The 144,179-nt window shown below is 40.2% G+C and overlaps 4 protein-coding genes across 4 annotated transcripts; 3 read left to right on the top strand and 1 right to left on the bottom strand.

The window, feature by feature from the left end:
- Positions 1-36,304: 36,304 nt before the first annotated feature.
- Positions 36,305-50,209, top strand: VLDLR (very low density lipoprotein receptor). The gene is made up of 19 exons (XM_062512780.1): positions 36,305-36,518; positions 40,483-40,602; positions 41,549-41,671; positions 42,497-42,619; positions 43,909-44,280; positions 44,388-44,510; positions 44,597-44,719; positions 45,176-45,295; positions 45,373-45,498; positions 45,879-46,050; positions 46,368-46,592; positions 46,747-46,865; positions 47,241-47,380; positions 47,498-47,639; positions 47,954-48,100; positions 49,009-49,098; positions 49,492-49,569; positions 49,679-49,848; positions 50,174-50,209. The coding sequence occupies exons 1-19, from the start codon at positions 36,305-36,307 to the stop codon at positions 50,207-50,209; spliced, it is 2,763 nt and encodes a 920-aa protein (XP_062368764.1).
- A 31,958-nt stretch (positions 50,210-82,167) lies between these two features.
- On the top strand, positions 82,168-87,246 carry KCNV2 (potassium voltage-gated channel modifier subfamily V member 2). Its single transcript, XM_062513739.1, has 2 exons — positions 82,168-83,607; positions 86,971-87,246. The coding sequence occupies exons 1-2, from the start codon at positions 82,168-82,170 to the stop codon at positions 87,244-87,246; spliced, it is 1,716 nt and encodes a 571-aa protein (XP_062369723.1).
- An 11,940-nt stretch (positions 87,247-99,186) lies between these two features.
- Positions 99,187-123,847, bottom strand: PUM3 (pumilio RNA binding family member 3). Its single transcript, XM_062513128.1, has 17 exons — positions 123,687-123,847; positions 121,631-121,813; positions 119,803-119,938; positions 118,986-119,061; positions 118,202-118,295; positions 117,931-117,997; positions 117,207-117,381; positions 115,919-116,022; positions 115,370-115,448; positions 113,602-113,700; positions 112,486-112,539; positions 110,853-110,933; positions 108,924-109,066; positions 108,029-108,251; positions 106,937-107,024; positions 105,006-105,096; positions 99,187-99,316 (listed from the first exon to the last, which is right to left on the bottom strand). Exons 1-17 carry the CDS (start codon positions 123,781-123,783, stop codon positions 99,187-99,189), a joined length of 1,920 nt encoding a protein of 639 aa, XP_062369112.1. The 5' UTR covers positions 123,784-123,847.
- A 16,912-nt stretch (positions 123,848-140,759) lies between these two features.
- LOC134056985 (acrosin-like) lies at positions 140,760-142,841 on the top strand. The gene is made up of 4 exons (XM_062513951.1): positions 140,760-140,959; positions 141,329-141,594; positions 141,882-142,027; positions 142,488-142,841. The coding sequence occupies exons 1-4, from the start codon at positions 140,760-140,762 to the stop codon at positions 142,839-142,841; spliced, it is 966 nt and encodes a 321-aa protein (XP_062369935.1).
- Positions 142,842-144,179: the final 1,338 nt, after the last annotated feature.

Raw genomic sequence — 144,179 nt, 5'->3', positions numbered from 1 at the left:
GACATCCATGCCTCAATCATACAGATGTTCAGAGCCTCACTGACCTCCACTGTGGGATGAGATTAAAAGCCCCCATGTTTTGACTTCTTTGAGCCAGGGAAAAAAGAACTGAATAAATAAAAAATATAAGACAAAACAATCCTGCATAATTTAACTGAAAGTGATGTCTATTTTTAATCCATGTGTCCATTTAACTAGGTAGCATGTAACTGCAGACCTTTCATTCTTCCATGGCAGCAGATACACTCTTTTGGAACAAAGTGAAGAAGTAGGATGTGTTTTTGTTTCAGAAGAGCCCACTTACATTTCTGTAAGCCTTCCCCAAGTACCTTGAGAGCCTTCAAGATTACTCTGACTGGAGGAACGAAAGGAACACTGAAGGCTTACAGTAATCCTTATCCTCAAGAGTGAAGAAAACATCAGATGTGGCTGCAGCTTTCAATGCATTATTAATACCAAACACTTGGCAGCATTTGTTTCAGTGAGATAAATTTGATCTGTGAACACAAAAGAAAGAGAAGGAAGACAGCTGGTCAGACTGGCCACAGGAATACCTGCTGAGCCCAATCAAAACCCAGTATTTTTGCACAAGGACCCATGAAACGTGGATATAAAACAAAGTATAAAGAGTAGTAATACTTGAAGAAAATTTATTCAGTTACCAGTCTCAAAGAATAATTGTAATGCAAATTACATCAGCAGTTAAGCAACTATGCAGACTAATTAGAGATATTAAACCATGTAAACAAACCTTTTATCAAATAAAGCAGGCACTAAAGGAGATTCTGAGGTATTTATGATGCCACTGGGTTTTCTGCAGGGGCTTTGAATCTGTGAGTGTATAAATGTTTCCCACCAAAGCTTCATACCTTGCACAGTAATACTGATCCTTCTGCCAGCAGGTTCTCTTTAGTTGACTACTTTATGGGGATTATGTGGGTCTAATTCCTAGTTTTACAGGACTGGGATCCAAAAGGGAGTGAGGGAGGGAGTGAGGGAGGGAAGGAGGAAAGAAAGAAAGAAAGAAAGAAAGAAAGAAAGAAAGAAAGAAAGAAAGAAAGAAAGAAAGAAAGAAAGAAAGAAAGAAAGAAAGAAAGAAAGAAAGAAAGAAAGAAAGAAAGAAAGAAAGAAAGAAAGAAAGAAAGAAAGAAAGAAAGAAAGAAAGAAAGAAAGAAAGAAAGAAAGAAAGAAAGAAAGAAAGAAAGAAAGAAAGAAAGAAAGAAAGAAAGAAAGAAAGAAAGAAAGAAAGAAAGAAAGAAAAAGAAAGAAAGAAAGAAAGAAAGAAAGAACAACAAAAAAGCAGCAAGATGATAAACCTGTTGTTTTGGCTCAAGTCAGCAGAATAGAGAAAAAATAGGTGTAATTGCATGTCGGTGATCTGCACGCTGCCATAGCTCCATTAGTCTGCTGGGGGCTTGAGTCAAGTGAACAGTCAATTCATGACATTATATGTAACAGCAGCTGGGCAGAGCAATAGAACAACCCAGACGAGAAGGTCATACAAAGCTCTTCATTCAAAATTTGTGCTTTCATGTAAAAAAAAAAGTTCCTGTGCCAGCTCAGAATTGACTTGTTTTCAGACTCCTGATGAATGATTTGAAGTGGGAAGAGGGATTAAAGGTGAAAACTGAGATTAGCTAAGTGCCTGGTGCAGGCACCCAAATTAAGCAGGTGACAGAGGGGCTCTTGTTTGTCTTTTAAAAATGCATCACTACCAATAGTAATAATAAAAAAAACCTCAACCCAACTTCCTTGTGGCATTTAGTGTGGTTTTGCCACACAAGGACTGGACCCATCAATTCAGGGTAAAAAAATTAAGTTCATTAACCCTTCACCCTCTATCTCCCATTCACTCCCACATGGTTGTTCTTCAATCACAGTAAATTAATCTCCCCTGGAGTTTAAATCTAATAATGTTATACCTGAATGGGAGCTTCCTGGGCAGTACAACATGGTTCAATTCAACACTACATCTTCACAACTTTGGTTAATTTGTCTGTTTCCTTGTAACAGAAGTGCAGTAGTAGTCTGCTTTACCAGATAAAATGCCTGTATCTGTGGAAAGAATAAAGATGGTGGCTAGGAAAAGCATTGGATCACAGTCTGGAGGCTTTCCTCTAGCCTCATGGAGAGGCCCCATGAAAAGATATGAATGCCTTGGGCTCTGCTATCTCATGGCAGGGCACACTCTCCATCCCAAGGCAGGCTCAGGGAGCAGCACTGCTGATGCAGTGATAGGGGATTCTGTTTGGCTCAGTAGGTCAGGGTGAACTGCATGAGGGAAATAGGAGTATCTTCACAGACTGAGGAAAACTGGCATTTTGCAGTGTGCTTTTCAAAAAAAACAAATCCATAGCTTCACAGGGCAGGGAGGAGTAGGGAGGGAGGAAATTACCCTAAAAACTCCATATACAAGGACTTATTCTGTATTTTCCTTTCCCTTACAGAAGGGGGTCTACTTGATACTGAGCACTTTTCTACTAGCTGCAGCTAAACTTTTGTCACTCAGCTTGGTCATTCAACAGATCTTTGTGAAAAGTCATTTATTTTATGCAGCTGACATCTCCCTTTACTTTTTCTCCTCTCCCACATCAGTTTTCTGGGAGAATGCATCACTCTGATATACCATGCTACTCACAGAAAACTTCTGCAAGCAGCATTTACATAATCACCAAGTGACCTATTCATCCCTGATACACCTATGTCTTTCTTTAATCAAATCTGTAGTCCCTCCATCATGTCATCTTGTTAAGTAGGCCAGACTTATCTTGAGATGTCAAGGGCCACTGTGACTAATTAATTATTCTACATTATCAGTTGTTTGAAAAGTACTTCAAAAATCACTGAAGATTCACTTCAAAACTATATAGTCAACTAAGAAATTTAGCACACAAAAAAAACTGAAATAAGAAAACTTTTTTTCAGTGAAAAAAGTTCACTCAGCCCAAGAAATGGCACTCAGTACCATACCACAAGCTTCACAAGGGCTTTTCTCACAAAGAATCTTGCTCTTTTATTTGTGGTTTGCCATGCCCTACCTTGCCAAGCATAAATGCACACTTTCATAAACTCTCTGGACAGAGAACAACCTTGTCAAGAACAGCTGTCAGAGTTTCTCTCAGAAAGGAGGCATCCTTTTCTACTTATTACAAAATCGTCCTCAGACCCATACAGGTTTTTTTTCCACCTTCCTTTTTTCCATCTTAGGAAACATGTCACAAAGCCAATGTGCATTAATCATCAGTACAAAAACCTCTTTGTAATCTCAGTGTTATTAAGAGCAGTCAGACTCTCAGTGGGATAAAAATAAGCAATACAACAGGTTTGGGATTTTTTAAACCAGTGCAATCCACTAACACATGCAAAAATATGCACTCGTTCAACCACAATAGAGGAAGACAACCCATTCCTTGAACTCTAATAAAATGCCCACTTTTGCCTGTCTTTGTCTTAAGGATTCAGCAAATGCAAAGACTGTCACAAATTAGGGTTTATGTTTACTAATATTTATCAAATATTTCCAAACAGAGAGTATTTTACAAATTAATCAGCTGAAGAGAACAGACTGTCTCCTTTCTGATTTCCACATCAGTCCAGCCAGACCATATCTTAGCTTGAGATGTATGTTGTACCAAACATTCTCAGAGCCATTCAAGATACTTTAAAAAATTATTTGAACAGATGTTACAGTATCTGCATTAAATTTTATATTTCTTAATTACCCATACAATGGGTTATTTGTATCAAATATCTTCTGTTAACTGGGAGGAGCATTGCTATTGAGGAGAATTAAAAATAATTCATCTTCCCTACAAAATACAGCAAGTGGAACTATAGGAAGAATGTCAAAAACCTATCTGTTTGTCATATATATCCCTCCATCATTCCAATTGTTTTATAGTGAGATTATCTTCCTTTGTATGCACAATAAATCTTACAGATCATGCATTATCTTCCATACAGGGAGATTATGTGTAGTTTTAGTGGAATTTAACTGAAAAAATACTACATTAAGTATGTATTTACAACTAATTGTAACATCAAATGGAAAACACACTGTCTGATTTCCTCCTCTTCTCTTCCCATTACTTTTTAAGTGAGAATTGGCCCTCGTGATTTTTTCCACACCTGCAAAATACAAAAACCTGTTTCTAGAACCCAGGGAGATTTTCCTGCTGGAAAATCCTACTGTGTTGTTAGGATGTTTCTGCTGCCTGCTGAAGGAAGCATCTATATGCAGAATAAAAAAAATGCCCCTTTCCCAAGCATATTGGAACTGCACAAATCAGTACACAGTGTTAATAGGATCAGATTTGTTTCATATCTTCAGTTTACTATTAGCACCCTGAGGAAGTTGAGCAAATCCTGCACTCTCAGAAAGAATAGAAAGTGTTTCTTCAAAATACACTGATTAGTTTGTTAAATGCATTTAAATTTGATGTATTAAATTGAAAACGTGTTACCCTTGCTAGGATGGTTAGCTTAGCTGAATGACACTATCAGTTTTGGGTTTTTTTGGTGCAAACCTTCAGCAACCCAATTTTATTAGAGAAATAGCTTAATTTCTACAACTAAAACTCTTCTCTTTGTCCAGCTGCAAAGGGTGGCAAATAATTGCTTAGAGATGAGGTAAGCTTCCTTGGCTCTATCCTCCCAAATCCTCTATGAGAAAAGGGGAACTAACAGAGCTCACTATTTTCTTTCTCAGTGCTTCAATTAAGGACAGAAAATGGTTCCTCTCAGAGCAGAGGAAATGGTTGTCCAGTGAAAACACACTGAAAAACAACATACTGTGTCAGAGACTGGTAACAGTGGACAGCATACACATTGCAACAATAGCAGTATAACAGTGGTCTGGATATACACAGGACTCCCCCTGGACCTTCACAATCTGACCGAGGAGACAAGCTATTGGGGAACTGAAAAGGAATGGTGAGTGACAAGTATGGTGAGTGACAAGTGATTATGGAAGAAGATGTCTTAGAGGAGTTGTGAGGTAGCCTGCACACTCCTGACAGCCTGGAAATTTATCTTACAGCCTGCAATACTGGATTTACTAGTAGGTTTTCACAATCTGTGTCAGGATAGGAACAGAGACACTCATCCCCTGGAGGAGCCACAACAGGAGTGAGTCAGGCTTTAATAGCCTTAGTTCTCCTCCTTTCCTCAGGGGAACACCAATTTGCTGCTGGCTGTGACTACCTTCTCAGCTCTGTGCAGATGACCAACAGCTTGCCTGGGAACATAACCCAGATTTCAGCAGTGTAACTGTCATGTAGGCAGATACTGTCCGTGTGCACAAAGACCAAAAGATGGGTCCCAGAGGAAGCACAGCCAGGATTGCTTCAGGCTTTTCAATAATGCAGTTCAACAGGACCCATGGATGCTGCCAACAAACACTAAAAGCCTGTTCATGACCAGTGGTGTCCCTTAGGGCATCAGCATGCCTCCGAGGAGGATCTCGAGAGGAGCCAGTATGGCTGAGTTAGTGCTGATTAGGAAGTTGAAATCCTTTGAAGAACTAGCTGAACAACTGCCCTTATCCTCCATACTGCATCTCACAGAGTGCATCAAGTTAAGCCCTCAGGATATTTGTAATAAGCCTGGAAGATGGCTTTTTATCACCTCCAGCTGAGCAGGAGTCATCCCTTCTCTCTAGATAAGCAGTGGTCACAATGACCCAGGCATGATCACTTCTGAGCTAGATTACTCTAACTCTCTATCAAAGGCTGGATGCAGACTGCACCAAACTACTGTTCCCCAGGCTGTGACCAGAGTAAGTGAAGATTCTGCTCAGTTTTACCCACTAACTCCAGTAATCTTCATGGGTGCATTATAGCTTTGGTCCTTGTACTTCTCACAGATAAGGTGTGGGCCAACAACCTGTCACAGCCCATATGACTAAAAAGCCAGTTTTCAGCCCACCATCTGCCTAGAGACTTCCCTGGAGCAATGAGCAATGCAACTCCATGCAGGCACATGATAGCCAAAAACAAGAGCAGCTCAAGTGAGAGGATCCAGGTCTAGAATAAAGCACTCTAAAAATGTAGTTAAATTAGGAGTTCACAATTTTAAAGACATTTTTAGAAATTCAGAAGAAAGCTTCTCTGCTATCATGGTGTTGGAGTTACTCTGTAAAAAGGAACAGCATCTCATCTTCAGAGACTGTAGAGCCTTTTCTGAAATTTGTGTGGATTTGTCCACACAATGGCAGACACCTCTGAACTTGGAAAGGGGATTATCCTGCACAAGGGACATGGGAGGGCTCCAGTGAAAATTTTCCCAGGCAGGCAAGTAGCTGCCTGAAGTGGGGCCAGTGCTCTTCTCCCACATAATGCAGTGCCAGTTGATGGGTGCTGGGGTGTGCCAGGTAAGGGCACTCAGCAACTCACAGAGCCAGCCTATCACTAGTCCCGAGCTTTTGGCCCCATGCAGAAGATTTTCTGGTTTCTTTGGAAGAATCTCCAGGATCTCCACTACCTGTATTGTTCACAATGGGGTCAAAAGTTTATGCATAAAAATCATCTACCTTGGCTACTACCATGCCTGGAGGATGCCTTGTTTACAAGGATGAAACAGTGCCTTATAAGAGCATGAGGCAGTGTGATGCACAAGCTTTTTGAAATAAAGTATAATGAAAGAGTTAAAAATTTACTGAAGTATAGTGCAGGATAAATAAAAGAGGTTATTCCCTCAATGTATTAAAAGAGAAGGAAGAACCAAGCCTGCGGGAACTGAGAGCCATGACTCAAAAAGTAAGAACAAGACGCTGTAAGTCAAACTATTGAAAAAAACCAAACTGTTGATAAAGCCAAAGAATAACTTTGATTGAAGTTTGTGCTAATCTTAGTCACTAACACAGTAAAATATCCACCCATAGGTTATGTTTGCCCCTTACTCACACAGACCTCTTCCTTGTACAGCACGTGCCATGCAAAAAGTGCTCTTCAGTGTCAGAGAGAGACAGGAGAATGTAAAGCCAAGGCCTACAGATTCAGGTTGTTAAATATACAGAAAATGCCAATTTTTCATTTTAAAAGTCATACTGAAGGTGTGCTAACTTTGTGGATTTACCACCTAGCACCCATCTCTGCATAGACATGAAATTAATAATCCCTCGACTCTCTGTGTGAACTGGTTTCATATACACTAAGTATATTTGTGACCACAAGCTGAGAATGTCATCCTTAAAGGTGTTGTGGATGATTTCCAAGTAGATAACATATATCTCTTCAGGTCCAGAAAGCCAGTTTGGTTTCAAAACTCATCTTGTGCTTCAGATTGAATTAAGAATTTGCAAAAGTACCTCTTAAATCTCATTCTTGCTAAAGGTATCACTTACATACACTTAAGGTAACACTTCCAGCAACACAGTGTTTGCTACCAAAATATGTTATTTTACATAATTTCTTCTTATTTTTCTTCTCCTTTATTTTTTTTTCTTTTTTACCTGAGTATTTTCTCCTGTTGCCTTCAAAATTCCCATTTATATAAATAACCTATGGTCTTTTCTGGTTTTCCCTCTTCTTTCTCTCTCACTATTTCAATTGTTTTAGACGTCTGTCCTGTGAATGTCCTTTGCACATTTCAGAAGCAAGATAAAAACCCTGCGGAAAGTCAGAAGCAGATACTGCTAAATGGAGATACTTGTTCCACACCATGACATGCCACAAGTGAGCAGAAAAGCCTTTCCCTGTACCCAGGCTCCTACTTAGTCTGTGTGGAGGATTCCAAGGGCCTGAAGTAAGGAACATAATGCCATATGTTGTGAAGAAGGAAAGAGACTGGAGCAGGCAGTGGTTATGAGGTGTTTTAAATTAAAGGGAGAAGACACTAAGACTTCATAAGAAGACAGTTGTGCTGTTGGGGTTCAACAAGAATCATGAAGTGTACTGAATCCACTGTTTCCTCCACCACATGCTTTGGAGTTCAATATAAATAATTTTAATTCTTCAATTTAATTAAGGAGGAAGTGGACTTTGAGGTGTATCTCCGCTTGTGTAGTCACAAATGCCCGACAAATAGCAATTTGACAAATTGTCTGCCTAACAAATTAATTTAGCTAAACAAGAGGCAAAGCAGAGGCTGCTAGATGTAGCTGAGTCACAGACCCTCCACAAGGGGATTCAAATCTCAGATATGCTGTTATGTGATTCCCAAAGGAAATTAAGAACATTTAGAGCTAACTAGTGCCATTGCTTGTACAGTTAGCAAGCAACTCAAGCTATGGTTTGAAGAGAACGTGCAGCCCAGTTTCCTGAACAGCTGAAGCCCAAGGTGCTGGCTCTCAGGAGAGTGTAAGACACTGGGCGTGTCTCATTTTCTTTCCTATCTATGTTATCTTAAACTATCTTGCACAGATAAGCCAGCACAACACTGTAGCAGAACCTTCATTTAGGTGTGGGGAGACACCCTTCACTAAGTGATAAGCACCACCTCTCTGCCTTTCAAGAAGTAAAAAGCTAAGTAATAGGCTATTAGTAATAAGTATAATAATAAATAATAATATATTTTATACATTTATTATACATATAATATATAATTATATATATAATATAAATAAGTATAATAATAAGTAAAGTAATAAGACTATTTCTAGATTTCTGTTTATTTTTACACTCTTTTTGTCAATTTCTTTCTGTTACTGAAATCAGAAAGGTTCTTTCCTAGGCAGAATCTAATCCCTCTACACAGGCTACAATTTTTTGCAACGAAGCAGTTGTGACTACTGTTGTCACTTCTCTTAAGCAAACAAGCCTCACCAGTCACCTGTACTTTAAATCTGAAGTGGTTGGAGAGGTCTCAGCAATATTATAAACTAGTGGTCTTAGAATCCTGGCTGCTTAAAGAACTGGAAAAAAAAAACAAACAAACAAAAACAAAACAAAAAAACAAACAAAAAAAACAAACAAAAAAACCCTTCTGTTTGCAGCAGTGCAAGAAGGAAAATAAAGTCTGAAACAAAGTTCACTGAGTAGCTTCTCCTATCAGTATGGGCCTGGAAGCCTGTGTGACTCAGATCCAGAAAAACTGCTGTCCCCAAAATTCCATGAATCCTTAAGGTCTGTAGCTAGACAATTAAACACAAAGTCCCTAAAAGTGCAAGAATCTAGTAAGGTTCACCAGTCAGTCTTGACAGCATTCTCAGCAGCTTTTTGGGTATCTATTGAAGATAGCTATCAGGAAAACTGCGAAGTGTGGGCAATGAGCCATGCCCTGATTGATTAGAAGCCCCAGTACATGAGATAAATGCCAACACTATGACTTGATCAGCACTAATTTATACCATATGTTTTGGGAATAGCCATATACCCATTTGTTCCAGAGAGGTGTTTAATTAATTACTGATTTAATTTTTCCTATCAGTTTGAATTACCTTATAGGCTACCTATGTAAAATAAACCTCACCAAATAGAGGCCAAGTAGCTACCTTTGGCTCACACTAGCATTAGTCATTGTGACTGCTTTAACAGACTGGCCCATCCCAAAACAGATTGTGTATCACATCAGAAGTGCCCCAGAAGAAGATTTGAGGATACAAGGTGTCTTTTCAAGGTATTTCAGGAAATTTAATGGCTGTTTTACTCTCCCCTCAAGTACACTAATCTGCTAATCTGTAGCTCACTCTTGGTACACTTAAGCAGAAAAGATTCACATGCAGCTGTGATTTCCTTGGCATACCCAGAGCAAGAGAAGCAGGATAAATGCCCTCGTCTTACTCCTCCACCTAGTATGGTGGTGGAGTTATCCTGTTATCTTGGAAAAGTTTGGAGAAGCCCTAATGTTTCATCACTTTCAGTAGCATCATCTGTCAGCTCTGTACCATTCAGGTGCATTCTTGTATCCTGCTATGATTATGCTACATCATGGCCTTTGGCTGCAGGCCTGTTCAGTTTGTGTCTTGGCATTGTCCTTTTCCACCACACACTTTAAATAATCTTCCCAGAATTTAATAATTTGTAGCTCCTAACACTGAAGGCTTGAAGTTCATCACCTTGGAAGATAAAAATTTTATAGTCAAAAAGAAAGTTATTTTTATAATCAGTTCCTGGCCAATTTCATACCATCATGACTAGAACTGAGGAATGTGTGATGGTTTTAGCTAATTAAGTACAGTGCAAGAGACAGACTCTGTAATCTATACTTCAAAGATTTGGAGAAGATTATGATAAAGCCTAAGATGTTTGTTTTACACTGGTTTTAGACTGTTGTTAGCTCTCTGCTTTTCTTTGACAGCTGTTTGAATAGAATCTCCTCACAGCTCATTAGGAGCTGTCAAGCATGAGCACAATGGTTGCTCTCCTGATTTTGGGGTTTCCTCTCAGGTCAAGGAAGCCCAGGACCTGATCTGAGAATCTAGGAGTGAATAGTTTGGAGTTGCTTGAAGACAGTATTATTTTATAGCTTACCCCACTCAGAAACACACAGACTGTGTCTTATGTCACAATTTTCTACAGTGCTGAAATTGATGTGTGCCATTAGCACCATTTCCTTACAGGTTTACACTTGGCTACTGCTTTTCAGAGAATCTCCAGTGTCTACCTAGATACCCCTTCTACAAAACACAGAGGTAGTCTTTGGTTTTTGTTCTGATACCATTGGCATCCTTAGTAAGTGATCCACAAAAAAAAGGACATTTGAAACAGCAATTTGAGATTAAGTCTTCAGCATACTGCATGTAACATCTGTCTCCAAGTCGTCACGAAAACAGCCATAAATAGACCATCTACATGATGGAGTTTTGTTTGCTACTGATGGGTGGTGGCATTAATAATAATAATAATAATAATAATAATAATAATAATAATAATAACAACAGTTGATGTGAGATAGGCAAGTTTTGAGCCAAGAGAAAGGGATTTGTTGAAATTTCTGCCTTGAAAAAAGAGATGGAGAAGTCAACCCCTCTCATTTTTTTAAACTGAGACTGGCAGTATTAGACACATTGTAATGATGAATATCTTGAGACTATTGATTAAATAATATGTTTTTAGTCTTGGATCATGGCTTCCATTGAGACATTTGTTGGTACTAAAGTATATTACCATTACTTGATGAATTTTATAATCTTTCACACACTTGTTTCTGGAATTACATGAAACAATACCCCAGCAATGGATGAATAAAGAGTGTGTTCCTTCGTGCCTTCTCTTTTGAACAAGAGCTCTTCCACAAGAAACTTGTAGAAAACAAGACTTCAAGAGTACACATATAGTTATATAATTAGTTTAATCTGGTTGGTCTCAAGATCCTGTGTACTCTAAGGGTTGTTCTGTAAAAGGGTCTTTAATATCACACTTAATGGATGTTTGAACCAGAACATAGCTTACTTGGCATGTCCAAGTGCTGCAGTTCCTGCAGGCACTTCTCAATTCATTCAAAACAGCCCAATGGGAGTATCCCTGAGTTTAGCACAACCCAAATTTATTTTGAGAGACATCTTGTTTTCTAGCTCTTAATCCTCTCCATATATGGAAAAGAGGATTTTAGTATTTATAAGAGTAAAAAAAAAATCCCAATATACATAAATATACTAAGATACCTAGAAACAATACTCTGAAGCTTACTGCCCCAATTAATTACAGTGAGGGATGTAATCCTCTTCTTTTTTACTATTACCACACAGTCTACTCATCCATCTGCAAAATCCAGTATACCAAAATTTTTGAAGTCCATGCTGCATGGTACCCAAAACTATTTACCAGGGCATGCTGACTGATGAAAGGAAATGGTGGAGTTCCTTCATCTCTGGAAAGGGAAACACAAAAATCACTGGCAACTCGATCAATGGAGGTGGTGTTGGAAATAGAGAAAGAGCAGAGAGCAACAGCATGTCCTAATAACCTTAGGCCATTTATGTACCTTTCTGACTGATTTACTTTTGGCTGGTCCTCCTTTCCCATGCAGAACAAGGATGAAAGAGACTGTGAGTATAGGCTCACAGTACTGACACTCTTCTTTTTTCCCTTACCATCTCACTAGTGGTGGGTTCACAATCAGTACAACCAAAGCAATTCGGAATGCTCACTTGTGTTGCACAACACATATCCCACTTAAAAAAGAAAAAGCTTCATTTTCACAACACAGGCAGGGTAGCTGCTAATGCCAGCACAAAAGAAGCAGCAGGAATGTATGGTCTGGTAGTTGAGACCATTGTGAACTTGCACACTGCTTAAGGACAGGGCCATTGTACTGTCACTCCAGGAATACTCTGTAAACAGAGAAATGCATGACTGGCTTTTGAGAAGTCATGGTTTATCATTTGCCAAACACTGCTTTGTTCTGATGTAATGCTCCTCCTTGCTCCTCCAAGAACACATCAAAGAGGTGTAAATCATAAGAAATGCAAAATGGGTACATATCTGCATAAATCACTGCTGGCTATATAAATCTCTTCACCAGTGTGATACAACCTGGAGGAAATTACAGCTTCTGAGCATTTTATGGTTCTTTTCTTTTATGGTCCTTCTGCTCAGTTCTTGTCAACTGAATGAATAAGAAGGTACAAGTGTTTGAAGAAGACATGTCAGAAATTTCCTATAAAAGTATTTTATTTAGTAGATAATCTACGAAAAGCTGATTTTAAAGCTCCTGCTGTGTTAATGTCAGAGGTTAGTTATTAAATGAAACATATCGTCAGAACAAATACCCACAAAACCAAGTTCATGCCACTTAAATGCTGTGGCAAAAATCGTTAATTTGGGAGATGAAAAAACAGACTATTGCAGGTGGTGTTTAATTTATTTCCACTAAGATGTTCCAAAAGTATCAGCAAACTTTGATAAACAAGGCTTAGGATGGAGAAATTTTGAGCCTCACTTCATTCAGCATTCTGACTAGCCACAGATTGTTGATGTGGAAATCATAAGCAAAGGCTGCAATGGAAGCTGGTTTATAATTTAACTAAAGTATATGTATGTGTGTGTGTGTGTGTGTACGTGGGTACATTGATACACACATACATACATATATATATATATATACACACATATAGAGATAGAGAAATAAATCCACTGGTCAAATCTGTGATGATTACAGTGAAGTCATTCCCTTACGCTAAGACCAGAAATGAGACAGGAAGAGTAAGAACCTGCATTAAGTGCTGTCACTAAAATATCTTTCATGACCATGGAAACAGCTGATGGAAGTATCATGTGCCATCTGTTCATACTACATAATAAAGCAGACAGATAAGATAGCACATTTCCCAAATTTTTGTCACCTCTATGTGACAAAATTTCTTTGGATCACCAGAGCTGAAGCAACACCACAGCTAAATAACTCTATTTGAAAAACTGGTCTCCTTGAATCTCAGCATATCAGGGCAGTATGATACACCTGGATATGGAGATGGTTACAGGCTGTGGCAGAAAGCATCTGTTGGGCCATGCTTTAGGCAGAATTTTCTGTCCTTTTGCACTTACAGTCTCAGGGGAAACAGCTAGTAGCAACTGCTCCCAGTACTGTGTGAACTTCCAGTGCAAATAAGCAGTGGAGGAAAAGAAAATAAACTTTTTTTCAGTTTTCCATTTTAAAAAATACCTACATTCAAAAATATTTTAATCAGATGAAGAACTTGTCCATTTTTAAGCAGTATTTGCCAAGAATGTCTCACTGACCAAAAATTTGAAAGAGTACTTCTTGATCTGACTTCATAAAAAGTAGCTCTGATAATACGATTTTTTCAAATCTTTTTTTTTTTCTATAAAAAAGTGATTTAGAGTTGTTGTGGTGCTTGCTACTAAACTATTGTGGAAGACAGCTTACAAGATCAAGTCTTTGCTGCATAGAAACAAGCCAGCTGTCTCCTTGTCTTTTCTATTGAGGGGTTTTTTAAAATTATTTTTGGCAACAGAAATAATGTTATTGCTGAGAGGAAAATTGGTCTTGTAATATAAACAACTTCTCACCCATTCCACCTATAAAATTTTTCATTCTTACAATAAATTCTTCTCAGGGAGCTAATTAGAAAGTTCTTTAATTGATGAGCATTCTGACCATTAGGGCATTTTCAATTTCTCACAGCATCCCAGATGACATTGTTACAGAACAGCGTAACTGAAAAGAGACTAATTGGGACAATTAATTGAAACAACATACAGTTAATTTCAATTATAAGAATCATCCTGATGGCTCCCTTGTCCCTCATTGTGTGGCCTGCTGCACTGGGGTGATGTTCCTACAGACTCCTCAGCAAAAGCTGTGTGAAAATCCCATCTGCTGCTGATTATTCCTGTATTTACTGTTTGTTTTATCATAACACACATCAGTTCTATTGCTGCACATGGTACCCAGCGTAAGGTGTTCTGTAAAAGCAGAACAGGAAGCTTCGTGACTGTAGACAGGAGTATGGCTTTGCATGCTTGAATTACACATTCAGACAGGAAAAATGTTAAACCACTCGCTTGAATGCTTTGGTTTTTAAATGTTCTCATCACAGATTTCCTCAAGAAATGTCAAAGAACACTTCTAAGTCAGAAGTCTGTTTCCAGCTAAATATCCAGCTCTGGTACTTAATAAGCTCTGGGAAAATGTTTCAAAATGTGCTTTTTACAGGCAAAGGTTTCATGCTCCAATTTGGAGGCTCACAAACATTGAGCTACAAAGTCTTACCACCTGTTCATCCTAAAGCAGGAGGCTTCTTGCTGTCATTTTTACAGGAAACAACTGTGTATCACTGTCTGTGGCACCCTGCAAAACAGTGTGTACTCATACCCTTTTGGCTGATCTCAAAGTCATCACACTCCCTTGTTCCACCAGTTTCTGCCAGCCATAGTGATTAATAAAGTTATGATTCTGTCAAATGCGTGCCAAGGCTTCCGCTAATTTCTATGGGGTTGGGATGATGCATGGTACAGTGGATGCAGTAGCTTTTGTGCAGTGTGCACAAACACCACACTCACCAATTCTCCAGGTTGTAGCTTGAAACAGCACATGACTCTTTCATCTTTATACAGCTGGTTTTGACACTTAAGACTTAAACAGTGCTATAGCTTCTTATGGGAAAATTTCTTTGATTTTTTTATACTAGCATTCATTTCCTATGCCATGACTCCTAAGTCTGCTACAGGGATCTTATATAAACAGCCTATTCAGCAAGCTGTGCTGAGTTTGGGACATGACTAATTATAATTTTATATGGTTGAGAGAATCAGGAATGTACTGTCAAAGAAAGGGCTGTCTGGAGAGTTACATTTATTCATAACATTTACCAGTATTTTACCTCACTTTCTCACGTATTGTTCTCCCTGCAACAAACTAGAGAAACCATTCTTACTCACATCAATTTAATTTTTCCTTCTGTATTATTCCCCATGCCCTTCTCATGGACTTTCACAGTTCCCTATAGGAAATACCATAATTTCACAGTTCCCTTTGCAGGAAATGCCATCTGAAGCTGTGTTTCACACTGACATAATCTCTGCTCCTGGTAGCGGTGTGAGCAATCATCCTGATTATCAACTGTATTAACAGCTCCTGGGCCTTTGAATCACTATGAAGGCATGATCTATGATACTGTCTTAAATGTGTGTCAAATCCTTAATCTTTTATTTTGCAAACCACCGACCACTCTCTGATGAAAAAAGTAACATTTCTTTGTAAATGCAGGCTATGTAGATGGGCTTTACATTGAAAAAAACCTGGTCATGCAATGACTTTGAGTGAATAAAAGTAACCCTAATGTCTGACAACCTACATCAGAAATATGATCTTGTATAATGAAGTGTGCCAAACTTGTTTATTGAGATTGGTATATTGGTCTCATTTTAAAGTACGGTCTTAGCTAAGATGATGGTGCACTGACAACAGCTGGCTGACAGACAACAACCCAATTGCTCTCTCAGTCCCCCTCCTCAGCAGGAGAGAGGACAAAAAGAAGTTGAAAAAGTGCCTGAGTTGAGATAAAGTCAGTTAAGTAAGAAAAGATAAAGATGCATCTGGAAGCAAAGCAAGAAAAGGAATTTACTCGCTACTTCCCATCACCAGGCACATGTCCAGTGCAGGGCCTCGGTACCTATAATGATTGTTTGGGATAACAAATGTCATGGGTAGGAGTGTCCCTGCATCGTCCTCTTTTCCCTCAGCTTTTAGTGCTAACCATGATGCCATATGGTACAATAGAACATCCCTGTGATCAGTTTGCGTCTGCTGTCCCGGCTGGTCCCCTCCCAACAACTTGCCAATTCCCAGCCCACTGACTTCAGGAGGTGGAGGGGTGGTTTAGAGGGAAGGCCTTGACACTGCAAAGCAATACACTCAGAAAGTGCTCCTAAACCAACAGAAGTTATATAACTGTCATAAGAACACAACCTAGATCCTCTATGGGCAAAGAGAAAACCTACATTGCAGTGACTTCTGCAAAATGCCACTTGTCAGCAAAATTAAAAATTACAGGGAATTGAAAAATGGGATACAGGAGATTTCAGAGTTTAATTAAGCCAATCCATCAAATAACAGGTTACACACTGCCAAGCAGGTAGCACACTGCATCTTCAAACACAAAGGAGAGCTTCCTTTGATCTGTTTCCATCATCACTTTTCCACATTTTTACCTAGTATAGCACATTTCTATGGTTAGAGAAACCAGCTGGGATGTCTGGTACAACTGGCCCATGGATGAGCTTTGCTAAAATATCCACAGCTTCTGAGCCACTAAAGATCACTAGGAAACTGACTGCACTACAAAACACTGAACTGAAAAATCTGAATGAGAGAATATTTCATATTTTTGTCTTCATGATTGCTTTCAAGGGTTGATGAGAGGGTCAGTGTTTTGCAAGCCTGTTGGCTCCTCTGTTGAATATAGCCTAAATCTCAGGATCTGAGTGGGAGATTTCACAAATTGCTAAAATTCTGCCAGTGGCATCAGGTATGACTGAAATAGACTCCACATATTTGTCATATGTTTCTGCTCATATCTAGATACAACAGCACTCAAGATAGGTTGCTTTACATTTATTTTTTTTCTCCTACCAATGTATTTCACACCAGCATGTCTCTGCCATTCAGTAGAGATAAAAGAAAATTGAGATCTTCCAATTGTTCACACAATAAGCAAGATAAGGACAATAAAATCTCATTTACTGGCACAGACAGATCTATCACTCAGAAGGACTTTTCTCTGTGATATAGTCCTGTTGCACAGTTGGTTAGATGCAGACAAGAGCAGCTGTCTTTCAAAACTGTAATAACTATTTCATAACTGATGATGATGACTGGAATCAATAATCTGATAGGCAATGCCAAGCCATATGGTCTTATACTTTCAAGGCAGTATTTAAAGTTGTTCTTGTCTTTATGTCTACAGGCAATATTTCAGGAATACTGATTTTTCTTTTGAGGCCTTTTGGCAATATGAAATTTTAGGCATATATTACTTTTATTATAAATAGCCCTCTTCAACTAAGCTACCACAGCAGTCACATCTGTATGTGATCACCAGTACTGTGTAAATGTTAAAAATTCTGTAGGAACTAGAGTATTTTCAGATATTTTGACAGGCTGTCATGACTTCTATTAGTCTTAACCAAAATGGAACATTCATAGATAGTGGAGAATATGTCACTGTTTCTGCCCTTATTCCATTTTAGTTTGCTTGTGGGCTGTATGTACAAGAAACAGAATCCATGCTTCTAGTTGCAACACAAAATATTTATGGATTATTCATTGACACAGATATAATGACAAGTCACCTAAGTGAGCAGCAAAACCAGACTCTTTACAAAACTGGACATAAAGTTTTGCTCTGTAAAAGATGTCTCTGACAGAGTGTAACCCATGAAAACTATGGAAATCTGGAATTGGTGCATGCCAGCATTTGGGTTTGTTAATTCAGTACTGTAGTTATTGTCATCAACTGCTAATTCCATTCACCCTCTGCTGATGCAGGCGTAGGCACAAGTCCTTTAACTCTCCTTGGCACTCCTACACCTCACTGGCAACATAAAGAACCTTAATCATTCAAAAGTTGTAAACATAATTTGAACTCAAGTGTGTCTCTTGCCACCTTCACTATGCCACAGTGATATAAGGCAACCTTCCTGTCGGTGAGGTTGGCCACTATGCAACTTCTGTGCTTGTGGGTAAGACATAAATAACAGGAGTTGAAAAAAGTCACCCCCAGAGACAAGCCAATATCCAGAACACAGGGCTAATCATACCTTTCTGTTGAAACACATTATAAATACGAACACTAGTAGATCAAGAGTCACTGCAAATCTAAGTGGAAGAACAGTACAAAACCTGACAAAGAATCTGGGGCATGGTGGAGGCACTTCCATGCATAAAATTTCATTATTTTTTTGAGTTTCTATGCAGACCTATGACCCACTTCAGTTCCCACTGAAATCCATGGCAGTTTTAATAGGTGTTCTATTTTTCCATTTTAATAGGCATTCTATTTATAGAAAAATGTGTAACTTAAAACTATGTGAATTCTAGACTTGTTTCACCTCTATTCCTCAAGGGATACTTCTTACTGAAGAACTAAATACTATTTCACAGCATAACTGTGACAGTAACCATACACAGAGCCTCAAATGCCCATCATAGTATGTTCAGCATATTACCTTACACTGGAGAATAAACTTTATTTCCCAGCTACCAAGATACCACGATAGCAGTTTGTCACTAGGGCTGTGCCTGCTTTTGACAGATCATCCATCAAAATAAAATCAAATTATTTTATACTTCGTCATCTTCAACTTCCACCAATCAGTATTTGTCAAAGCATAAGACTTTCAGAAAAGGCATTGGTGATGCATGAAAGCAGGAAAATATGGAGCTGCTACCCATTAGTGAATGTTCAGCAAAAACATGTCTTAAAAGTTGACTCTCTGATCCACTCCTCTTTTTAATATTGTTAAGATGATCTGAAAAAGAACCCAAACCTTTCCTGCTACACATCTGGGAAATATTAAGGTCATCTCCCTACAAAAGATTTCACTCTCAATACCATGTACTCAAACTTCAGTTCCTATGATGGGCCTAATACAGCTTCCAGGACTTTGGGAAAAGTAACACCAGGCAAAAAGAAAAACCCCAACACATCTGTTTCATAAAACTAAGTATGCAAGAGAAAAAACAAAACAAAACCCAAACAAAAACTCACACAGATATTGTGAGGATTAATTATAGTGGCACTGAAGCTTAGATTCCAGCTATTCCTATTTCTTGCAAACCCGGATCCACTGCAAGCCAATTTGGAACTCAGAAGCAGTGCCCACAACCCCTGGGCTATGCTGTGCCTGAGGAGGGCTGCAATTTGGTGTTGAGCCGTGCAGGTGTACTCCAAGAGCAGCAGGCAGTCTGCAGGGATGGCTGTGCAGGCAGCACAGTGGAAATGGGTGCTGCACTGGAATGAATGGTTTCACCCCCTTCTCCCTGCCCACAGCCACTTTTCCTCTGTGCCATCACTCATGTGGCCACGCAGAGGGGCTGGAATTCGGAAGCTGCTCAGCTGAATGACAGCAAAAGGAAACTACTGGGGTGTAGCCAGGTGGTCCACCAGCCCAGTTCCCCATGTGGCTGCACAAAAGTCAGCCTTGGAACAGAAAGCCATGGGGGGGAGCAGTCAGGCACAGTTGACATCTGCAGGAGCAGCCTGCGCTGCAGCTGACTAAGCAGCCAGTGGGCAAAGCTGTCCTGCAGGTCAGCTGTGCTTGCAAACCCTGCACAGGACAAGGCTGGCATAGCAGTATGTTAAGTGTGTGCTAGACTGCCTTTAAGTAAATGCCTTTAACTTTCCTTTCCATGGCCTCTAACAGTGTATGAATGACCCAGTATACATACAAGCTTGCTTAATAAAAATGGTTTTGTTCAAAAGAGTTCCGGAGCATTCTATTCATTTTTCTTAACCACTGTAACTGCTTATCCTCATAGGCTCTTATGGGATGTGGATAAACGAGCTACAAAAAGTACACAGGAGCTCCCTTTGCCTGTACCAATCTACTGGGCCTCTAGCCAGCACCAAACTGAAAGCCCTTGTGACCTTGCTAGGGTGACGCTGCACCCAAGCTAATAAGCTATATGCAGAGGCTGTGATCTGGGTTGGGCTTCACAAACATGTTTTTGGACTGGAGCTGGCTGGTGTCCAGGAAGCTGAGCATACATGCAGAGGGCATTTGTGCATGAGCTCAACCAGCCATAGACACATATTCATGGTGTCCTCAGACTGCTGGCTACAGTTTCTCTCCACAAGATCTCAGGACCTTCAAAGCCTCTGTGCTAGGTTTCAACATACATGCCACATGCTTCACCTAACCTTCACTTCCGAGGCAAAGGGAACCTTCTGCATTATACAAGTTATCCAGTCATCTTCTGGCATTGTTTACTCCTAATAAATCATAGAATAGACTTGGCTGTTCCTTGCTGCAGGGACCACCCATTTCCATGTGGTTTGAGGAATATTCTTGTAATTACCATTGTTTTGTAATGCATGCAAAGGCACCATGATGTGTCTTCCAGTTTGTAACCGCTATGTTTCACAAACTTAAAATTTGCCCATATATTTTATTCAAAAAACCATGCATTATGAAAGTCCTGTTCAGCTAAGCTTTTTTTTTCTGAAAACACCAATAAACCCATACAAGTTATGACCATGTAGTACAGCTAATTAGTATTTTAGTTCATATTACTTCACTCCTAGTTCAACATAAATAAAGGCTAATGTTTTCTAACTTGGCCATCATTGGTTTTACCCAGTTCTTATTGCACACATCAGCCTGGGTACTGCTATTAGTTAGCACACCACCACTGACACAAAAGCAAGTATTTTTACTATTTGTATTATTTTATTGATACAACTGGAACTTAACTCAGTTCTTTCACTCCCCCACTCCTGTTTTTCTCTCCTCTCTAAGACCGGTTGATAAAGCTGAATCCCTAAAGCTCCATATGTCTGAAAACATGTAAGGTTATGCAAGCAGAACACAAAGTAAGTGTAGAAAAAGAAACTGAAAAGCAAGATTATTCTCTGTCTATGCATAAGAATATACTGTACAAAGTATAGAGCGGGAAATGGCAGCCATAATTAAATGTGAGAGAGTACTTCCAGCAGGAACAATTAATCTAAAAGTCAGAACAGGAATGGGAGAGAGAAATAAGCCTACTATTGTGCCAGTCAGGCAGAAATCAAAATGTGGTATTTCAAGTGGAGAATAGGTACACCATGTAGGTTAGGCAGCTATTCAGACAACTTAGGTGTGTCTGGTAAATATCTGTATGCTAGATGAATGTTGAAATTTCCTATGAGAAGTAAGCCTGTACAATTAACACATGTAATATCTCAAAAGGAAATTCAAATTTTTTTTCTGACTAAGTTATAATTCTGTGCGTTTACTATATAACAGCTATTTAATGTTAAGAAAGGCCAGTTAGGACTTATTTAATTTCCCACATACATATTTACAAGCAGTTGCTTCATTTTTTTAGAAATGGTCTACATAATTGTCATTATGTATCTTGCACCTGTCTTGGTGTTCATAATAGCGTATTTAAATTGGAATTAGGAAGCATGATTCACAAACTTGACACTGAAAACAAATTTTTATTAAAAAAGGTACCATTATCTGTGTGTTATGAAACAGCTGGAAGAACTCTATTGGCACCAAAAATATGCATTTAAGCATACCAGATAGCACAATTAATGCAGAAAATTTCAAATTATTTAACTGAGCTACTGTAGTTGACGGCTGAATACAGTTTGCCTGCACTGAAGGAAACAATTCTGTTACCAAAATCCAATAGTAAAAAATACACAATCAATATTTTTCCCCTCTGGGAATAAGAGCAAGTACCAGCTGCCACACTGTATACATAAGTGAGATCTGGCTCCAGGACCAGTATTCAGATTTGCATAAGAATGAGCAAGGAGTGTTTTAAAACTTCCTACGTGACCCAGGAACAGAAGAGCTCTTAGTGAGAGTTAAAACAAGCAAGCTAAACTCATACTTTAAACTTCCCTTAGGTATCTTTACCCTGACTCACTTAAATATGCCTCTAGGAGATGTCTTCAACAGGAACAGAGGGAAATCTGAGCACAGTGAAGAAGCTACTATATAAATTGAGGGATTTCCATCAACTCCAAGGAGAGCAAAAGCTGGGCTTACATGTGAACAGAAGCATTCTTGCAAGATTTGCAGTCTAGCTGCATTTGATGGTAAAAAATTCCTGCTAATGTAACTTCGTCACACATTACACTAGTGCAGCATACTGCATTAGAAAAAAATAGCTACTGGCCATGTTTTTAATATGCAATGCAGCTAATCTAGTCCATGTGGGAACATGCACCAACTCTTTACAGGGCTCTAGCTGTACCACTCAGAGAGAAAGGATCTTAATAGCCGCTACCCAAATGCTGCTCTGGCACAGAGGTCCTGCCACGACATTGGGAAGGTTATGGAATCCCTTGTGCTCTGGGCTCCCTCAGCCTGTAAAGCTAAGGTAGCAGAGCATCCCAACTCCCATCGCTGTCCTGATGGGAAATACATTAGAGCCTATGAAATTCTGAGCTTCTGATATAGGCCATGCCTGATCACTGCAGTTACAACATTATCCTTAATCTAGGCCATTATGAGAAAATTAAGGCTCCTTTGTGTCCTCAGTGTTTTGAGACACAAATTTGGTTCCAAATAAGGAATTACTCCTTAATTAACAAGTTATGTTTTTGAAACTTTTTAACACCCAAATATAAAAAAAGCCGAAAGAAACAAACATAAATTAAATAAAATAAAGCCTATCTAAGGAGATAAATATTAATTTAACTGAAATATTGTACCAGTTTAAAATGGCAAAGTCAATAACACTGAAACATAAATACCTGAAACACAAATGCTCTGACCTTCTGTAAGAGATCAGTGTTTCAGTATTATAAAAATGCGTTCAGCTATCCTACTGTACTGGATATTAATATGTAGGTCTTTCTTTAAACTCAAATTAGATTACAATGTTAGTAGGTCACAATGGAGGTATTGTTCTCATAACATGTGCTCTCCTGTGCAATTCTCCTGCTGATAACTATTCAAATCAAGGAATTTAGGTGGAAGTAGAATGTTATACCTTTTATGTCAAGCTCCCTAACAAGTGTGAGTGTAAAGAAACAATAAATTCTACATCAGCAAGTGATCAAATAAGTTTTTACTTCTGACATTATCCATTAACCTCAGTCGAACTATATAAACTTATTTAGTCTGACCTTTCAAATCAGAATGGTGAGGTTTACCTCTAGAAATGAGAAGAGAGAAGTGAATTTGGCCATGAGTGTTGCTTTGCCACATTGCCCCTGCAAACACAGATGTTCATGTTTTAATGACAGAAAACTTGCTTTTCTGCATGAACATATGGGAGCTACTGAATGGAGAAAGTGGGACCAAGAAGAAAGTGAGATGTTTATATACTGTACCACCTCTCTACCCTGTGGCTTGGTGCAGTGAGGAATTGCAGTACAGAACTCCATCTGCTACCACATGAATCAACCACTTCAAAATAATTATCTACAGCTTGCATAGGCCTTTAGTACAGGGGTAGATGTCACCTGACTTTGTTCCTGCTTTGCAATCTGCAAGTGAAAAAGGACCATGTCATGGAAAACATTTCCTTGGAAACAGCAGAGAGCTGGGACAGGAGCCCGAGAGGGCTCTGGCTTGTCCCTTTTCACCAGAGTCGGAGGCTGAAGGGGGACAAGCTGTACATGGGAACAGGAGCAAGCTGCTGGCTGCCATCCTGCTCCTTGCTTCCCGTCCTCTGGGTACCAGAGGGTAGATTTCATCACCCACCTGCGTCATGACTGCTACAAGTAAGGAGCCCAGTTGGCAGTGTGCACACTGAGCATTTTATTCAGTGGACTCAGATCCTTTTGACTTGTGGTGTGAGCTTTTGCCAAATCACATTCAGATCAATTCATCTGGTGAATTTGTACATAATCCTAGGAGTGCTTCTGGAACACAAAACAGCTGCTAACTGTTTTCAGAAGTTTTCACCTCTGCTAAAGGGCCCTTGAAAATTTCTTCATACATTAGACAGGCATGCTGTAAGCATCTGGCTTGTTTAACCAGGAATAAAACTACATCATTTAAATTTGCAAAGATACCCTCACCGCCTCTCAATTTTGTCCAAAACATAACACAAACATTGCATCCTTAGCACAGTTAACTTCCTCTCTATCAGGCTCAGTGGATCTTAAATATCAGGTGGGAAAATGTTAATAACAAACTAAGGAGCCAATAATGTCCTGCTGTTGCAGAAAATGATCTGGAGTCTCCATTGCTGGAAGGCTTAAAAAACATGTTAAGACATGCTTTTTCCCATGTCAAGAGCAACCTAGGAGTATCAGCCTTCTCTAGAGGCAGGAGCTGGATCAGATGACTTTGGAGAAGCAGTTCTAGCCTAGTTTTTCTATAGGTCTGGCTTGCACTACTTACCATCAGCTACACTTAGCAAGATGTAAGTTTACAAAGGTAAATACAAACATCAGCCTTTGCTCATCCCGAAGTCTGATAAAAGTCCCACTGGAAGCCTTCAAAAATTCAGTGAAGATGTTAAAATTTTATTTATTATGTAACTAGTATTAAGTATTAATAATAATTAATAATTATGAAAACAGCTATAAAATAATAGTATATAAGAGTTAATTCTGTCATAGTGGTAAGACAATTCTCTGATGATTCATGTCACTATACTTTGGGTTTCTAAGGAACAACTACACTTTACCTTTACAAATATTTATTTTTTGAAGATTTTTCTTCACTTGGGATGATCTGTGTCCAGTTTACATACACAATGTTATATACTACCTTCATGCAGTCAGATATGCAATTTCTTACCAATACATTTGCAACACTGACAGACCATTTCAATTAATGGATATTACAAGTACTTTTTGTTAAAGTACTGAATTATTAGCAAACTCTTCAAAAATAAAAGTGAAACTAATTAATTAAGCGACCGTATCAGCACTTCCCCAGCTGCCAATGCAAAGCTAAATAATACAACATCCTCAGCCAAAATTGAAGCCTGAGAAGAAAAGTTTGTTGCTTCATTTACAGCCATACTAAAATCAGAAACACAGCAGCCAGTTATACCCAGGCAGCTGCCAGGTGTGCCTTTGGCAATATGCTGCTCTGAGAAATCTTTTGACCCACAGTTACATAGGAGTAGAGTGCAGAAAACCAGACACATTGACTGAACCAGAAGCCTGCAGTTCAACTACATAAAAAGTCCTTAACTTTCAGACTGAGTAGCAAGATTCTTCTATTTAAGGACCAATATAGAATCTGTACCCCAATATAAAGCCCGTATGTGTTGACCTTATTTAAAAATCTGGATTCAAATTGAACTAATGGGGAAATTGCATCTAAAACTGCATAGAAAACACTCATCAACATTTCCTTAAAAAGGCTGAGGTATGATCTCAGTTAGAAAGTGTCATCCATTTGGCACAGGAGAAACTTAGTACTTCACTACCCAGGGAGGGTTGGCCCTGAAACATAGAGATGCCCCTGCTTGACAGCCTAAGAATGTCTGGGAAGATTTAGGTGCTTACACTTTTTCAAACCCAAAGCTTTCTCCCTCAGATTCACTGCTCCTGGGGATCACTAGTCCAGAACCAACTTCTGGGACAGTAACTGCACTGAGAGGTGAAAACAAATGAAACAGGGCTAAGGACTCCATGGCGCAGTGAGGCAGCAAGAAGCGCATAAACAATCAGGGCAGCTTAACATGGCAATTGCCTTCCTGCTGAACCAGTCCTGTGGCTGTCCCTCAGGCTCATATGCACGAGTTCCTTCACAGAACTGTCGCAAAGCTTAAATTATTGATATCTGTGGAGCACAGCCTGTCAGGAGGTACCAAAGAACACTCTCCCTGCAAAATAAATATGAAAGAGAGCAGATCCTGCAGCCACTTAAAGCCTGTTGACAAAGGGCTGAATCTTGCTCTGATCTTAACCCTGCAGATGGGCCTTCAAGCTCTAGCTGAAAATCAGCATGCAGCACCTACCCTGGTCACATTCCCTTTTTGCAGTTTAAAAAGTCATGTTCCCAGACTGTAGTTTCTTGCTGGGGCTGTTTATTTGGAGCCTAACACCATTTCTGAGCTATCTTTCGGGTTAAAAGCAGGAAGTCTCATTGGTCGTTACCTGCTCAGAACACTGTAACAACCATGAACAAGGCCAAATCTTCAAGTACCAGCTGTTGAAACTGGTGGACAACCTGGAGACCGATGCATGACATTTCCTGCTTTCTCCCATCACAGGAATGACTACCTAGCAAAACCACCAAAGATAAAACAGGGGTAGTTTTTCTTGGCAATTTGCACTAATGAAGACCTGGAATTTCTAATTCCCAACAGGAGAGGAAAAGTGATCAGGAGTTTTCCTAAGATTTGTTTGTGTGTTTTTCTCTTGAATGTTCTAATACCACAAGGGCTTCTGCTATAGCCAAGCCAAATGCAAGTAGACCTTGGCTCTCATTTTTTCCCTCCAAATAACCCAAGTAAAGCTTAGATAAGCTCCCCAGCTGTATTCACCTGCTGGAATTAGTCAGAAATAGATGGTGTCACTAGCACAGCAACAAATGGAGTGAGATACGTAGGAAGAAGAAATAGGTTAGGGTCACACTGGACCTTTCTTGCATGCTTTTGCTGATGCTTACACAATAGATGAGCACTGCAGTGCACTTGAACACAACAATGAAGATGATAATGAGAACTTACTCATTGAGTAAGAAACAGTGAGAGAAACCTGAGGTCTGCTGGGAAAACCAGAGCAGAAAGCATACTTAATTTCGATAGAAAATGGGACAAGATAGACCCTTATCTCACTGGAGCCACTGAGGTTCATGATCCTGGCTGCAAAGAGGCATTTCTGCATGACAACCCATTGGCCCAACATGACTGGCAGCTGCAGAAGGATTTATGAAGATGATGTAGAGAAACAGATTGACTTTTGTAAGCTCTTGAAAGAACTAGCAGCTGGAGAAGTTCATCCACGTCACCTAATCTGTCCAGCTCTAGTTTGCAGGAATGCTCATGGCCTCAGTAACCTGTCTGCAGTGCCACTGCACTGCCCTCTAGTTCACTGCACAATTACTCTCTTTGTAAGACACATTCTCTTATGACTTGAGATTTTCCTGTTTCAGCTTCAGGCCATTGCACCTTGTCTTTCTTTCTTCTGAGAATGCAGGTAATTCCCTTCTTTCATTTATACTATTATCTCTGCAATTATTTATAGTCTGTAAGTGTAAATCTCCTGAGTCTTCCATTTAACACAATTCTTTCAGTGTCTTTTTCTACCGTCTTACTTCTCTATCATCATCTATTACTGGTTTGTAGCATCTCTATTTTTAAAAATTGTTATGATATGGGGTCCTGGGTGAATTTACCATTCTAACTGTAGGAAAATCACAGCTGTATGAACCAGAGATTCATAATTTTAATACTATTACTTGAGAAAAGGTAGTGTGTTTTATGTGACAATGAGACTCAAAAAGCATAGGCTTTCAAATGGTAAATCACACATCCTAAACTTGGAGTGTAGAAGCAAAGTTCTGAGAATTCTCAGAATGAATGCCCAAAATATGGCAGTTTCCTTCAACTATATGAGAAGAAATACAAGAATGAGGAAATTTTTGCAAAATTAATAAATAGTAATAAGAACATCAGTCTGAAAGCGGGATCTCAGAAATTATTAACTAAATGTTTTCTCTAGGTGACAAAGATTCCCTTTTACATATATCAATATAAAATTAAAATTTGAAAAGCAGTGCATATTTACCTGAAAATGAGCTAAGAGCTCCAGTATAATAATACATATTGGGAAAGGCTTGGATAGCATTTATTCTAAAAAATGCTTAATGTATTTTGAAATTTTTTCTAAGCTTTCATTTTTGGAAAAAAACCAAAATATATCTGGCTATGTATTAACTGCTGTTCTGAGGATTTAACCATAACCAGTCACTATTTCTACTGTATTTACTACTAAATTACTTGAGCCCTTGCCAAGCATTGATAAATATACCCCCAGGAAGTGCCTTCATTTTCCAGGGCAAAGAGACATTGAAAAGCTAATCCGCACAAGAACATTCAAAAAAGATTTCTACAAAGCCAAGCCATACAGTGAATGTAGATATCCTGGGCTGCTGTTCAGTATCTTCACAGCAATATTCTTAGGAAAAAAAAAACAAAAACAAAAACAAAATTTAAAAAAATAAAAACAAAAAATCCAAAAAAACCCCCAAACAAACAAAACAAACAAAAAACCATAAAAACAGAAAAGGTAACTGCAGTTGAAAAGTCTAAAGAATCACTTGGTATATGCAAATAAGATTTATCTTCTTGTAACAGGAGATGTTATGCTGTATTGACACTGAAACTAACTGCAGAGATCATGATAAAATGGATTTCCAAGGAGTAACAGAGACATGATAAAACCACAACCATGACAAAAACACAGCTTGGAAAAGATACTTACCTATGTGTCAAAGAATTTGGGTAAAATGAAATAATGGTTAAAACAGTGCAGTAGTTTCAGATAGTAATGATGTGACAGACTTCAGGGGGAAAAAAGATTAAAATCAGTCTGGAACAGAAAGATTCTAAGGGGAGATAGTTGGCGTAGGATATGGGCTACCAGACAGGATGGCAAGCGCAGCTCTACAGTGTTACATGGGAGAAAGATATGTCAGGCCCTTGTATTTTTTCCTGAAATTCTATATGCAGAAAAACATACTACTGATTGCTGTCAGTTCTGGCTTCTTCAGCACGTGAATGATGGGTGTATCTTCACTAGGTAGCCAATAAACCAACACTACCATAGTTGAGGGGTTTTTTTCAATTAAGTTTTCCCACATCAGAGCCGGTAAAATATTATTTGAATGATCATCAGGCAACTCACTTTAAATCAAATAAATCATTTACTGTAAAAGATCAAATTTTAAAAACTTGAGAGAACTAGAGAGTTCAAGAGTCTGCAATTCCTTCAAATGATCATTAAATGTATTAATAAATTTTAAAAAGAAAGTAAACTGCACACGTATTGAATATGATACTAAGATCAAAGATCTTCTAAGTATAGCTCTTTAACTAAATTAATAGTTGCTTCACTTTTCTACAGAACAATGACAATGCTGTCAAGCGTAGGATGGAAAAAAAGTAAAACAAAAGGGAAAAAAGGTAACAAAAAAAGTAGATCAGAAATGAAACTCCAAAGATCTTGCAGTGGCAAAGTCAGTCTCTATCCTAAGATGTGCTTTAGAAGAACAAAATTAACATTGTTTATATTTAAGGAAGACAATGGGGCAAGTTTCTCCAACTGTTCTGCCAGTCACCTACAGTCCCAACTTCAATACTAAGTTTTAGAACAAATACAGAATAGAAAGATTCATAAGCATGAGGAGTAATAGTGAAAAGAAAACTTGAGGATAAAGGAGTTTACTAAGAGATGATCAGCCATGGGACCTATCAGATAGTACCATCACCAATCTTAAACATCATCACCAACAATCTAGACATTAGAAAGGAGGTTAATAAAACTCAGAACATGAAGTTGGACAGCACACTTTAACAGACAGCTGACGTAAAAACTAAATAATAGAAATTGTATCAACGTCTCTGAGTGGTCATGCAGAAATGTCCACTTCTCCCCCATTTATTATAAAGGTACACTTGCTCCTCAAGATAAATACTTAGGGTAGGTGGATATGTGCACCAGAGACCACAACACCATCTGATGCAACCAGAGGGAGGGCACAGAATATCAGTCAAGGTACTTCCAGCAAAGAAAATTATCAGTGTCAGCTTCATGTCAGCACAGAAGACTTGAAAAAGTCCTCCTGTGGAGCTCTTCCACCCCTGGAGCACCACACACCTTTCTGTTCAGACAAGCCCAGGAAAGCTGGATTCAAGCTGGGAGAAGGGCCTGATGATCCCAATCACAATGGTTAGAGGAAGGGTCTCTCAACAGTGAAGAGCAGAAAAGAGTTTGGCTAGTTTAGCTTGGAAAAGAGAGAGCAAGAGAGGACAGGGAAGAATGTCAGGCACAGTCACTGAACACAAATCTCAGTCTCAGAAGCAACAGGAGCAAAACTAACAGAACAAAGAAATTCTCTGTGTAAATTAGAAGGAAACTGAGTAACGCAGAAAAAAGATATCAGGGTACTCTTCGTAAGGTTTACAGTAAATGTCTCATTGTAAGCAAAAACCAATCAAGAAACCCTCCTTTTCCCTTTGAAATCAGATGTAACAAGGAAACAATTGACCTTAAAAGAATACACTTATATCTATCCTATCTGGGTATGTCCTAAGATGGCCCAGTCCTAAGAAGGCTGATTTTCAACCTGCAGAATTGGAGTCTATGTGCTGCTAAAGGAAGACACTTTTTATTACAGACATTATACTAGTGAAATAGAGTAATTCATGGGATCATTTAATTACACAGAAGCAATTTCCTTATAAGCAAAATATTCAATAAATATATTAAAAAACAAATATTTTAATCTTCAGAATATTTTAATATGCAGAACAATAGTATCTTGCAAAGACATCAGTACCGATCAATTTCAATGTAAGTTAAAATGTAAGGGAGTGCTGTTATATTGAATTTCCTTAGTTTGTAAATCTGTCTACCACTTCTTGCCAAACACCACCTGCAGCAAAGACAAGCTTGACCATTTGCCTGTCAAATATTACACCTCTTCCCTAGCAAGAGTATCCAAAAAAAAGACTGTGAAACTTAAACATATGGGGAAGAAGAAAGGCTAATGAATGAAAATGGCAAGAGTTTACAACACCCTTAGTGATGAAAAATGACATTTGCATTAAAAATGTGAGTAGGCACTGCAGAGTGTAACAACAAATCATCTTTGCAAGAATTATGGGACATGGAAAACACAATCCACTGTTAAGTCCAAATAACTGATGAGCCCAGGGCAGTTCTCTCACCATGTCCTTAGCTAGTTCTTTTTCTGATCAGCAAGTCCCTACAGTCTATCTGCACAGAACAGTGAGAATTTCCCCAGCATGGTCCTCTGCTGCTTATCCTTACACAGAGGTACACACAGGTTTTCTGCAACATCTGTTACCTTATGTGTAAACCAAAAACATATTCCAGGATTTCTATATTCAGGATAATACACTGTATTCTGTTTCCACATTATCGTCCAAATCTAAACGGTCCCAAAATAATGCAAGAACATCATGGCCCACTCCAAGCTTGCCCATAATGCCTTGCTCCTCCTATTTTTTATGCTCTACAGGCCCAATAACACAATCAGAAGTTTTAACCCACTTAATCACATTCCTTATTTTTAATATACACGACATCATTTTTCATCCTTACTAAAGCAGAAAACAAATATTAATATCCTTCTCCACTAGAGAGTTTTTTGGAACATAAATGTCAGATTTACCATGTGCATGCATGCGTACTGCCACAAAGGTGAATGTATAAACTATTATACAGTGTACATTAAAGAAAAACAAATTCCAAATTCTTCTTTTTCCACTGGAAAGCTTTACAAACATGCACTTCTGGTGGAATTTTAATACATTTTCATCCTAGCAGGTTTTCTCACAGGAAAATCTGATCAGAATATACTCCAGCTTATGTAAAATAAATCTTGCATTATCAACAAGATAAGTTTTATTTGGTTTATTACTAAGCATACAGAATTGGTGTCACATGAGGGCATGATATTCTAAAGAGTTTCTCATTTCTGAAGATAAATATAAAAAGTGCACAGCTGTGAAATTGGCAAGTATATTTTGAAGCTACATTCTATGCCACATCTGACAGAAATTGAGGCTCGTTTTTCACAACTAAAATTTTATCATATGTTACTGACAAAAAAACAAACAAACATACTAAAAAGTATAATGGAAATTTTGGTTCCAAAGTATCACTTACAATTCTCTCATTTCTAGGCTTACACACTGTATAATACCACCAATGAAAAGCAAACCTGTGTTCTGAAAGCAAATTTAATGCTACCTAGGTTCTGCTCCTAACATGACATAGCTATTATGAAGTTTTCTAATACTGTAACAATAAGAAAATTGCATTTGTGTTCATATCATGCATGCTCTCAAACAAGGAAGCCCCATTAACAAGTGATCATACAAAGAGAACTGACCAGTTTGTAGCACAGAGGAGGAAATCTTGTCCTCACAGAAATCAGCACCAAATTCCAATTGGTGTTGATATTGGGAATTGTATCCATTGTTTTAGCCATTGTGAGAATATAGTCAAAAGAAATAAGTGTTTTCTAGCCTCCTTCAAAACTGTATGTTTCTCAGGCCACTAACGATTAAAAAAAAATTTAAAAGTGGATTTAAATCACCAGTGAAACTTAAGTTCTGCCTCCTTTTTAGAGCTCAGAAGATGATGGTGGGTAAAGGGGACTTTTCTGTGAGTTCTGATTCACTCCTAGATATCCTAAAGAATATGGGAATGGTGCATTTTTACTGGAAAGTTGTGCATGTGCTTCTTTGTTCCCCTTCTTTTTTTGTAAAGCTGCAGACAGAACATGGACATGAGCAGGAATTTTTAACAAGAGTATAAATCTTCACACAGTTTGCAGAGAAGCCTTCAAAAAAAACGAGGCCAATTTATCCCTCAGACACAGACACACAATCACATGAATCGGGATTTGTGCACATACCTATTTTAAATTATTCCCAAAGGATGCATTCTCACTCTCTCATCCGCTGCACAACTCCTCTGAAGTAATACGGATCCTGGCTCTGCACGTGCAAATATAGCCATGAACACACCTCCTCCATTTACTGTAAATCCAGGCATGCAGTCTCATAAGCAGTTAATGTCTTTAATGCCAGCACACAATGAAGAAAATATTTCTGCAACTGATCCTAACACAGGGTGTTATCCCACAATACATAGTTGATGCTTTTTCTACCCATGAGGCTTTCCTTTCCTTTATTAGATTAGGCTGCTGAATACTGCGGACACATCCTCACTTCATGTCCTCCACCAAAGGAGCCAAAGGCAAAAATCCTACTGATTTAAGATCTGAGGCTGAATTAGTAATCCCAGTGCTTCAGGAGTTCATTTAGAAATGGAGACTATATGGTCTTTAAGGCAAAAAGAGAAAGGAACAAAACACACGGAATTCACGTTATGTGTACTCCAAAAGGTCTTTTTTGTTCTTTATTTTTTTCTTGTAAGTTGACTTTACACTCTATAACCAACAGGATCCAAACCAAAGGATGGGACCACTTATCTGTTTTTTTGTAAGTCCAAATGCATTAACCAATGAATTGGCATTGGAGACTCTCAGGGAGCCAATATCTGCCACAATTCCCAAAAGGAAAGGTAATATGATGCCTTTTCTTGTTGCATCAAATTTTAAGGCAAAGGCAATGCCTAAGTGGTTTGCTTAGCTTCCTGGCAGTACTTCCCAGCTTTTTCAAGGAAACATCACAAATCCAAGAATATTCACCAGTTACGGCCAGAAAACAGGGTGGAGACTTCACTAAAAACAATTAGCAGTAATAAAAAAATTATGCACAATATTTAATACCATATAACACTTGGGTATGGTATGGTATGGTATGGTATGGTATGGTATGGTATGGTATGGTATGGTATGGTATGGTATGGTATGGTATGGTATGGTATGGTATGGTATGGTATGGTATGGTATGGTATGGTATACCACTTGACTGTAGCTTCCTGACTTCCTCAAAACTGAAGATGTTTAACTCAAATATGCATCACAAAAAACAGGCTGCAGGTCACTAACGGAAACAAAGCAAACATTCATGTGTTTTCCCTGACAAAATGAATAAAGGAGTTTTAATTACAAGAGCCAGCTCACATTCCCTATGAAATGCAGCACTCTTCTTAAACCATAGACCACCCTGAGTGATTTCCTGCTGCTATTCCCCTATGTGCATGTATTTCCAACAGAGAGAAACCCACAATTTTATTATATTCTCCTGTATGGATATATTCTGGATTGTATCCTTGTATGAACAAACAACTCTCTATTCACTATACACACTGCAGACCCCCCCAGATACCTTTCTATTTCCACATGAAGCAAGCCTTTGAAAGACTATAGCTGCTGCAAAGGTATGAAACCTCAGCTTGCAGATGGAACCCATCTTGCAGACCATCTCATAGCATCCAGAAGGATTCCCACCCCTTTCTTGAACAGAGTTCCTGCAAGGATAGTGCTAAGGATGGAGAAAAGCTTTCTATCTGAGATCCCTTTATGGGGTCACCAAACCCTGTAGATTATAGGATTCATGCACTAACTTAACAAGCACTTTAAAATAGCTGAAATTGTAAACATTACTTTATACCCAGTTCTGCTTTGGAGTCCAAACTCTGGGATATTTAAAGAGCTAGGTACATCCCAGATAGAAAGTTGGACACCCATCACAAAGCCAAGTGCAGATGCTCATGGAGCAGCCATAATGCAGGGCACAAGTCTCTCCAGTAAATCTGTATCTTCCACAGACAAACAAGGAAGGTCATCAGCTACCAGGATACACCAAGGTATGTCCAGCTCTGTATTTCTGCATGACTGGAGTCTTCTTATGTATTGCTGCACTCAGGATATGTTTTATATTTCTGTAATGACAGCAGGACATTTATGAACATGCTGGTCAGCTCAAAGCACAACAGACCATGCAGCAGTGAGCACTAAAGGCCGATGTTCTGTTGAAGATCTGCAAGGAGAATTATGTTTTCAATATACTACTTATACTATGTCACCTTCTTGAGGACCCCAGTCAACCCCTGTGTATACAATAGCTTTTTCTTGTTTGAAGCAGCACATGTTTGCAAGAACAAGGCTGTAGCATCTAATGCCACATACCAGGCAGGCGGGGAAAACAGCCTGAGGCCATGAGGTGGAAGAGCTGTAGGAAGGCAAACACTGCTCTCTTCATATTCACACACATATGAGAAATATAATCCCCAGATGTATTTCAGTTACATGAAATCAAATCTTGACATTCTAAACAAGCCTGTGATACCTCAACTATTTGCCCATTTGGATGGTGTGTACAGTCATTCATTACATGAACTGCAAGAGATAATCCACCCCAAAGTTTTTCATGCAGTAGTATGGCAGTAGTATGGTGTCTCTTTAGTGTAGTCATGATATGACTGGATGTGAATCAAAAAGCGCTTCACTCTGCAAATAACTTACAAAGAAATGACATCGAGGAAACATGGAAAATCAAAGATACTCGCTTCACTGGAGGAATCATTCATGTTACTGGAAAAGACTTAAAGTATTAGGCTAATAAATCAAGACTTCATTTCCAGGGGAAATGAAAAACAGCAACGAGCTTTTCCATCATTTTTGGATGGAGCTGCTTGCTGAGGTTTGTATCTGCACAACAGTATTAAAAGCACAGCACATAGTACCATCATGAACTAGCAAGTCTATAAAAAAACAGCTTTTTTAAAGAGTTTTGAGTTCTAAGAGTGCCGTGTACAAACCCAACTTTGCATTTTACCAGCCCTTCTTTTCTATCTATATTTCACCGAGACAGAGTTGAATGTACAAAACGCTGCAAACGTGGTATAAAACTACCAATTCACCTCCTTAAATAAATACACGTAAACACACGACTTTGACATATTGTTTTGTAAAATTACTAATTAACTACGATGGGATTACGCAGAATTTTTTTTTTCTCTAGAGCCGCGCCTTCCTCGTTTTAAAATCAGGTTCCACTACAGAGGGAGGGGAAACCGCACAAACACGCGAGCATGTGCGCATGGGGCCGTGGGCACCGCGTGGAAGAAACGCTTCTTCGGAGGCAGCCAGAGCGCGGCGCGGGTTTCGGCACGCCCGGACCGGGGGAGCCGCACCCCCCCTCCCGCGGCCGGCGGCAGCGGAGCTGGGGAGACGCAGGGGAAACAAAGCCGCCGCCGCGCCTCCCGACCCTCTCCCGCCGGGACTGCCGCGCTCCGCCGCCCCGGTGCGGGGTCTGGCAGCAAGGTCGCACCGTGGCCGTCCCCGCCCTGCGGAAGGAGGGCCGGGCGGGAGGGGCGCGGGGGGCTCTGCCCGCGGCACGGCACAGCACAGCGCAGCACCGCTCCGCTCCGCGCCGCCGCAGCGCCACTCACCGCGCCGCCCGTGCCCCGCCGAGCCGCGCCGAGCGGTGTGCGGGCGCGTCGCGGCGGCCGCAGGTGCCGCGGAGGAGGTGGCGGGGGCGGGCAGTGCTGGCGAGCCAACCGGGGCCCGGCCCAGCGCCGTGAGTCACCAGCGGGCACGCCGGGCGGCCGGGCGGCTGCTATAAGAGCGCCGCGGGGACGGCCTCCCCCCCGTGCATGTCTCCGGCTGCCGCCTTTGCTCCTCGGCTTTCCGCCCCCAGCGCTTGCCTGCCCATGTACCCTGTCCCCGGCGCGGCGATGCGGCTGGACCGGCAGCACGGAGACCCGAGCGCCCCGGCCGACGGCCGCGGTGTGGGGCGGTGGGCGCTCCCGCGCCGCTGGGCGCTGCTGCTGCTGCTCGCCCTCGGCTGCCTGCGCGCCGCCGCCGACGGTGAGTGCGGGGCCGGGGTCGGGGAAATGGGCTGGGGCGCGCACCGCCGGAGCAGCTCCCGCCGCTGCCCCCCCCACCCCTCAGCGATTTCGTTTCCCACCGCCCGTTCCTTTTGCCTCGCTCTCCTTATTTTCTCCGGCTCTACTGGGCTGCTCGCCCGCTGCCCTGGAGGAGCGGCGCGGGCCCGGGCTCCCGGGTGAGCAGGGGGCGCTGCCGCCGCTCCGGCCCCGCCGCCCCCCGTGCCGGGCGAGGCGCCGCCTTTCCCCCCGGGTGGCGGGAGCCGTGAGGGGGGACCGAGCCCCGGCAGCCACGCGCCCGCTGCGGGAGGGGCCCTGCTTCCTGCTTCGATGCTGAGGGGGAGGGTCTGAGGGGCTGGGGCTGACGCCAGAGGGTCGGGGAGCTCTGGGGCGCTGTTGTGGAGGACGGAAGACGGGCTCTTGGGAAGCTCGCGGCGTTAAAGGTGCTGTCAAACTGCGGTACAACTTAGGCTTTGTGTTATCCAGCGGTGTTGGCATGGCTGTAGTTTAGGGTCCAGGCTGACTACCATGAGGGATCTCCACCTGGTGGCAAGGCTGAGTCCTGCTGGCGCTGGGTCCCTGCTCCTGGGGCTGGGCACTCGCCAGTAGCGCTGCTCGTGGCCTGCTCCAGGGCTGCCTCCCAGCCTAGAAACTCTTGCCCCTATTGGCAGGGATTCTGCACACTGAGCCAGTTGGATGGTCATTTATAAATATTTTAAGTGGTAATCATTTGGCTGACTCCTTTCTTCCTTGAGGAGCCGAGCTCCAGCCTGCTCTCCCAGGCAGGAGGTGTGCAGTTTAAGTTTGCGTTGTCGTATGCTCTTAAATCTCCTGACTCTTGTCCTAAAGTAGGCCTAATGTGTCTGATCTTGGCCGTGTTTCCTGTAACAGTGTTCAGTAGTGCAGACACTAGATATGTCTGGTAGCCCTGCCAGCATGTCCAGTCCTCATAAAAAGAGAGGAGAAATGTCTGCCTAGTCACCTCTTGTCTTCCAGTATTGTGGGTTGCTCTCATGCCTGATCTGCAACAGACATGGTTAAAGAACTGTAGAATGAAGCTTGCTGGCACTGAAACTGCTACTGCACTGTGCTCAGAAATCATAACAGATACTCAGTGGAGGGTAATGGGTAGGCTAGCTAACCAAGTTAATGTGATTGTTCCTTCAGTTTGAGTTAGTGGCCCCATCAGCTCTCTTCTACTAGTAGTTACAATTGCTGGGGTCTGGGAAAAGCCTAAGCTAGTTCCTATATGAGCTCTGGAAAGGTTTCCCAATCACGGTTGGAAGCTTTTCTGGGACTTGGTGTCAGATGACAGTAAGCAAGTGTCACATGTTTGAAGCTGCCCAGACAAGTAATCTGCTAAATTGCTTAAGGGGCTGAGATTAACAGTGATAGCAGAGATACGGAGAAATGTAGTTTAACTTGGGTTGTCAGTGTAACTGTGCTCCTTCACCCTACACTCATTGCTGCTTGTGGGCCAACTTCTATGAAGAAGTTACCTGGGGAACAGTAAAAATAATACGTGTTAGCAATCACAGGCTCTGACTGGTCCTCGACATTTTTCAGCCTAAGCTATATTCTAAGGAAAAGAAAATATGTGAAGGTCCTTCTACTGTATGAAGAGCACACAGAGACGCTTTGAATTAGCAGCGAATTGATGCTGATCCAAAAATCATTAGGTGTCTAGTGACTAAAGCTGCAACTGAGGTATGACTCCATTGCTTTAAATAGTATTGGATTAGACGGGTAGTATCTAACTAAATGGTTACCTGGCATTGTAGAACAGTGCTTGGTGTAAGACAGGGGTTCACATGTACTGGCTGTTACTAATCATCTTAACTAGAGCTCATTTCAAGTGGCTGTTGGAGTGTGACAGACATCTTCAGGAGCAGTAGATGGTGACCTTCACCTTTGTGCACCTGTGTGGTTGTTAGGCCTTGTTGATTTTTTTGCTTGTTTGTGGGCTAAAAGTAGTTGCTCTGACATTTCATTTGGTATTAGCTGCAGAAGCAATGATACCTTCTTGGAATGGCTTGTTGTTAGGATTGTAATTGTAAAGTTATACCTGTTACTCCAAGCTCAGCTATGGTTTCTGTTAGCCTTGTAAGTAGCTTCCCTGTAGCAGTTGGTCAGAATGGTGTTATGTTTGTCAGTAACAATGTACTAGGCAGCCTTAGCAAGCCTTTTCTGGTTATTCTAACTTGAAATAGAGTAACTGAGGACTGTGGAGTTATTTTGGGATCTCCTTAGTGGCAGGTTTAATCTAATTCTCTATATGCTATTTTGGGAAAGGTTGGCTGTTCTCACTCTGAATGTCTGAATGAGGAAGTCCCAAAACTATCAGGAGTCAGTTGTTGAATATTTTGTCGTAGTACAGTAAAACCAGGGCTTGCATCTCTAACCATCTTTTAGAGGTTACTGGACAGCAAGGTATCAGGCTTAGAACAAGCTTCTAGTTGTGGCAGCTACTTCCATCTTAGGTGGCTGGGATGGGCTGTCTAGCACAAGGCGACCTAATTGACAGCTCATGGACAACTAGCAGTAGTAGCATTATAAAATCATGCTATTAGAAAGCACATGCTGGTGTAATTCCCCAACAGAAAAGGAAACGGGGGAATGGAAACAGTATGCATGAGAGCTGATGTTCTGATTTTTAGTACTTTTTGAACACAGTTCCCATGGAAAAAAGTTAACTTTGTTCTAACAATTGGGTTTCTGCTTTACTCCTCCATTAAGGCTACTAAAACATTAGCCAAACTGAGTAAGATGCTGTTTCACATCTTTGATCATGGATTTACATGAAATGTTCAGCAGATAGAAGTGTTCATGTTGTTCTTGCTTTTACTGCCCAGTGTTTGTGAGTGCCTCGTGCATGATGGCTAGCCTATATAATGTAAAATAGCTGAATACCTTCCTTCTGCTTGGGAACTGTCTTGCATGTTATACAGAGGATATAAAATAGCAGATAATAATCTGCTAAAATGTGATGCCCTTTGAGCTCTCGAAAGACAAAGCACCCTCACCAATGATGCAATAAACTAAGAAGGAACAGGAGTCTTGCATCATGCTCTAGGCACGTGCAGTCAGTACTGATGCACAGTCTTACACGTTTGGCTGTGTGCATTAAGTGGAACAGCTCTGGCTTAGATGCTGAGGATGCAGGCTTCTGCTTTTAGTGACAGTTATAACAGGGCTTCCAAGACAAAGCATGTTCCCTTGGGGGATGGGGTCATATTGGGGTGAAGATACTCTGGAAAATGCACTGTAAGGATCTTGCAGAAAGCAGTACTTTCTTCAAGCATGCTAACAAATCAAGGCTTACCAGTTGTGAGACAATGGACTTGATCCCAGAAGAAAGTGATAAATTACTTCACTTTTTTAGCATCACATTTCTTTTGGTGTATAACAAGGAATATAGAGGCATGGCACCCAGAGGGGTGCCACTGTTTGAGCAGTGACATAAAGGATGAAAACTTGCTCAGCTACAAAGCTGAGCTACCTTTACAGATGTCTTTGGGATTCTTCTGTAATGTGTTAGCAGCAGAGTGTTGAAATGCTAATCCAGCTTGACATTAATCATAGTTAAACCCAGTTTGCTTAAATTTGAAGAGTTTTGAGAATGTGATGCTAGGTGCAAGACAGCAGAAGTAATTGAGGGCACACATTTTTGCAGGCTTGATCCTGCCTTGAAGAGGAAAGCTGAGTAAGAGTAACAGACTATTTGCTGCTATTTGGCAGGTGGATGGTTATGGTGCTTAAACTCTTCACTTGTACAGTGAAGGAAAGCTTTTGGCTCAACTTTCATGATTGAATAGGGTGATTGCAAAGATTTGGAGCTCAGATCTGTTTTCATGTTGATGTTATGCTCTTTATTAGGCTGGGTAGCTTCTTGATCAGTGGGGAAAGCGAGAACAGTATCAAGGCTTAGGTTCCTTTTTTTACTGAAGGTGCAAGAGCAAAATGTGAAGAATCCCAATTTGCATGTGGTAATGGACGCTGTATTCCTCAAATCTGGAAATGTGATGGAGATGAAGACTGTTCAGATGGCAGTGATGAGAGTGCTTGTGGTAAGTAATCAAAATAATACCTCTGTAGTAGTACTTGCTTGTTGGAAGTGGGGACTTAACAGTGGATAGCTGGAGAGATGCTTATCCTATCCAGCACTTCTGGCAGTTGGAATACAAAGACAAATTCCTTAGAATAACCACTTTTGATTCCTTGTATCTGTCTGAAGCAATTGTGTTTTCCTGAGTGTTACCTAACTCTCCTGAAATTGGCAACTGAGGCAAAACTTGTGACCAAAATTCTTCACTTGTGAGAGTGATGACTGACAGGAACAGAGTATAAGCTTATTCTCAGTTGTTTCTTGAATACATAATAGAAAATGCTTGCCATTAGCACTCTGTTGTTGGCTATTCCATGGTTAAAAGCCCTCTTTTATAAGAAAGTGATTCTGCTGTGTCTCCTGTAAACATTAAGTCTAGCTTTGGCTGCCAACCCTTGCTTTAAGCAGACAGAGAAGCCAAGATAGATTACTAGATTTACTTGGAGACTAGGCAAAGCATACTCTATATCCATCATTAGTGTGGTTAAACTGCCAGTCTTCTCAAGCAGACCTAAACTATTACCCTAGGGTTACATAGTACCATGCTTCTGTAATGACAAATCAAATGCCTCGACTATAAACTTAGAATTCAAAACCTAAATATTAGTATCAACGGACCTTATTTTAACTCCTGTTCAAAGCAGCAGCAAATATAGACTAACCTGCTTAGTCTCCTTAGCAATAGTGGTCCTTTAGCGCCTGATTAGATGAATATAAATGTTTCTCTGTGCATGGAATAACTGTAGGAAGTGCTCAACAGCACTGTCTACTAGGTTGGTAGGGAACAATACCAAGCATCTATGAACTGAGGATACTGAATAACTTTCTAGGGCAACAAAGCTGATCCCTGTTAGCAATAAATAAACTAAGCTCTGGTTCCTAAACAGCTGTCTTTTTCTCCCTTGCAGTGAAGAAGACATGTGCCGAGTCCGATTTCGTGTGTCTCAGTGGTCAATGTGTGCCTAACAGATGGCAGTGTGATGGGGATCCGGACTGTGAGGATGGGTCTGATGAGAGTTCTGAACTGTGCCGTAAGTGAACCTGGCATGGTGGTGTAGTTAAGCCTGTGGGGAAGAGCATTTTGACTTCTTATCTGCTTGCAATCTGGATCTCCTAAAGCAAGGATGAAATTGTGTTGGAGGGCAATTTCCTCAGTGCTTGGCCTTGACAGGGTCTTGAAGACACTGTTTAAAAGATACAGAACTGAGTGGTCACTTTTGCACTTGTACTGGGTTTTGCTCAGTCAGAAGCAGCAAGTAGAATGTGGTGGGCCTAACTGGCACTGTGGCTTGTCGACCAAGTGATTGCTGTTCTCCAAGGCAGCTACTTTGTAAGTGCTGTCCCAATATACCAGAGCTAATGTAGGGATTGAGTAGCTGACTGTGTTGGGTATGGGAAGCAGTAGTGCTGAGGTGTGACTGTGAGGTCTCAGGATTAGCAACTCTGGTCTGAAGTATCATACCTCATCAAGCAGTATAGATCCAGGAAGTGTTATTTTCCTGTATCAATGGGATCCACAATGGGGAATACTTCAGCCCCAAGTCCTAGTGTACTTTGGCATTACTCCTCCCTACTACTACTTGTTGTAGTTCAAGCTGCTACAGTGTAATTGGCATGCAGTCACAAAGCTACCATTACAAAGGTACCCTTAAAATACTAATTTCTTAAGAACTGGAAACATCTTTAACTGAACCCTACAAAACAGTATAGCGTTTTTCATCAATTTATACAGATGTTAGCATCTAAATAATTGCAACTTTTTCCAGACCTGGAGCCTTTCAGTCTCAATTTTCAGCACAAATGCTGAAACCCAAGATCAGTAGCTCTTAGGTTGAACTTAAGCTTTTTTTCAACAGATACGAGAACATGCCGGGTAAATGAAATCAGCTGTGGTCCTCAGTCAACTCAGTGTATCCCAGTGTCCTGGAAATGTGATGGTGAAAAAGACTGTGACAGTGAAGAAGATGAACAGAATTGTGGTAAGGAGGAAAATGGTGGTTACATAACTATTTGAAATTAACTTGTCTGGAAAGGAGCTAGCTGGGCAGTACACCTGGAAGATATTTTTTTGGTAGTATCAGTATCCAAAACATTAAGCTTGTTTTGGAGCCACTTGAAGCAAACTTTTTCTAACATTCCTCTAGCCTGCTAAGAGCTACAATAATGTAAGCTTTTTAATGTGTCTTTCTTCTCTACTAATTTTGACAGTAACCATAGGTAGGCTTAGTCATCTGGCAAGACAGCTGTCAGAACTTGTTCTCTGGAGAGTTTCTGAAATTGCTGCTTTCATTAACAAATTAATTGTTTCCTAAAGTGTAGTAGCAACTTTTAGCTAAGGACATAGCTGATCTACTTTATAGCCAATCCTGAAATATCTGGGAAGCTGGGTCTCTGATGTTTGGTGGGGGGTGGGTGTGGAACTTCAGGCTGATACACAAGTAGATCTGCCACTGCAGCACTAGAATGTAGGATTCCTGGCTTATTCAAAATAATTTGCAAACACAATGTGTTTTCTGATGTGTCCTGAGATATATTTGCTGTAACCAAAGCCACAGGGCTGGCTTCCACCAGAACCACCTTGTCTGGGTGGCCTAAGGAGACACAGATCTGCAGACTTTTGCTGTGTGTCATTGGAGTTGCCATCTTACTCAGCAAACTAATGCCTTAATCTACAAGTAAATCTACAGACAGTGTTTCTAATGAAGCTGATAAAACTATGAGCTGTTAGCTACATTGCTATTGAACCAGCATAATTTGTACAGACATAAATTGCATGTGTTTGCTTAACCATGGGATCAACTTAGGCAAGATCTGGGTCTGTTATCCCCACTGGTCCAGGCATATGGGCCACTGCTGTCCTGGGGATCATCATAAAACATTTTAATTTCAAACTATAGTATGTGCTGACCATCAGTCTACCTTAATCTTAGTCTGTACTCTTTAATTAGCAATTCTTTTACCATATGTCTTTGGTTCACAGGGTTGGACCCTGTTTTCTGAAATACAAGCAATCTGAAGTGCAGGACAGCCTAGCTGCTTCAGAAGGTTTTCACTCAGCAGTTCAAATCTGATGTCTATCACAATGGCCAGTGAAAAAAGGATGGTCTGTAGAATCCAAGTGTCCTGTAGGTGTTCGTTTAGGCTTCTTTATTGCCCTACACAGGATGCTGATCATCTGTCAGCTAACAGCTGCCAAACAAAATACCTTCACACAAAAGTCAGCCTTCTTGTGATAATGTACTAATCTCTCTTACTCTGATTACCCCAGGCAATGTGACTTGTAGTCCAGCAGACTTCACATGCAGCAGTGGGCAATGTATTTCCAAGAGCTTTGTCTGCAATGGTCAAGATGACTGCAGTGATGGTAGTGATGAGCTGGAGTGTGCACCTCCTACCTGTGGAGTTCATGAGTTCCAGTGCAAGAGCTCGACTTGCATCCCCCTCAGCTGGGTGTGTGATGATGATGCTGACTGCTCTGACCACTCAGATGAATCTCTAGAGCAATGTGGTCGCCAGCCTGTGCCTCCTGTCAAGTGCTCTGCCAGTGAGGTGCAGTGTGGCTCAGGTGAATGTATCCACAAAAAATGGCGCTGTGATGGAGATCCTGACTGTAAGGATGGAAGTGATGAAATCAACTGCCGTAAGTTTACTTGGTCCTTCTCTAGGAGGTACTGCTTGACTCCTCTTTTATTTTCCTTTGCTTCAATAAACCTCAAGAGTAAAAATTTGTAATGGCTATGTCCTCAGCTTCTCGGACCTGTAGACCAGACCAGTTCAGATGTGAAGATGGGAACTGCATTCATGGGAGTAGGCAGTGCAATGGTGTGAGAGATTGTCTGGATGGCACAGATGAAGCAAATTGTAACAATGGTAAGTGTGGAACTAAGCAAGAATAAAGCCTTTTGCAGAATATCTGTTGAAGCTGGTAGTCACCCTAACAATCTTCATTATATCAGTTATTCAGTGCTCTGGGCCTGGCAAATTCAAGTGCAGAAGTGGAGAATGCATAGATATCAATAAAGTATGTAACCAGCAGAGAGACTGCAAGGACTGGAGTGATGAGCCCCTCAAGGAGTGTAGTAAGTAAATAATCTCTTTGCACAGTGTTGACTACTAGGTATACTTGGGTGTAGCCTCTGAGTTGTCAGATGTCAGCTGGAATGGCCATTGGTGTGTCTTGGTGGCGAACTTTCAAATGAGGCCAACCTAGTAAATAGGCTAGTTTTATTCTAGCCAAACTGGCTAATAGGATGATTTCTCTGTAGCCAGGAAGGCACTTGAATGCATTAGAAACACTGAAATTTCAGGAGCCTCAATCTTTATTGCTGTCTTCTTGTAACACAGAAAGTGCTGGTAGCTGAATGAATGTGAATTCGAGGGAATTCTCTTGCATATGATTTGAAGTGCCAGAACAGTTTCTCAGATATAGCAGGAATTGTTAGAAAATGGATGTTTACCTGGTGAAGTTCTCCTTGGCTATGACTGTAAGAGTAAACATGCATGCCTTCTCAGAAGTGCCCATTTCTCTCTTCTAGATGTCAATGAATGCCTAGTGAACAATGGCGGATGCTCTCACATCTGCAGAGATCTCATTATTGGCTATGAATGTGACTGTCCAGCTGGGTTTGAGCTTCTAGACAGGAGAACCTGTGGAGGCAAGTATCTGGTAGTTTAACATGGACTCTACTGGTGATATTGGAGGTGAGCATAAATTAAATTTTTCTTTTTACAGATATTGATGAATGTCAGAACCCTGGTATCTGTAGTCAGATCTGTATCAACCTGAAAGGGGGCTACAAATGTGAATGTAGCCGTGGCTATCAGATGGATCTTGCTACTGGGGTGTGCAAGGCAGTTGGTGAGTATTGATATAAGACTTTCATATCCCCACTTTAAAATAAGTCAGCAAGTGATGCACTGTTTATATTACTGTGGTTTTTATACTAGCTGTTGTGGTGTTACTGATCAGTACTAACACTTCGAATGATGCTGTGATACAGTACTTAAAGCTGCCTGACACGAACTCCTTGTGTCTACTCCCCAGGCAGGAGGATCCTCCCCAAAAAGTTGTGGAGGGAGAAAAGGATGAGGTGTGGTACAGCCAAGACCTCTGTCAGCATCTGCTACTGAGTGTGGAATGGAAAAATATTAAATATGTTGACTCTAACACTTTTTGTAAAAGAAAAGCATGTGACTGAGTATCTAAAAGTACAGATAACACTTGAACCCTTTTCACAGGGAAAGAACCAAGTCTAATTTTCACCAACCGTCGGGACATCAGGAAGATTGGCCTTGAGAGAAAAGAATACATTCAGCTTGTAGAGCAGCTAAGAAACTCTATAGCTCTAGATGCTGATATTGCTGAGCAAAAGCTTTACTGGGCAGACTTCAGCCAAAAAGCAATCTTCAGGTAAATAGGCTTATCTTCTGAACTTAGTGTACTTCCCTAAACCGTCTCATGTTCTACCCAACTATTTCTCTAGTCTCTGGTAATGAAAACTAGATGCCTGGTGTCCTAAAGCAAAAGTACAGTTGATGCAAGTTTCCACAGCTAGCAATGTGTATGCCTATTGCACTTCCTAGTAACTGCTGCTACATTTGTACAAAAGGCACTTGGTGGAAAGTCCCACATACATCTTCTGCCTGAAATCTTGTGTTTGCTGAGGTGTGTCAATGGACAGTATCTGCAGAGGAAGTGGTTGAAAGCAAGTAATTCTTTTCTTCCAGTGCCTCTATTGATACCCGTGATAAAGTTGGAACACACATCCGAATCCTGGACAACATACACAGCCCTGCAGGAATTGCTGTTGACTGGGTTTATAAGAACATCTACTGGTCTGACTCAACTGCAAAGACCATTTCAGTGGCTAGCCTGGATGGCACAAAAAGAAAGGTTTTGTTTCTCTCGGAGCTGAGAGAGCCAGCTTCTATTGCTGTAGATCCTGTCTCTGGGTGAGTATTTGTCTAGGTTCTTTTAAAAGAACAGACCTACCAACTACATATTATGATAACTGACTTAGGTAGCATTTGTTAGTTATTGGTCATAATAAAGAGTAATACTACACAGTACTATAGTGCATCATACAACATAAATTCTGCTTCACAGCTTTATGTACTGGTCAGACTGGGGTGAGCCAGCAAAAATTGAGAAAGCAGGAATGAATGGATTTGACAGACAGCAGCTTGTGACAACAGAAATCCAATGGCCTAATGGAATTGCTCTAGGTATGTTGAACTTGTCCCTGTACCAGAGGTATTCTGGAGCTTTAGCAATTTTTTTGCTATGAAAGCCAAGGTCATTCTTCAGAGAACTGTTTTCAGCTTCTGAGAAGGGGAAGCTTCCATATGCCTGAAGACACTGCAACAGGCATCAGCACTTCTCAGATACTGAAATAGTAACTTTTCTGGAACTGCTCTATATTATAGTTGAGGTACAGGCCGCAAAGGCATCACTGCAGCAGCCCTCTGTATCCTGGAATGGTAAGAAACTAGGGCAACACCACCATGATTGTCAAACCTGTGCATGTTTCAATTCTTGTAGCAAGCTTTGGAGGTTTCCTCCAAGTGAACACTAAATATATTTGGTCTTCCCCCTCCTAGATCTTGTAAAAAGCCGCCTGTACTGGCTTGATTCTAAACTGCACATGCTGTCAAGTGTGGACTTGAATGGCCAGGATCGTAGAATTGTGCTGAAGTCACATATGTTCCTTCCTCATCCTCTTGCTCTAACCATTTTTGAGGTAAGAATGACTTCCTGTAATCTTTGACAAAGATCGTCCTCTTTCTGGTATGTGGCAGGAATGATGGGGCTGGTAGCATCATGGAGGTAATGGGGATGCAATAATATTGTCTTCTAGGACCGTGTGTACTGGATTGATGGAGAGAATGAGGCAGTCTATGGTGCCAACAAATTTACAGGAACCGACTTAGTCACCCTGGTGAATAACCTCAATGATGCACAGGACATCATTGTGTATCATGAACTTGTTCAGCCTTCAGGTAATTTCCATACAGTTTATAGTTAAGTCAGTGTGTATACTTGTAAGAAGCCTGCCCTGCCTGGATGGTGGCAAATGGTATCCATTCACTGTACAGCTGTCCATTTCTGCTTCTGCTTGCAGCTTCTAAATAGGCAACCTGATGGGGGTTGAGAGGTCTAGTTGCAATTGTTCTTTCTTGGGTAGAGCAGATATAAATCTATAACCAGCTAAGACAAGTAATTCTTCTAAAACAGTTACTGAGGAAGTATTTCTGCTACACATCTGGAGTGTGAAGGCTCACTCTTTTTCACTCCTTAATTGCTGTACCAACAGGTAGGAACTGGTGTGAAGAGAACATGGCAAATGGAGGCTGTAACTACCTGTGCCTGCCTGCTCCTCAGATAAATGAACATTCTCCAAAGTACACCTGTGCATGTCCTGCTGGGTACTTCTTGCAGGAGGATGGTCTGAGATGTGCAGGTACTGTAACACAACTGATATCTTTCCCAGGATGAATGTGAAAGGAGTAGGAGAGTATTGAACGTGTTAGTGGAAAGGAAATAGTGATATAGGCTGACAGCTTTGCTAAAATTAATCTGATGTAATTAATATAGGAGGGGAGGGTCTCATGCATTAATATGGCCCTCAGAGTCTGCAGCTGCTGTTCAGAGTCCATGCTTTGCTTCTGTGTCTTCATCATCATTTGCAACAAGACCTTGTACCTCCATGGCTTTCTGCAGACAGCAAGCACAAAGATGAAACATACTCAACCTCTTATAAAACGGGGGTAAAAACTGACATGACTGTACATATAAATACAGTGTTTAGAAGGTGATTAGATAATGTTGCCGTCCAAGGAAGTTTGTACGTCCTTGTCTGTCCAGATGAACATGCTGCTGTACTACTGTTGTCAGCACTGACTATGCAGCAAGCTTGCTTTGTCCAATGGTGTGAAACTAGAAACTCCAAGGTGCCACTGACTATTGCGTTTTGATTCTGACTGCCACAGAGTGCTAAGTGCAAGGATGCTGGCCTCCCTTGGCTGCTCTAAAAGGTTGCTATGGGTATTACAGGCTGTACCTAACAAGTAAACTTGTAAAAATAAAACTTTGTTCAGAAAACTTTATGTGAGGGGTGGGGATGGCTTACAACTGTTGTGACTTTAAATGCCAGTAATTCTTTCCTGATTAACCTTGTTCTTTTCTTCAAGAACTCTCTGCTGAGGGTGTGCTAGTGAAATAGTTAATGTCAGTGTTCCCAGTGAGGCTAACAAGCTGCATGATCATTTTTGCCATCTGCTAAACCTTCACTACCATGGCTCTCATAGCAAAGCCATTGCAGAACTTCAGGATTAACTGACCTATAATTAGTTCTTGATCTATAATTAGTTTCAGGTACTGGAACAACTGTGGCTTACACTGAGGCTAAAGATACCAGCACAACAGAAAAATCTCCAACTGTTGGACTAGTTCCTGGAGGTACTGGTCCCAATAACTCACACTGCTAAACATTAGAGAAATTAAATACAAACTGACCAACTAGCCTACTTGGAAGTTTTCTCCTTTGCATGCAAATAGAGAACACAGGCCAGATCATTTGTATAGTGTAACAGCTGGAGCATGTGTTAAACAGATTTAGTTCTCATAGGGCAGTGTGGAACCTGTAGGTTCCATGAAATTGCAGGAGCTCTCAGAGAAGGTAAACAATATAGAAAGCTTGCAACTAATACAGGATGAAGCATGTTAGGGTGTTCTAGCAGTGTGCTACTGAGAAGCTAATCAAATAGGAACTTCTGGGTTTGGGATATGCTTGCACGTGGCAATCTGCCAGTCTGTCGGTACACAAGCTCACTATGTCAAATTCTCATGCAGGATTCAACACTAGTAGTACAACCTCTGAAGTAACTGCAGCTGGAAGAACATCAGCAGCTTGGATCATTCTTCCTGCTGGTGAGTACAGCATTTACTAGCCTTTTGGACCCCATGTGGTGGGACAAGCCACTCTTAGGAGCTTGGTCTGACTCTGCTCCATGTTTGCAATCTCTTTACCTCCCTGCAGTATTGTTGATGATGGCTGCAGCAGCTGGCTACTTCATGTGGCGTAACTGGCAGCACAAGAACATGAAAAGCATGAATTTTGATAATCCAGTCTACCTAAAAACTACAGAGGAGGACCTCACAATTGATATTGGAAGACACAGTGGTTCAGTAGGACACACCTACCCTGCAGTAAGTAAACCTATTAACCTATTATGTCTGAGACTCCAGGTTAATAATTGGAGTAGAAAGACTGCCAAATGATGCCTGAGTTGAATCTGGGAAAGGTCTCTGCTTTTGTAAGCTGCTGGCTGCAGACAAACTACTTGGGCTGAATCAACTGGCAATTTTACCCTATAATCAAGGTTAAAGTTGTGGTGGGTAACTAGTGTCTGTGCCTGGGATGGAGTAATCTGTGCTGAATGTGGTCGCTAGCCTGCAGAATTAGCAATGATGTGTGTTGCTTTATGTCTTCTATTACTGCAACTGTAGCTAACTTGTACTTACTCTTTTACAGATATCTGTAGTCAGCACAGATGATGATATGGCTTGAGCACTGGATCAGCAATCACTTTCAGTTTACTTGTGTCTTACACTCTTTGGGGATAGTAACCAGGTTTGTGGCTGAAGGACTTCCTCCGTTCTTGGAAGAAAGAAGATACTTTCTGTATTTATGGAACACTTGTGTAAATAGTTATTTTCTACAGCTTAACAACTCTGTAAATACCTGTCCACAACAATTCAGCTGTTTGTGGTTACAGTTTTATCAGTAACCCTTGGGTTGGTTAGTCAGTAACATCACTGACCAAATATAAAGCACTTTCCATAGAAAGCCATATTCCAGCCACAACTTGTGTAACACCTGTACATATGTCTATAGGCCACTTGTAAATAATTACTGGAAAATCACTACCAAGCACTTTGAAATACTTCAGATGTAAATTATTGTACACTCTTTTTCAGTGATTGGGGCAATGGCAATAGGAAAAAACGGGTTACTATGATTGCCAAAAATTTGTAAACATAAGTAATTTTATATGTATGATTGAAACAATCTTGTCTGTTACCTCTTAGAGTTCTACAAGAAGGAATGATCTCTAAGAAACCACTGTAAACTCAAATGCAGCCAAGGGGATAAAAATAAAATGAGTCAAGCAGTTGAAGTATTGTTCTCAATTATTATGTTAGTACCAAAGTAAAATGATGTATCTCCTAAGCTGAAAGCTGTAGTAGGCTACACTACCACTGCCAGCCAAATCATAAGGTATTTCTTCAGTTACTTCAGCAGCATTCTAGGCAGCTAAGACACTTGCCAGGTGACATTTGTTCTTGAGACTAATAGTCTGCACCAAGTAAAGGACAGAGTGGCTCTCCTATCACAGAAGCCCAGCTGATCTCCCAAGTTAAGACTGACACTGGCTAAAATTACTCAACAACTACTGCAAGGTTTTGAGAGGCAGCATTGGCAGACATGTGAGGTGGAGACAGGTCAGAGCATGGTCTGAGAGGTGAGTGCCAGGTCCTTGCAGGGTCAGGCTGTTGGCAGTTACTCCACATTACTTTTGTAGTATGAGGTGCTGCTTGCTCTTTGCTAATCCTTCCCCCTTGAAGGTAAGAAAAAATTGCTTGTGGTGGGAGGGATGCAGTTTCAAGGCTAAGACAGTTTGGAAGAAGCAGTAGTCTCTTGGTTATGCTTTAGTGATAATGTTAAATCATTCTCAATCAATCGTGTCTCTAAAATAGTAACCATGAAAATCAAGTCAGAACTTGGATAGGTTCCTAGGCTTGCTTCCAATGCCTATTGCAGTTACAGTTGGGGTCTGTTCTCTTAATGGTCTTCTTGGATTGTGGACTCCTTTATTAAGAGATGAGGACAGCTGCCAGCTTGTGCAGGTTTAAAATAAGTTGTTTCTAGCAAGTTTACAGCTCTCTGGGGAGTTGAAGCTTCTAAACAACTATCTCTGGCATCTCTTGACTGCAGGCATTTAAGATACCTGGAACTCATGTGGACTAAATTGTCTTGCAAAGATTAGGATGTCTGGGAGGCTTCTAAAGTTTCTGGCTAGCAATATTGTATCTTATTTTACCAAGTACCTGTTGGGGAAAAGTGCCTTTATAGCTGCCTAATACGTGAGGTTCATTAGTTATGGGGTAAAATCCTATTTTTTTCAGTTTGACTTCTAACTCTGAATACTTCGAAGTACTTGTGTTCAGATGTGACAAAACAAAAATCTCACGTGGTTGATTATCAATTCACATGGCAGCTAATTACAGGCAAAATGCTCTGCCTTCCCAGCCTTTGTACAGAATGGCTCTACTTTTTGCTGAAGTTCATTGCTCTTACCAGTGTTATACCAAATGGTATAAGGAGAGACCAGTAAGACCAATAAAGACATTTCTTTCTGACGTTAATATGTATTTGAAGTAGCAACTTAAGTCTATTTTGGAAATCTGAAGTAATTTTTACAGACGCTGTCAACTCTAGGAAGTTGTTTTCTGACATTACTCCAATGTGCTGAACAAAGAATAGTGCCTTGACAAACAGATTTTTTTCCTGTAGTCTAGAGGCAACACTTTTACCGGATAAAACATCTATGGCTTCATATCGCAGGAGGGAGGAGTGGGGAATATAAGGTAGAAGCCAGAGATTATATAAGATGGCCTATACTTATTTGCAAATGTTGGGGGTTTTTTTGGTTTTGTGGGTTTTTTTTTTCTCACTAGGTTCATTCTTTCCTGCCCCTCTTCATTTTTGTGTTACGAAATCATTGCTTACTTCCACAGCGGGCTTGGAGAGTGGTCAGGGATTCCTTCTGAATAAAGAGATCCAACTTGCATTGATAAATACTTTCCTCTCTTTGAGCAGTTTTTTCCCCCTCTGCCATCTGGAAGTGTTTGACTCTGGTTTACTCCTTGTCATATGATTCCTTTGGCATCTAGTGAAGGTGGTATAGCTGTCCTGAGCACTCCTGCAGCAGCAACCTGTGGCTGTGCTGGTGTCCACTAAACAAATTCTCAGCCATCATCCCTGTCTTAGCTCCTCTGCTGCAGTCTTGTGGTATCCCAGAGCAATGGAACATTAATAACCTTTTTGGTCAAATGTCACTGTTAAAGTGACTATATTCCTCCTGAAGAATTTTGTTAAAAATACAAAAATATGAGGCAGTATTCAAGGTAATGGTACAATTTTTGCTTCCCAGAAGAATATGTAAGTCCAGTGGTTCTAAATACTGCCTATTTCTGTCCAATGTCTGCTGGCCAGTGTGTGTGCAAAACTAAATTTGAACCTGGTTTTTTCTTTCCCTTTTAAACATGCAAATTTCTCTTAATACACTCCCTCTGCCCCTGCATTATTTTCTGCCTCATATTTGATCTGCCTTTGTTTTTATAGCACTGTAAATATTTTACATTATTGCTCAGTGGTAATTGACATAAAGGGAATTAATGCTGCTCATGTGATTTTCTTTCCCTTCTGCAGCTTGTTCTTCTACAGCTAGCTACAATCTGCCTTTTCCAACCCAACTTGTATTTGCCTACATTTTTAATGAACATACCTTTTTTCCAGTCAGATCTTTCCTGAAACAAAGATGCATTTATTTTCATGTAAGTGCTGAATCTTGCTAGATAAGAGGAAAAAGTACAGAAACAAAGTCTTAAGCTCAAGGAAATAGTGTGAGCATCCACACTATAAAGATGTGATAAATATAGATAAAGAAAAAAAGCATACAACTACAGAAGCTCTCTTCACTTTGTAGCCTAGATGTAAGAAGAGGTCTGCCAGTACTTTCTGTAGATGTGGCACAGCATGTCTGTGAAGAAATGGCCTCCTGTTCCTTCTTTGAGCTGGCTCACAACAGTCACTGGTATTGTCACTTAGTGGAAGAAGATATTTGAAGAGGTCTGCCTGTTCTGTTGATGTGCAAGAGCCTACTTAATACATTCCTGGCTTGCTGGTTTTTGCTTTTCCTCTCCTGAGAGAGCTTTGAAATTTGCCTATAACAAATGAAAAATTCTTCAGAGCAGGGAGGGACTGACAGGGTCTGCAGTTAGGCCACTGAATATGCAGGCTGTTAAACATCGAAAATAAAGACTTCCTGTGGAAAGAATGATTGGTGGTCTTATTTCTCCTTGCACAGCACTGGTTGGGACACTTCCTCACTGCTGTAAAGCAGTGGAAAATGCTTCATATCATCATGGAACTTCCCCCCCACCCCAACAACCAGAACAGGTAACTGAAGCCAAACTTCACTAACATAGTCTATGTAATTACTTGAGGATAAGAAACACAAAATGCTCAATCAAGACAAATGATTGGTATGCACTTCTTAGAAATGGATTTTTGCTGTGGTGATGCCATCTGTAGAAAAACTAGACAGTTTTTAGGTATTTTTTCTTTCCATCCTAGACATCCTTGCCTAGAGTCAAACTTCAAAATACATGGTAATGTTTTATAATAATGCCAATGCATAGACTTAAAGTTGAGAGTTGGATAGCAACATAAAAAGATTGCCTTAACATTCAGAACACTTATTTTTTTCCAGTGGAAAGTATTTTTGAAAGGCCTCTTGGAAAGGCTGATCACTGAATACAGTCAGTGCCACAACTATCTAGAAACAGTGCTGCTTGTTCTGATATCCCTTTTGTGGATGTGTGCACATGGAGAAGTGCAGTTTGGTTTAGACAGCTTATTTCTTTTTTGGGATCTTAAATATATGAGAGCTCATATGTGCATTTAAATGAAGACTTTCTTGAAAGTTAGAATTCCACAGTGTTTTGGCTTCTACTCTCTAAGTGACAAATATTGTGAGTTTCTAACTTTTCAGCTGGTGCCTCTAGTGGTAAAAAAAAGTTCACCCCATTAACTTTCTACAAATAATTATCCTTAATGTAGCCTCAGTACAAAACTCAAATTAGACGTGCTCTATTCATATTGGAGCAACTTTGTCATTCTGCTTTTACTAGATGAAACACTGATTATTCTTTAATTAAACAGCATTCAACCCATTGCCCTTCTCCCCTAACTTTTTTTGGTGGATGAATAAGTCAAAGTTATTTGGGAGCAGTGGGAGGATGGTGTCCATAGAATTTATGTATACATTGTGGGTTGTGATCCATATACATTGCCAAATTCCTGGTGTCAGATTAAACCTGGTGATTTTTTAATTGTAGTAGACCTATACCTTGTCTCAGAAACAGAGTTTGAAGAATTGCTTGGATGGAAACGGGTAGCTGGCAGATTGTATTATATAGAAAGAGCTATTTCTTCATAGCCCTTTGTCTTTCTGGTAGCCTCCACTGCTAGTTTAATTTATGTAAGTGAATACAGAAAAAGAAAAGTTGTAAAACTGCTTGCTTACAGAGAACATCATTCAAATGGTGTCATGAGAACTGCATTTCAGTATTTGATATAGTGCATCCATGTGAGAGAAAAACCACTCAGAAAAGTGATTTTTCACCATTTTAGGTTTCAGATGCAAATACCCACTGACTGCTAAAGACTAACATTTTGTTAGCTGTCTTTGTAATTCAAATGTCACAGGCAAGCAGTGGACATTCCCAGTTATCTGAAATTATCTAAGGGTCCCTTGTTGACCATTAAAAATCTCTATCAGAAGGTTGTTTACTGCTACCTGTATAAAACATGACTTTCACTAGAAACTGCCCCAACAGTTTGTTTTAGTTCTCAGCAGTTAAAAGGATCCACTCCAGAGTATGGTCTCTTCAAGTGGCTGTGACATAGAGCATTAATAATTAGACCTTACATTCATTTTGTTCTTCTTATCTGGCACTTCAGTAGCAGTTAGTGTTAAATTAACTAAGTGGCAGTTTTTTACATGGTTCTGTAGAGGCAGCTGAGAAAGTGACACTGCCTTTAAATTACCTCAGAACAGAGGAAGTCAAGAAGCCAGCTTGGTCATTAGGAGCCTAACAATCTCATTAATGAATCAGGGAAGAATTGAAATAATCACTACTTGTGTAAATCAATTATCTCCAGACCCTGTTGTCCTGTAGGGAAGAAGTGAAGCTTCACATTCTGCCTCAAGAAACAAGGCTGAGCCAGGGTTCTGCTGTGAGGAGTTCAATCCTCATTAGAGAATATTCCAGTACCTCTGGTGTGCTTAGATATGTGGTGGCTTCCCTTTTGCTTTCACTTCCTCTTTTACTTTTTTTTTTTTTTTTGGAAGACTCGATGCTGTAAAATAAGGTCTTTAGTGTTAGCCATAGTTCATAGGAAGGAACCTGGCCCAAATTCTTAGCAATCAGAAGCAATTGCATGGATAAATCTGAGAACAAAAGCAAGATATGCAGAACCCCCGCTTGCTCATGTTGCAAAAGGTAGGACAACCAAAATAGCACACAAAGTCTGGGAGGCCTCTATTAGGTCTGCAGCAACATCCCTAGGTGCTCCTTGCAAGGAGTTGTCCCTGCCAGCAAGTCTGGGTCTTATGGAAAGGCTCCAGTTGTCTTCTGAGGGCAGCATGCAATGCCTCATCCATCTGTTGAAACAAAGGATCAAGGACTGATAATCAGGCAGAAGGACATCCTGTGTTATTTAAGATTTTCAGAAATTATTATTAAAAGTGGAGCAATGCATTGAAAATGAGAGTATAAAATCAGTTTAAGTCAAAGGTGAAGCTGCCATATTCTTTTTCTGGGAGATACTTCTCATTTACATTAATTGTTGAGCTGCATTAAATACCATTCTCAAGTTTTACTGTAAATGAAAGTCCAGAAGACCAGCTAGGCACAGCTCAGCTCTTAAAATGGTGAGGGTTCGAAGGGCCACTACCAGGCAGTAGAAGAGAATATAGAATATACATTACCAATTTTTAAATTTTGGTTCTTTGTATTTTTTACCAATAGGAGGGATATAAAATCAATGTCTTTTCATCTTGGCAAATTTGTAGCTTGGCTTGCTAGGAGCTTAGTTTGCTTTTAGGAACAATACATAGACAAGTGTACTGGCAAGGAACCCAGTTGACTTGAGAGAGGAAAAGAAACTCAGAAGAAAATGCCTCGCTCAGCATTTTATCTTAAGTACAGAGTTAACTGTGAAGAGGTGTTGTCACAGGATCCCTTGGCACTCCAGAGTTTCTGTGTGCCAGTCCATCATGTTTGTTTAAGCTTCGTGGGCCTAAGAAGTATGATTCAACAATACAGTCCTGTGCTTTGTAAGGAGTTGCAGCTGCCTTCAGATTGGGTGTGTATAAAAGGCTATTAAATAGCTCCTGGTAAGTAAGTGGAAAGTATGTTGCACTCATTCTGCTATTTGGTTCCTGTTTCATTTAAGGAAATGTCTTCTATGCCTCAGCTTTCCCACTTGTACCAGGTAATGGGGCTATTGCAAATATAAACGAGAACTTGCAAAGCTCCAGGGGAATGATGGGTGAATGGGCATAATAAAATTTCACTTGAGGATTCCCAGTGCCATCATTTAGCCGAATTTTAGCAAAGACCTGAGATGAGTTGTTCAGAGGTGTTCTGCCTCTGTGGTTTTTCTGGTAGGTAGTGTAGGTGATTGTCCTGGTTTTGGCTAAGGACAGGGTTAATCTTTGGTGATAGCTGAGAAGGGGGGGGATGGGGGGGCTGGCCAGAACCTAAGGTTAAAGCAGATCACCTCAGATCACTGCCAGGGGCTGGCAAAGGGACTCACTCTTCCAAGAAGAATGAGATTTCTGGCTGTGAGAAAGCATGGTTTGGATTCCTTGTAGGCTTTCCATGTAAATAAGTTGTCTTATACATTTTTTTAATTAATATTGTTGTTGTTAGTGTTCATTTTCTTATCTCATTGCTGTTTCCAGTAAATTGTTATTGCCTCAACCTGATATTAACCTTTTGTGCCTGTGATTCTCCTCTCCATCCTGCTGGATTAGGAAGCAAGAGGGGAAGGGGGAAATGGGGGAGTGAATGGCAATGTGATTTGAGAGAGTTTCAGTGGGGGCATTGAACTGGGGAGTACCATTCCTAAACCACAGATGTACACCATAAAGACATTTGCTTCTCTGTTAGTTGTTAAGATTTTGCATTAAACATGCAGTTCTAAGGAGAGAGAAAACAGAAATTACATATATATGAAGTTTAATCCAGCTACATAAATTGTGTATGTATATGTTCATTCTGCTAGGCTTACTGCACTAGTAAATTGCAAAGAAAGAAACAGAAAGTCTAAGTGCAAAACATTGTGTCATTAACTGGATTTCACATAGCCATGGAAAAAATCCTTGGAGGTCATTTTGTACAGCCTACAGCCCAAGGCTCCTTTCAAAGTTAAATCAGGTTGCTTGTCCAGGCAAGTTTTGAGTTTGCAACTTAGAGCGTAATTTGTTACTCAGTTTTGATTAACGTATCTTTATGATGCTAGTTTCTTTTAGCAGTGAGTTGACAAGACTTTTTGGTACAAGAACATAAAGCAATTTCTCTCTTTTCTCTTTGAAAAGAGAAATGGACTAAATGCAGATGTCCGCCATCAGAGTGAGTAAGAATGAGATCTTTGGCACAACTATCATAATGCTTTTGAAGAAAAGAAATATATTTCAGTGACTCAGTGAGCTTTATATGTTAACAAGATTAAGACTGTTTGGGGTTTTTTTTTGGGGGGGGGGGTTTGGTTTTTTTTTTTTTTTTTTTTTTTTTTTTTTTTTTTTTTTGTTAAATCACAACCTCAATCAGTAGCTCCAAGCCTCATATTGTGCATATATTCAGGTTACATGGGAAGGTCAACAATAATCTGGATTCACTCTGTTGTTTGGAAGTCTCATGCACATGCCTACTGTAGTGGTCATGCATTAACAGCATAAATACATTTTCAAAAGCATCAAGCTAATGGTGTGAGAAAAGGCCTTGAGGATGTAGAGTTGCCGACCTTAAAATGTTTCTTTTCAGTTTTATAGGACTGTACCACTAAGAATATTTTTTTAAATCAAGATTTCTCTTAAACTTAACAAAACTATGATACATTGTTGTGATTGTGACATTTACATTGTGATTGTGCTAAATCATCTATGTCCCAAAGAAGTGGAGAATTTATCAAAAGTGTAAGTTAAAGGAGAGAAAAAGGGAAGTGTCTTGGGCTGAATAGCTTACTCATGCCAAGGACAAAAAGTAGAAATCAACTTGACAAAGCTTAAATCACTATACGATTTAGTTTTTAGGACACAGGGCTGGCATAGAAGCTGGATGTACTGTACCAATCTGCCCATCTTTTGCTGTATTAAAGGAGAACAATTGAATAAAATGTGCCATTAGAAAACTGCCTGGTGGCATTAAAGAAAATCTGTCATTTGTTAGCTCTTTGATAAAGCTTTGTAAATGGTTCCCTGACTTTGCCTTTTTTGGTTCCAATTCTGTACTGCCTTCTCCCGGGAAGCAGGCATTTTTCCACCATAGGTGGTCTTTTTTAAAACAGTCATGAAGAAATGTTTCATTTCTCTGTTAATATTGTCACATGATGCTTTCATTTTTAGTTTCTACAATGGCTGAACTTCTTTTTCAACAGAATCATGAAGTCATTAGCAAACATGAGCTGTCTGGGATAATCAGTTACATAGGAAGCAAGACATCAGAGTCAGTAATGTAGGAAGAGACATCTTTCTGCTGGAAGCTATGTCACCCCTGTATTGTTGATGATATCAAAGCAATCAAAGGGGTTTTTTTGGTTGGTTGGTTGGTTGGTTGGTTGGTTGGTTGGTTGGTTTGGGTTTTTTTTTTGTTTTGTTTTGTTTTTGTTTCTGCAAACAGTGCTGAGCATTCAGGTACATGTGCTAAAGAAATAAATTTTACTGGTAAGTCAGCAGACCACTCCCCACCTGGCTTCTACCCCTTGCTCTTCTGCAGTAACACAAAAAGAGCAGAGATGTGCTTGCAGGAGAACTAAACAAATTTGGAGTGTGGTGTGGCAGGAGATCACATTTATTAACCAGAGCACTGCTGCAGCCTTGCAGACCCTTTGCTGAGTGGTCCCCTGTTTGTGCTGGTCCTGTTTGTGCTGGAGGATTGGGACAGCCCTGAAGAAGCAAAGGAGCACAAAGGTTGTACAGTTGCTCAGTTCCTTCCCTTGCAGCTGGGACTTGTGCGAAGCACAGGCGAGCCCTGAGGATGTGTGCTGTCCCCCTCCTCCCTGCAGCAGCTGTGCACTCCAGCACCCAAATAAGTCTTAATCACTCCATGGTGGCTCTTTTGTTCAACTGTTTTTAAACTTGAGACCCATTTATGCAGTCAGGTTAACACAAGATTCGGGGCTTGAATCTGCATTGTTGTCTGCTTTGTGCAGTAATTTAATGGGCATGCCAAATGGTAGCTCAACAGCACTAAACCCCTGACCAGTTTTTATTTAATCTTTTGTGTACAGACAATCGATTGTACAAGAGGCAAAAGAGAATAGCTTGTTTGATGTAAAACAAGCTACAAATTTTGTCATATTGTCATTTGCATCCTTACTACAATTAATTAAAATTCACTTCATGCAGTTAAAGAAGGACAGGCCCATACTGCGATACATTCGATAAATTTGGGACTATACCCAGGCATAACAATTGACATCAGGGTGTAGCATTGTGCACACTTAAGGGGTTTTTTTTCTCAATGTTTATGAAAGTTTGCCTTGTTTTCAACAAAATCAAAACAAAATTATTAGCTTTATACAAAGAGCAAAAATGAATGGCATGGATTACAAAAAGAAGTACCATGTATTAGGAGGATTTTAAATTGGCTACTGCTTCAGAGTTTGCTATAATTTCCTTTTTAACAGTATAAAAACATAATTTTCTGTGTCTGAGACCCTAGTGTGTTTGAAATACGATTGTGTGGAGTCTGGAGCACAGTGTTTCCTCGAACATCCACAGGAAGCTGAACCGAGCCCTGAGAGTGGAACCTGGTTTCCGCAAAGTAGCAGCTTCACAGACAAATAGCCTGAAAGTAACAGTCATCTAAGTTCAGCAGACACATTTTACAGAAGAAAAATCCCTTGGATCAGAACAGCCTAAATGGTAGTGGTAAAGAAGATATTGCTGGGATGAATTGATTAAATTTACAGCAAAACTTTTCTGTCTCAATTGTCAATCTTCTTGACTGCTCCACACAGGAAACAACAGTCTGCATGAGGGAAAAATGTCTGTGATTCTGTAAAGGTCTGGAGTGTATATTGCATAACAATTTAATCTTCTTGAGTCAATAGAGTTTGTCACAATTATGCCAGCTTAAGAAACCAATGAAGCTTTAAAAACACACCAGGAGTTTAGAATATCCCTTCTCTCCAAGGATAATTTTGATCTACCTTTAAGAAACAAAGGAGTTTTCTTTGGGGTTTTTTTGGGTTGAGAAATCTATTTTTACCACATGGAGTCAAATGCCAGAAGCAATTCTCTTATTTGAAATTATGCAAAGACAACATATATGACATATTTCAATAGTCACTATTTTGACATTCCAAAATTCAAACTGCCTTGAGTTACAGAGGACATCTTCATGGGTTTAAATATTCAAATAGTAAAATTATCTGTGTTACTTTAAAAAAGAAAAAAAAATGGAAAAAAATCATTGGAAGCAAACTGTTGTCTTCTCATGTATTCAGATGCACATGTAGATCCAGCACTATCATAAACATGAACTGATTTGGGTGATATGTCTATTTAACAAGCAGAAAGAATCATATTATTTCAGGGCTTCCAGAAAAAAAATAACAAATACTTGAATATGAGGACCTGTGAAACAGAGAAAATTATTATTTAAGAAAATAATATGATTTAATTTTTGGTGTGTAACGGAATAACATGTTTTAATGGAAGAAAATTAATAAATATAACAATGCCAGCCACAAGCAGGAGCAAGGAAATTTGCATAGAGATATAGCTGTTTTATAGCTTTTATCATTTGTGTTCTACGTCCACTAGAGACTAAAACTATGACATCATGGATACTTTCCTTGTGACATGTCTTTGTGTCCGCCATGGAGGGCAGCATGATAAATTTTCATCAGGCAGTCTGTCACCCAGCTGGCAGACAGTGAAATACAATACTGCCAGAGGGCAAGCCAGTAAGGAAAAGAAGACAGGGGCACAATGTTTTTCTGTCCCATGACCACCATGTTAGTTATGTTAATCCAACAAATTAAATGCAAGAAAATCTACTTAAAAGGCAATGTTATGCTCAAGCCGCCAAAAAAAAATGGGGAAATTGCAGGGTGATGCTGCTTCCAAAATGCGCCCTCTCTGTGTGCACATGCACACGTACACAGACACAGAGCGTGGTTATGTCATGCTCAAAAGTAACACTGAATGTTCCATTTAAAGGGAGCCAAGCAGACGAGCGAGTAAATTAGTGTTGCTAGAACAGCTGGAAATAGGTTTTTTCTGTCTGACCCTTTTCAGTTTGTTCTCATATATTGCATTAATATTCTGTTTTCTGCTGTAAGAAAGAGGGGAAAGAAAAGCAGCAGATAATAAATTCCTGGTTTAACATTTGCATTGTCTTTCATGTAAATGGGTTTTCCCAGGCTCAGGGCTATATCTTACACTATGGGACAGCCTGTAATAATTCCTCTGAAAAACTGGCTGTTACCCTTGAGTATTAATCTGTAGGTTTAATTCTGCATCAGAGGATAGATCCTTAGACCATTTTCTACTCCGTTTGCACCACAGACCATGGATACAAACACATTGTTTCTGTCCTGTGATTTAAATAAAATTATGTTTCTATGGCATGGAATTCACTAAGTGTTACTTGTTAATAAGGAGACAATCTCATTTTGATTTTTACTGTTTAAATTTTAGATTATGTTTTAAAGATAACAAGTTATTGTTTTATTGGATTAAAACAATTGTTTTAATACAAATTATATTAAAAATGATAGGACCATAATTTCTGTATTTGTAGATTCTTTTTCAAGAGCTTGTTCTGTATCAGCTCAATTCTCTCGTGATTATATGTCTGTCTTTGATAAGCTGAAAGGGAGTCATGTTACTAAACTGGGATTTTACCTTTTTAACAAAAGGGATTTGGGTCTTGTAACTGGTAACTGAGGCCAGACACTGTACTATGAGGCTGAATAAAAACCAGGCTCTCCAGGCAGTTTCCTGCTCAAGGAGTTCAAAGATGGCAAACAGGACCTTGAAGAAGAAAACCTATGAGCTGTTTTGCTACTGCAAATCTGAATTCCTCAGGGAGGCAGTAGGTGTACTTTCCTCCTCGCAGAGTAGGGTGGATATCCTCCGACAGGTGGGAAAGTGTGTGAGGGGTTTCCACATAAAAAACAGACAGACAGAAAGAACCAAACAGACAGGAAGAATCCAATGAACTGTCATGAGAGAAAGTTGAAAGAAAACATACAGATCTTTGGCTCATCACAGTATGACTACCTGTTTTGGGGCTTCAGTGGCCCTCAACCATTCAGCAGCAGCCTGGGAAAGGTCTGCAAAGAGAATGCAACTATTATTGACCTCATGAGCCATTAATCTTCCAGCATCATTATTTCTTAATTACTAAGACACCTGGCAAAATGCAATTCCTGAACTACTGTCCAAGCATGCCATTAAAGACACAAGCATGATGGCAGCATTGGCTGTGTTAGCATCACACTCTGCAACTTGGTGCCCAAGAGGGTGTGAAACACAGATCCCCTTGGCTGACTCCACACAGAAAGTGCAATTTCAAGTGACTTTTTTTTAGGTTCCCCTAAACCAACCCTGGAATATCAAGTAGGTGCAGTTAGGGCTTGGAACTTGGCACACTTGGAGGCAGAAGCAGGAGAATACTCCAGCATGGGACTTCCCAATGAGGCTTAGGGCCCTCCTTGCTGCTTCCACCTGCAGGCAGGGGGCCTGGGAATGGCACTTCGGTTTCTCAGTTCTGCTTGGGGAAAAGCAGCAGTCCCCAGAGATTACCTGAGAAAGTACAAGTGGCAAGATGCGAAACTTCAGCTACGGCTGTTTCAGTGAGACCCAGGGAATGTTGCTCTTAACAGGGGGAAGCAATACACCTGCCCTTGGTGTCTGTCTTTATATCTGGCAGGCAGTTGACTAGGGAAAATTTCACACTTGTATACCCAGGATAGCCTTAAGTAGTTTGTGTGTTAATAAATTAAATTTCCTTGGGTTATCAAGAATTAAAAACCTGAGATTTTTTTGGCCTATTGCTACATCATGGCTTGTTCAAGTAAATCCAGGCCTTTCAGAAACCTTTACTACCATCAATTGTATCTACCATCTATTATATCCCTTTCAGTTATACTTTCCATATTCTCTAATTTCCAGACTGACTAACATAACAATTGCTTTCAGGGAATGTAATCTTTAATTAATCAACTTACTAGCAGATGTTTTCTGCAGGCTATAATTTCTCATCTAAAAAGCCATTTCTCTACCAAGAAAATACAAGGCTGGTAAAAAAAAATGTAGCTGTAAAAAGCAGTCATTTCCTCTGCTGCAAACTTCATCTTGTCACTCCAGTGATGTGATTTGGCAGCCAAATCTTCAGGGTCTCTGCTGTCAATGCCCATTATTGCACCTTCTGGTGAATGCTGGAGTGTTGAAGCACCATCACGAATAAAAGAAATTGTGCTGCTGCCTTGTTTTTTCACAGTGATGGCCAAACCTCAATAGTAGAAAATTGGAGTAGAAAATAGGAATGGAGTACAAAATAGGAAAAGAAATTCCAAAGATTATATCAAGTACTCTGAATTGTTCACTGTCCTCTGCAAATAGTAGTTTTACAGCTATTTACATATAGAACTGAAAAGTGTTGATGTATCCTTTACCAAAGGTTTGCGAACATTAAGAAAGCACAGTGACCCCCTATTCCTTAGCTGAGTTTGATATAGCTGCTATCATGGTACAAAATCTGATTAATAAAAATTCTTCTGTCTTGAAAGTTAACTTTATGGATGCATCAAATGCAAGTACACCTAGAGTCCTAAAATTGTTATGGTTGACTCTTAGTCTAAGGTCACAGTCTGTGGCTGCCAAAAAATTTGAAGAAAGACTATATGGCATTTGTAAATTGTTAAAGTTATTGAGCCATTTTGCCTACCACATATTCATATAGCTAAAGTCAGTATCTGTCTTTCTTGCAAAACTCAATCAATCTGATTTATCTGCATAGCTATCAGACTTTCTTTGCGAGTTCAGACTTTGTTTCCTTGCAAATATAATAATAAAAAATAGTATTTTTCACATCTCCAGTACCTATAGCCTCAGATAGGCAAGGCCCAGTGCCTTCATATACTGTTGTCTGTCTGCAAAGGGCAGCAGGATAGGACACCAGGAATGGGGGTTGATTTTCATGGTTCAAACTATGGAAATAACAGCAAGCATCTGAGCACCACTGCTGCATGAAATCTTAGGTCTGCTTTAGTGATACAACCTAAAACAGAACTTGAGGGCTGTAAAATCTGTCTGTTTGGGGTACTGTCTATTCACTGAACAGCATGTGGTCATTTGCATTCCTACTAGAAGCTAACAGAGAACTGGAAAACACAGGATGCACATTTTCCTCTCATTCATTTCCCTGTTTTGCCAGTCCTTTCATGCTTTAATAAGACTCAATAACATGTCCAAATAGCTCCCGAATGGGAGATCTCACATGAGAAATTCACATTTGACAGTTACACAGAAGGCAAGTCAGGATGGAACTCCTGTCACAGAGACCAGAGTACTTTTACTCCCACAGCAACACTATAGAAAATCTCGGTCTGTACTGAGAAATCACACTGGAATTCCTCTTAATAAAATGAAGCTGGGCATCCACATTAGGATTTCCCCAAGATGCTTTCCCCCAGCAAAAGCTCTTGAAGCTTTGCAGACTTATGATAATTTTTGATGAGTCCATAGGTTAGCATACTTTTGGTCAAAATGTAACAGGTAAAATGGGAACCAAAGCAACCACAATATTGAAGGAAGCATAGAAACTGAAGCTGGAAAAGCATTTTCCAGCACCAGGCCAAAAGGATCCATAGCACAATCAAATAATGGATTTTCCATATTTCCATAGGTGCAGCTGTATTTTAACAAACAGAACTGGTAATGAGCTAACAACTGTGTCTCACAATCATCTGCTGTTCAAGCAGGGAATCTACCTTCAGGTACAGCATAATCCTCTCTTTCCTTTTGTAATGAAATCTATGGAGCTTAGAATAGGTTTGCCCCTTGAGGACACTCTGCCTACTGGTGTTAGACTTAAGAACCTAAGATTTGCTGTTAAGCTTCCTGGGGATACACTAAGGTCACAGATGCTGTATGCCACACAGTGTTTCCTTAATGGGTTATTTTTATTTCATTATTCCTTGTAAGTTTTCTGTCTTCCCTGCTACTTTCATCTGCAAAGTTCTTTTAGTCCTTCTGTGGAAAACACTTCACTTTTTCATACTTCAAAGAAAGAACTGCCTAGTAGGAACTCCACATGTAGATACATCTTATACCATCCCCACCCCTTTGTCATGATTCACTTTTTTATCTACTCACAAATCTCAGCCTTCAAAACTCTTCAAAAATTAGACAACTTTTCTTGGTGTTTCAAAAAAAAAAAAAAAAGGGAAAGAAATGCTCTTTCCTCCTCACAGCCTGAACCTTTCCTTATACTCTTAACTAACTCCCCAGTAGCTGGGTCATATATATATTCTATGTAACCAATACCAAGGACATGGTGGAAGAGGCTCAGTTTGTTCATTTTTTTGCCAAATTAGGGTGCCTACTATCCAGATATTGTCTCCCTGTTACCATAGATGAGCAAAGCAGCAGGGACCAGCCCTTCTGGAAAGATGAGATTAGGTACAGAAGTATCAACAGTTCTGTTAGGAACTGGTTTCTGAAACTTAGGCAGAGTGCAAGAAAAAGACAATTTTTTTTGTTGGCCAATGTGTATATTTGTTCACCAATATTTAATGCTCTATAGAGTGATTTCTAAATTCCATTAAGGCTTTATCCTTCAGGGTAGTGCTACCGAACTTTAGAAGCTGGAGCCCCACTAAAGGATAGAAAGTAGAAAAATTTACTGTCCAAGGTAGAACTGCTCTAATTCAGTAGAAAAAAAATTGCTATTTATACAAATTTTTAATAATTCTTTGTTTCTCTTCTAAGCATAGCTAAATTACTGGAAAAGTGACAGGAGAACAAAAAGCCCAATGAGAAATGCTTTGTCATTTAGCTGCTGTTTTCATATGATCCTTTGTTTCAGCTTTTACAGCAATGTTGCAACATTGCATTTTAAAATCCTTTATACTCTGAAATTCTGACAGATTTCAAAGACTGCACATATGGACTAGCATAAGATCTATGGTGTCCTGTAATCATGTTAGATATATCATTGCATTATACATAACTTAAGATCCTACAGAGATTTTAACCTCTTTTACCTCACCCCAAGCATGGTTGCTGAATCGTGGACACCCTGACTGAAGTCCGTATGATGTTCAGAAAATGTATATGCACCATACAGTCCCACAAGGGCCTCATGTTCTTATGCATTTCCTGCTTTACTGTGCTTTTTTGTGCAGTGTTAAGGATCTGTATAGGTGCTCTCTGCCAGCTGGAGATAGCTGTGATTTTGTGACAAGTGAAGCAACCTGTACTCTGTGGGAGCCTAAGTTTACAGCATGATACTCTCAGTTGGTGTAAATTAGCTGGAGACCTTTAAAATTAATGGAGTAGTGCTGATTTACTGCCTGGGAAAATGGAGATGTTGGTTACTGTGGAGTGTGGCTCTCAGCAGCTCATTAATGAGATCTAATAGCATCATACTTTTATACTTCACAGAAACCAGATTGAACTACTCTCAGTCATTTAGCTGCCCTGAGAGAAAAAGGTTGTAAAGTGTGTTGTAACTCCTTCTCTGTGGAACTGGTGATTCAAACTTGGATGGTGCAGATAAAGAAAGCCTGGTAATGTTGAATTCTACATATTCATCCAGTTCTCGAGGGAGTTAAAAAAATGTACACACTTCCAAGGACTTTTGACATTCTTTTCCTGTTGACAAGGCAATGATCAGTCAAAGGTTAGATGTGACCTTAGAGGTCTTTTCCAACCTCAGTGGTTCTGTGATTCACAGCCAAAAAAAGTCCTTTCTCAAATGACAGGATAGTTGAGGTGTCAGCAAAACTCTTCTGGCTGATACATCAACACTTGCTGGAATCCCTGTTCTCTTCAACCAGTTTATCATTCATCTTTAATGATTTGTCTGAAGATTGCTCAGTGCTATACCAGCCATAAAGATACTTCAGGTTATGTTATGCCCTGCAGGCCCTTCATTAACCACTCTCCTGATTCCAGATTACATTGGGAATGTCACATTTTGGCCAAACCAAATGAATGGTTCATGACACATTTTACCTCAAGAATTACTGCATTTTAAGACCTGTGCCAAACAGGTAATTGTAGCAGGCTGTTCTACTGTTATAATAATACTGCTAGGATGAGTATTGTATTGTTCTCTTCTCCAAATCTTTCATGAATGCAAACCCAAAATCTGACATATTTCCAGCATCACAGTTAGAGTCCCTGAACAGATTGTTACTCTCAGAAGTGAAATCAAATACAGTAAATTGAAAGCACTTCTGACTCCCTCTTACCCCGAGGCACACAAATGACAAGTGTGCACCTGCAGTGGGAGGCACTCCACTTTTTTCAGTTTTGCTTTTTGAAATGTCTTCTGCCTTTTCTCCCATATCTCATCAGCCAAAAAAATCTGAACTTTATTTTGCTCTTTAATAGCATTCAGTGCATAAAGATGACCTTATGGCAGGAGGGAAGGCTGATAAACTGTTTCATTCCAAAAGTGAAAATTTCTTTCCTGAAGAGTGGCCTCTGTTATTTTTAAGGTGTAGAGTGATGAAGGCACATCCTCCTGTGAATTACTTATTTCATGTCCTCGAGACATGGTGAAATAAAACATGGGTTTGTTTTTTTTGGTTTTGGTTTTTTTTTTTTTTTTAGAGCCTGGAATTTAGAGGGGAATATTATGCTAAAGTCCCCAAACTACCTTTTGTTTCTGCAGCAATTGTGTCACTCTAGTAACACATTCTCAGCGTGATGGTGAATGAGTTGTTACATATTTAGGTTATGCACTGCAAGAAGGAGGAAGGGCCATATGGAGTTTCACAGTAGCCAGGTCCTACGAGGGTACTTCAGCTTGCCTGTTGAATTGGTGGTACACATAGCAGCTGACAGGATGGCACAGTAGGATAATGTAAGACCTTGCGCTTCACTTTTCTGGACTGCTGCATGATCAAATTTTGCACACGTGGAGATGTTCTACCTAGTCACTTAAGTGTTTTAAAACCATGTGGGAGGATGGTGTTCTCCATGCAACAAGTGAAAAATGCCAGAAGGACAAGTTGCACTATCATGATCACATTCTGTAGTTCTGATTCCAGATGGGCCTGCAAAACACCCCTTCTGAGCCAGGGAGCAACTCTTGGGTGTAAATCAGCTTTATGAGGCAAAGGCAAGGAGTTTCTTTTACCATATCTCAACCAGTTGCAGCAGCAGATTACCAGCCCTAGCAAAAAAAAAAAAAAAAAAAAAATTGTGCTGGCTTAGAAGAGCAGTATGCTCTGCTTTCTGTTTAAACTAATTCTTTAAAACGTTTCATGCAACACTGATGTTGAGTATGGCACCACAGCCTACTGTACATTCCACATTCATTGAGGCAGAATTGGAACTGGCACCACTGTATGAGTACCAGCTACAGAGGAACGTGCTGCAACACTGATCCACTTACCAATTCTCTCAACATTGTTACTTGTATTATCTCATGGCTAGGAATACCAAATGTTTAATCAAATTCCCTTGATTTTATAAATACAGAATACCAAAGCTGTGCTGCCCTCACAACTTCCTGTCAGTGGGCATATTACAGACAACAGTTACAGCAGATGGACAAGGTCATCACATGAGGAGAAAACACCAATTGTGCCAGGGCATATCAGAGATCCATCTCACCCACTGTCTGCTCCCTGGCAGTAGCCATCTGTGGGTGCCTAGGGAGAATTTAAGGACATCATATAGTGGTACTTTGACAGAACACTTTGACAGAATACTTTGTCACTTAAATGCAGTTGTCTTCCTTCATAACTTGATGTCCTTGATGTTTCATTCTAAGAATTCATCTAGTCTCATTTGTGAGCCATGAAAACTTTAGCACACAGAGTGTCTTTGGGTGAGGGACTTCACCGATGATCTGGTTTTGGCTGGAGTGGAGTTGCTTTTCTTCACTGTACCTAGCATGGGCCTGTGGTTTGGATTTTTGTTGAGAATTTTGTTGATAACATGGAGATATTTTCACTATTGCTGAGCAGCACTTACACAGTACCAAGACCTTTTCTGCTCCTTACGCCGTGCCATCAGAGAGCAGCTGGGCATGCAGAAGGACAGCTGACCCCGGCTGACCACAGGGATGCACTGTACCATATGGTGCCATGCTCAGCATACAAAGCTAGGAGAAGGTTAGCCAGGAAAGGCCACAGCTTCAGGCCATGCATTTCTCCACAGAGGCCGACAGGAGGTGATTAGTAGCAGAGCAATTTGGATTTCTGAGCTTGGTGTGCTAGGACACCTTTAGCGTTGCACCTGGTGACCTGGCTCAGCCTTTGCTCAGCTGCATCACCAACACACAGACCTGTTCACAACTGAGCCCTGCCAAGTCATGTCCAAAGCTGTGTGTTTCCTATCCATCCACACCACCAGCTGTGCTTTCACATACTGCTCCCAGCTGGGGAAACTGTGAGGTCTTGTGTTTTAGTCGTCTTACTGAATTCACTAAGGCAGGGAGAAAGGTTGTGTCTGGTCTCATCTGCACACTAAATATTACACTTATCACACAGAGAACAGCAATATCCCCAGGGTAATTAATTGCTTAAGGTACTGCAGCTCCCAGAAACACAGTAAACAATTAATACAATTTTACTTTACAGCTAACATAACAAATTAAAATAGAGAAATAAATCTTTTTTTTCTTTTTGTTCATTAGACAGGACATAAACTCTCCTGTGAACAGGCCTGATATATGGAATTTCCCTTTAGGGCATTACTGATGAAAAATGACAAGTGTAATATTTCTATCTAGCACCTTGCTGACATTCTGTCAGCAAATCCCCAAACCTTGCAGTCCAAACTACTCTAAGGAAGATTTCATTACTAAAGTCTCTTAGCAGATCCTCCCTTCCCAAAACATGTTGGTGTTCTGACATTATGGTGTTGTCCCTGGAAGAGCTTTAAAACCTCAAAGTATTGCTCCTCCCCAAGAGACTAAATCTAGTTCATAAAAAATAAAATTTTGATCTCATAGGTAGATAAATGAGCTGTGCAAGCATTATGCTGAAGCAGAGAGAATTTTTTCAGCTAAACTGATATTTTGTGCCATGAAGAGCCAATGTTTCTATCCATCTAAACCATCTGCTTATTTATACTTCAATCACCATGGCATCCAGTCACAACAAATGGAAAAAACATCCAACAAAAGCCCTCTTAATTTGTTAGACATCATTATCAGCATGTATGAACCATCAGATCCTGTTTTCATTGTTCATGCAAGTACCCTCTACAGCTCCCAGGGTGCTGCATCTGCAGTCTGAATGTGTAGCATTTATTTCAAACTAGAGACAACATGCCATGCTGAATGCTGAAATGCTTTCTCCACTGGAAATTTTTTTTGATCATTAGCTTATGAGGTGGAACACCACTGGAAGCTTGCAAAAACTGAAGGTTAAAAAGGAATTTTTCTGTCAGTTACCTATTAACATCTATTAATGCACGTCCTAGTATGCATGTCTTAAGTTTTACAGTCTTGAGTTTGAAGGCATCAGTTCATCTCAAATGCACTAAAAATCCATCATCCTGGGTTCTTCATCACTGTAACTTGTTAGAATTGCAGCTAAAGCACCATTCCCTTCTGGTATGCACAATATCATGTTGATTTACTCAGATTTCTTCAGACAGAGGATCAAGCTCGCAGAAGACTTGTTTCTTCTACCACAGCTGAGCATGTGTGGGTGCCGATTTAAGATGCATAAATGAAATCAAGGATGGACTCCATGCTCTTGAAATTCAGCTGAGGCTCAAGGACCAGTTTTGCCCACCTGCTTTCTATTTCTATTTCTATTTCTATTCATTCTACCATTCTAACCAGGTTCAAGGGATCAAGATAACCCTGCCCATCCTGAGGCTACCTGGGGATACAGGTGCCCAGGCTAGGCCATGGCCTCCCAGAGAAGCCTGAGAGCAACATTCCAGGCAGGGTGTGGGTTGGTGATACCATGGTGCTGATCCCTGGGAAGCAGAAGGTTGCAGTCCCTTGTTGCTGCTGCTGGAGGAGATCGTGGTGGCAGCATGAGGCAGGTTTCACTCTGTCCATGTCACAGTGCCCTAAACTCCCCCCTCAGTGCCTTGTAACTTGGACATCTAAATTAAATTGACTGATTTATGCAATCAGTAGTTAAATGTATGATGTGTGTATGTTTCTTCAGTTTATAAATAAGACTGCAGTCAAGTAAATTATATTCCTTGTGTGCTGTTTCACTTTCCAATTTGGCTATAATATCTTCTCTGTGCTCATTATAATTTAGTCCCCTCAGCCTAGGATGGGTGTGCATTTGCTCACATTTGAGAGGAAAAAGAAAATCATGAATAAAAAGAGAAAGTACAAGGAATTATAAACCAAAGATGTATTGCTGGGTTAATTTATGATCAAGATTTAGCCTAAAACATAGTTCATGGCAAAACAAAACTAACTGCAGTTCATAATTCTGAGCACCAGGAAAACAGCAACCTAGGAAATTGTAATGTATGCCAGGTCCCCTGCTATTCTCAGAGTAGCCAAGGGGTAACAAATACTTCCCCAAAATGTATGCAAATCACTGTTTGCAATGGAGTACCACAGGCTTCAGGGCAGGCTGTGGTCACCAGCAGCAGACAGGAGCAAAAAGGTTGGGGTGAGGCAAAGTAGTGGGAACATCTGAACATGCCAGCACCCCAATTTACAGCTCTAAATGGTGATCTAATTCTAAGAAAAACACTTTATGTGAAGTCCCATGCATATGTGGCAAGTTCAGAGCTGCCCTGCGATGCTTCATGACTACCAAGCACAGTCTTGCCCCCAGCAGATTCTGTGTGAACATGTTGGCTCATCTCAATGGGGAGACATGGAGGAAGAGCCAGGAATAATAAAAATAGCTCTGGCAGCCACCTCCATGAAGGTTCAGAAAAACAAATGCTAGAAAAAACAGTTCAGAGCACAATTTTCTCTTTGAATACCTCTCATCTTTTAAAAATAAAAAAAGATTTCTCCCCAAAGTCTACAAAACCCACCACAGACCTAGAAAAGCTGAGATAACCAATGAGCTGTGACTACTGGTTATTACAGGATCACAACCGTTTCACTCCCACTGTGAGCCTTCTCCTACATGTGCATTACTGCTTCACCTTTTGCTGTAAACTCCAGTCTTAATTAATTCCGTATTAACCATGCTGCTTTCTGCGTTTCCTGGGTCCTTCAGTGAGGATGGATTTTGGTGCTTCATCTTCCTTGCTCTTCAGTGTTCAGTACCTCAGTATCCCTTGGCCATAAACTATCATTCCTGTGCTGATGCCCTCCATTACTGTGCACTACTGCACAGAGCTGAAGCAGCTTCTTGCCAGGGGTATAGGTTTCCTTACTGTTTCCAACCAGGAAAGACAGCAATCCAAGGTTTCTTCCTTTCTTGTTCTCCACTTCAAAGGTACTGAAGATGCCACTGGTGGTGATGTGCTTGTGTCAGTGGTGGTAGGCTTGCTTACACTGTCCCCTGCAGTAGCTAAAATCCTGAGTGCAACTCATTGCCTTTGCACTGTAGAGTAGTGAAATATCACAGAATGGATAATTTCTTTATTCATTGCAAAAGGGAAAGTGTAAGGAAAAGAATGCCCTCTTTAAACACCCTTTTTTTAACTCTCTGGAGTCTTAGAGCAATTTGGTATGATGGATCCCTATCTCCTTGCCTGCCTGACTTCCTGTTAAATCTTTAAATATGAATACTCCTGCATGTGTTGTTTTACATCAAGTCTCCTTTCCTTGTTTCCTATGGTTCTTCTGATCTGCAACCAATGCTCCCTACCATTTCACCCTTACACTTACCTCCCTCTACAATGGCATCCCACACTTTTCATAGCTAAATTATATCTGGCAGATTATTGAACCCCTTGACCCCATACAGACAAGTTTTGCTGTGAAGATACATGTAAAAACTACAGTGATGAGACAGTGGAGAATTAAACTGGTAACAAAGTAAAACATTGGACAGAGGAGAGTTAATGAAGTCAGACATAACTTAATGCAGTTAGTGAAGCAGAATAGTGAAAGAGAATTGTCCTTCAGGACCCACTTCTCCTAGTGGAGGATTTTAGCAAGTTACTGAGAAAGAAATCTGTATTGAACATACTAAGGAAATCACTGAGTGACAGGATATGAAAATGACTATTGGACCATATGGTCTCTGAGGCAGGAAAATATCACATAAGCATGTGTGTCTGACCCATCACAAATGCCTGATTAATCACAAGCCAAGGACCATGCTAGAAGGACCTCCTGGCCATTAACTCCATGCTCTTGGTCCTGTAAGTGGTACCAAAACACATACAAAAACATTAAACATGCTGCATAATTACACTTGTACTGTACTTTACAGCTTCTCAAATAGATTTCAAGCAGAGGTGCTGAAAATTTAGACAAATCCCTGCTTGTTACATTGCCTAGAACCTACATTAGATATTACCTTATTATCTTAGTTAGATATTATGTAAGTTACTTAGGTATGGATTGTTTCTCCCAAATCTCCTTCATTTGTGAAAGAACTGTTTACTTCCCTAATTGCATTTCTTACTCTTCTTATTGCTGCCTCAGGTCACCAAGTGACAGTTTATTCTAGGAAATGTTCTCCTTCCTTCCTTCCTTCCTTCCTTCCTTCCTTCCTTCCTTCCTTCCTTCCTCCCTCCCTCCCTCCCTTCCTTCCTCCCTCCCTCCCTTCCTTCCTCCCTCCCTCCCTTCCTCCCTCCCTCCCTCCCTCCCTCCCTCCTTTCCTCCCTCCCTCCCTCCCTCCCTCCCTTCCTCCCTCCCTCCCTCCCTTCCTCCCTCCCTCCCTTCCTCCCTCCCTCCCGACAACTTAGTGCTAAGCCATCCTCACACAGGGTGAATAAGGATGCTCTTACACTTTGAGCATTAGCTTCAGCATGCCCAGTTTGAGCTGCAATGAAGCCCATCAACCCCAGCAGCCCTTTCTCAGCCCTTATGCCACTCACTTGCACTCGCATCAGGGAAAAGCTCACCTACACCTGACTTTTTCTTCTGATTTCCTGAAGTCACTCATGATCAAATTAATGTTACTGTGAATCAGTTTACATTAACATGTTTTACTTTTCCAAGTCTACCTAGAGATATAAACTGCAAGTCTGCTGATATTGTTTTTAAAGCTATCCAGATCCTTTATTTGTGCAATGGTTATTTACAATAGCAATGACATCATGTTTCTGCAGAATATTTCTAAATACTCTCTTCCGAGCAAATCTCAAGGGACCATCTTGTGTACAGAGGTCTGCAATTCCAGTTTAACAGAAAGCATCTTGCAATTAACATGTCATTACAGCAAAATTAACATTCATGATTACAAAATAGGTATTTGTGACCTTTTTTAAAAACAGCAGAGCACAGCGTATTTTCTAAAAGAACAAATTTTCAAGATTATTTTTAAAGCAGTATTTGACAAAGCTAGTGATTAGCTTAAAAAGGCACTTCTGTTATTCTGTCACATTTGAAAACCTTCTGCAGTTTTTCAGCTTTACCTATTTCTTTCTCTAGCCAGCCTTTGAGGTTAGGGTAAGGAATTAATTAATTTTTTATCAGAAGTCAAAATCAAAAGAATATTTTCAAAGGTATATTCATTATTTCTTCAGAGACAGTATCAGCAAAAGATCTTTTCCCAATCTTGTTCACTCTCCAAACAGTGATAGTTTCTGAGAAAAATGAAGGAAAAAAGTTGTGGGTATTGCATTGCATTGAGCAAGAGAAGTACAGAGTTGAGAATTTAATTCTTCTCTAGAAAAGTTTAGCCTGTAAATCAAGCAGGTGCAGTGCAGTGGATGGACACAGTGGGAAAATGAAAGATAACTTGTTCAAATCACTAAACTGTATTTTCATGATATGTCCAAAATGCTCACTGCATTAAAGTGGTTTGCAAATGGCACATAGGATAAGGATAGCAATCTTGCTGGCAGATTTGCACACATATGCGTAAAATGTGTGTGTATGCAAACATCCATACACAAAAACTGCCTAAAATCCAGGCTTGCAAAAGCTTTGTTTGCCCCTGAATTGATTTTTTCCTCAGTATGCAGCTTTACAGATAGAGAACTTCATTATAAATCTGTTAGTGTTCCAAAAATATCCCCCAGAATATAAAATCACAATCAGCTCTGAGTTAACCATCTCAGTAATGACTGAAATATTTTCTTCCACTTCACAAAGTTAACTAATTTCCCCCGAAATGTTCAAGGAGCAGCTAGTTTATTTTTAGCCAGTCTTTCTTGTGTGTAAAGAAACTTTAATAATTTTGCAGCATTTCAACTGGTATGCTAAAAGCATACACTTCGTAGTGCTTGAACTTCATCATGATAGAGCATATTAAACTCTCATAATGAGGCTGAGAGATGAGCCCTCAGACATGCTGTGGGTAGAGAAGTTCTCATGAGGAACATAAAACACCTGACTCACAGGAATGCTGGTGTCATTGATTTTGTAGGGAGAGATGCTGATGTAGAACAGGCAGATAGGTGGGACCAAGGCAGCACAGCACAGATACAAGATGGGCAGAGAAGGAAGCAAGAATAAATGCCAGAAAAGCAGAGGACATACAGCTGCAATCCCACACTCACAGGGAGAAGGGGAGGGAGAGATGTGACATGCACATGCATGAAGCAAACTGAATTTCACAACAGCACAGCCTTAAAAAACCCACTATGGATTATGGACTTAAAAGTCTGGGGACAGAAAATTCCTTTGAGGGAGCATGGCACCCCTTTTCCCTTCCTTAAAGGTAATTGTGTGAAGCTGGATACATCTCTGGGTGGAGGATCTGGCAGATGCCAAGCTGCTCTTTCGGATTTGGGATGTAGCACAGTGTTAGACCTGCACATGAGGGTAATACATCTGTAAAGCAGCAAGTAAGTGTTCAGGAGACAGTGAATTGACAATCACTGGTAGTGCTGGTATAAGAAAGGCTCAGGAGGAGCAGTTACACCCAAGGAAACAAGAAGAAACTATGTAAAAAGTTATTACAATAGATATGTTTGTTAAAGTGCAGAACTTGGAAAAGACTATTCCTGGGTATATGCCTTGCATTTAGTCCTTCCAAAGTCTATGTGATCCAGTTACAAGGAAAGTGAATGAATGAGGGGTTTTTTTTTTCCCATGTTGCTAGCTGGTTTCAGTGAAGTCTAAGTAAAGAACCAGCAGTTTTAAGTACAGCATGTGACAGAATGCATAAATCAAACCAAATTCTATCCAGAGGCCATGACACATGTATGTATCATACTGTTCTGTAACTAAGTCCAACATAACCCATAGTTATGCCACCAAAAGGAGCCCAAGGTTAAATGTACCTCTTGTTTTTAATCCTTTTTTTCTTGTGGGGAGTAAGGGGGCAAGGTGGGGTGGGGCAGAGGGGAGTTGGTTGGCTGGTTTATTGGTTGGAGATTTTTTGTTTGTTTGTTGCTTTTCAAGATCCTAATTTTTGGATCACCATAAACTGTCAAATTGAGGTTTGTGTTCCTTTTGGCTGGTTCTTGCTAGGGGTGGGATGTGAACACAGTGAAATGGGGGAAGTGGTGACTGGAACAGTACCAGAATGGTACAGTTTACAAACTCAGTAGGGTCTTTGTAATTCATAGGACAGAAGGATGTCTATCCCACCAGTGATCCTGAAATCTGAAAAGAGAATGTATGTCATGCTGCCCAGCGTGCCACGAAAGGCTGTTTGGTTGTTCCACACCTTCTTCTGTGGCTTCCATTTTGTCACTTTACTGGTGTTGATTTTTTGATTTTTTTTATTTCGTATAGCGGCATTTTTGTAGAGTCCTCTCACACTAAAAAACAAAAAAGCACTGTACTGCTACATGCTGCCAGTCAAAAATGCCTCTATCATACACAAGGAAACAGCAAAACAAATAAAAAGCCCACAAGTGTACATTTCTGGGAGAGAGAGGAAGTGGAAACACTGCATAAACGTATCAATACTTCCTCCCATTCAGTGATATGAAAAAAGATTTGCAAAGTAAAACTGGCAAATCTGTCAGCAAGAGAAGTGTTTATTCCCATAAATCTGTAATGCTCAGATGACACAAAGCCCAATGATTGCACAAGTCACACCTCCCATACCTGTAGCAATGTGTTACTGCCATGACTTGGTCCCTGATTCCAGCATATTTCCTGTTTCTTTACATATAGTTCATATTCATTCCCACTCATTTAGTAAATTTTTCTTGCTGCTGCTGTTGTGATCTTTTCCTGTTCATTTGTGTTCACTGCAGGGCTGGCACTAGTTGCCTACATCTGAAGAGCTGCTTATGTTTGTGAATGAGCTACCACATAGAGTAAGCAAGGCCCAGTGGAAAGCCCAGAAATATGACATACAGAAAATACTGTTTTATTCTTCTCCTGCTTGTTTCCAGGTTAAATCACTTTGTTCTTCACCATCCTACCTGTAAAAAATGGTTATGAACTCACTAAGATAGGGAATATGGTACTGCTGCTTTTGTGTGTGTCACATTTTCATGCATGTTGGCTGCTGTAATGTATTGACTTGCTGAAGCACCTAAACACTGTGAGTTTGCCTGTTCAAAAAAAAAATCGTAATTTATAACAATAAGTTGAAGTTCACTGGGAGATGAAAGTGATAGCATGGAGTGACCGAGGTAGAAATTGATACCAACAAGGACACACTGATTCTCAACAGCAGTGGGAGTGCACGTCATTTGTCTCAGGTGTCTGAATTCAGGTATGAAGCTGCAGTCAGCTGGTACACCCCCTGGACATACACCACTGCTGCTGCCCTGGATGACACAGCCTGAATGCTCAGGTGATGAGACAACAACGCCAGTCTGCCCCTCTGCCTCTTGTCTGTGTCTGTAGGTGGCATTCTCTGTTCTTTTGCCTTACAGGTGAAGTGCTGCCTGTGACCAGTGACTGCATTACCTCTCAAACATTTCTCAGTAATTCCCAGAAAAACCTTCCCTATAATTTTACCATGCGCTGCAGTGAAAATGACAGGCCTATAACTTCCAGAGTTTTCTTTTTACCCTTCTTGAAAACTGGGACAAATTTTCAGGTTCCAGCTAATTGGGACATCTCCAGACTCACAAGACAAATGAAATATAATGGAGAGAGGTCCTTCCAAGTACATAATCCATTTCTTCCATGGAAAGAATCCTATCCAGCTTCATACATTTGTGTACGCATCCAACTGAAACAGCAAGTCTCAAACAATTTCAGGATAGCCTGGAAATCTATCATTCCCCAACTGACAGCCTTGCAACAATGGCCTCCAAGGATCCCAGCTCATCATTACTCTTGAAGACAGATAGCAAAGGTGGCATCATTTTCTGCTGTGTCTGCAATTTTATTTGGACCTCATTGAGCAGTGGTCCAATGCCATCTCTGATCCCTTTTTTGCTGTTAACATATAAAAACCAAAAAAACCCTTTTTATTTTCCTTCACAGCTTGAATTCTATCTGAATTTTGGTCACCCAAATTTTCTCTCCACAGAGACAAGCAGCATCTCTGTAATCCTCCCATGTCACCTTGCTTCCAGTGTTCATATGCTTTCCTTCTCCATCTAAGCATGCTGCTCAGCCAAGCCAACCTTCTGCCCCATTGGCTTGGCTTTCAACACTTTGTGTTTGGCTGCTCCAGCACTCTTAAAAGAGAGGTCTTGAGAAGGGACAAGCACATAACTCATATAACTTAAAAAAAAAATAAAGGGTTCCAAAGAGACTTCACTACCTAGCTCTTTAAGCAGCCTGTAGTCTGCTCTTCCCCACACAAAAAGACAAGCAATTCTTACTAATGACATTTATGAAGAAAAGCAGTACACTGAATAAGATAGATAAGGGGGACAAGTAGTTCCTTTCTAGTCACTTCATTTTCTTATGTATTTAGGCTGAGAATCTAGAGCCTTAGAATCAACTCCCACTGAAAAACAAAGAACATATATGACACTATTTTATTTTAGGTATTGTGTCAGTTAGAGGCAAGTTTGAGCAAAGTGCAGCAGGTGACCCAGAGCTCTATTCCTAAAAATATTTAGGTCAAAGAGATTAGTCTGAGCAGAATAATGTAAGTGATCTTCCTAGCTTTGCTTAGTGGTGATGTCCAAGATGTGAGTCCATGTACATGAGGAGCTGGTGCCTGGCAGTCATGAAGTTCACCCTGTAGAAGCTCCTGCTGCTGCAGTGTGGTGTAAGAAATGATCTCTTGAATAGTGAGCAATAAGCCCTACTGGATACCTCTCAGAAGAAGCCAGGGAGCCTGACAAAAAGCAAAATTAAATGCTACAGCACAGACTGGCATGAGGAATATGGTTATAGTCTACCCTGGATCTCGATTAAGAAATATTCAAGAATTTTCAGTACTAAAATGATGGCGTTGTGAGCTACCTTTTTCTAGCATCTGAATTAGTTTTCTTAGGAGAATTAAGCAGCCTTGAAACGTGACATGAATCTGCATTAAGATTGTTATACAAAGGACTCACCATGGTATGATTTAATGCTCAAAGCAAACTGTAAACCAGGTTGGTATCTCTAAAGAGGTACTGATGATACCTATTAATAGGGGCCTTGCCTCTTTTGCATCAAGAAGGAGAACTGGCAGGGGAGACCAATTCACTTTCAAGCAGAGTTAAATATGAATTACAAATAATTCAGGCCTTGAGCAGTGTGACTCAAAGAAACCTTGAACAGTTTAGTGTGATCCACTCACTAGAATACAGACCGAGACCAAAAACATTGCAAAATGCTCAGCTATGGCATCTTCAATTTTGTCAAGAACTGGTAAATATAAATACAAAAGCTACAACTGGAGGTAAGGAAACAGGAAAAAAGAAGGAGACATTCTTATAGCAACAGCAATTTCTTCACATAGGACACCACCAAAATAACAGTATTAGGGTCTGCAGATGAAAGAACATGAGGCCAAAGCAGAAGAACAGGAGTTGGAGGACAATAAAGTGAAAACACTGCTGCAGTGCTCTGGGATACACTGTCCCAGCAGCCTGCATGAAAGGGGGCTGCGAGCAGAAGGCAGGCTACAGGTTACAGGTGGGAAGCCTTCCAGACCAGCGAGGGTGTTGCCAAAGCTGGTAGTTTTCCAGTGCCTTGTCTCTTCCTGCACCAGCCTGGATAGAGGTGAAATAATGAGCTGCTTCTCAGGAGTCATAAATCAGGTGCTAAGAGTATGCCCAAGGAACCAGCATTTTGTTGTGTGCATCCCCTTCTTCAGAGGAGCTCCATCTTAGTGACAAAGGGAAGTAACCTGGTTTTTGGGATGCTCATTGTTACAGGAATCCCTGGTGTCAACTCAACCAGAAACTGAAGATGAAACCTCCATCCTAACAAAGGGAAAGCATTTTTCCTGTCCTTTTAGTTACCCACTGCAGCTTTATACTACTCTAACATGATCTGCAAAAGAAACAAGAGTGGCTTTATGCTGTTTCTCAGCAGCTTCTGAAGAGTTTGAAGCTGGAAACCCCTTCACATCCCTGTCCTTTTCTTCCACTGTGCATTAGACCTGCAGTTTCAGAGTACATCCTAAACTTCAGGCTCAGACTGAAATATTCCTTAGCTCTTAACCAAATGAAGGTATTCCAACAGTGAATAAAATGAAATTACTTTTATTTGCTCACCTTTTGAAAACATTTTAAGAGCTACTCCAGTGATTTCCTACCCTTTATCTGCATATCAATTATTAATTATTTTCATTAAAGAAAACCAAGCCATGTTTATGCTCATGAGGATGAAAAAAAATTGTAATGCTCTCTTTCTCTTTGCCCCTCGTACCTTTTTATTTGAGATTATTTTTAATCCATATATACTTGAAATAGGAAGATGTGTGGGTTTTATTAGCAATAAAACTTCAGGGGATTTTCCTCCCCTACTGATTTTTCATAGTTTTATGGATCCATAATCATTCACGTCACAGCCTAAGGGAAACGAGGCTTGAACAGGATAATAGCCCTTAAATCCCCTCCTCTAAGCACTCAGATCTTTGCTGTCAGCAAGATTAAAACGGTCAACAGCAGTCTTCATGTGTCTATATCCCACACAGAGCTTTCACAACAACTGGAGTGGAGGCTGGCAGGGAGAAATATGCAGAACCACTGCTGTGCATGATACTTCTGAGATAAAGAGAGAAGAAAACCAGGTTGTCAGTTTTTGCAGTGTTGAAAAGGACTGGCATTAACTGCTTGATCGGGTGAATGAAAAGAGGGCAGAAGAGTAAGGAATAATATTATGTTGCAGTTTAAGAGGCAGCAAGAGTTTCCTTTCCTAAAACATATAGGCAGAGAGATGGAAGCACCAAACATCCTCCTGCAGCCCAGCAAGGAGAAGGAAAAGGAAATTGTTAATGCAGACAAGCAGAGTGGTACCTCTGCCACCACTCCCTTGAATGTCCAACCCCTACTGCAACTGGGACCTGAGGGGAATTACAACTATTATGTGGATGATGAAGATGAGGAAGATGAAGAGAAAGAACAAGAAAAATGGCCACATGAAGAGTCATTTAAAGGAGAAGGCAAGGCCTCATCATTTATTCCTTGTTCCCCTGCTCTTTCCCCTGGAGCCCCAGCCACAGCTCCTGCTCCATCTGTGCTGAACATCAATGTTGGTGGCCAAAGTTACCGCCTCACCTACCAGGCAGTGGCCATCTATCCCAAGACCCGCTTGGGCCGCCTGGCTACCTCCACTGACCGTCGTTGCCAGCTGGGCCTGTGCGATGACTACGCTGCCCAGGTTGATGAGTATTTCTTTGACCGGGACCCAGCCGTCTTCCAGCTGGTGTACAATTTCTATGCCTCGGGGGTGCTGCGGGTGAGGGACGAGCTGTGCCCCCGCAGTTTCCTGGAGGAGCTGAGCTACTGGGGCGTGCGTCTCAAATACACACCCCGCTGCTGCCGCATCTGCTTCGAGGAGCGCCGGGACGAGCTGAGTGAGCAGCTGAAGGTCCAGAGGGAGCTGCGCTCCCAGGCAGAGGCTGAGGAGAATGAGCAGCTCTTCCACCACATGCGCTACTACGGTCCCCAGCGCTGGCGCCTCTGGAACCTCATGGAGAAACCCTTCTCCTCTGTCACTGCCAAGGTGATGGCAGTGGCCTCCAGCTTCTTTGTGCTCATCTCTGTGGTGGCCCTGGCACTCAACACGGTAGAGGAGATGCAGCAAGTAGACTGGAAGAGTGGGGATAGCCGGCCTGTCTTGGAGCACGTTGAGACCTTGTGCATTGCATTCTTCACACTGGAGTATGTGCTGCGCTTGGTCTCTACCCCAGACCTGCGCCGCTTTGCCAGCAGTGCCCTCAATGCAGTAGACCTCATTGCCATCCTGCCCCTCTACCTGCAGCTGCTGCTTGAATGCTTTATTGACGATGACCAGCCCCGGGGTCGGGGCTCCCAACATGAGCACGATATTGAGAAGGTGGGACGAGTGAGCAAGGTAGGACAAGTGCTTCGCATCATGCGCCTCATGCGCATCTTCCGCATCCTCAAGCTGGCCCGCCACTCCACAGGGCTGCGTGCCTTTGGCTTTACCTTGCGCCAGTGCTACCAGCAGGTGGGCTGCCTTTTGCTCTTCATTGCTATGGGCATCTTTGCCTTCTCTGCCATGGTCTACACAGTGGAGCACGATGTCTCCAGTACCAACTTCACCAGCATTCCCCACGCTTGGTGGTGGGCTGCCGTAAGTAAACACATCTTACCTTGCTGGGTAGCCAGAGATCCTCCCTTCCTTCCCCTCCCTTTCCTTGCTGGAGTTGCTGACAGACTTGAAAACAACAGGCTCAGATCAGTGAACATCTGCTGTGAATTCTGAGCTTACTGGACATATGCGCACGCACATACACACACACACACACACACACACACACACATACACATGCACTCATTCACTTCACTGTAAGCTTAAAGCAAGGCTTAATCAGGCAGGCAGACTTGAAAATCCTGTATCTCCAAATGCAGACAGTATTTTCATTTTTAAAGAAGAAATGGGAAAATACATAGCATAAAAAAGCATTTCCCAATTTACTGCCATTGTCACTGCTGCCAAATCAACAGGGGGAAAAGGCTATCTAGTTACAGGGTTTTTTTTTTTATTCTATGCACAGATATTCTACGACCCATCATAAAACTGCAAGATGGTAAGACATAGTTTATTAACTAGAGTCAGATCACTCAAACTTTAAAACCGAAAGCTGTCCCAGAACTCTGGCTGTTAAAAATCCAAAATCTTGTGTTTTATGCAAGAGATTGCATTCTGCTGTGGTGCAGAAGATGAGTGTATTTACAGCATCCTAGATGAAACCAGCAGGTAGGTAGACACTGTCGATGCCAAGGGAAGGCACAGGACCCACATCTTGGCCATCCATAACCCTACAGCTTGTCCTAGGCTGTTGTCGCACACAATTTTTTTTGCAGCAGCTGATGCCAGCCTGCATAGTCCATTTTTATGTGGGGGACCAGGAGCACTTCAGACCCCTGGGCATGGCTATGGGTCTGGCTCTGTCACAGCCACTTCCCCGGAGAAAGAAGCCCATGCAAATAGACAGGATAGGAATTAGAATATCTCATGCTGGTTGATCAGCACAGACACTGGGTGCACCAAGGTGCATATGGGGCCCACTGGATAGTAATCCCAACCCATTCAAGGTCACTTCTGGCCAGCTGTCCTGGAGCGCAAGGTCTGCACTTGTGTTTTAGCCATGGACAATGAGATGTGGTGCTTTACCACACATTTACAGTGATATAGCACATGGCAGAAAAAAAGCCTTGCAGACAAACATAGATGCACACATTTATATATGCACATGCAAATGTGTAACTGTGCTGAATATCCTTTAAGCTGGCCTGTGGAAGGATGGAAAAATCAGTGAATAAAGAAAAGGGTCCTGTAACGAGATCTTCACAGATCATCTATAAGTGATATACAAAGGCTATGAGAACATTGGTAAAATATATTTTGTTTTCTGAACATGCAGATTATATTTAAAGTCTTCAGGGCTCATTTTTGCAAACTGGTGACACCATAATCATTTAGATATTCCTAATAAACTTAAATGGCCAAGTGAAAAAGGCTTAACTGGCTGAGCAATTCTAGTTGTCTTCAAAACAGGCAATTTTGAACTGTTTTCAAAACAGAGGCTGTATCATGCATGCTGCAACTCCAAAGCATAAAACACTTTTTAAAAGCCTACTTGTTCCTTAAGACTGTAAATTAAAATAACTAGATCATTCAAATTCTATAAAAATCCAACAGTATTCACCATCTCACACATTCAGGAGAAGAAGCATCCCTCCTAAATTGTTGCAGACAATGTATAAAACTATGCCAGTGGTACAGAACCTTAATGCAGGATAACATTTTTGTCCTGGTTGATAGAGATAAACATCTTGACTTCATCTCAGTATTTATTTTTGGAGATATTTATCCTGTATTATCATTCAAATCCAGTGACTTAATTTCCATTAAACCAAATCACTAATCCTTTTTTATTCCACAGGAAGCACCAGGTGCATCCTAAAAATTTGCTCACCCAGTGCTGTCGCATGTACTCTAATGGTTTCTTCATTTAAAATATCATTCTATTTACCATTTTAGAGGGTGGCAAACTCTACACAGTGACCTTCTGAAGTCTTACTTCCATGCTAAAGCCACAAGGGCATTACAGTGAGTCCTACTGTCTGTGGGTTTTTTTTGTCAGAGTTTTAGGTTATTGTTTAACAGATACACACAGTGTGCTGAGACACTGTGAAAAAAATGAAGTAAAATTCACTGGCTGAAAAAGATCCCTTGCACAGACTAGAAAGTGAGAGGCGACAGAAACATGCAAGTTCTACCTGCCCAAAAAAAAGTAAGTTACATTTACTAAGTGTAAAAATTATAAAACATTAAGAGGTGTACAGTGAAATTAAACAAATTAGGAATTATGTCAATTGTTTGAGAGTATATCTTTCAAATATAGCATCTTCATAATCAAACATCGATTCATTTTTTATCTAAATTTTGCAATGGATGTATTTCAGTAGCTGGTGTAGCACTGGACCCATGACACACTTCCATCATATAACCACAGGCTAGAAAGAGAAAATTATATTGGCTGAGAAGAAAAATGTGAAGGTATGTGCAGAATGAGCTGGCAAAGTGTTCATATTTATATAAAACAAATATATTAAACACCATCATCCTCCAAAAAACCCCAAAAACAACAACAAAAAAACCCCTAAATACGACAATCAAAGCTTAAACATTTTAAACAACCCCTAAATCCTTCTTCAAAAGGAGATTCAGCAAAAGTTACCCAGCTGTGTACTTATTTAACACTATAACTATACATGTTGCACCCATACACTGCAAGCAAAAACTTCCAGGCTACAGTTCTTTGTAAGTATGTAAATATTAAAGGGGATTTTATCTAGAAACTTGGAAGTCCTAGATCATTTCTTCCTGTAATGCAAATAGGAAAATTCATTTCATAATTAATTGAAGGTTTTCATGTGTTTTTCACTAGTTCCTAATATATATATGAAAGGCAAAATTCAATATACAATATACTTTTACACAGAATAAGTCCCAAATACAGGGCTTTATCAGCATAGTGGATTTAGAAACAGGACATCTGTTCAAAGTGACATGATGAGGGAGCAGGGTTGCAGCTATCAGTGGATTTGCATGGTTAGGGAGTCATATCTCTCCTCTCCCTACAGCCAAGCAAACTCACCTTCTGGACAGGCTGGTGTGGAAATTGTCTGGGAATTCCCTCTGCAGGGCAAAAATCTAAAAATCCTCCTGAATGGTGTCAAACCATTGTCTCCCTTTACTTCATGAGAGGGATTTTTTTTTTTTTTTAAAATTAGGGATATTTTGCATAAGCACCCCCCCTCAAAAACAACAACAACAACAACAACAAAAACAACAGCAGAGAGTATTTATTTCAGACTTACAATGCAAACTACAAAAGAGCTAACTTTAAGATTGTCCCTGATCAGTGGACATATCTGTCTATGTACTTCTTCTCAGCTAATAAGCTGTGTGTTGGTTTGCCTGTAGGTCAGCATCTCTACAGTGGGATATGGAGATATGTGTCCAGAAACTCACCTTGGACGCCTGTTTGCTTTCCTCTGCATTGCTTTTGGAATAATCCTGAATGGCATGCCCATCTCCATCCTCTACAATAAATTCTCAGACTATTACAGCAAGCTGAAGGCCTACGAGTACACAGCTCTCAAGAAAGAAAGAGGGAAGGTCGACTTCGCACGGAGAGCCGTGAGGAAAATATCTGAGTGCTGTGGAGAGGGCGCATCCCACCCTTTGTCACAGCAATGATAGCTTGTGTTTTGGATATTGGGGAGCAACCAAGAAGCTGGAGGAGAAAGAGGAAAAGTAAATCAGCCAAAAGATACATTAAAAAGGCCAAAAGTAACAAAAGTAGATGGTGAAATCTGTTTTGAAGGGGGTTGTTTTCAAAACTAAAAAGGCTCAGATTAAAACAACAGATTTTTTTAAACTCTGATAGCCTCTGAGCAGCACTTAAGTGGTCACCAACATTCTGAAATTGCTTCCTTCAGATTAAACACTGAGTAAGTCTCACATGAAGATTTAACTCCCTGCTACTGATTAGATTGACAATAAGGACCCACCATAATTGTACAAACTGAAAACAAATTGCTGTCATTAAGGTTCAGCTGCCTTACCTCTGTCAAGGCAGTGTCAAAAATTAAACAAATAGAATACCCAATATACTGACTGCATCACTTAAATTGGTTTGGCATCAGCTTTGAGTTAGAGGAAAATGGTCTTGAGCACTTACCTAAATATTAGCAGCAGCTATACTCCTTAAAATATCAGCCTATGTTTTTATTTCCAGATAACTATGTTTCATTGTTCCAATTTTATTTTTCAAATGCAGTCCTGCAAATTAGCTCTCCTATCTTCAAGCCTAGTCAAGAAATGCTCCGCTTTTAGCATTTCCCACCCCCCACCTCTATAGTAATCTTTCAATATAACAAGAACTAGTGAAGAATTCTGGAGTCTCAGTTGATAAATCTCATTTGTCAAATCTGAAAACACTTCCAAACCAAATCCTTTTTAGGTATAGGATAAAGTGATAATTTAATTTTCAGCATTTAATGAATCTACCTATTGGATTGTTAGAATAATAGACCTGTCAAGGAATGTAAGTATTAAAGCAGTATTTAAAAAATAATCAAAGGAAATATGATTCCTTTGGGTAATGGGTAGTAACTCTTAAAGACCATATCAAGGATTTTATCAGCATTTAACTGTAAACAATTTTAAATATAATTTTAGATCAAGATAATTGATATTATCTGGTATATACAGCCATTAGGAACACAATCCTGACACCTTAGCTCACCCTTAGAAGTACCTTATGTTTTAAGATTACTGTGTCTTCTTGCACAGCTGGAGGGGATTTCTCATGTGTCTAAACTCATCCCAACACTTAAATAACAAATAAAACCAATTATGATTAAATAGATCTGCAGTTTTATGTATTACTTCAGAGACTATCAAGAATATTTTTTTACATAAGAGCAGTCATAACAATGCAGAAACAGTAATCTGAATAACATATCTGAAAGAAAAAATATTTTATTGATAATCAGATGCAAAGACCTTAAAGAAAAAAAATAGTGTAATGAAAAGGATCAACAGTAACAATGTGCTGATATGACCCATGGCCGTTACTCAGCAGTGCTCCTGCTGCAAGGCATCTTGATGGCAGAGATGCATTTCAAAACTCTTGAACTCTCACGTTGTGTCTGTGATGCTCTGATGAATGCAAATGGCTGCATTAAGATCTCAGGGCCACATGGGATGCAGTGGTGTGAAGCTCACTCTGGGACAGCTGAGGGTGAAAATATCCATTAATTTTGACATATCCATGCGACTTGTGTCAAGCATGGGGACATTTCTCCTTTCAATGGTGGGAAGGTAATTAGTAACCAACTTGCTCTTCTCATTCTCTACCTCCAGACAAACGTATCATAAGCCCATCTGTCATTTTGTTCTTTAGGAATGACAGTCAGAACACTGTGTGCTGATCAGCTCTGTTAAAAGCTAAATCAGGTCTTTAAGGCACAGCTGAGCGCTGGGAGTTCAATGTGATAGATGTTTGCTGTTCTGGACTGCACACAATGCAGAAGCACAATCCTGGCACTCACTGAGAAGAATAGCTGCTTTGCTTTGGCTCCAGGGGATTTGCATAGCCCTTCCGCACAGCAACAACAAGACAAGAAACTTCCAGGAACCACAGGAAATCTCTGACTGCAATTCAGTGAGGTGACAAGTTACAAGCATGTAAAAACATGACTATGCTTTATTTCCAACATGCAAATTGAGTTAGACTCATTAAAATTATTTAAAATTTGGTGATTACTGAATTTTCCAAAATACAGGACACTGTAAATCAATTTGTTTGCTGAAGGAATTCATACTTGCATGACCATGCAGATGGGACGCAGATACTCAGCCTTGTATGGCAGGCTCAGCAGATTCTTGCCACCTACAGAAATCCAGAGCCCAAGCTCTAACTGCTGGGACTGGACTTTGTCACAGACTCAGACCTGACAAAGATCACTAGTCTCATTTTCCACCCCATTTGCCTCACCTGCAGGATCTATTCAAGTAGACATTTTTGAAAACATGTAATGATATAGATTTTCCAAACCAAACACAAGCAGAAGAAAAAAGGAGTCTTGTATTCTAATCAGGAGTCAGAATTGAATGTCTTTAGCAAATGCTTTTTATCTATTCAGTAAGATTTCAATGCATGAATCACTACAGCCCTAATTGTTCAAACACAGCTTGAAGAGGGTGTCTTGCACTCCTCTAGTTGAATCTGTTCTAGTTTGCACCAGGTCAGTAATGGCCCACCAGCACTTAGCTGGATGGAAAGGAGGGTGCCACAGACACTGCTTCAATAAAGAGCAGTGAAAGTTCCCTGACCAAGCAGCAAAGTCTTCCCAAACACCCAGTCTCCTCTGGTCCAAGCAAACTTCAGTTGAGGGCTTTAGTTGAGAAGGAATACAGAGTCTCCACACACTACAGCCACATGAAGGTAAAACTCTTACTTAGAGTACCTCACAGGCTAATGGCTGTGGGCCAAAACACTGCCAGACACAGAGTGATTTCTGTCCCTTCAGAAGCACAAGACATTGTGACCAGTACCACCAGTCCCATTTGGGTGCTCTGAGCACCAAGGGGATCACACTTTGAGCACCTCAGCTTACCTATCAGCTGCTCCACTGTCTTTTTTCTCAATACACTTTGCCCCCTCATCCCTTATCCAGCCCCACCATCTCACAGATGGCAGCTTTGGTACCACCTTGACTACTCTGTGCACTGACTCAGCACACAGACGTGACTCTCTGGGGGACTGGGGATAGATCCTCACTTGGCTCATGACCAAGCTCAGTGTCAAGAGCTCTGACTAGCACCAGAACTGGCACAAGATACGTATCAGAAGTGTGCAGCCTGGAGGACACACCTCTGGTGGTCAGACATTAAGTATAAGGCTACACAAAGTTGCTGCGTCTTGTTTTGCAGTACCTGTCGCCCCTACTCTGCTACACTGAGGAGGTGAATTGGAGCTTAGTGAAATAAAGCACTTCCCAGAAAATTAAAAGTTAGTGCTTGGTAGGTTTTTTTCCCAAAGATTTGTCATTTTCTTCCCTGGATTATCTTAAGCAGTTTTCAGCCTTTGGCTTAACTATTCTTATTTTAGGGGTGACAAGCATAAGTCTGTGCATTTCAATAGCAAAGATTATGCCTAAATTTGAGGTAACATTAGAGGAGCCAGACAGTGCCTGGATTGCTTAAGGCTCTGTCAGTACCACCACTTCCTACATTACCTGTGTAGATGGGAACTAGCAAGATCCTCCCACAAATTCTCTTATGTTCCTACCATACAAAGTGGACCTCCAGCCAGCTCAGAGAAAGGAACAAGTTCATATTACCACAGAACAAACTTTGGAGAACCTGCAGAAGGCTGTGCAAACCTGTATCAGCTGGTTTTGAAAGAGGATAAAGCATTTTTGCCTTTATTTACTTTTTTTCTTTTTTACACAATGTTTCCCTCAGAAGACTTAGTTAATTTATTGTGCCACATCCACAAAGACTTTCAGTGGCATCACGGTCCCTAAATTACTCAAAGGAAACAGTCAAGGGGTAGACATTATGACATCCAAAAACAACACAGCAGTCATGATTGTCTTGGTTACTTGCATTCCACAGGGCTTTGGCAATCAAAAGGTTTTGAAATAATACACCAAGGGAAAACATGCTTAAACACAACAAAGATGGGCAATACTATTGAAGATAAAGTAGACAGTCTTGTTTTATGAGATGCTAATTTGGCGCAACTAAGGTTTTGGGGGGAAAGGGTGGAGAATTCTCAAACCACTGAGAAATTAGAAATCTCTCTAAATATGGCCATGCTAAAGTCTTCTATTTTAACTAATTGCAGATACTAATGAGACCCAGAGGGAGAAGGGAAATGCATTCTATCATTATGTTTCACTACAGACTAACAAACATGGTGTATCTGTAAGACAAAGAAACAGTTTATCTGGATGGCCTGGCTCCATTTTAGGAGAACCAACCATTTTTTCTTCTGCGTAATTTAGTCCTGGGAATTTTGGGGGGAAAAGGGGATAAAAAAGAAAATAAAACTAAAAAGGAAAAAAAAAAAAGAAGAATAGAATTTTTTTTAAAAAGTATGGGTAGGGGTAGTAGAAATGTAGAGTCTGTCCTTACATGAGAGAATGGAAAGAATTCCAGTTAGAATATGCTCCTGTACAAATCCTGTCTTAGAAGAACATCACTTTTTCAGTGCACTTCAGGAGCTGTTTGCTTTCTTCATTCAGAAAGAAAGCACTCAAAGGGGTAGCTACAGTACACCACAGATTAATAGGCATCTGGTACTATTCCCAGGTTTCTAAGGCAAATAACAATATTCAGTCTTTAAATATTGTGAGTAAACTAAGTGAAATTTTTAAAATAGCAACTAGAAATACTTCAAGGTTTTTTATTAAATATAATTACTACCAATAAGATTAAGAAATAAAAATCATCACCTTGCTTCAAAAAATAGCTTCAACTGTTTAGACCATTCTGGTTTTATGCCATGCAAAAATATACTTATCTACTATTACAAAACTTACATTGACTTCTTGGTTCAATAGTATAAAAATTACATGCCCTTTGACTGTAATCCAGTCCTTTATCCAGGACTAAAATAGGGAAAGGTCAGAGGTAGAAGGTTTTTTATGTACTTAGTTAATTTAATGGAAATATCCTGAAAAATTTAAGCTTTCTACAAGTCCTGAGACAGAGAATACCAAGGTCTTTAAATAAAACTTGTCAGTGTCTAATTTTACTCTAAAAAATTACTTTGTAATGTCATTCAAATTCCTGAAGTGGATTTGCTTGATTTATAAGCCAAATAATTTGACATAATTAATAACCAGAAAAGCAAGTACCATACTTTAAAGCCAGTTTTTTCCACCACTTAATAATTGTTCTTGAGGCCACTTTTTCCCTCACCAATTTTGGCAGGGGCTGGGGAGGGGAGAGACAGGGACAACAACGACAGCACACAACAACAAACAACACAAGAAGCAAAAAAAAAAACCAAAAAATAACAAAACAAAACAAAAAAAAACCCAAAAAAAACACCAAACCAGTACGTTCCAGAAGTTCAGGAAAATTCAGGAAATCAAAGGAAGGCTGTGACAGCACCTTTCGCTGTGATGGGGGGGGCCTCTTCAGGGCAGGACAAAGTAGCTGGGTGGGTCCCACTGTGGGAAGAGCAGCTCCTGGCATGGAACATTGTTCACTGCTGCCGCTCAGAGGTTACAGCCTGCCAGCATCCCCTTTTCCTTAACAATATCTGGTGCCTGCTACCTGCCATGTTAGCCAGCTGCGTGCAATTGCATCTTCCTAAGGAGATTGTACCAAAAGCCTGAGGTCTTGTCACTAAGGGTGGAGTGTTTACAGTAATGTAAAAGTTAAGCCATTTTAAATTAATTTAAAGATAAGTAATTCCGACATATCTCAAACATCTTTAATTGGTACAGTCTATTTAATTTTTACCGCCCACTATCAAAAAATACAGAATTTGAAGTAGGCTCTAAATCTAAGTATTTTTACCTGTTTAGATAAACAGGAAAAAAACATAAAAGTTGAAAATGCCTACATAGAAAAACGGGTGGCATCAATTTGTAATACAGTCTCAGAAAGCATTTCAAATGTAAGAACTGCCTTGAAAACTGGTGCTATCACCATGCTGTGAAGATGACTTCATTGCAAGTGTGGTGGCAGCTGATGTTCTTCATCTCACCACAGCCTGGGAGCAGAAACTTTAACAACCACAATATACTGAACCAATTCTCATATTATATTACTATTCTTCTCTCCAAAAAATGTTTTCTCAGAGATGCTTATAATTTACTCTATCATTAAATCATTTAAGTAACAAATCCTGCTTGTTTGTTTCTTTCTTTTCGTTATTTGTTTGGTTGGTTGGTTTTGGTTGTTTTTTTTTTTGTTTGTTTGTTTGCTTTGGGTTTTTTTGGTGGTGGTGGTGGATGGGGCTGTTTCGGAACAGTTTCCCTTCTTTCCCCACAAGTGTCTTATTTGTATAAGTTTTGCAAATGGATAAAAACTTTTAGATGACTTTTTAATTCAATGCTTATAGCATCTACTTGTCTATGTCTGTATACCCAGAGGTCCTGTAGGCTCCCTTCTTTATTAATTTTATTTTTTGTTTTAAATTCTAATAAAATTTAGACACACTAGTTAGAGCACAGCCCAGCAAGATGAACCTGAACCAACCTGAACGGCAGACAGAACCAGATGTGGGGAAGACAGTGGAAATCAGAGAATCGGTAGGATTTTTGCATTGTGTAAAGCATAAGTGCACTTGTAAGACACATTCTGATTGAAAGATACATAAATCCAGCAATTAAAACCATTCCATGACAGCAGATGACAAGATGGTTAAATCCACTTCAGCCAGCATAGCCCTTGACAAAACTTCAATACAACTATTGAAAGAAGAAAATCACAAAGGTACACGATGTTCAGTTGGGCATATGCAAGGAATTTCTGCTGATAACTGTGTTTAACTCACATATTTTTCAGTTTTCCAGCCATCAGTGACTTTCCCTTCCCTCAATCTCTCCAGGCAGAACAGTGTGTAACACCCTACTGACTACTTTGATGCTACAGTAAAATGGGTTGGATGTTCTGTATACATTTGCAAATCATGTCAAGGAAAACTTGAACTGCTGAAATTTAGAGTTGTGGGAATGAGAGAAAAGGTGGAGGACCCACTTTGATAGATTTAATTAGTGTTTCTTAAACAGCAACAATTTCCAGAAACACCTGTTCCTCTTTTATTGGATGGTTAATACAAGGTATTTACTATTTATAGATCTTCAAAAAGGTTTCACATCTTAAAAGTACAGGATCTTAAAAGAAGACACAGAAAAACAGAATGGTCTTTAAACAACAAAAAACATACAAAAAAAAAGAGAAAAAAAAGTGCAATTTACACAATGGTGAATGTAAGGGAGCAACTCAAAGCAATAGTTTTAAAGCCCAAGCAGAAAACAAGGAAACTGATGGATGAATAATATAATTAAGGGTAAATGAACTCTGGTGTTTTCACAAAGCAGCTGAGCAATGTGATATACACTGAGGCAAAATGGATGGGTTTTGGCAATGATCTTGCCCTTGATAATGCCAAATGTTAAATGGGCAGTACAGATCTCTTCCAAGAAATCAGAAGGAAATATGGCTTGATTAATGCAATGAACTCTTGCATTAATCTGTTTTAAAGATGCAAGAAATTAAAAAGCTCCCACTTCTAATATTTATTACTACAATTTAACTTTTTAGATGCAACACAGGAATAAAGAGAACACACAGTAGAATGCCATAAACACCAAGTGGTGTGCATATGTTGACATGGTCTTGTGTCCATTCTGGCAGTCTACAACCCAACTAGGCAAGAGATGGATGGACAGGACTAAGCAAGAAAGTCTCATATCTTATGGGTCACAGTCTGTCTGCAATGTGTGTACTGTCCCCAGACATTCCTCCTTTATTTCCAGCTAAGTCAATCACTCTGCATTTTCTGCTGATCCCACTTTTTCCTCAGTTCTGCACTCAGAAACAAACTCAAAGTCATTGCATACTTTTTTTGCTTTAGAAGACAAGGTAAGTTGGTGGAATCAGTAGGAAAGTAAAACACTGCATGCTCCTGGTAGATCCTACTGTCAGCAGCAAAGGGGAAGGCCGAGTCTTCTGCCCCTTAAACCAAGAGCTACTAAGGTGCAACTGCACCCATCTGCATGCCCCTATTTCCAAAGTAATGGAAAATACACTGTTACACACTAATATATATCAATGCCAAGGAAATGGATCTTCTGTCCTCTAAGAACAAAAAATAAAACAACCATTACCACCTCATCTGTCCTAGCACTCATTATGGTGGCTCACCCTCCAACTTCTGCTAAGTAAGGTGAGAGTTTTTGGCTGGTCACAAGGAACAGGCATTTCACCTTGGGAAAATGGCTTTAATAAAAGAAATGCCCTGTAACTGCTGGCAAAGCCTTTCTTCTGAGCAAGTAGGAGTCAAAAAAATTTACTTGAAGGCTATGCACTTCCGTCGTTTTCTTGGCAATAAAAAATTACTACAAGCTATATTAAGATGCTGGCAATAATTTGAGTACTTTGGATAACATAAAGTAGGCCAAAAAATACATATCAAACACAATAAGAAGCATACACTTTTAAAAAAACCCAAGTCAAGAAAAATCCACTATTATTTCAGAATCTTTTGAAAATTTACTTCTTTGCCTTCACACAGCCATAGAGAGCCATGGCAGACTGGGACAGATATGGCACTTCATCCAACCAGTTTCTTCACTGGGAAAAACCAGGCAACTCCTTGACGTAGCTTAAGGCATTGAAACAATCTTTCAAATGCCACATAACCTGCTTTTCATCTCCTTCTATTTAAGCAATTCCAGAATTTGTTTTCAATTGACATTAAAGACACACCTTAACAGTGAAATTTATATTCTATCTCTGGCAGGAAAACAGTGGCAACTATAGTATAACCTTAACTGATGTCTGCTTAATGAAAAGAGGCATTTCTCAGCTTGCAGTAAGGAAAACTAACAACTAGTCACTGCAAATTACTACACATAACTTAAAATAAATGATGTATGCAGACTCAAAAATGCAAATAAACTGGTACACATCCAGCTAAAGCAACTGTAATTAAAGCACACAATCAAAGCATCAGATCAGATTCATGTAAGCACACAATCTTACACGGCTTTTTGCTGTTCAGTTTATTAGCATCTTTTCTAACTGTGACTTATTTTCGTTACTCCCTGTAATCCTCTTGATTGGAAGTATGTCTGTGCCATATTGTAAGTATTAGTTCCTCTTAATAACCCAAAAATTGAGAAGGGTTGTACCAGATTTTTTTCCTCTCCCTGTTTTATTTTACCATTAATTATTCAGTTACAAATCTGTTGCATGCTTCATTCAGGTTGGCTTTTTGGCAGTAACTGAGACTTCTTTAGAAACAGTTCACTACAATTTAAATTCATTATCTGCTGCTAATTAAACCGATCTGTTTTATTGTCACAGAAGAAAATCCTGTTACAGAAGCTAATGAGATCCAATCTTCAGTAACTGAGAGGATGTTTACAAGCAGGAACACTTAATGCCATTGCCAATCAGATGCTGGAATTAAGCACATTTTCTAGGTGTGTACGTCTAAGTCTAAATAGTTTAAAGCAGTGAAATGCACTGTTTCATCTGTATAAATAATCTCTTTCTTTTCACTAATCCTGTCTGGGGGCACAGTTTGTTAATTCACAAAAAACCCACAAAATACTCAAATAGGCGATATATAAATAAAAACAAATAAATCATAAACCAAACTGTAATTTGTAGTTTACTTCAGCTACTTTGGGCAGTACATAAATGTTACACTTATGAAAATGGTTTGTAACATTTGCATCTGTTGATTTACTGATACTTTGCTGACTGTGCTGTCCTCTAATTCCACCTAAGTTTATGATTAGGTGTAAACATTTAAAGGTTAATCCCAATTAGGCATGCTTGGCCCTGGCATTAAGTGTTCCTGCTTGTAAACACATCCTTTCAGTTACTTAAGATTGCAGCTCACTAGTGTCTGTAACACAATTTTCTTTTGTGACAATAAATCAGATTGTTTTAACTATCAACAGATAGTGAATTTAAACAGTAGTGAACTGTTAAGTCTAAATTACTGCCAAAAAAGCGAACCTGGACAAAATATGCAACAGATTTATGCTGAATAAATATGGAAGTAGAGCATCACAGAATGAATCAGTTTGGAAGGGACTACAGTGGACCATTTGGTCCAACCTTCCTGCTCAAGCAAGATCATCCTAAAGCACTTAGCACAGGACTGTGACCAGAGTTCTGGAATATCCCCAGTGAAAGACTTCATAATCTCTCTGAGTAAGCTGCTCCTCTGCACAAAAAACCTCTCCCTCATGCTCTGGTGGAACTTCTGTGCACCAGTTTCCACCCTTTGCCTCTTGTCCTATTGCTCAGCACCAAGAAAAGCCTGACTCCATCCTCCTGGCACCCTCCCTTTGGACACTTAAAGGCAATGATGAGGTTAAGTGATTTCAAGGCTGAGCAGGTCCAGCTTCCCCAGCCCTTCCCCACTGGAGAGATGCTGAAATTCCTTGATCAATTTTCTAGCTCTAATTAGTGGTAGAGCAAAACAGGGAGGGCAAAAAAAACCCTTCTCAATTTTCAGGTTACTGAGGGCAATAATCTAATGTTTAGAACCTGGCACAGACATACAGGAGCAATGAAATTAAGTCATAGCTAGAGAAGATGCTGATAAACTGAATAGCAATCAGTCATGTAAGAATGTGTGTTACATGAATCTGATGCTTTGTTTGCTTTAACATCAGGGCCATAGAGGTGCTCCCTAGAGAACCAGACTATTTTACCTCATGCTATGCATTCAAGTCTGAGTCTAACACTGGGTAATCTGGCTGTGATATGTGCAGGAGTGTGGAGTATAGGACTAGTGGTGGATGATGATGACCTCTGTCAGTAAATGCAGTAATTCAGGAGACTGATTTCAAGAATGTAAATCATGGGAACTTAAACCATTTACTTAACCACTGGCAGCCAACCACTGGTAGTTGTGATGTACTTCATGTTGAGGAAGCTGTTGTCTTAGGAGAAGCAATGCCTAAGTATCTGCTATTACTAATGGAACCACATCTTACCAAGCTAAGCAACAGTAAAGAGTGACTCCTACAGCTGGAGATTTACTCAATCAGGTCCTCTGCTTGGGTAAGTCTGTCAGCAGACAGACTTGAGCACCAGCAGGGAGGGTGTTGTATGAATGCTGTACGAAGGAAGCTTTGGATTTTTTCTAAATGAAGAAATTATACTATTGGCTTCTTTTATCTAGATCAAAATAAGGTACAGAAAAAATCAACAGGATACTAATTTGGTATCATGTGGAAGTGAATTCACCCCTCCCCCATTACCACAAAAAACATCCAACACCACCCCCCCCCGGCCCCTCCCCAGTCCCTTGGGTTTATTAGGGATTAGAAGTGTGTAGTTAGAAGGCTTGAGTGAAACCAAACTGTGGTCCATTGAAACAGTTAGCTGCTCCTTCAGGACCTTCTCTGAAAAAAGTCAGAGACACTACTTTCATTTTATTCTTGTTAGTTCCTAGGAACAATAGCCTCCATCACAGGGTAAGAATGGGACTTAAGTAGTCTTTCTGATTGGTTTGGGGTTTTTTTTTTTTAGGAAGCAAGGAGGGAAGGGGATTAAAACAAATATAGTTGCCCAAACACAGTATGTCCAGAACAGATGCTTGTGTTTCTTTGGTAACCATGACACCACACATGCAAATTTTAACAACACTTAAGACATTTTTGTGCAAGTTATCAGTAAAGACTGAATGCCTTGATTATGTGTACAGAATTTTCCATTAGCTCTTAAATCCTGAGATTTCAATCTCTGAGAACAATCTTCTATTTTGTACAACAGATTATGTACAATGACAAGTTGTTTTAGAAATTATTTAATATACAAATGCACACATTGCTTCTTAAAACAACCATGATACAAAATCTTACCAAATCTCAGTTGATTGCATTGATGTAAATAATTATTTTAGGTTCATTTACACTAGGAAGTCAATTTCTCCAGTAATGCTTCTATTCCTTTTACATCTCTATTCCGCTTCAGCTTTGGGATGAGCTTTTTTAGTCCTTTTTTGACTGTGCTTACCACCTTTTCATCAGTGCTTCGGAGAAGGCTGCAAGACACAAGAAAAAAAATGAAGGACATCAAAGGTCAGCATGCAGGTTATAGAAAAAGAAGCTGTCAGTGATGGGAAACAATAACTATTTAAGAAGGATATAGTTCAAGCCAGATACTATCACCTCGTATTACAAAAAAGATGTAAAACATTCCATAAAATATGAAACACCAAGTCAGAACACAGCCAACAGAGGATAAATCAGTCTGCAAGGAACTGCTACCCCTACTCAAAGCATGTCAAATACTGGACCAGACCAGGTTGTTCAGGGTTTCACCCAGTCCGTGCTTCAAACCTGCCAGGCTGAGGACAGACAAAACTCCCTAGGCCCCAGCCCCACTGCTGCACCATTTTCATTGGGAAAACGTTTCTCCTTATCTCTAGCCAAAACTCCTTGTTTTCCAGCCTGTGCCACTGCCTCTTGCTCTCTACTCTTACATTGCTGTGAAGGGACCAGCTCTCCATCCATCCCAGGATGGATGTGCCAGGAGTCCTCAAGCTGCCCCTTCTCCCAGCAGAAACAGACTTGGCCTCTCCTTCCAGGCAAAGGGACCCAGCCCATGACTATGCCAGCCACCCTTCACTGAATTCACTCCAGCTGTTAATGCCTTTCTTGTAATGGGGGTCCTAAAACTGGATGCGGCAAAGCACATCTAATACACATCAAGCACCTTCACTATTGTACTTTCATGCTGTAGTTAGTGAAGAATGATGAAGCCTTACCAGTTCTGTTCTCCTTCTGGATACTACTATTGGAAAACAAATCGTATTTCCCAGAAAAATTCTCATCCTCAGAAACAAAGAAATTCATCACAAGCTGTAAAATACTATCAGCTTAGTAGTGACTTTTTTTCCCTTTCTTCAGTTAACAGTGAAATGTTCTTGGATTGAAATATAAGATCTGCTGAGCTAATGGCACACCTCATTTGCTACTTAAAAGTGATGAGTGAATACTTCCTAGTAAAGTGCCTTCTACAGCCAGTTTGTGCAAACCATATCAGAACTACAGGTTTGACATACAAATAAACTGAGACTGGAAACAAATTGTAACACCCATGTGCTGGTATGAAGCAGGCTGCATGATGCCACAAGTCCTTACAATCCTTAGGATTCTTCTGAGTGGTTCCCAGATTTGCATCTACCTAAAAGCTTGTTCCTTACCCATTTTTTAAACAATGACTAGACATGGCAAACTGAACTGAGTAAGACAAGATGTAAATTATGTCTCCTAAAGGAGAGAGGGCACAAATTGTGTGGTGGATGGCAACGCTATAAGCAGAAAAGCACTGGATATCCACCACAACTTTCAGCTACTTAATTCCCAGATTTATATCCATGACTATGACTTTACAACAGCCTTCAGCAGCAAATTGTGTTGCACTTTTAGCTGCAATGGTATCATTTAATCAAGAAGCCTTCTTTAAAACTAAATTCAACACAGCTGAGGGTGGTATCTTCTCATCTCTTCTATGAGTGATGGACCCCTGATAAAAGCAAGAAAGTCCAGAATTCTGCAAAAGGACGTGCTAATTAATTGGTAATTAACATGGGAAGGTATATATGTTTCACTCACCACAAGAGACAAGGATCACACAAAGCAGCAAGCCACTCTGGACTGCATTTTACTTATCTCTAATAATGAATGTCAGCTTCTGACAGCCATACATGTAAAGCTGCTTTCAAACACATAGTAACCACCGGTATGTCAAGACAATGTTCTTAGTACAGAACATCTGCACATTTGATAACACAGCCAAAAGACCAACATATGACATAATGGGGCATTTTTAAATTACTCTTCTCCAAGTTCTTACAAGGTCTAGAAAAACGGCACCTCTGTATTTTGTGGATGTAAAACATAACTTCCACAGATTGCAGAAATAAAGGAAATCAACATCACATTTGGTAAAGTACATTCTTATCCATTTTCTACCCTGATACTACACATCATTTACGAATTTAAAAATATACAGAAAAGTAATATATACGAATTTATACAGGCAAGCATCTATGATGTTCATGTATTTACAACACTTAATACACATGTGAACATGCAGAGGGTCCTCCCATCACCTTTGGGCTCCTCAAGATAGTAGTAAGTCAGAACCAGGCCTCAGATATTTTTATAAAAATCAAAAGTAAGTAGAGCAAGGAAAGGTCCACAGGATACAGGGTTACTGAGAAGCCAAAGCACATGTAGTGACTGCTTATAACTGACAAATAAGGTTAAAGGACTAAACAGCCAAAAATCTTCAAATGGACTCACTGAGTAATTCTGAGTTTCAGAACTGTACATATGTGACAGATGGCTTCTGAAAGCCAACAACGACACAAATACCAATCATGGCTTAGGAGGAACTAGAATTGTCTCAGAATCACCTCTGTCTGAGCATTTGAGATTCTTTATGACAAAAGATGTGTGCTGGTTTTATATGGCCTGTTTTTTGGTAGGAGGGTGGGGCACAGAGGCAGGTTCTGTGAGAAGCTGCTGGAAGCTTCCACCATGTCTAGCAGAGCAAAACCCTGATGGCTCTGAGGATGGACATGCTGTTGGCCAAGCCTGGGCCAACCAGAGATGATGGTAATGCCTCTGTGATGATGTATTTAAGAAGAAATTCAAAACAAGTTAGACACACAATTTTTTTATACCCAGAGAAGAGGAGGTGGTGAGAACATGTGAGGGAAACAACATGGAGACACCAAGGTCAGTGCAGAAGGAGGGCAGGAGGTGCTCCAGGTGCTGGAGGCGAGATTCCTCTGCAGGCTGTGGTGAGACCATGGTGAAGCAGCAGTGACCCTGCAGCCATGGGGATCCATGGGGAATGCAGAGATCCACCCACAGCCCGTGGGGATCCACAGGGGATGCAGAGATCCACCCACAGCCCGTGGGGATCCACGGGGGATGCAGAGATCCACCCACAGCCCATGGGGAAGGTGCCCATGCTGGAGCAGGTGGATGCCTGGAGGAGGCTGTGATCCTGTGGGAGATCCAGTAGAAAGAGGGGTCCTTGCTTCCAGGCTGGAGTAGCCTGTCCTTGGAGGACTGCACCCCATGGAAAGAGTGACCCATGCCACAGCAGTCTGGGAGGACTGTGTGCCTGAGGGAGGGATTCATGTTGCAGCAGGAGCTGTATGGCTGCTGCTCATTAGATTGGACCCACACTGGAGAAGCTTACAGAGAACTGTGTCTCATGGGAGGGACCCAACAGCCAGACAGGGGAAGGACTACTCTCCCTGGGCAATGGAAGAAAAACTCAGTGATGAACCGACCAAACCCCTGATGCCCTGTCTCCCTGTGCTGTCAGTGGGATGCAGGGAGGGGCTGGGGGAGAAAAAGGTGGGGTTTTTTTAAGGGCTTATTTTACTTCTCATTATCTCCTCTGATTCTGTTAGTAATAAATTCACTTTCTACCTTTAAGATAAACCTGTTTTGCCCTTGGAGTGTTTTCTCCTAGTCCTTATCTCAATTCATGAACCCTTTGATAATTTTTTTTTTCTCTCCTCTGCCCAGCTGTGGCAGGGGAGGGTGAACAAGAGGCTTTCATGGGTGCCTGCGATTTGGCCAGTGTCAAACCACAACAAGAAGTATCTGGGTTTTTTAAATGAAAAGCTTTTTAAAAACTCAACAATTACTTTATGTTAAAACCCATCCCTGCTGCTACTTTACAGCAGACTAAATTAATCACTGTGGTACAATTTAGGTAATCTCTTGACTTCAGTGCATGCAGCTAAACAAAACTGTGATTAATTGCTATGTGATACTGAGGTAAGCAAGTGTGACATTGGTAACAATGAAAAGGACATGATTATGTTTGCATATTCTCAGCTGTGTAAACAAAAGGACATCACACCTAAAAAGTCATCAAGAGAAGTTCATTCTACAAAGGATTTAGATTTAAGTGAAATAAACCGAAGACTACCAACAGAATTCCATCAAACAAACAGTCCTACAATGTACTTTTTTCTCTCCTTCCTGTTAGTTAAATTTCAGTATGGGTGAAAATACAGGGAGGTAAGATCCCCTGCTTGGTAACAAAGGACACTTGTCAAGGCTCCACCTGGAGTGATATGAGTAATAGCAGAAAAGGATAAGACTGCCATTCCCCCCAGACTTCTCCACAAAATACACCACTCCTGTGCTAGTTTCTTTAATGATCAATTACCAGTTTCCTTTTTTATCTCTAAGTCTTCAATGTCTCTTAGAAGACTTTTGTCACAGTAATCACCAAACAGTTATTAAAGTGTTAAATACTGGAAAAAAATCTATTAATTTACAACTTTATTTGGACAATCCCAACATCTTAGTACATACACCAGCAACGTCACGTGTTAAATGAATCTGTTCACCCTTGACTTAAAGGAAAAACGTTGAAGCATTAAAATAGTGTCAGTGAATAAGCCTTTCTAACAAAACTTCACTGAACATCTGTGCACAGGATCAGATAACTTAAAAGCATTAGGTGCATTTGTTGAATTCTAAAAGCCTGTTATAGGAGGCAAAGAAAGAGCATTATCATTTTGGCAGCTGAACAATCATAACAGCCACACACATAATGACTAGTAAGAGATTGTGTGAACTGGTTTTGTATCTGGATTGCAACTACTCTTCTACTCTCGGTTCTTCTCACTAGTGATCTGAATGATAATGACTAAAAATGTTAGAATTACACTCAAATTAGCTAACAGATGCGAAAATGGCATTGGATTCACAAAATGGTTTTGGATTTGCAAAAAGCACAAACATCTAAGTAGCCCTACTCTAAAATGATACAGACCAGAGATGGAAAGCAAACACCAAGGAATCTATTGTTACTTTAGGAGAGAGAAAAGTAAAGCAGAAAAAAGAGATCAAGGGATTTCATGATGTCTATTTGAATTGTTTGCTGACTTTGGTTCAGTGAAAGTCTTTATGAGGTGCCAGAAAGGCCAGGCTGATACAAGTTCCAGAACACAGACCACACACTTCAGGTTATAGGACAAAAACCTTGTGTTTCTATGACCCGATACTGACAGTTAGCTATAAAGTGAAAGCAGCAATGATTAACACTGCAGTTCACTCTTGATAAAACAAAATGCTAACGTTAATCTGATTCCTGTGGGGTGTTTTTGTCTTACTAGTTGCATGGTTCACTGCTTCAAATTTGTGAACCAGTTAGCTCATCACAGGCCTTTACACAATCTATTCTTATGTATGGTCTCTTCAAACAATTCTCTGCTTCAGTATGAAAACTTTTTAGGCTTTGCAATTAAGGCATCAACACAAAGCAATAATTTAACAAAACAAACAACACAAAAGAATTTCCAGATTTTTGTATGCTACCATCAGTCCCAGGTATTCTAAAGTTGGTTATTTTAATGTAGCTATTTGTGGACTGCTTTTTTGAGAGTTTTATGCTTGTAAAACAAGACACAGTAAGCACAATTTTGAAAATAATTTTGTTTTTAATCTTCAGATTTTCTGATACTGAGCTGCTTCCAGGTACTACAAAAGATGGAACTCAAGGAACAACCGTGGAAACTGGTTTGAATTTTTCTAATCCCTGTTTTATTCAAGACTTGCCAGCTACACTCAAGATAGCACACATTGAATGTCATTATGTTGGTAAAAGTTTCAACTGATGTTCTCTCAGCTGCTCAAGAAATTAACCATGTGATCTAATCAGAAGTAGCCATGTGCCTTACTTACCAACAAAGAATAATGGCGCCTCGATTTACTTCTGCCCAGGTCTTCAGATTCTCCATACCAACATGTTCCACCAGTGTTCTACCAAAGCAAACTGCAAAATGTGGGAAAGAAGCAGGGGAAGAAAAAAATGAGACATCTTTCTACAAAGAAGCCTGTTGAAAGTTCTCTGTAGTTTTCATTTAATCAAATTGTTTTTAGTCCCCCAAGTATTCACAAAGTTCTGCTCCCTCAAAATAATTGGCTGTTCAATGCATGCAAAACTTCATAGGTACTAGACTACATCCATGTACTGCATGGAATTTGTTAGACAACAGCAGCACTGTGTGACAGTTTACTATTATAAAGTATGCAATTTTGTCTGTTTTTTAAAAAGGGCATGAAAAGCTATAAATATCTTATAGAAGGTGTCCAGTCCAAAGAGAGAACTCAGCAAGAATCACAGAATTATTCTGATTAAACAGATCACTGTATGCAATACACTAAATACATAAACGCCTCTGTAGAAAAATGCTCCATTTTTAAGCATCTGACTCTACAACTGCAGGAAAAGAATTTGAACACAAGTTACTTAAAATTTCAGAGATAATCCTTTACTAATACAAAAACTTTGTCTTTTTCAGCTGTCCTGATGCTTCAGGGCTCTATTTCTTCAGTGGTTTTGAAAGCCTAAGTTGACTTCAGATTCATCACACTAACCTAGGCTGACTTCAAGACCCCAGCTGAATTTAAAAAACTGAACTGCATGGAAACTGTTCTTACAGCTTGGCATGCTGAGCAAACTTACCAGTAGACAATGCAAAAAACCCCACCCAACCCCAATAAGCACCAGCCTCCAAGCACTGAAGCTATTCTTCACTGTCCCTTTAGATCCTAATTCTACCTGAAGACAGGTGAGATTTTATATGACTTGCTCCCCATGTGTTAACAATTTGCTTGGGGTTTAATGACACTTTAATAAACTCAGAGCAACAATTCTGAATGGTACTTTTTGGAGGAAACCAACAGGAACAGCATGTGATTAAACTGGAAATTGTACAATTTTTACAGAAATAATTCCAGATTACTACCATCATTTCAGATAGGCAAGTCTCTGAAAGACACTCGCAAAACTTTTCTCTTGCACATTTTCAGTGATCTGCTTGAGTCTACTTTCAGGAACATTTAATAAAGCACAAGTAACATTTTTAAAGGAATACCTGAACGTAACAAGAGGAAAAGGAACAAAAAGTCTAACAAGATCTTATAATTCTAAATAGAAAAACCTAATACACACAGAGAAGTTCCCTCAGATTACACTTTGCCAACCACATGCTTCCATTTTATGAGCATTTTGTAAGAGAAAAAGTAACCAGTATTAGGATAGAGTGATACATACAGAAGATTTTACAGTTATGTAATAGCATAAATTTAAAAGCTAAATTAAGATGAGAACATCTGTGCCCAATATCTGCCTTATGGAACATAAATTAGCAAAGATGTCCTATTTTTGTGCACAAATTATTTTAGTAACAGTTACAAAGCATTAACCCATCAGCACTAATGAACACAGTAAAGATTACAGCCTGGCTTACAAGCACTAATGAAACAGGGGTTCCAGTAAGAAGGACTTCAATGTTTCTATTATTATCCTTAAACTACTATGTAATTTAGCAAAGCTATCAAGATATTTTTAGCAGAGAAATGAGCTCCACCCCAAATACACATGAAAGCCCTGAGAAAAAACCCAACCACTGCTTGCATTGCAAAAAAACCAAACATATCCTTGGCATTCTGTTTGTACAGCAGCTCACAACAGCAAAAAGATAGAAACAATAACATTAAATTTTCCATATACTACTATACTCAATGAAATAACTGCAACTATCTTATTTGAGGTCAGATAAATTACTCTGAAGTCAGTCTGAGCAAATAAAGCTGGATTTCCAACATACCTTCTTTTCCACTCTCTTTCATTTTTTCATCTTGCTCTATTAACCATTTCAAAACTAGATGGCCTGCCGGATGTTCTGCAATGTGAAGCTTTAAGGGGAAGAGAAAACAAAATTAAAACAAAATTAGTTAGTGATGTTGGTTCAAAATTCAGTTACATGCCTGGTCATAAATATTTCTGCTTGATTTATTCACTCTGCCATCACACTGATTCACTGAATCATGACCTGTGCTAATATCAGCAAATTTGATGAAGACTTCTAGCTACTCATTCAAACTGACCATTTTAGCTCTTACCATCTTCCCTGTAACATTTACCTTTCAGTAATATCAACTGTATCAACCAACACTTCATTCACTCTTCTGAGGACTTCATTCTTAATAAACAGAAACTCCTGGTCATACTACCTCTGCCAGAACATCCAGACCTTTCATATTTCCACACTTGAAAATCAACTACAGTATGGTTCACATTAAATTTCATAAAATGTGTATCTAAGAATGCAAAACACAGAGCTAAAACACCACAACCATCTGGGGGATATCTATCTTAAATAATACCATACATTGTATTTTTTTGCTTTCTAGTCTATGGACACATATCTGACTGAGTTTAACAAGTAGGGGAGGGGAACTCTTTGAAGAGAAGGTCATACTGTGAAGACAAACAACTCTTATCTAAGATCTTTCCTTGCATGGAGATATGTGCACCTGAAAGGTAAGAGATCCTGTCCCTCTCAGTGTAAACAGTCAAATGACCTATAAAACCTTTCTAAGTGCTTGACTGCAGTGATAACATTAAAAGAGAGACTGTGTAACATGCTTGTCAGCAACCTTCCCACTAAGTGTTTAAAGGAGTTCGAAAGACTGAAGATCACAAAGCTCCTTGCCCAACAACTCATATGTAATGGCAGCTCCAGATGCACTAATAATAACCTATGAAATCCACAAGTCAGAAAACAGGATCATATCTAATGTCCAAGTGCTATCAGGGCAGAACACTGATGTCTTAGATGAAGGAAAATAAGACCAGAATTCATTTTAGTAATGCAGAAGATCTGCAAGATCTCAGCACCTTGTGCTCTGTACATTACCTGTCCATCACGGCCCCCTGGAACCAGCTCTTCTGCTGCTAACTTAGCAATTGCATCTAGTGCAGGCTGGATGTCACCAAGAGCTGTTCTTAGAATATCAGCAACCAAGACAAAAGTAGCTTTGTCTATCACTACTTCTTGGGTATGTTCTTGCAAATATTCCAGCAGAGGTGAAGAAATGGCTTCCAGAAGTTCATGGTGACGGAGCTCAGTATTCTTCTTACTGATGAAAGAGACAGCACATTACTGCAAAAGATTTGCACTGTATGCACATCAAGTAACAAGAAATTTCAGAATGTATGTGCTGTTTGAGACATTTAAATTACTGCTAGATTCAAATACAGACATTATTGCTCCCTATGTTTCATGTGCAATTAAACATATGTTGGACACAGAATTTAAGAACACATGGAGTGAAAAAGTGTTTAAAGCTGACTGTCTCAAAACCTCAAAGTTTTTTCTTGTCAGTAACATTTACTATTTATTTTCATTTTATTATCTCAGCTATGGAGATTTTTTTTTTTATACAGCTTATTAGTCATCTAGAATTGCTCCTTCTTCAAAAGCTGGTAAGCATCAATGGCAATACCAGAGACTCAAACCAAATTAACAATTTCCATTTCTATTGCTAGATTTTGAGATATACTTTTATGCTACCCAATGCACCAGTAATGCATATTACAAATCTTCTTCTATACTAAATTTGATACATGAGCTTACACACAAAATATATCACAATATTTGCCCTTTATAAAAGGGGCAAACATGTTATTTTTATATATTTTCATTACTTAGATATATTACAAAGAAAAGTTGAAATTAAATCATGTCAAAAAGTTGCATGACTTCTTCCGGACTCTTAAGAAAAAACATGTAACCCTCACATCTGAATTACCTATAGGCATTTCCATCTCCCTGTTGTAGAAGTGTGATGATTTCTGGAACAAAATGTGCAGGATCTCTAGGACTTAGCAAGTACAACAGGACTTTCTTTCCATATTTGTTGTTTATTATATCAGGCAAAGAAGCCTTTATTTCCTGTGAGAGTAAACAAACCACAACAAAACACTAATGAAATAAAAGTTCTTGGTCACTATCAGTATTAGAACTGTGAAGAAGTACCAGGAGAAACTCTAAATGACAGAAACATGCTATCTCTTGTGGGTAATGTCTCCATCTTTTTGTCCTCATGAAAGAGGGATTTTGTGCTAAAATCTGCCTGAATCCTTACACATGCCAAGTGCTCAATGTACAGTTCCAGTCACATGTGAAAGTTCAAAGCAGCACACACAGAATTTGGTCCAGGATTAAGACTCCATGGACCTGAGTGATGGTGGTAAGAAAAGACTTTCCTCAAGAAAATTTGAAGAGCTTAAAACCCTCCTTTACCTACAAATTCTCAGCCATACTACAAATTCACATAAATGATGCATTTTGCAATACCACAAAAAAAATTCCAAACCAACAAAAAGCTAAAGTTTTAATGGACAGAATGCTAATCTCTATAAGGTCGGTATATCTGAAGTCTAACTGTTCTTTGAAATAATTTTAAAGATTGGCTTCCTCTACAGAATATGCTTCAATATTTGATTTAAGATGCCCCCATCTCATCATCTCCTACCAGTTTTCATTCACTATCTGAAGAGCTCATTTTGATCCTTAGATTTTATTTTTCCTTTTTCCTGCCATCCTTTCCCATTCTTGACCTCACATAAGCCCTGATGGGTCAATTGTGTATGTGTGAAGGCCATGCCTTGTTCTCTGTTTTCTGTCTAGACTGATGTGGTAGGATGACCAAACAGTAAACATTCCATTATCTTGATAATGGACTAATATTTGATCTCAGATCATTCTGTAATTAAACAACATCTTGGAAGCTCAGCTAAAGACATAGTATCTGAACCAATAAACTCTCCAGGAAGCAGAGTGCTTGTTACATAGTACAGGAACAGGACAAATATCTCATAATAGGACAGCTCAGATACCTCAGAACTTATTTTCTGAGACCTTTCCCAGAAGTTGTTACATTCCAGACCAGGCTCTGGGAACCAAACCTGGCTACAGTCACAGCTGAAGCCCTTGAGGAACAAAAGCCACCTCCATTTAAAGATGTTTTCACTACTCCAGACCCACAGGAGAGGCACAATCTAAGGGCCAAATCCTTATGATAGGGTACAAAATCCCAACTGCCCCCTACACAAAAGCTGCTCAAGGGAAGAACTGTTCCTATTTTTCAAAACAAGCGACATCAGAACCACTTTCTCCTCATATTCCTTCTCTACACACAGAAGACTTGCCTCATCTTTATCTCCCCGCCACTTCCCCTAAATCAGTCAGCCCTTACAGATATAGCATGAGTACTACTGCAAGCAGATTGTCTATCAATGTTAATTGCTGAGAGGATGCAAACAGTTTTGTTTGCAAAAGCAATAACGCAACATCATCATTCTGAAGTTTTCCAACAATTTCATCACTAGAAATACCAGTAGAGTCAAACTTCTATGATAAAAGACACTGACTTTAAATAGACTCCAGTCACCCCTTATCCAGAATGAATGCGTACTAAAAGGGAAAATTTCAGCAAGCACTGAACATAGCTTAAAAATTAATTAAAATAAATAATTAAAACAACACATGAAAGTGCTACAGTCTGCTAGGAAAAGAAAAAGCTAATCATGATACGTAAATATAATGAAACAATAAAGACGGGAAGTATTTAAATAGTCTAAAAAAGCAGATGGATTCCTAACTTCATCCTCCTATACACTGACAAACATACTGACACTACTTAATACACTATTTTAGGAGAAACTCAATTACTTACTGATATAATTAACTGCTTCACTAGTTTAGTGTCATCGATGCAATCAAATGCTGCCAGCAAGACCAGATGAGAAAATTCACCCTGCAAAGATGAGACATCAGAAACCACATTCATTTTTTATTAATATACTGACTGAGAATCCAGATTTCTGAGGGTTTGTCACAAACATAACACAACACAAAGCACAAATTCTGACTACTGTCATAGAAAGAGAGAAGTCAAATATTTAGATTTCTCCCTAAAAGCAAGGCTTGTTAAGAGAAATATGTTGTTAAAACAAAGGTAGATTTTCCATTTCAAGTGGATATACTGTTTTATCACATTCAAGGTATTAACCTAATCCTACTGTACTGTCAACATTTAAAATTAGTATTTTCCCTATAGCAACCTTACATACAGACTTTATTCCTACTGTAGATTTGCTTAAAATTGAACTAAGTCCCATACAATGTTTTCGGAGACCATATCTCTGTAATGAGCCATACAGCCTCCACTGCATTGCTGGAGATCAAGCCTCAATTCAAAAGGGCACAACCAAATGCACTTGTATGTCAGTGAGGCTCTACATCAAAGCAAACCCAGATCTTCTGTGCTCCAGTGCTGTGTCAGCTATTATTTACACACTGTCCCATATTTCCATATAATATATAATTTATAAAATTAAGCAACTCATTTATTCTGGTGGAAAATTATAGAAAGAAACATTACCTAGAACCTAGGTACCTAGGCCCTCAAAGATCACACAAGACAATCCATTGTGATAGAGAAAGCAAATATTTTTTAAACCATTAATAAAAAAATAAAATCATCATCTGGTTATTTCTAGCTCATCCTTCAAACTTTCTATTTATGTGTGTGCTTTATAATGTACACCATTATAGTAGTAAAGACATGTAATTTATGCATAAATATATATATTTGGGATATAAATTTATGCATAAATATATATTGGGGATGCATGCCCAGGATGTGATCAAAATGTTTGAAGGCCACTGACTGAGACCACAACAACTACAAGCAAGTAAAAAACCCCACAGCAACCAGGAAGGAAAATGTAAAAAGCTCTTCTTTACAGCTGCACTTTTGCCCAACTCCATGAAATCTGGTTTCGACTGTTATTCTGCTGGTGCTGCAGTCTCCAAACACGTATGTTGTTCATTAAAAAATAAAACAGACTTATTCCATAGTATGCCAATGTATTTTGAAGGTTCCTGACTTGGAAAAAAATACGGAATATCTTCTAAGAAACATGCATCTTCAGAGAGCCTTTTCAATGACATCTTCCAATACATCTTGATTTTTATTCCTCTTCTTTATATAGGCTGTTTTATTCCCAACCAAGGAGAATTAATCAATGAGCCACATAAAGATGCAATACAAAGTTGGGATCAACAAAATAAAAAGAAGAAAGAAAACCAAGGAATAATAATGAACTCAGCCATAATAAAGCACAGTACTACATGTAGTGCCCACAATGAAGCTTCTTGGCATGTCTCTAAATATTCAATATAATATTTTATATTATCTAATACATCATTGCTATTTTAAGACTGGTTTATTAAGAACATTCAAGCTATCCTCTATCAAATCACTAGTTTCAGAGGCTATGAAATAATAGTTAATGAACACTCACCGTAGCTATCTTTTCAACATACATCTTCATAGTTTTCACAATTACTTTTCTGTCCTATCCAAAAGGAAAGAGGAATCTGAAATGAGCCTAGAATACCAGTTATTCTGAGTAATTAAACTGCTATTTACACCTTTCAAAAAGATAATCTTCAATTTGCTTTCTAAAGCAAAGGCATTTGCCAAGGACTCACACATATTCTATTAGTTTATACCTAGAACCAATGTGAAAACTTAAACCTGAATTGTAACTTGATTTCAAGAGAGACGTTGTGGCATATTTATAAGTCCAGATCACCAGTGGAAGATGTCAAGAAAATCTGGAAAAAAACACAACAAACAAAAAACCCCAAACCACCACATATGTTCACTCATATTTTGTCCATTAATTAAAGAACAATGCATTTCATCTCCTCATTTGGAAAGAAACACATTCAACATATTCAACTGAAACTCTAGCTTGGTTTAACTCCTATTACTATCAAGAATATTTTGTTTCCTCTCTGTATTTTTGGCTCTTGGAATCACTACTCAGTTTTCTTTTGATCCATTACTATGCCTACATCCTAGGAACTTAATTTTTTTTCTGCATCCTTTAACAAGTGGATTGTTTTACTATGTCATCTTTTTTGTTTTTTAGTACAGAAAAACATAGGAGGCATTACAGTACTACCAAGATGACATACATTACACCAAAAATATTTCTGGATACTATATCAGCAGATGGAAATAAAACACACTTTCTGTAATATTTTGCAAGCCTTGGCATTCCAAAGCAAAACATGGTTTCACACTATGTTTTCTTTACTGACCTCTCCCTACTATAAATTTTGATTATATTAAGAAATCCATGGGACGAATGAAATGCCAATTACCTTATAATGGAAAAATTATTCTATGTGTCACTGCCAAAACCTCTGCTTAAAATAAAAGTAGATGCTTCCACTAGTTCTAATGAAAGCATTTGATTCACAAAAAAATACTGCTTAAGTCTGCCAACAGATAAAGAGGGGCCAGTTTTTAACCTTATTCGAACTGCTAATTGCATGAAAATGTGCAAAAGCAGAAGGACTCATGTGGGCAGTCAGAGAAGACTAAGTAGAGGGAAACTAAACATTACCTTGGGAGTGCCATGCCATAAACAGTGCATTGCTACTCGGGCTCCATCGTGAGTGTGTGCCAGGTAGATGACAGCCTCTCTGATAGCTTCTATCATTTCCTGGGGAAGAAAAGGTGATAAAGCAAAAAGATGAAAGAAAAGGCTTGAGGAGCTCAAGGCAGATGGGCGAGGGCCTGAAAGCATTATTTTGTCTGCCCACACTTCACTGCACTGCATCACTGCTCTGCAGAACCACTCTCATTTCCCTGACCTGTGAAAAACTGCCTGAAGAGGAGACCAAAAGACTGTAAATGACACAAGCTTTCTCTCTTTAAAACTACACTGTTCATCATAATCATGCCATGAAATCACAACTGTATTGAAGCTTGTCAGCTGTCCCATTACAAAAAAATCAAGAAAGGGTGCTCAGAACTGAGACAGAAAGTAGAGAAAAAAGAGAAGAAGACCGCTAATTTAGGAAGAAATCTTTGAAGCTGATCCATATTCATACATACAGAGTACGAGCCAGAAATTAAGAAGAACTAAAAAGTCACTTAAGCACCAGGTTACATTATAAATCAGATATTACAAGACACTGTCTTCATATCAAAGGAATGAGGTTTTCTGAAGCTATCTGACAATATCATCAGCCAAAGAAAAAAATCAAACCAAATCAAATTATACCCTCTTGGGTAACTAAATACTACTTCTGTTACTATCCAATTATTCCAGATTTCTTGGAAGTTCAGCTCCTGCCTATGACTCTTTCTACTCCTAGTTCTTAAAAGGCTCCAAGCATTTTACCAATCATTTACAAACTGCTCAATCACAATAGAACTGGTGTCACTAGTTGTAAGCACAGGCAGGAACATATCTGCAGAAGGGGTTTCCAAACCCCAAAGAGCATGTCCATACACTAGCACATTTGCACAGAAAGCCAAGCAAGGAGACATGCCCTTATTCCCCTGATTCATGCAAGCCTGCGAAACCAAAAGCATTCTCAGACATAGCATTACACGAAACCATGCACAGGAATGTTCTGGGCTCTGAAGATTTGGACTCAGAATAGGCCAAAAATAATACACTTCCCTACCCTTAGCTTTGGGTTTGTTAACAGTAATGAAGTATTCAGGAGCCTGGTCTGGCAGAAAGAGGCAAGAGACAGCAAGTGGAGAAGCTCTGCCTGACTTGAAGTAAGATGGTTCTGAGCTGCAGAACCAAGGTGAGGCTGAGGCAGACACCTTGAAGACAGGCAAACTCAAACAGGATGCAGCTTAAACCATGTCACATCACACAGATGGATTTAGGCCTAAATACATAAGTAAAGAATGTGTGACGTAATCTTAAATTTGCAATTTAATACAGATATAGCAGACAAAATTTTGGCTGCTGGCAGAAGAGCCAATCTCATTGTATTTTGGTCAAGAGATTTTTGGACAACCACTGCAAGTTGCTAAGAAACTACACTCTGGAAAGCTAAACTACTGCAAGCAATGGTCCTCACTTTAATTACTCCCCAGCTACTAAGAAAGATAATTTAACATCAGAGTCATCTCATTGCTTTTTAAAATTCAAATATCACAAACACTACTGTGAAAGTTCATTGTGACTATAAATCTCCATACAACACAACTCTCCAATCATCTATCTAGAATCACCAGACGAACAGAACTCTATCAATGAAAGATGTGTATTTTTGTCTAGTTAACTTAGAACATTTTCACAAGAAGATAAAAAACATTCCATGGAAAGGCAAAAAGAAGACAAAAAGCAAAATAAAGATACTTACAGATCTTTGTTTCGGAAGAGCATGAGTGAAAAAGTCCAAAAATACTTTATGTACCAGTGAGTGCTTGATCACCGCCTCTCTGTATGTGGACAGATGAAAATAAGCAACAAGTTCCCCACAAATAATAATTTTCAATTATGCTAGCAATACCTCATTTGAATTTTAAAAAGTTAGGCAGTGTGGTGAGCAAAAATCACACAGTCACTTTGGATTCAGATGTTTAGCACTCACAATATGTGGAAGATTCTACCAAAACTTACAAATTACAGAACCTGGAAATACATCACAATGCAATATTGCTACCAATTATCTGACTGGGACAGAGGACACTTTAATTCATAGAAGTGGAGTTCAAAATTAAGGCAAGATATTCATTATGACACCTGGGACAAAACCATAGACTATTCAGCACAGCAACATTACCGTTTAAAAGAGTCTCAGTATCACTGTCATCTCAACTTGCAAATTGACCAGTGTCACTGTTTGTATGTCAGAAACAAACTGGTTTGTATTAAGATTGTCACATCTTCAGTCAATTTTTGTCCTTACTTTTGTGCCATTGGTGTAAGAATCTGCTTCATTTCATCCAGGATGGCCTCTCTCTTTTCAGGTTGAGCTTCTAGCACTTTATCCAGTGTTGGGACAGCCGGTGTCTGAAATGAATGCACAATCAGAGGTTTAATCCTACCAGTAAGTCCACAGAAAATTACAATACTTAGACCTTTTTCAATCAAATGTCATGAATATCTAAAACAAAATGAATATTTGCAAAACCAACGATTTATACAATTTTAAAAATAAAAAGCTACCTTTTCTGAGTATGTCAGAAGCTGTAAACTTAAGTTTCTACAAATTAAATGTTCCTCATTAGCAAACAAAACCTGGCATTGTGCTGAATCTCTGTTTTGCACCATAATGCATAGCTACTTAAAGCAGTTATGCCAAAAACAGCAGAATGATGGAAGCTAACACTGCACTTGATCTCATGGGCTGTTTGACTCTCAGTACAAATTACAGCCCATAATCACAACAAACATTCTTCTATACTACTCAGTGTTGGAAAATGCCTAACTAGAACTTATAATAACCTGTTAAGAAAACACAGGTTCAGAAATGAGTTTTTAATTTCTTAAGACGATTTTAACAGAAATCTTACGTGTACGTGAATAGGTGAAAAAGTCAATGGAGTGAAGTTAGTAATTGTGTGAAAACAGTTTGTAGCAAAATTCCTAATGGATACCAACTTTCCAAGTAAAAAAATTAAAAACAGAATTTGAAAGAATCGAGGTTGTAGTTCTTAAGAAGGTTCCAACTGCCTGGTGAAGACCTACCATACGCCTAGGTTTCAGTGGAGTTTGGACTCAAGTCCTACAGTCTCCATGGGAAAAGAAAACAAAGAGAAAAACTAAGCCTAAATGGAACACTGTATGTGGATACCAGCTCATTCTGCCCACACTCACGAGATATAACTCTGACACAAGAGTCATCTACAGTATTAGCGAAGAATTACGCCTAAGTCTCACCTCAGCAAGGATGATTTCAGCCTAGACACTATGAGAACTGAAATTATGTAAGAACAATTTGTCTTTGATAAGCAGAGAGCAATCTTATACAGGAACACAGTATATTTTACATAGTTGAAATTAAAAAAAACCCCACTATTTCATCTAAACTAGAAGTGTGCAAGTAATTATTACATTTAAACATGCTAAATTAGACAACCTGTGGACAGCTGACAGAAAGAAATGTAATCAGGAGAAATTGTATCTAAGATAGGTAAGGCATTACTAACACAAAGGGTTAAACTATCTTAAACTACAAAGTATTGAAATACCACCTTGTAAACCTGGAAAGTGTTCCCATATAGCTCTTCTGTAAGCATATTCCTCTGCTCCAGAATGGCTTTGTCATTATATGCATATTCCACTACAGCAGATGCTTCAGCATGACGCAGCATTTTTCTCACATGGCCTCTAAAACTTTTTATTATTTCTGCAACTTGAGCTTTCGTCCTGTTTTACAGGGAAATACAATGGCAAGAGTTAAAACCTCTAGAGATAAGCTTACCTATTGATAGTTTTATGTTTAGAAATACATTCAAGTAGTAAGTTTTATCATAGAAACCATGGAATTTATGAATCTGAATCATCCTTATGGAACTTGGGAAAATACGTAACGAAGCCAGGAATGTGAAGAAATTGCAAGGCATTTCAAGGGAAAGCAAACAGCTAATAAATTCTAGAGAATAATGAATGCCATCCTGAAACACTTAGCAAAGAAAATTTTAAAAAGCCAGTGTTTTATATACAGCAAAGATCAACTCTGAGCATACATATAACCAATTTTTTGTCATGCTTTCCTTGACATGTACAGCATTAACTTTACTTCTTGCAAAAGGAAAAATACTGTTAGCACTCCCCTGCCTTTATTCCATTCCATTACAAAGATGTTTCCAGAGACATATTTTTTATTAATGATCAATCTACTATAGATTAGGAAGCAGCATTCACACTGGAAATGAAACAACACAACACTGATAAGCAAATTCACTTGATACTCACCCATACATAAGAAACTTCTTCACAATATTTCTGGAATACTTTGACTTGCTCAACTCTATTAGGCTATCTAGAAGAACAGAGAAGTATTCATCTGGTTGATTTTTCACTACATTAACTCTATAAAACTATATGTAATTATTTAAATAAGTATGAAGAGTTCACTAGAAACAATGGATCAGCTCCGAAAAAAAGCAAAAGTATTCAAAACAACATCATTTGTTTAAATGCACCCTAACCACAATACAGAAGCATGTAAGTAAAATGAAAATACCTTTCAATTCTTCAAAAGTCTCTTGCCTTTGCTTCTCATTACCATACTGAATAAAGCACTGGATCACTCGGGTTGAATCGTGCGCAAATGCCAGCTAAAAGACAGAGATATTTCATCACTCTAGGCCACTCAAAAGGCAGTATGCACCATAATTATCTTTATGTATGTGCTCTCTGGTATGGTTTCATGCTGCACGTAATGCCAATTAGAAAACTAGAAAAGCAGTCACCTGCTTATAAGAAACCAAAATTTATGGGCTTTTACCCCTTCACACGTACCCTATTAAAGAAACCACAGACAACAGCTGCTGACAATTAAGGACAAGCATTAAGGTTTTTCATACAGAAATAAAACTATTAAATGGTATCTCCACTTTGTTCCCCTTCTTTATAATTTCAAAGTGTGATGGAACAGTTCCACTTCAGCATGGAATACGAAAGGCTCAAAAGGCTCTTTACTGCAAATTTATACATTTCAAGAATGAAGCAGAAAGACTGTTTAGTATAATTAAGCATGAAGACACTAACTTGCCTAGAAAATTGCAGAGCAATGTAACTAATCAAACCTCTGAGTTCCTGAACCCCAGCTAACATCGAATTTCAGAGGACTAAAGCTACTTGGCAGCCTTTTACAACTGCCAGGTGACAAAAGCATCCCAGGACTACTATCCTGAAATGCAGGTGCCAAATGCAGTCTTTCACCCTGTTTTTATTTTTTTACTCACAAGAATTATTTAAAAGAAGATTTTGTGAATTTGTGCACTATGGCATTAATTTTTTCTTACATTTTTAATTTTCCCATGAAGAAGCTTTTGTAGTTCATTCATCAGCTTTTCTCGTTTCTCCTTATCACATTTCTTCCTACAACCAACCAAAAAAAAAAAAAAAACCTAGTAAAACAATTCTAACTGAGGAAGCAGCTTTGTTGTAGTATGATTCACTTACATCTATAAATTAAGAAGCAAGACAGTACAAATGAAACCAGGTTGGCTTCTGCCAATCCAAATTTACACTGTCATTCATTAACCCTGTACAGAGATGTGATTAAGCTGGTTTAGTTTGTGAAAATCAAACCAGAATTCCACACCTTAACTTTATTCTTTTTTGAGTAAAACTATTTTTTGAAACAAACTCAAATTTTCAGTCAGAGTTGCTTCCAGGTCCAAAGATCTGTAAGCATGCAAAGCACAAACACTTAGAACAAGCAAAATTAACTTTTCTTGCTGACATGGGGCACCAATTCTAGAATTACTCCCTCAGAGAGACAATAACCCTTCACAAAAAACTCATGCAGTAATCCCACTGTAGAATTAGGGTGAATCAAACTCTGCATTTCAGGGTTTAAAAATAAAGGCAATTTCTTAAGCAATTACTCACAAATTTATAAATTTTAGCGTAAAATACAAGTTCAATACAAACATTCCTAGGACCATGGGTTACCATACTCTGTTTGAGCTATCTACAAAATTGCATGCAATGTTATTGTTCACCCAAAGAGATTCAATTTGGAAATACAGTTTTATATAATTACAAGATGATAAAGAGAGTATTCTAGCTATTTACGGCTGAAAGTCAACGAAGTGGAAGAAAAAAAGTCATTACCTTCTCATGTTTTCCCATATTTGTTTTGATTTTACAATTATGTCATAATTACTTTTATCATTAATTTGTCTAGTTTGCTTTAACTCTTTCATTTTCTTTTTGAAGTCATTCCATTTTGGCTTCTTAGAATCTGACCCTTAGGACAAAAATAAATATATTTTCTACAGTCAATAAAATAGCAGCAATAGAATTCTTCACCAGCCTAAACTGTGGCAGTTCTATGACTTGAATCACTAACAATTCAGGAGTAGCCTACAGTTACTCAGCTAGCTAACATGAAACCATAAATCTTTAATAAGTATGCTAAGCTAGCAATCACCACTTTTAGACTGCTGGAAGAACAAAGCAAACAATTAGTTTTCCTCACAACTGTAACAGGATGCATCACAAATCTCTTAACAGCTTGAAAATTGACTGAAGATGTACTCAGCAACTATGGCTGCCCCAATAATTCTCTCTCTCTGTTTTAGTTCACTCTTAATTCATGCAAACCTTATCCCTCCCTCAAAAGGAGAACCCTAACTCAAATATACATATCTGAAAACTCAAAAAAAAGAAGAAAAAGCTAAACCCTTTTTACATTCCCAATATTTTTACTCACTCAAATTCCTTAAGCATGGCATTTTACTATACAACCACTGTACACTGCCCACACAACAAATTTGGGCAAGAAAACGTTACAGAAGGGCCACAAATCATGCATTAAAGACACCGTCTTAAATTTTTAGAGCTTAAAGCACTGCTCATTGGTATTTAGCAGCATGTACTTAGCTGTTTTACCCCTTCAAAAACACATGCTTTCTTTTTTACAAAGCATATTACTGATTTTTATATCACTCTCCTAAGTGATTACAAGAAAAACTTGTAATGTTTTGAGAGCAGTGCAATACACAGAGGCTTTAATTTACTCTTATGAACATTTATAGCTTTGCTGTGGATTTAGTTTTTTAAAGCAGCCTAATAAAAACATTCTACTGTTATTAGATTTTCAGACACCTAGTGCGTATTCCATGTGAATTCATTCTGCAAAAATGCAAGAACAGCAATATTAAAATAGTCAACATAATCTACTGTCTTTCAAACAAATATCATATTTCTGCAGGAACTTCAGAACCCCTCATTTAAGATTCCACTTCTCATTTTACAAGACTGATTAACTGCCCCAATACATATTTACTTTAGAGGAGAGGATGGGGAAAAGATGAAAATCTCAAGCAGAATAAATAGTTTGAAATTCATTTAAACATGATAAAACCAGACAACTATTTAGGCTTTCTGTATAAACACCAGAAAAGAACTAATGTAAAACATGCAAAAGCAGTGTTAACACCCATTATGCTTTTTTTTCTCTTAAAGGATGTGACCAGATAGTCTGGACCACAGAAAGGAAATAATGTAAAAGATAATCAACATTGCTGCATGAATTCCAAAGCTTATAGCAAGTATTTTTAGAACAGTCCAAAACACACTATAAAAAGCTCTGTGCTTGCAAATCGTGTGACAATTGCCAATTTCTAGCTAATTAACTTAATTACTTAACACTGCCATTAAAATAAACAGAGCTTTAGGACAGTATGACAATTTTTAAATTTGCTACTGTGTCCTTACTTTTAACTTTCAAGAAAATTCCAAACCGTTGATTTTCCTTGACTAAGCCTCAAGCTTAGTCAAGTCAAGTAATTTTTCCCACAGCAAAGATTAAATAGGAAGTAAACCTGGAGTTATTCAGCCAGTTTAGAAAGGCTGACAGAAAGAGGAAGCTCTAGACGAACAGTGTGTTTCCCAAAACCTGGTTTCCCCTGATATCCAGGCTTAAAAATCGACTCACCTCCCTCTTCACTGTCCTGGAGTTTTCTCTTCTTTGCAAACTTTTCTGGTTGCTGTTTATTCTTGAATTGTTTGACAGTAGCTTTTCCAGGTCTTAACTGTCCTTTAGCAAATTTCTTGGAAATGGATTTAGGCTTTCCTTCCTCATCTCCTTTCTTAAAGACTTTCTTTGGTAGACCTGAATCTATTAATCAAAACAACAGACATTAAAATGCTATCATACAGCTACTGCTGCTTCAAAATTAAAATAACAAACAAAAAAAACCCCCAGAAAACTACTATAACAAGAATTAAACTACTTTGTAATATCAATTCTGTAACAAAAATTCGTAGGTACTTCTCAAAGCTGGTGTTTTCACTGCAGTCCTTGGGTATGTATGTTTTCCCTCAGGAAGTTTTGCCCAGGCATTATTTTCTGGGCAGCAGTGTAACAGCTCAGGGATAAAAAGGATTATTCTATGTTATGAATTTCACCACCCCTGACATGAAAGTTATCAATCCCCAAATCCCAAAACTTTTCATAGCTCATCATCAGAGCGGTTTCATCTGTTCTAAAACAGTAGTGAAAGGCATCTTCTCAATCTAACCCACAGCAGGTTCCCACCTAACTTTACCTCTCAGATAATGTTGTCTTAATGTAGGAATGCCAAGTCTACGATCAAAAGGTTATCAACTTCAAATTTCTAACTTAGAATATTTTAGGTGAATCGAACAGAGATGAAGGGCTTGCAATGCAACCTATTTAAAGCATATCAGCAAGGCAGTGGCTCGTACAGTCAGTACAGTGTTGAATGCAAGACACAGTGACAGAATGGCTGTAGTTGGAAGGCACCTCTCAAAGCCATCTGGCCAACCCTTCTGCTCACACAGGGCCATCCAAAACCGGTTGCCCACGACGATGCCTGGGTAGCTTTTGACTATCTCTAATGCAGTAAATTCCACCATCTCCCTGGGAAACCTGTGACCATGCACAGTTGCTCCCAGAGTAAGTAGGTTTTCCTGGTATTGGGAAAGAATCTCCCGTTTTTCAGTTTGTGCCCACTGTTCTCTGGTCCTGTCACTGGGCACTACCACTGAAAAAGTCTGAACCCTCCCTTCAGACACCTGTACACACTGAGCAGATCCCCCACAGCCCTGTCTTCTCTCTGGGACAGGCTGAACTGACCCAGATGTTTTAGCTTTTCCTACAAGAAGAGATGCCCTGGTCCCTTCATCATCTTTGCAGCCCTTCACTGAGCTCTCTCCAGTGTGTCCATAGCTCTATTGCACTGAAGAGCCAGAGCTGGGACACAGCACTTCAGGTGAAGCCTCAGCAGGGCTGAGGAGAGGGCAAGGATCAGAGTCCTCAATCTGCTGACAGCATTTCTTCTAATGCAGCCCAAGATCCAGCTAGCCCCCAGGGCACATTGCTGATTCACCTTCAGCTCCAATCACCAGGAGCCCCTGGGCTTTCCTCAGTACTTTCAAGTGCCTGGAGCTGCTCCCCTCAAGCTGCAGGACTCTGTCTTCACTCCTTGATAAACTTCACCAGGCTTCTGCCAGCCCATTTGTCTGACCTGCTGACATTCCCCTGGAGGGGAGCACAACCCTCTGGTACATCTAACACTCCTTGAAGTTGTCACCTGTAAAACTGAAGATGCTGCACTTTGCCCCATCATCCAGGTCCTCCATGAAGCTGTTGAACCAAACTCGACTTTGTACTGACTCCTGGGGTCCACTGCTAATCAGTGGTCTCCAAGGAGCATACCAGTCTCTGGACCCAGCCGTTCAGCCAGTTTTCAATCTACCTCACCAATTGCTCTTGCAGCCCTTAATTCATCAGCACCTCTGTGAGGATCTCAAAGGAGAGAAGACACTGCCAAAGTCTGACTGAAGTCCAGTCAGACAACACCCACTTCTTGTTGCTCATCTACCAAGGTAGTCGTTTCAAAACATGAATTTACCAAAGGAGAACAAAAAAAAAAAAAAAAAAAAAAAAAAAAAAATCTCCAAGTATGCCAGTACACAACCATAACCATTCAGCCACGGCTCCAACTAACGACCCTTCGCCTTCTTACCATCATCCTTTTTAAATTTCCTTTTCCAGTGCGGCGCTTTACTACGAGGTCCTTTCCCACTGTTCCCCACAAACTTCTTTTTACCCTTGTTCTCCATCGCGGCAACACTGCAAACAGAGTAACAGACAACATTACCGGACAGCCGTGGCTCCCCTGCGAGAAAACAGCCTGCGCCTAATGGTTAACACCCATGGCGAAGTCACACCCTCCCAGTGGACGGTGGGGTACCAGAGGCCGCGCACAGGCAGGGAGGCACAGCCAGGCACGCCCGCGGTCGCCGCTGCCCACAGACGCTCAGCTCCGGCCCGGCGGCAGCTCCCGGGCCCGCCGCTCTCAGCGCACACGTGCGGCCCGACCGCGCCTGCCGGCTGCGTGCGCCGGGCGCCGCTCGCTATTGGCCGCCGCGCTGCTGCCGCACGACAGTGACGCGCTGCCGTGCCGTAGAGCGAGCCGGGGCGTCGCGAGGTACGTGCCGCGCGGCGCCTCCCTGCTGTGGGGCTGGGACGGGCAGGCCGGGGACATCCGCCGGGCTGCGGCTCTGCGGAGAGGGACCTGGCGGGAAACATGCCTCCGTGAGCCAGCAGTGTGCCGTTGTGGCCAGTGGTACCCTGGGGGGCATTAGGAACAGTATTCCCAGGAAGCGGTTCTTTCCATCTGCTCAGCCCTGATAAGACCTCACCTGGAGTACTGTGTCCAGTTCTGGGTTCCTCAGGACAAGAGAGACATGGAGCTCCTGGAGCAAGTCCAAGAGAGAGCAAGAGAGGTGACTGGGGGACTGGACCATTTCTTAGAAGGAAAGGCTGAGAGAGAGAATTCTGTTCACAGACTCATAGAATATGCTGAATTGGAAGGGACCCAAAAGGATCATCAAGTCCAACTCCTGGTGCTGCACAGATACCTCCCAGAATCACGCCATATACCTGAGAGCATTGTCCAAATGCCTCCTTAAAAACCTCCATCAAGCTTGATGCTGTGATCACTGCCCTGGGGAACCTGTTCCAGTGCTCAGCCACCCTCTGGGTGAAGAACCTTTTCCTGATACCCAACCTAAACCTTCACTGACACGAATTCAGGCCATTTCCTTGGGTCCTGTCACTGATCATCACAGAAATCAGTGGCTGCCTCTCCTCATAAGGAGAAGATGTAGACTGCAACGAGGTCTCCCCTCAGTGTCCTCCAGGGTGAACAGACCAGGTGACCTCAGCTGCTCCTCCTACAGCTTCCCCTCAAGACATTTCACTGTCCTCATAGCCCTCCTTTGGACACTCTCCTATAGTTTTATATCTCAATACTGTGGCACCCAGAACTGCACCCCAACCTCGAGGTGAGGCTGCCCCAGCTCAGAGCAGAGCAGGACAATCCCCTCCCTTGCCTGGCTGGTGATGCTGTCCCTGATGCCCCCCAGGACAGGGTTGTCCTCCTGGCTGCCAGGGCACTGCTGAGCCATGTTCAACTTGCCATTGAGCATCCTCTTCCCTTTCTGCCTTTACTGCTTCGCACCCTGGGCCTCTCTTCTCAGGTGTGGATTGCCTGGGGCACAGCAGAAATGAGAATGTGCCACAACCCTGATTAAGTGTCCTTGATACTAGGGAGCATGGGATGGCACCAGCTCTGTGCAGATATGTGGTGGTGTGAAAGGCCATTGGCAAGTGCTGGTTCACTAGAGTGGGGCTGGGCTCATGAACAGGGAAGGTGCTCATAAATGTGCTAATTATTACACTTGATTACAGAAGTAATTCTGTTCTCTTGGTCCTCATTTCACTGAGGTCGCATCACTGATGTTTACTGAAGCAGCCAAGGTAAACAGTTCCTGAAGAGGGAGTGTCTGTGGAGCAGAGCAGATGTGTGAACCCAGCAGAGGTTGAGTCTCCTGCTGCAATTTGGGCTTCCTTCAACACACTCTCATTGTTCTAAGCATGGTGACTGGGAATCCCCAAGAACAAAGCATCCCTGTTCTCAGGGATGAGGGAAACCCATGGTTACATGTGGCTTGGCCCAGCCAAATTCCAACACATTTCTGATGCCAGGATTACCTTAGATGGGCCCTACAAAATCACCGTAAAACTTGTCATTTATCACTCCTGGTGATTCTTGTGTCTCCCACCCCCTACTGTGTGTAGGTGCTGCTTTTTTCTATGCAGCTGGAAGAGAAACCTGGAGAGCTGCGGTGTCATGTGAGCAGGATGTGCTGCGTGATGGAGCACAGGACAGAGTATAAGACACAGAGGTGCAAGTTATTGGGGTATAGCACAGCTCCTGGCCTGTCTTTTAGGCCAGTTTCAACAACTTTCAAACTGCTTATTCCAAGGAGCAACCTTTTATGCACAAGATCTGCCTTTCTGCAGTTGCTTGACTGCCACAATGATATTGCTTTCAAATTCTGAGGCCAGTTCTGGATGCCCTTCCCTGAGGAGTAACATGCTCCAGCACCTCCTGTAAATGCGTCCTGAGTCTTCTGAGTGTGGGCAGCACCTGTGAACTGTAGTGTTTTCTAAAGACAGATTTGGAAGAAGTCTGGTGCTCTCTGTCTCAAGAGCTGGTCCAGTCTCCCCAGTTCTGACAGAAGTTGTGTCAGGGGCTCTTGGTTGTGTCTGAAGCAATATAAATTGAGTCAGGTCTGCAGTTACTATAGCTACATACTCAAAACCTCCCATGAGATCTTAAATTGGTCACTGGTCTTTATACAGCTTTTTGTCAATGAAAATGCACTGAAAGCTGTACTCAGTAAGAATAATACAGTGTTGATATTTTAATTATATCCAACCATTTCGTCATTGAAAAAATTCCCTTTCTTTGCCAGCAGCTGATGTGTAGGCATAACTGAATTTTGCTGCCCAAAAGGGTCACCAAAGATGGAGATCTAAAAATAGCCTACAACTGATTGCCAGTTATCCTGCTTCTATGCTGAAGTTGGGAAGTATGGTGACAGCATCTAGAGTTTTTATGAGTTACCATCCATTACCTGGACTATGGCACAGCAATGGAGGCAGCAGAGCCACAGGTGTTTCTCTGCCTCCTGCTGCCTACCCCCTATTTTGCTTCCCCCTGTGGCTGCCTACAAGCTTGTTTTAGCTTGATTTTTAATTTTCTGATTGACTTAGAATTCAGTGCATTGTTCATTAAAAGTCAGCTGAGCTGGAAAAGATGATGAGATGCAATTGAAAAGAAATGGTGAATTTTTAGTAGCACTCACAGTCTGTTACTTTAGGATACCTGTTTACACTGAGAGCCACAGACTAATTCTCATTTTTTGTTTTATTTCCATACTTTGACTGTGTGAGAGAGGAATCAACTTCTGGTGTTTTTCCAAAGTGTAGAGACCTGGTAGAAGTGACAGTGAAAGTAATTTAGCTGCCTTTTGAGAATAATAGAGTGTAGGTTTCCTGTGCATCTTGACAGTGCTTGCTTTCTGTTGTTTATAGTTAGATATACCTGCTAAGAGTTTCATTCACATGACATTAAAGTGAATTATTTTAGCCTTTTTCTAAAGTTGGCTCAAAACAATGAGCTGTAGAGTGATTTGTCCTTATTTTTCAGCTCACTATTTCAAGAGCAGATGGAGTGTGACATGTACATGTCCTAGAATCACTGTTCCTGGAAGAATTTCCGAGATCTTCTGAAATCCAGTATTACAGTTGAATGTTGTGAGTGAAGGCTGGCCTTTTTCTCTTGTATTGTTTTCCATATAAAGACTGTGAGTGCTCTTTAATCTACTGGCTTACTCCACCAAGCCCTGTATTCCTAACAGATCTTGGGGAAGAAAGCACTATTCTCTTCAAATTCTTGGGAAATTCCAACTATACTCTAGCAAAACTGAATCCATAGTCCTCCTCTCAAGATGTACTTAGTACTTATTAGTATGGGAATATTTTTTCTGTTGGGATTCTGTGTGATAATGGTTTATTTTAGAGGAGGTACCGTGTTCAGTTCTGTGCTATTTTCTGAACTCAGCCATAATTCATACTTTGTGGTAACATCCTCTTTCATTAATGCTTTTCTGAGTGTTTGATTAATGTACATTTGAGGATCTCTGTAGTGTTAGCTGTATCACCTCAGTGTAGAAAACTACCCATAACTCTGCTACCCCTTCCACACTGAGGAAATACTTAAGACTGGGATTTCTTCACAGATACTCACAAATGTTTATAGTAGAAAAAGTCAAATTAAAAGTAGAAGTTCAAAGTAAAAGCTTAACACTGACTTCTGTTCAGAGGCCATTAAACATAAGATTGATTTTCGTAAGTTCTATTTAGCCACTGAGCAATGCTTTGTTCGCAGTAGTGTGGAATCATAATCCATTGGATATCTGACTACAGACTAAGCAGTTACACAAGGATCATCTAAAACCTTCCATAAAAAAATGCTGAAGTCTCAGCAAAATCGGACTGAAGTCTCAGTTTAGGGTTGTGAGATGACATGCTGTCCTGGTTTACAATACAAGATACATATTCTATTACCATCTGAGAAGGGTGATCATCCTTATCTCTGTGGGAAGTATCTTCTGTTAATGGGCCATTGAGTCCTTCTGTATAACTGATAAGATTACATCATCCCATTGGGAGATGCTCCAGCCAGGAGGACGAGCCAAGCCTTTCCTACCTAGATAAAAACTGAGGTTTAGAACGCCAAAGGCAGCCTTTTTCCACTGGATTCCAGAGGAAGAACCAGGCTTTTATCCACATCATCTCTGGACCCTTTGGAGGAAAACTGCACCAGCACCCTGACTGACAGGGTATCAGGTTGTATTCTGACTCTGTCAGTGGTTTTATTTTTATTATTGCATGTATTTTGTTTTTTTTTCCTTTTCTCTCTTCCCTATTAAAAATTGTATTACTGACTTGAAGTCTCACGGGTTTTGCTAGTCAAACCAGTACACATGCCTGAGAAATGGGTAATCTGGGGAAGGGCAGCCACTGAAATAAAGATACTTTTATACTTCCCACTCTCTTTTCTTTGTTTTCTTGACTTTACTTTTGTTTCTTTTTCTTCTGTAAATATGTGCATCAAGTGTCATTAAAGTCCATGTGGGTTCAACCTGGTGAGCTGAACCTGAACAGGTAACAGATATTCAATACCATCTTGGATACTTGCAGCAAGAAAATAGTTTTTCTGCCTGAATTCTCCTGTAGAACTGTTGTCCTCTATCCTGCTGACTCTCCAGTTACACCATGACAGTGCATCCTTCCCCAGTTTTAGCTCCCCTTTGATCAATGCACAGTTGTAACTATGTGTGTTTTCTAATATGAAGTGTAGAAACATGTATCTCACATGCCAAGGCTTAAGGAAGAATAAAATGCATGCAGTCTGGAGACTTACTCTTCCAACCTCCGAACGTCTGCTATATTAAATGCTACTAGAAATAACAAGCCAATCATTGTCTAATGCTACTTTTACTGGTTTCATGACCTCACCCAGGAAGCTTGAGCTATTTACAATTTTCACAGTTTTAGGGACTATTTTCCATAGTGTCATAAACTGTCTTTAAATATCTGCAAATTGCCATTGACTTGGAGAAAAATCTCTGAAACTATAGTTGTTTCTTAATTATTTTGAGCAGCATGTAACTTCCTCGGAAGAGTGTCTGTTTTCCTGGGGCTTTTAATTCAAAATGGCCTTCCAACAGTGTGTGGTAGGCTAAAGGCTGATTGTATTGTTTCTGCAGTTGTGTTTTTGGTATTAAAATTATATCTGAATATCTGATTCTGATTTCCGATTTTCTAGCTCATTTGTTCAGAATGAGGCATACACTGAATCATACAAACATATTCTATAAAAGTCACTGTGTGCTTGTGGATGACATTACATGGAGAGAGATCTCATTAAAATCTATTCTACAATTCTATAGATTGCTTAATTTGTTTGGTACACAAAGGAAAAATAGATATTTATGTAACTTGCACTCCCAATACTTCTCACAGAGCTACAGAAAAGGTGAAGGACATACATATCCTATAATTTTTAGTTTTATATCATGTTATGCTGAGGGAGATTTACACATATGTTCTGTTAGACTTCTACAGGCATAGAGGAATCTCAGCACACTTACAAAGGGTACACAAGATGACTTTAGGTTCATGTCTCAGAGTTAACTAAATTGGTGAGACTATTGAGAGAAAATTGCAGTATTTAACAGACTTCTGTGGTGAGCCACAGCATTATCCTCACACAAGGAAGCACCTGCAAACAGATGTTGAATGTGTAAAGCATGAATGCTGCATACTGCTCAAAGATCTTTTGATGTGTTACATTCATGAACATGATGTATGTTTTGTTCAATAACCTAGAATATTGGTAATAACATTTTAGAAAGTAAAACCAGTGAACCTAGGTGAGCTTGCTGTAAAACACTGAAAATTAATACAGAAAAATAGTTATTTCTCTATATTAAATGAACTCTCAGGAATAAAACTGAGTCTGGTACAATTCAAGTTTGAATGTTAGTGCAAGCTAAATTTCAACAAATAGAGGAACTGGAAGGACAATGTTCCCTTCTCATGTGACACACATATAGAGATGCACAGCTGCAAACTGATTTTATATAACACCAGTAGGTCTATTAGGAACCTCTGTTTTCAGATGCTGTATTAAGGTATATTCTATGCATACCTATAAATGGATGAAAGAATAAAATACTTCTAATAAAAATATACTATTTTACAGCTTACAGCCCTAGCTGAACTAAGTAAACTTAATAAATTCCAATATGGTTTTGGTTTTATTCTGTAGTAAAAACTATTGGCAGCTTTTTAGTATTTAATAAAGAGTTTTATGAAATTGAAAGTGTAAGTACAACACTTGGCCAGTGTATGTCAGAAAAATATCATTGGAATAAAGCCAGGAAATCAGTTCTCCTTGGTATAACTGCATTTTTTTTAAAAAAAATTGATTTCAAATTAGAATTATAAGTCTTTTCATCTTGATTTACAGCTATGCAAAGATGATTTCACACCAATGAACTTTATGTTGATCTACTTCAATCAATGAATAAAATTTAAACTTTGTAGAGTGTATAAAAGACAGCATGTTGTTGTAATAAACATAATTTAGCCTTCTGAAATGTAGTGTGTCCTTTTGTATGTCGCATCTGCCCCAACAGCGACGGTTTACTTTGCTAAGGAAGAGGCTTTATTTTGTTCTTAAGTATAAACTCTCAGGCCATTGCCTTCACAAAAGTGAAAGGTTTCACTGTCTAGTGAAGTACAATCTTTTATTTTTACCTTATGCTGTAAAATTAGTAGGGAGTTGTTTTAAATGAGAAAATATATGTCCAGAACTGCCCCTTCCCTGCTATACTTCCATGTGGTACAGAGGTAAGTATTTGCCTCTGGGAGACTTTGAAGCAGTGGCATAGAAGAGAGTCAGATCATATGTGTTGGAAGAATGTCCCACCATGCACAGGAATTAATGCATCCTGGTTTAAAACTGTAATTTTTTAAGGCCTTAAAAATTCTTTGAAAGTTGTCTCCTGCTGTTGAATAAGCCTTTTTTTGTTTGTTTGTTTTTCCCTTTTGGAAAGTATTCTTTGCCTTTGCTTTTTCTTTCAAAGTTCTGGTAATTGCTATGGAAGGGCAGAGGTTGAATGGAGAAGAATAAATTTAAAAAAACTTAATGAAGCCTCACAAAGAGAGCCTATTAAATGTGGTTAGTGTGCTGTGGCAGGACTTTACAACCAAGCACTCCAAGAGCCAATGTATGTAAGAACAGTAGTAAACATTATTGAACTCAATATGGTTAATTTGCTACCAACTATGAAAACATACAGTTATCCTCTACATTCAGTTTTCAAACTAGAATACCACTTCATATGATTTAGGGTATTTCTAGATGTAACACACAACTTGAACATTTTACGTGCTGCTTTCTTGCAAATGAGTGATATCACTCTGAAAGTGATATCCACTTTTTTTTGTTGCTTCAAAATTTACTGGAGGTTTCCTTTGCTTGTAAGTAAGCAGACTTGTATCATCTTTAAAGTCACTCATGCAATGGGTGCTGAGAATGAGTACAGAGATTTTAGAAAACCAATAAGCTTGCTCATAATTATCCTCAAAAACAGCTTTTAGACTTGAAATCAATATTAGCCAAACCAAAAACATAAGCAAGCTAGGCACTGTCAATGTCACAGGTCAAATCTAAGGAAATTTATATTTTTTAGTGCTGTACTTTTGATATGCCAATGAAAATGAATTAATTTTCATCAGACTCCATGGGTATTTGTTTTGTTGCATTACTGTGGAATTTTCATATAGGTCTCTTATACATTCTCTTACACATTTCATATAGGAGTAAAAAATACAAAACAGGAAACAATTAATGCATTTTCCATGGATGCATTTTCACTTCCAGAAAAAAATCAATTCCACCAGCTGTTTTTACATATTTTTGTGCCAATTACAGCATAAGAATTAGAATAGAGCACAACGTGTTTTACTTATAAATCTTGGTTTTTTCCTCTTCTTCTTTTGGAAGAATTGATGGCTCTTTTCTCCTGCTTGTTTTGATCTGTAATTAACAGCTTTTCTTACAAAATATGCTGCTGTAAAAACCTAATTAAGGTCTCTGCTCAGTTGGAATGGATTGCAGCAGGTAGATTTTTTTCTTCTCTTTGCATTTAAAACAGAAAGGATGTGTCCTTCATTTCCAACACCAATTTACATAAGTAGCAGAGTGGATCTTGGCATACTGCTGATTCCTCCAGTCATGCATAACAACAGGAAACAGCAAAGGACTTAAGTACACATTAGTTCAAGTAAGTAAATGTCAACTACTTTGTCACAGCACTAAAACATTACTGAAGTTATGTAAAGCTTTTTTCTTTTGCTCTTTGTTACACAGCCTAAATAGAATTTTGACTTTTATAAGTAACCACTGTTATTTTGCTAATACAAAACAACAATGTCTGCACAAATATAATTAACTGTAACTGTGATAATTAGGTCAGAAACTTGTTCTCCTACAGTACATGTACTTTATTTCCTGATCTACAAGATCCAACCATTCTACAATGGTATAATTTTGTCAAAAGCATTTCTTACCTAGAAAAATGGAGAGTTCATCTTCTTTCTCAATGACAGGACAGAGAATAATAATTTCTGTCTCCTCTTACCACTCAGGCAGAAACAGATAATGAAATCACAAGAAATGAAAGTTTGTCTTTAATGTGAAACATAGTTCTTCACAACAGCACTTTCATCCTTAAATAACACTTATCAAGGTGGTCCTATGCTTAGTTTTCTCTTTCAAAAGCTACTTCTATAATGTTATAAATGACAATATGGTATTGGCTTTCACATTTATGTATTAGCTTTTGCATACAATAATTAATCACAAATATTTTGATATGGTACAATTTATAATTCTCTTTTAACAGCTTATTGGTATAACCTGTCAGTTTATGTATGTGCTGTATAGCTTTTATAAATAGTAGTGTAATAAATATATCTTAGGCGTTAGCATAATATTAGAATAGAGACTTGTAATATTAAAATGTTTTTATTCATGAACTAACTCAGGGGATGGTGTAAAATAATTATGTTGTTTCTTACATTTGTGGACTATCTTATCTGAATTATAAGATAACAGTGACAAAAACCAGAATCAAATTTATGAGCCAATTTACTCACTCCTCATTATCAAAGAGTGTAAAAACAACAGGATGGAACCATGAGAAGAAATAAAATACATTGATTTAATCAGAAGGATGGCATACAGACAGGTCAAAATCTAAAACCAAGCAAAAGAATTCCTAGAACATCTAAATTCACAGGAATGTCTGAATAAAGTATAAAACTCATGAAAATGCATGTAGCCCCTGTAATGTAACAGTAGTAAATAGAGAACATTTTTTTAAGCTAAGGATGTGGGTTTTGGCTAATTGTCAAAACACCCCAGGCCTGGATAGTGCCCCTTTTATTCCCTTATTAAACTTTTTTTTAAAAATTATTCAAACAGTAAGCATTTTTCTCACATATAATACGCTGAAAAGGACTATAATGCAAAACAGGGAGAACACAGGAATTGTGGGGAGACAAATGGACAGAGATTTCAAAATGTTAAGATAAAGAACTCCCAGAGTTGTACACAGGTGAGAGAACTGCTGATTAACAATTGCCTACTCCAAAATGGAGGCCTTCTCAGCAGATAGTTTGAGTCAGTTCTTAAAAGTCTACCACTTTCTCAACTGTTACAATTGATGCAGAGTTTCTGGTTCCTTTTTTAATATTAACAATGTTACAATCAGCTGTTAAACTAAATACAAATCCACATATGTCCATTTTCTTTCAATGTATGTGCTATTCTAAAATCTTGACAGTTCTAATTTCAAAATTAGTAAAAGGCAATTATCAACACAAATGAACAGAAGTGTATTTTAGAACCTCTTGCAGAAACATACCATAAAGTCAGCACTCATGTATGAACATGTTATTCCCAAGAATCACTGATATACCTGATGTCTATTTTACATACCTATCAAAGACTGTTGTAATAAAGCAAGAAACAATAACTTTTGTCCAGAAATTATTCACTCATAAAAAAAGAAAAGGTGGGATTCTTTGGCTTGGAAGTTGCTTTGTTTATTATAAGATAAACACATTTGACTGTCCTCTTCTGCGATGCTCATTTGGGTAAGTTGAACTAAGACAGTATGAAAATACTTGAAAACTAAATGAAGTAGAGAAAACAAATTACTTAATACAAGTTGTCCCCTAGAAAAAAAGTTGGGAGTGGTCAGCTAGCAAATGGAATCTTTTTACTTAATTTTTCATTCCTTAATCACACGTACTAATCCTTATCTATCATTGCTCACAAACTCATTTTTAAGTAAAGCAAACTTAATGTAAAGTCTTGTATCACATTGTCCCAAGTTAACCCACTAATAATTAGTATCTAGCTACAGAATAAGGGTGAAGAAAGGAGATGTGTGTGGCTTTTTTTGAGCAATTCATTTCTGGTCTTAAATGGACGAAGAATCTCAGCTGAGAAATCAAAGCCAAGTAATTCATTCAGGATGTGTGTGCTGCAGTCATAGGGACTACTCTATTCTCAAACTGAAAGCCAGAGAGCTGGAGAGACAGAATGACCATAATACAGATAAAGATAGGCTGAAATTTTTTAAAATGAGAGTTTTCTCTTATACATTTCTAGTATCAAAAACAGTTGTGTGCAGAAGGTCACATCAATAATCTGATGGTCTTGCCAGATTTCTGGACAGGGTTTAGGATCTCCATGCAACAGCAGCTGATATTGCTACTTAAACTGCTTAGCCTAAATACAGCCAACATTTGTTGGGTTTTTTTTTCCCCCAGAGTGGCAAGAAAGGTTTTTTTCCCACATTCTTCCTAACTAGATCCCCCCTAGGTTTTTACCAATAAGAAAGAGAATACTGGTGGGTGCAAAATCCAAGTTACAAAATATAAAAGCATATTTACATATTAAAAAGGGTTGTTTCATTGTACAGAAACCTGCTCATTTGGCTCCCTTCTCTTTTCCTGTAATTTGTGGATGGAAATGGGAAAATCAAGGTCAGGTCACTTGTTTAAGAGACTAGAAACAATGAGGGAAGCTGCATGTTAAGAAGACAGTTGTTCACTGTGGCATCCTCACTCAGCTCAGAGACAGCACCAAGCTGGATGGGAGTGTTGATGTGCTGGAGGGCAGGAAGGCTCTGCAGAGGGATCTGGACAGGCTGGATCATGGCCCAGGGCCAGTGGTGTGAGGTTCAACAAGCCCCAGTGCTGGGTCCTGCCCTTGGCTCACAGCAGCCCCAGGCAGTGCCACAGGCTGGGACAGAGTGGCTGCAAAGCTGCCCACAGGAAAAGGACCTGGGGGTGCTGGAGACAGCAGCTGAACATGAGCCAGCAGTGCCCAGGTGGCCAAGAAGGACAATGGCATCCTGGGCTGTTCCAGCAATAGTGTGGCCAGCAGGACCAGGACAGGGATTGTCCCCTTGTACTCAGCACTGGTGAGGCCATACCTTAAATCCTGTGTTTTGGACCCCTGAGTACAAGAAAGGCATTGAGATGCTGGAGTGTGTCAAGAGAAGGGTAGTGGAGCTGGAAAGGGTTCTGAATGCAAGTCTCATAAGGAGCAGCTGAGAGAGCTGGGGATGTTTAGCCTGGAGAAAAGGAGTCTTAGGGGGAACCTCACCACTCCCTCCAACTGCCTGAAAGGAGGCTGTAGCCAGGTGGGGATCAGTCTCTTCTCACAGGTAACAAGTGACTGGACAAGAGAAAATAACCTCAAGTTCTCAAGGGGAGGTTTAGATTGGATATTAAGAACAATTTCTTCATAGAAAGCATGGCCAAGAATTGAAACAGGCTGTCCAGGAAAGTAGTTGAGTTACCATTCCTGGAGGGATTTAAAATTCATGTAGACAGGATTCTTAAGGACATGGTTCAGTGGTGGACTTGGCTGTGCCAGGTTCATGATTAAAAATTATGATCTTAAAGATCTTTTCCAATCTAAACAAATTGTGGTTCTCTGATTCCCAATGTGTGCATATCCCTAGACATCTGTTATTAACAGCAAAACCAGAAATATTATATACAGTAGTTAGCTTTTTCTAGCATCTCTGTTCAGTCTTGTAGAGTTAATTCCTGTCTCTTTTTTCAACAGCCACTGTGCTCTGTTAAACAAGGAGGGTACTGTAGCTGTAGGATTTGGGGAAGAGGGTGAGAGAGGGAGAAACAAGAAATTAGATCCCAGACATACAAACTTACCACAACAGGTTGTCAGAAATACTCACCCACACCTGCACTGCACAGGTTGATCCCATAAAAATATTTTTGGTACCTAGAAACACATAATGTGTTCAGGGAAAAATCATTTCTTTCTGTGTTACAACCAAATCCAGGCACCCTAACTATAAATGGCACCTGTAAATGACAGGTGAAGTGTGGCTAAACAATTATTTCCCTTTCTTCTGTCTTCCAAGAAGCCAAATTGCTGCCTTCCTAATCTTACTTCACCTTTCCACAGACACAGTATACAGCACTGAGGTGTCATTATCCCCTAGAATGGACATATGAAGACATTTCACACTATACCTCTGAAAGAGCAAACGCACCAAGCAGAAAATAGGGAGAAGGGCTGAGGCACTCTTAATCTGCTTTTGTAATCTTGAGCTTTCCAGAATTGGGAGTGGACCTTGTATAAATCAAAACAAGGATGAGGGCACCTCTTTTATAGGTCTGTTTTTTTATTGATATCAAATAAGAAAATAAAGGTCAACCTATACCAGCAGAATGTGGAAAACCAAAATGTTGGTATTATCAATGCGCAAATGTGCATTTGAGCTATATTCTAAGTACTTCCAGTATGAAATCTGAAAGTAAAATACACATACTTGAAGTAATCTTCCTCCTGCACATTACCCTCTTATCAATTAATTAAAAAGTTTAATACGTATTTTTACTTCCAGGTAACATGAGGGGGGTGGAAAGGAGAAACAGCAGGAAGCTCATTTCCTTGTCAAAGAAATGTGGTCTAGATATAAAATCATGGTCAAGCCTTCTAACTTTTTGAGAAGCACTTAAAAAGGGTAATGTTGCATGTTTGTCCTCATTGTTACATCATCATATAAATCCTAAACTATAACTTTTTTCAAAGTGGATAAATTAGTCTAAACCCTTCTGGCAATATTCCTTAATAGTGATAAATACTGCATTATTAGTCCTATGCTAAATACATAAAGGGAAGATGTCCAGATGGCTATGTGTATTAAAGATGGCTTAGAAGACATCCTTAAGGAAAAAACTCAAATGAGCACAACAGAAAATGTCAAGTGTCACCAGTAACTGTAAGTGATCTTTTACCCCTTTCCTGATGTTCGCTATATTGTACTAGCACTGACAAGTCCACCACTAAGCCATGTCCCCTAAGCATGATGTATTTGTGGTTTTTAATAATGTCTAGGGATGGTTACTTAATCCCTTCCTTGGGCAGCCCATTCCAAAGCTTGACAAGCCTTTGGTAAAGAAATTTTTCTGAACTAGACCTTGCTTGGAGCAACCTGAGGGCTGGCTCCTTTGGTCCTGCTGCTTGTTACCTGGGAAGAGAGACCAATCCCCACTTCACTACAGTCCCTTTCAGGGAGTGGAACAGAGCAGTAGGATCTCCCCTGTTTCCTTTTCTCCAGGCTAACCAGCACAGCCTGCACCTGCTCAGGACCAAACTGCCCTGTGGATCACTCACCCCTCACACACACAGCACAGACAGTTACAGAGTCTGGGGTAGGAATCAGAGAGAGGAAGATGTCTTGTTGATGTGAGGTGCAGACCTTCCTGCAAATAACTTTAAAACTGAAAGATGAGTTCACAAAAGGTAGACTCTTATACTTGCCAGTTCAATTCAAGAAAGGCAATTCAAGTCAAGCAAGGCAAAGAATGTATATTAAATAAAACACATGTTTATTTTTTATTAGGTACACTTACTGGAGATTAATGAATGCACAAACACTATTTTTAACACAATTTTTTTGGTCAATTTTGATACATTGCAGTATACTTCCCAACTCTTCAGAATCTGAGATTTCAACACATTTTGATCTCAAATTGATCATTACCTTACTTTCCTTTGGTATTTTCTTGTGAACTGAAGTACTCACTTTCCCCCCCATCTTTTTATCTTCTCTGTGTATTGTTCTGCTTTTCTATTTGCTTTCATTTCTTCTCGTCTCTCCTGTCAAAATAGATACACAGAACACTGTGTGAGTATCATTTACAAGAGCAAAATACAGGCTCTTCCAGAAACATTTAAAGAAGCAAACTTTCAACACCTAGAAGAGCAACAGAAAAAGAAATTCTTCCTAAAACGAGATTTTTTTAAACATTCCCCACGTTTTAATAAATTCCATTCAAGTATTTTTCCTCAAAGACCTTCCCAAGCAGATGGTTGAGAACTATGTAGTGACCCATTTATGGTAGAAGACTTAGAGAGGGATTACAAAGGGTGAGCCTAGGGTGCTTTGTAACTTTGTGCTGCCTGAACAGAATTTGCATCTCAGACTGGAATCAAAATGGCCTAATGCTGAGTATGGAACTATGTGGGTAGACTTTCTGGAATAGTCACAGCTGGGTCATCAGGACAGCTTTCAAACAAAATCACGAAGTTGCACTTGTCTGAGCCACCTGCCTTGGGATGATCTCCTGGAACAGGGTTGTACTCGCCAAAATTCAAGACTACTTGAGAAAATCTTACCCTCTTCTTTAAAATAAACAACAGAAAAATTATTCACCCAAAAAATGACAGTGCTCAGCAGTGTTCAAATTTATTTGCCTCTGACTTACTTTCACAAGCTGCCTTAAGAGTAATTTCATTTACTGGTAAAAAATCAAAACACCAAACCTCATCTTGCCTTCTATTTGAGCTTACCATACATCAGCTAGAGTCTGTGAAGTATTTCTTGCCAGGCTGAAGTCTCCTTTAGTACCAAGCTCCCATTCCTGATTGTTCACCTTCTCCCTGAGAAGTTAACCAGACTGAGGGTTTCTCCTCATTAGGCCTTTTTTACCTCCTCTCTGTTGTGTTCTCACGATTCTTCTCTGCAGCCTTGTGATGGGTTTAAGTGGCTAAGTCTTGTAAAGGGAGGCAGGGTACAACAGCAGGTGTGGCTTCTGTTAGAAGACACCGTAAGAGAGACATTGCTCCTCCCCTCCAGGGACCTAGCTCTGCTCAGCAGCTTCAATAGGTGTGACTGGCTCCTGCTTTTCTACCGTGACTGCCCTGTACTCCAGCAGGGGAACAAGGCTGTAGCAGCCAGACTGATGATATGAGACTGGTATGGGATTTACCAAAGTCATGGAGATTGGCATGTGGGGCTGAGAACAGGACCATCCTTCCCTGTCTGCAGCTTCAAATAGCATGTCCTTGGCTACACACCACAGATGCCAAAACCATCCTCATCAGTGTGGGCCCAGAGCAGCAAGAGAAGCCACAGACAGCAAGGACATAGAGTCTGCCAGACGGTGTCACTGTAGCTGGCATGACCAGCATGGACACCACAGCTGTAACTGGGTTGGATCCTCAGCACCCAAACACATGCACACTACTCTCTGTTTAATGTTTTTTTTGGGAAGAACCTGGTGGCAAACTGATGCAGAGAGCAAGGCATCAGTGAACTTTCCAAAGAGCTGTGATGCCCCATGGGGTGTGTGTTCCTGTGAGCTTTCAGCAGACAGTGCTGGAAGCCAAATGCTGCTGCCTGCTACAAGGCCTGAACACCCTGATCCTACCAGCAGAGCATTCACTGGGGCCTATCAGGAATGTCCAGTCCCAGCTTCTGCCTCCCTTCTTGCTTGGAACTTTCATGGGTGGTGAGGCAGTGGCACAGGCTGTCTAAAGAAGCTGTCCTATCTCTGGAAATGTTCAAATCCAGGTGGGGTGGGGTTTCAAGCATCCTGCTCTAGAATAAGCGTTCAGGCAGGGGAGTTGGAACTAGACACTCTTTAAACTCCCTTCCAATCCAAACCAGTCTATGATTCTATGATGCTATATTGCCCCTCCACTGCCCACCCCCTAAGGCCACTGTGCCCAAAACACTGAACCAGCTGCTCTGTGACATCAGCCCCGGGGCCAAAGGTACTGCAGGCATTAGTTGGCAGCTGCACTGAATGAGCCCTCACTCCTTGCAGCTGATACATGTCACTGGCAGTGATGAATTTGCTGTGTGTCCTTGTCCTACTGGTCATGTGCAGGTCTGTGCTCAGCACATGGGACACCTGCGGGTAAGTGGCCTCAGGTTCTTGGAGGGAGTTTAGACAACATTTGAGGGGCTTTTCCTGTCCTCTCTGGCCACACTACAGTGTTGTGAGCTCCATGCAGGAGCTTCAGCTCTTTGACAGTACCCAAATTGCAGCACAATTTGTCTATGGGGCTCAAGAAGAAACAGGGGTGGACAAACACATGCCCCATGGGATTCCCTGGCTCTGCTGTCCATGCAAACAATGCCATGTGGGGAGTGAAGTTGGCTGAGCTTCAACCTGATCAGCAGCAAGCTACCAAGCAGGACAGCAATGACTTTCTGTTTACAGAGGGATCTGTGGTCTCTGGCCCATGTCTGCTTCCTATGGCCCCATGGCTTATGACTATGACACCATGGCTCCTGACTATGGCGAACTGCACATCATCGGTGGCACAGGTGTCCAGCCAGGAGCCTGGGCTGGGATTGTCAGCATCCAGGATCCCTGGGAACCAGGCGCAGGGCATATTTGTGGAGGGTCCCTCATCAGCACAGAGTGGGTTCTCACAGCTGCCCACTGCTTCATCAATGCCAGGTAAGGAGCAGCAGGGAATGAGTATATCTCCACAACACCAGCAGGTACCCTGTTGGCAGCACCATGGGCTATTCCCATTCTGTTTCCCTGCAGTACTGGCCACTGGGTTCCAGTTCCCTGGAACTGGAGGAACTGCAGTTCCCTGGGCACTGCATACCCCAATGGAGACACTACCCAGGAGAACACTCTGCACTCTTGCCACTGCTTCCTAGAAGCCTCTAGGTCAACATTCTCAGAGCCTCAGCCATGCTAGGGCAGTCATACATACTGCTTTCTTCTCTGTCTTGCAAAGCAGAGGACAGGGAACTCTTGTGCTGCTGCAGCACATGACTCTGCTCCCTCTCACCTCTTTCTCCATGCACTTCTTAGAAACAGCAACATGTGGCACGTGGTAATGGGGGCCACCCGGTTGACTCAGCTGGTTCCTGAGGTGCAAGTGCGCCAGATTAAGCTGCTACGGGTTCATGAACACTATATTCCTGGTGAGGAGAGGAATGACATTGCCTTGCTGAAATTGGACCAGCCTGTCGTGTGCAGCCACTATGTACAGCTGGGCTGTGTGCCTGACGCCACATTGAAAGTGTCGGAGCTGAAAACCTGTTATATTGCTGGTTGGAGTTCTACCACTACAAGAGGTGAGTTCCCAAAAAGAACACGTGCCCTGGAGCAAACTTGGCACGCAAGGGAGATGGGTTGGGCATCCCAACAGCAGAGGCTGAAGCCAGAGTCAGGCTGCAGAATGTCTGCCTCTAGAGATGTAGTCCTTGACCACTCCCCAAAGCCAGACAGAAGGGGGAAAGCATAACAACATGGAATTTGCCTAGGGAACCCCAGGGAAGCCCTAGGGAAGGGCTTCATGTCCCAGCAGGAGAGGGGAATGGCCAAGGAACTGCCGTATGCTCATTTCTTTCTGTGCTCACAGCTCAAAGACAGAGTGATGTCCTGCAGGAGGCCAAGGTCCACCTCATTGATGTCCAGCTCTGTAACAGCAGCCTCTGGTACACAGGAGCCATCCATGCTCAAAACTTGTGTGCTGGTTACCCAGTGGGGGGCATCAACCCCTGCCAGGTAGGAATGTGAGACAAACCCCTCAGCCCCCAGCAGTGTGGGCAGCCTGAGCAGCACTGCCCAACACAGCCCAGGGCCTGCTTTGCCTGATCAGTAAACCCTCCCAGCCTTGGCTGCCCACCACTGTTAGGGCTTCCCTCCCCTTTCCCATATGCAGGTTCTTGCCCAGTGTCCCCATTGTCCCAGAGACCTGGCACTACACCCAGAATTGGCAACCAGATGCCAACCCTGAAATATCCATCCCCTGCACATCCAGGATCACTGTGCAGAGATGAGAGAGCCCTACTGTACAAGTCCCTTGACCTGCTCCCAGCCAAAGTTCTGGAGGCTCCAGCATGTGAGCTGAGACTTTCTCTACCAGTAATACAGCTCTGTCAAGGGCTGTGAGAGAGAAGGAGACAGCCCTAGTGCTGACAGCAGCCGCCCAACATTACCTCATTCCTCCCTTGCTCCACTGCAGGGTGACAGCGGTGGTCCCCTGGTGTGCAAAGATAACAATGCTGCCTTCTTCTGGCTCATTGGTGTAACCAGCTGGGGAAAAAGCTGTGAGAGAGCAAACCAGCCTGGAGTCTACACCTCCATTCAGCACTTCTATGACTGGATCCTGGTCCAGATAGACCCACAGCCAGATGGAAAGGCATCAAGACATTCAATGACTGCCCTAACCACTCTCCAGACGCCAAGGCCAATACCAACACCATTGGATAGGTTTAGTTCCAGCCCATTTTCACTCCAGAAGCTGGTAGAATTTTTTACTTGGGTGCAGGAGCTCTTTCAGGACCTAAGGAGAAAACTGGATAGAGAAGCAGGATGAACAGGATCCAGTGCAGGCTGCACTGGACCATGACCATTTTCTTCTGGGGCAATGAATGCCTGATGATCCAAAAGCAGTCTCAGTGCCTAAGGCCTGATCTATCCTGCTCATGCTTCTCCTCTTGTGTGCACACAAATCCTGAATCTGATTTAGCTGTGGAAATAAAGTGACCTGATTTCACTGTTAACAGTGTTTTCAGCCCCATTCAGTCTCCCACGCAAGGCAAGAACTTCCATACCTGGTACATGCAAAATTAGGCTGAGGACAGACATCAGATGCAATAGAAAAGAGTCAGTCCAAAGGACTGAAACTCTTCTTGGTCAGAGAGGAGGGCAAGGGTGCAGCAGAAGAAAGGAACACAGGTCACAGAGCAATGGGGGGTTTACAGATATTAGAAACAGCAACTGGTAGTCTGAAGTGTCTTAGGCTGACTACTGGTGGGATCAGTCTGTGTTTGTGTGTGTGCGGTGCACTGGTGAAAATGTGGACTCTTTCATGACCCAGGAGACACGGTTGGTAGAAAGGCCCAAGTTTTGCACCAGGGACTGTGTAAGGAGCTTGACATCCAGCCACAGACAGTACAATGGATAAATTTCAGTTAATGTCTTGTTGGGGGTTTGTTCTTTCCCTTTTCTCTCTGTGGAATTTTCCCCATTGTCATGCTAAAATACCTGGTGACAGGGGGGAGGGGAGGGGAGGGAAGAGGGAAACCCCGCAAGATTCAAACATCCAGAAGAGGAAGTGGAAGGCTCGGCTTGGCCCCATTTCCCCGCGGAGTTTGGACAAGAAGGACGATCGCCGCCTCTGTCCTATCCCTGTCATCCCAGCACCAGGAGCCATCCTCACTGCTGTCAGACCCTGCCCTGCTGCCTTCTCGCTGTAACCTGCCACCATCCAGCACTCTGCTGAGCACCAGGACCCACACCGTGAGTGGAGAGCTCTCTCTCCATCTCTCTCTGTCCCCCTGGGACAGCGCTGCCATCACCCCCAAGCCCTCCTGCGGCTCTGCAGGACCCGCCCGCCCCCAGCACCGGGAACTGCAGCTCAGGGAAAAGGTGCCTGCAGCCAAAAAACACTGGGACTGAGTCACTGTTCTGTTTGTGGCTAATTTCATAGCTGTTGTTGTTCTTGTTTGTCTTGTTAGATATACTAGTAAAGAACTGTTATTCCTACCCCCATATCTTTGCCTGAGAGCTCCCTTAACTTCAAAATCATAATAATCTGTAGGAAGGAAGGATCACATTTTTCAGTCCAAAGGGAGGCTTCTGCTTTCCTTACCAAACACCTGTCTTTCAAACCAGGACAGATTTTGGTGCCCAACGTGCGGCCTGAGGGCAT

Source organism: Cinclus cinclus, chromosome Z, assembly GCF_963662255.1.
Source record: "Cinclus cinclus chromosome Z, bCinCin1.1, whole genome shotgun sequence".
NCBI classification, from domain to species: Eukaryota; Metazoa; Chordata; class Aves; order Passeriformes; family Cinclidae; genus Cinclus; species Cinclus cinclus.
This window is presented reverse-complemented; position numbering and strand designations above follow the sequence as displayed.

Bases quoted from the DNA above. Each gene is read 5' to 3' on its own strand.
- VLDLR (XM_062512780.1), top strand. From the start codon at position 36,305: ATGTCTCCGGCTGCCGCCTTTGCTCCTCGGCTTTCCGCCCCCAGCGCT. The intron at 36,519-40,482 runs GTGAGTGCGGGG...TTTTTACTGAAG, and splicing joins CCTGCGCGCCGCCGCCGACG to GTGCAAGAGCAAAATGTGAA. The intron at 49,099-49,491 runs GTACTGGTCCCA...ATTCTCATGCAG, and splicing joins TGTTGGACTAGTTCCTGGAG to GATTCAACACTAGTAGTACA.
- KCNV2 (XM_062513739.1), top strand. From the start codon at position 82,168: ATGTTGCAGTTTAAGAGGCAGCAAGAGTTTCCTTTCCTAAAACATATA. The intron at 83,608-86,970 runs GTAAGTAAACAC...GTTTGCCTGTAG, and splicing joins ACGCTTGGTGGTGGGCTGCC to GTCAGCATCTCTACAGTGGG.
- PUM3 (XM_062513128.1), bottom strand. From the start codon at position 123,783: ATGGAGAACAAGGGTAAAAAGAAGTTTGTGGGGAACAGTGGGAAAGGA. The intron at 112,540-113,601 runs GTAATGTTTAGT...CCTTTTGGATAG, and splicing joins TATGGCATGGCACTCCCAAG to GACAGAAAAGTAATTGTGAA. The intron at 99,317-105,005 runs GTAAGTAAGGCA...TGTGTCTTGCAG, and splicing joins GGCGCCATTATTCTTTGTTG to CCTTCTCCGAAGCACTGATG.
- LOC134056985 (XM_062513951.1), top strand. From the start codon at position 140,760: ATGGCTTATGACTATGACACCATGGCTCCTGACTATGGCGAACTGCAC. The intron at 141,595-141,881 runs GTGAGTTCCCAA...CTGTGCTCACAG, and splicing joins GAGTTCTACCACTACAAGAG to CTCAAAGACAGAGTGATGTC. The intron at 142,028-142,487 runs GTAGGAATGTGA...GCTCCACTGCAG, and splicing joins GGGGCATCAACCCCTGCCAG to GGTGACAGCGGTGGTCCCCT.